Raw genomic sequence first — 124405 nt, forward strand, 5'->3', positions numbered from 1 at the left:
CTGGTGAAAAAATGCAGAGCAGGGGAAGTCATACACCAGCTGAGACAGTGAGCAGGACAGAAAAAACTTGCCCCTTGCACCTTATAGCAATTTCAAGTACTTGGAACTTTGGAAGTAAAAAAATAAATTAAGAAAAGTACTACACTTTCATTGAGATCATTTGGATGATTACATGATTCAATAGATTTCATTTATGACAATCACAGTAATACAGTATGGTGTATTGATATTTATTCTCCTAATATGTTATTGAGCTATTGTCTACGGTCAATTGATTTTGGGATGAAACCTTGTTTTTTCATTGAGCCATAAACATCCCCTCAAGGCCTCGATAATAGGAAGTCTTGTTTGCAACATTTTACTTGCATCCTAGACTACAAAATACAATCACATAATTGGCTATTAGAGGTTTGATATATATGATAGCTTGATCCCAAAGGTCGAAAATATAATTGGTTACTTCACCCACCTTCATTTTCTAAAATACGACCAAGTACGTGACTACACTATTTCATAGAAATCCAAGATCTACAGGAGTTCCTTGATAACACTAAGACTAAGCTTTTGGGTAGTTGACCTTTTAACTCTTTAAGGATGTTTAGAGGGATGCAAGTATGAGCTCACATATGAAGAGCAAGTTGTGAGGAGAAATCTGTCGGTTCATTTGGACGTGATGATTAGTGGTATATAATTAATTAATTATAATGGACTATAAAATTGGGCCAGATCTCAGAACATTAATGAGCAGTCCCACAACTCTGGGTATCTGGGTAGGAGATGCAGGCCCATGACTCATGGCAATTTTTGAACAAGTTAGTAACTCGGCCTACAGCATTGCCCACCTCACCATTCTCTCCATGTGAAGAAGTTCCCTCTTTTTTTAAGGAATTAACTTGCTTGCTTTGCTTCACTTCACTTTACTTTACTGGTACCAATATTATTATTGAAGTTCCCCTACTTCCACTAGTCTGTTGTATCTCATTCATTGAATTATTAAAGCAACCAACATACTATGGCGCTCAGACGCGTACAAGTTTAATTATATACTATATCTATCTCCTAATCAGTCTTTATATAATATAGTACAATTAATCGTTAATCATTTTACACAAAGTTGAATTGCCTCTAAAATAAAAAAACAATGTACAATCACAGTTCTCTCTTTCTTTTCTTTGAATTAGGAGCACCTATCATATAAGTATACTATACAAGAGCAAATTTCATTTATGGCCTCAACTACCTCATATCTTCATAAGAGTCTATGAATTTGAGACTATGCACTTAAGTCTACATCATAATTTATGGACACTATTAATCATTCTAATGTGTGCACATCAAACGTCAACACGAGTGAGTTGACGTGTGATGCGTACACTAACTTATATGTTTACTACGAATAGGGGGGTTCATTATATGTACTCTATGATATCTATACGTAAGAAATTGAGAATGGATCTCTACTTAATTCCTATGATCTCTATTAGTAGCAAGATCAGGTAGGATCTTTATAATCTTTCCACAATAAGACTTGTGAAAAAGCCAAAATTGTTTCACAGGCAATCCCCTTTCTAACAGGCAATTTATCGTGAAAAGCGACTTATTTGTCCCGAAAATTTGGCATGCCCAATAAAACTGTGTCGGTTACCAAAGCACCAAATAGAAAACACAGTGAAATTCTAACATTCATTTCCACGTGTCCTCATCCTACCAGTTTCTACTTTATTTTCCAGCATGAAACAACAACAGACTTAACCAACCTCTCTCTCTTCACTCTAGAGTCAAGACTCATTAGTAGTAATCAACATTCAACAAACGTAAATTTCATAGGACCACTATTAATACGAGAAACTATAGCCCGTTACCCGGTATGGACCCCCTGTTTAATACCTGAATAAAAAAATAATATTTGTGAATTAAAAAAAGGCAAAATAAAATAGGGGGTAAAATGAGAACGAGGGTGTGTAAAAAAGAAAAAGGAGGAGTGAGAAATTACTTTCCCCTCTTTGTTGTTGTTTCCTGTGAAAAAATGACCGGCGCCGGACCGGAGCAACAAATTTTGTGGTTGATAAAAGGTTACTTGGAGGGCGGAGAAGGATTTTCAAGCTCTTTAAACATCTTGTTTTGGTCACGAGAGACGATGAATTCACCACCGGTGTGCAAATTTACGACTTTCTCCATGAAAAACGGTGAGTTCTTTGTTTGGTGTTGTCTAAGTTCGAAACAATTTGGATGTGAAGGAGTTGAAGATGACGACATTAATTGTTTGTCGGTGCTCTGTTATCATTAACGTGTATACTGTTATTTTATTTTGTATACTATTAATTCTTATTTGTATACCGTTATTGTTGAATTGTTTTGTATACTTTTTGGTATATGATTATTGTAGGTTTGACTATACTGTTGTTATTGATTTTTATACTAATATGGTTGATTTATATACTGTTATTATATGATTTTATACTGTTATTGTAGCTCTGGATATTATTATACATATTCGATAGCGGTGGTGGTGAGGACGATGTAGTAACCCACCGGCATTGTTGTTGATGAAGACGAAGATGATGATGGTGATGGTGATTTCTCTCTCCTCTCACTTAAAGGTTTTCAAATTGATTTTCCGGTAAAAATTCTGGTCGAGATACAAACTAGCCTTGAGGTCTTCGAATTACAAAGGAAAAGAGGTGAGAATTTTTTTTTTTTAAAAATAAGGTTTCCGGTGGAGAAAGAGGAGAGAGAGGGGGAAAGAGGAGAGAGAAGGGAAAAGAGGAGAGAGAGTATTTTTTACAGCTGGTAACAAAATAATTACTGTCTAAATATTTACTTGAAAGTACATTTTTGCCCCTAGGTATGGACCAAAGGAGTCCATACCTGGTAGTGGTCCATCATACCTCCTATTACTACTATTCTGCTACGATTTTGATCTTATTGCTTACTAAAGAGTACTCCATACTAGTATGATTTTGAAATAAAACTTCCTATGAATACTTACTACTCATATATAGTACAAGTACTAATCCTGCTCCTATGAACTTTTTCAAAAGTGAGTATTATTCTATTACTAGTATAATTTTGAAATAGAACCTCCTTTGATCTTATTATTATGATAAACTCGTATCGCGTTCATATTTAAACATCTACGTGATATAACTTTAGTGGGACCAAACTTTAATTCCTCTGTTAGTGCAGTTTTCTTCGTTTCTCAATTTACTACTCCACTCCTTTTAAGAGAAAAGGCAACCCCCATACTTTCTTTGCCTCACTCCTAATATCTCTCTCTTTTCTTTCCTAAATTCTCTCTCTTTCTTCATCCAAACACAAACACACACAACTATGGTAAACCCAGAAACACCATATGAAACGCCACTTAAATCCAAAATCTCCGTCTTCCGCCAAAAAACGACGTCGTATTTCTCCGACGTCGTAATGTTTTTGGGTGGCTCTCTTGTTGCTTTCCTTCTTCTATGGTCCCTCTGGTGCTTCACAGCCCCTCTTTCTTCTTCCTCATCCTCTAACTTCTCTTCCCCATCTCAACCCACCGAAACCCGACCCGACCCGACTACATTCTACGACGACCCGGAATTATCCTACACTCTCCAAACCCAAGTCCAAAATTGGGACGAGAAGCGAAAACAGTGGCTTAGCCGGAACCCAGAATTCACGGGTCAGAACCGGGTTGTTATGGTAACCGGGTCAAAACCCGGCCCGTGTAAAAACCCAGTAGGGGACCTCTACCTGCTGAGATTCTTTAAGAATAAAGTGGACTACTGTCGGATTCACGGCTACGATATATTCTACAACAACGTGTTATTGGATCCAAAAATGTTCACATTTTGGGCCAAGTATCCGGTTATAAAGGCCGCAATGTTGGCCCACCCGGAAGCCGAATGGATCTGGTGGGTTGACTCAGACGCAGCCATTACTGACATGGACTTCACCCTCCCACTCGAAAAGTACAAGGCCCATAATTTAGTGATCCATGGTTGGCCCAAATTGGTGTTTGAAAAGAAGAGCTGGACTGGGCTCAATGCTGGTGTTTTTCTGATCAGAAACTGTCAATGGTCCATGGATTTGATAGAGAAATGGGCCAGTTTCGGCCCATTAAGCCCAGACTACGAGAAATGGGGGGCAATCATGAAGTCAGTGTTTACTGATAAGTTATACCCGGAATCAGATGATCAAACAGGGATAGCTTATCTAATGGTGAAAGAAGGGCAAAAATGGAAAGACAAGATATACTTAGAAGATGAGTATTACTTTGAAGGGTATTGGGTGGAAATTGTAGATAATTTGGATAACATTACGGCGTATTATAGCAAGGTTGAGGCGAAAGAGCGCAAGTTAAGGAGGAAACACGCGGAGAAAGCAGGGGAAGACTATCGTGCGCAGTGGGAGTATAGTATGGAGAAAGAAGGGGTGAAATTGATGAAGAGACCATTTATAACACATTTTACAGGGTGTGAGCCATGCAGTGGGAAACATAATGAGATGTATAGTTGGGAATCTTGTTTAAAAGGGATGAATAAAGCATTGAATTTTGCTGATAATCAGGTGCTTAGGAATTTTGGGTATTTTCGTCCTGATTTAGATAAATCTTCTTGGGTGCAGCCTCTTCCTACTTAATTATTAGCTGCATATTTATGTTACTATATAAAGTAGTATATTTTACATCCCTTATTTTTTGTTTGTTTGGTTTATAGTTTTGAGTACTAGTAATCTAGTATTAGTTGATGTACTAAGGTTTAAGAGGATATGTACATATATATGAGCATGTGAACAATTGGATTGGTGTGAAATACAACATAGGTAGTAATATGAATTTGCTCTTGCTTTAAGACTACATTAGATGTACTGTAAGTGTAATGCAGTAGTTATTCTACGAAGAATTATTTTATTTGGGCAGACATGTACAGTTATTTGTGAGTATGGGAGGATTTTTAAAAGGAAATATTATTAGCAAGGACTCCAGGAGACTTAAGTTACTGACACTGAGCTAACCGGCTGCTCTGTATTTGTTTATATTACCCATGCTATTTATATTACCAAAGCCTGTAAATAAACCTGATGTCAATAAAATCTAGGTTTATACACCGTCAAATGCTTGATTATTACTTAAATTTTAAAAAACAGGTGAAACTTGGTACTAATTTATGCAGATACACTATTACCAAATTAAGGTCCACTGGTTTACTACCTATCCCGCAGAGTGGCCGCAGGCTACAGCAACCCAGAAAAATTTTCGTGGTTGACCGATGAAATCATAAAATACTCCACTGTTATAAAATTTGAAAGATCTAACAGTGTCAAATTACATGCTTGTACTAAGTTATTTATCTTTCTTTTGAAATGTCCATCTTCCATGCTGAAACAAATTAGCCAGTTTAAGACGCATAAACAGTAGACTAGTCAAGAATCTTACTGCAAGAACAGATTTGAAATAGCCAACGTCATTATTAAGAACAAATGCAACCTACGTTCGTTTATAAAACAAGAAAGATAACAGACAGCAGACTAGAAGGCATGACAGAGTAGTGTAAAGCAGAATCTGCAAACAAGAACAAATTCAAAAATCATTTGGAATTCTACAACCTCATATAAAGAATAGATCTATAGGAACATGAGATCAAGCATGTTGGAGGCACAGCACAGTAGTAGGTTGGCAGCACCTCATGACCTCAGCAACTTTAAAATAAAGTATGCTGAAGGCACAGCACAGTAGTAGGTTGGTACTTGGTAGCACCTCAGCAACTTTAAATAAAGAGATCATTTAGATGGTAAAATATAAGCTATATATAATTATAATCAATTAACCATGTCAAATGAAGGTGTGGTATAGACCTTAAATACTTAAATCAGCCATGAAATCAGGTATTTGCTTAAAAAATATCAGACGCTAAGTGATGGCTGACTCAGAAACAAACAGACTCTGGAGTGCCGGACCCCAGGGACCTTGAAGCAGTTAACATTGCATGATGCAACATATTTAAGTGTTTTGCTAAATAATTAGCTATAAAACAATAACACCTAGGTCATCTCCCCGCCCCAACCAATAATTAGCTAAAAAAAATAGTATTCTAGACCAACAAGGCACCAATCAGGAATTAATGGATTGCAAACATCAGCTCAAATTTACAGGTTTTATAAACTTTTGTGTCACCTGGAAAAAAGCATTGGCAATTTAGCATATTGTTTAGCTACGTAATTAGATGTTAGGAAGTACCACACCTTACAAACCAAATAATTATGGGAAAAGGAGTCATTCGGAACCAAATAAGAAAAGCACTTATCAGTTATTGATTGCTTACTTAAGAGTTCTGAGCATCTGTACTAGTTTTAATTAAAATATTACTGATATTATGATATGAAAAGAAAAGCAAGGCAATTATAACATAATGGTTACATGTTCAGAAGTGGCAGAATTAACAATCAAGATAATTAATTGGAGGGAAAGAGGCATTCTGGATCTATGCAGAAAGCACTTATCAATTAATTGGTTGCTTACTTCATACTCTTCATATCATCCCTAATGGTTTTTTTTTAACTTTTATACTACCCACATAAAGCATGCAATTACATGTTGGTTTACATATTCGAAATTTTTGAATGTTTGGAAATGTAACTGCTAATGATTACAGCTTAGTGAAAAGGGGTATATAAGACCTAATATCACAACTTGTTTACTCTATTACGGAGTAGTAGTACTTTGTATTTCTTTGGAAGAATACACAAACAATGAGCATACTGTTTCATTAATAAAAAATGAAAGAGAGAGAGAGAGAGGCCATTCATAGCCTCATAGGTTTGTTTGACAGCATAATCCAAATATGGAATATTTTAGTAGTGTTTAATTTTTAAGGGTGTTGTTAGATTCAATCAGTGTTTCAATAAGAATGAATTTTCCATCCTAATCCTCTTATAGGGACGTGATTTGCACTATAACATTATACAAAGGATTACTGAATATTTTATTTCAAAGATTTGATCCCAAAAGAAAAAAAAAATACCATATTATGAAAGTCTACAAATTAAATTAAGATGCAAAGTCATTGAAGATTACTTATAAGTCACAATAAGATATAAATAGTGGCTATGGAGTTGCCTCAAGTATCTAGTCACAATATTTTGAATTTTTTTGTCTAGAGATGATTACGTTTTTTATTTTTATTTATTTTGATAGGACGTTAACAGAAATATTATTATTATTATTATTATTATTATTATTATTATTATTATTATTTAAGTTGATGAGATGTTCACGAATTAATTTCATTACAAATGGCAGACAACTTTCTATCAATGACATATTATTCGTCCTTAATAAAAGTAGTAGAAAAAATTTATAAAAAAATTCAATAGTTCATAGAAAAGTTGCTGATCTCATCATTTTAACCAAATTATCCACTAAAATGTCTCCTTTTCCTTCAGCAGTCCATGAGTCTATAAGTCTATTGTCTAACCAATTCATCCACTAAAGTCTGATCTGTGTGTATTTAAAGGTGAAAGAAAATACATTAAGTCCTTATAAATTTTTAATTTTAATTTTCTTCGATTTGAACAAATGTCTTTGAATTCTTCAAAGTTCAAACAAGTTAGTCCTTGTATTTTTGTACTGTGTTTAAACCTAAGCAAGTTAAAAGTGCAGAAAATTCATTCCAAATGCTACAAAAAGTCACAAAGTACAAAGCATACATACATAAGAGACTAAAATGTGATTTTTAAAAAAGGCAATCTCTTACTCTGTAGTAATTACTGAGTACTAATTAAACTCCCAACATCATCATCTTAAGGATTTTTTTTTTTTACGGGATCTTGGGTTTTTTTTTTTTTTTTTATATCCCTAAACAGAGTAGTTTTCAGTTCTTAAATTTCATTTTTTAAAATATTGATTAATAAAAAATTATAAACCACTATAATTTACTTGTGCATGTATAGTTTTTTTTTTATTTAGTTTTCTAAGAAACATAAAACGGAAAAAATAAAATGAACAAACCCTTAACATAAATGTATCCTCTAGATTTATTGCATAATTTTAATTCTTCTAATATTTTAAACATTTAGAATTATTATATTTTAGTTATAAAAAAAAAAAAACAGTCAAATCAAGAGAGACATGATTCACGTGAACATCTAGTAAATTACGTAATAAAAATAAATAGATGAATTCAGGAAAACACTAAAATGGACTTAGATAAGTGAGTGATATGAGCTTGGCACCTTCTAGAATAAATCGTTAGCCAAATGGTGTAAGAAGAATATAACATGTGTCAGTCTAAAATCAAGCTATCGAACAAATGATAAGACGGAGAAAGATGGGAGCACATTCATTCAACTTGTAATATTGAATTATCAGATGGATAATGTTTTAGAACCTTGATTACCAACTATGTAGCTACACGTTTAAGCATTGTACAGTTGGCTCAATTATTCCAACTTCCATTATGATCAACGACAGTACAGCTGAGATGCCAATTCTCACTTATCCTAAACTGCATTAGCTCCGTCTATACTTTTTTTTTTTTTTTTTTTTTTTTAATAAGAATAAAATTTTGGTCAATAATTTATCCAGTTCTTTAATAATTTAGCCAGTTTTTTTTTTTTTTTTTTAAAGAGATAATTCATCCATTTCTTAATGTTTGCTTCATCTACCGCATACTTTTTTTATAGACCAAATTACTCGTATGATTGTTTTTTTCGGGTTTATACCTCCACAAGGGTGGAGGTAAGAATCAATCTAAGAATCTGTGGAGAGTTGGAGACTAGGAGGAAAACTCTAACCACTTGAGCTATCAGTCACTCTCACTCGTTTGATTATTACTCCGTAATATCGTACATTAAGTTTTAGTAAAATTTTAAAAAAAATACGCAGTCATTACTATGAAACTACATGGAGGGAGTATATAATATGGAGTTTATAATTCCAATTTTAACTCTTTTACAAAATTAGTGATTAATAATCACCTAACACATTGATTTTCTAGCATCAACCACCAAAAAATCATACAGATAAGTTTAAACACTTGGAGAAAAAAAATTTGAAAAATAAACTCACCACATTATACTGCGAAATAGTATTTATTCTCTCCTCTTGTTAGATCACCTTATTTTCCTGTTTTTTACAAACAAATCAATAAAATCCAATCATATACTAGTCAAATTAAAAATAATTTACCGACTTTTTTCCAAATATCGTAAAACAAAATATATAAAAATTGCAATACAATAAGTTGCCGGATATTAGGTATAACAACACGTAGTCAGAATTATCAGCTACATAACTTTATAAGACGAATAAACAATAATGCCAAGAATATTCGATTAGTTTAGAATAGCATTTATATTTACTTATTTTTATTTTTATTTTTTATGTAGAATAAAAAAGGCATATTATTAGTTCACAAGTAGTGTAGATTTATTTAGACACAAAATTACCTCTTCTTTGATTCTAATAGCCCCTAATAGTTGACTAATATTTCGGTTAGATGCGCGAACTTGAAACCGCATTTTCAATCAAGAAAATAAAATATAGTTTGCGTTACGACTAATTCAATCTAATTACACCCTTCTAATTCAGCTCCAGCTCATTCTCACGTGGTTTCAAACTCACAAGTCATAACTTCTGCTTATTTGTCTCATACCCTAGTCAGCATTCACCACCCACCTCACATTATTTATCACATTTTTTTATAAATATCACCTTATAAAATTTTATTATATGCTTTTTATAACCCCTTATATAAGACCATTTCGGCTTATCAATAGATACGGTCATACACTTCTCACCCAAAGAAAAAAAAAACATTTTTTTTTTACTCTGAAGTCTTAACTGAAACCTAAAACAATGCCAGAAAGATACTTCTCTGGGAAATACAAGCTCACCAAGCTCCTAAGCAACGGTGCCTACGCTAAGGTCTACCAAGCCCGGGACACTCGCAGTGGCGAGACCGTGGCGATTAAATCGTTCGAATCAGCCGACAACCTTGACGTGGTTGAGATACAGGCTATGAGCCGGCTAAATCATCAACATGTCACCAAACTTGTCGAAGTCATAGCTGCAGCTGGAAGCGGCCAAGTCTTTGTCATAACAGAATTTGCGAAATGCGGCGACTTGTTTGAGATGATCGCGAAGCGAGGTCCTCTTGCGGAGGATCTCTCACGTCATTACTTCCAGCAGCTGATCTCCGCTGTCAAGCACTGCCACTCCCGAGGGGTTTTCCACCGCGATATCAAACCCGAAAACCTCCTCCTAGATGACAAGTGGAGCCTCAAGCTATCAGATTTCGGCCTGTCAGCGATCAATGATGACCCAACTCAACCTGGACCGATGCTGACAGAACCTTGTGGGACTGTCGAGTATGCGGCACCAGAGGTGATCATGGCGGGGAGAGGTGGAGGGTACGATGGAGCGAAGGCGGATGTGTGGTCATGTGGTGTTGTTTTGTATGTATTGAGTGCAGGGTTTCTACCCTTCGATGGAGAAGGTGATTTAGAGGAGATGGTGGAGAAGATGAAGAGAGGGGAGTTCAGATTGCTTAAGAAGATGTCCACTGGTTTAAAGTGGTTGTTATTAAGGTTATTGGATCCGAACCCAGAAACCCGGATTAGTATTGATGAAATTATACAAGACAAATGGTTTCGACAGGGGTATGAAGAGCTAAGTGAGGAGGAATGATCAGATAATTGGAGTGAATGTGTATAAATTTTCTTTTATTTTGGTGGATTTATTGCTGAAAGGTTGTAAATTTTGGGGACTTTGAAGTTTTTTTTTTTAATTAGGATTTTGGGTTGCTCAGCTCCTCTGTTTTAAGAGGATGAGATAATTAATTAAAGCAAATGTTAGAAGAAATTATGTATCTAATTTTGTGTTAATAAATAATTAACATTTAAGATACACTTCTCAAGTTTTGATTTCATAAATCATATGAAGTGCAGTAATGCACATGATGTGTTTATCTCTTTTGATTATTAACAAATTTAACATTAGCATAAACAGTAGTGTAAAAATGAAAATGACAAAAAGATTATAGAAACCCTACACAAAGTACTACTCTTTGTTTGCATCAAAAATAAAAAAAAGTACTACTCTTTGTTTTATCTTCATAGCCTGTCAATCTGTAACTTCATGTTTATTTTTTCAAAAGATCCAATCAAACATTACTTATCCAATTGAAATCATCAGAGAGCATCATTCAATATTACGGATCAGAATGATACTCCCTCCATTCTAATTGTTAGCCCCACTTTCTTTTTTTTAGAGTAAATAAATGTTTGTCAAATTTTTATCATGAATTTCATAAAAGAAAAAATATACAGCAGTCTAGAAATCTTCATAAATTCATCTGGTCATAAATTTTCAATTTACAACTTCAACCGACTTAAATGTTAAGGGTTCGTTTGACATTGCTGTGGTTTTCTGTTTTTTGGTTTTTTGTTTTCTAAAAGTATATGATATGTGTCCCATAATGAATCAAAAATTATATAAAGTTATTAAAATTATGATAATTTTGAAAACTGACAACATAAAAGTGAAAACACTTTTTCTTGTTTCCTTTTTTGGTTTTTGGTTTTTAAAAAAACAAGAAACTGAAAACCAAAACTGATGTCAAACAAGCCCTAAATTAATGGTAGAGTATTTATTAAATACTCTCAAAAATGCAAATGGTGCAAACAAATCAAACAATATGGAACGGAATGAATATGATAGGAGTCACACCGTGACCAACTGTATTGCCTTGAAATCAACATATCTGGTTTGTTCACATGGTTATGAAGATTCACACATGATCATAGGAGATTCCATAATCAAAAAAGATTCAGTAGGATATTCACAAGATTATTAGAGAGATACTAGGAGATATTCTAGGGGAATATATACACAATATATACGAAAATCAATAACTATATACTATAAGACACACCAGCAATGACACGTGTCATTTCCCGGTGTGTCCTTTTTTTTAAAAAAAAAGTTATTATTTAAGAATCAAATTATTTACATATATAAAGTATAATAGAAGATTTGATGCGTGTTTCAAAAAAAAAATATTGACAACTATGACTTAAATTAAGCAAAAAAAAATAAAATAAAAAATAATATTCTTATCATATTTGTGACATATGGAGTATTTGTTTTAGGAAAGACATACATTATATATGTATGTATTATGTATGTCGTACGTAGTACGCACTATGTTTATTACAATAAGATTATATATTTTCTTAATAGAAGCTAAGCTACAAGCTTCAACAATGAATTGCCCATATCAAATCAACTAATGAAACTTTTGCTATTTCTTTGAATTATTTATGACTAGAATATTAACCAATTAATACTATACTGTAATTAACTATGGATACTTCAATAAAACTTTCCAAGTCCGGCACATGTTGATTATTATTAGTGTAATATTTTTTTTTTCAAATTTTGTTGTTCCATTCAATTGATATGAATATAACATACGAAAGTAATTTTTTTATTTTTTATTTTAAATATAGTGTTAAATTTAAAAATAGTTATTGGAAATTACAATATAGTGTTAATTTCAAAAATATTAATTGAAAATTACCGTGCAGGGCACGGGAGCTAGCCTAGTAAATTACTATATTCTACCATGTCATGTACTCATGTTACTTAGATATCTTATTGAATAAGCCTAAAGAGAAGAAACCATATCTGGAAAACTAGCCAAGTTATGGTGGGAAGAAGTAACAGACAAGCTGTGTTTCGTTAATAACTTAATATATACCTTACTAGTTACTACCATGTCAAGCCAGTTCGATTAGCAAAGCCTTCAATTCTACGGAGTATTACTTTAACTCAAATGGTTCATCTTTAGCCCTCACAATTCACAAACTATATTTAGCAATGAAAACTAAAAAAATATGGAGTACTCCGTAGTACTTTGGTGAACCGTTTAGCCGGGACTCCGGGAGGGAATAATACTTTGGTGAACTTGGTCAACAAAGTGATAAGATTTCCAAAAATGCCTAAAGACTAAAAAGTAAAATGAACCTGCCCAAAAAAATTGTATATGTTCATCGTACAAATATAATAAAGACAAAAACATGTAAGATGAGTACTTGGTAGTTGGTACGGAGTTTGACAGAAAGTTCCATGTGATTTTACAACTATTCCGTATGAGTCTATGACCTTATTAATGATTTTTGGGTTTACATCCATAGATGAGCGAGAGAGACAAAATTGGGCTTGTTGGACTTTTCTGTTGGGCCAGTAAGGGTTGTCCAACCTTCTTGGGCCAAACCCAAAACAGGAGGTTGAGCTTTTTCAACAGAAAACGACAGCGGATAAAAGGATAACCAGAGAGGATGATGGCTATGTTAATTAACACTTCCAGGACCAGCAAAATTATCAAACCAAAACTTCAAGGACCAACCCCTCATAAATTTATACGACTAGTTGATTAATTTTGTTCTATCTTCGTCACTTAATTTGATTGATGATATATTATGATATTCAATCATTAATAACTACATTTTGTAAGAGTGAGGGATAGCTCAAGTGGTTAGAGCTTCCCTCCCGGTTTCAAGAGATCTTGGGATCGATTTTCACCCCCGCCTTTTGTGGCTCTCTAAACACCAAAAAATAACTACATTTTGTTAGATTTTCAAGTTATATTATACAGAAGGTCAGTCATTTGACATTAAGTGATTTGTATCCCATAATCCGTATGAATTGTAAAATTCTTACCCAAATTGTAATTTATATAACATGACACTTATATAGTATAACTCGTCTCCCATAAATATAAACCACAATTTTATTTTTTATTTTATTTTTTAATTTTTTTTTTTTAAAATCGCACTCAAATACGACCAATAAAACATGAACAGTATAACTCGTCTCCCATAGATATAAACATGTTAAATTGGCCTAAAATGAAATTGATCCAAATATCCTATACCTCTACAACTCTTCTTGAGAAGTTGAGGTGCTTCCAAATTCCAATGAACATGTCAATCCACAAAATCTTACATTCACAACACAGCAAGATTGTACTACAGGTTCAACAATGCTAATATAGCACATGTATATAACAAATAGCTATCATCACCCAACTGGAAGCTTCAATTAATTAAAACTACATCATCAATCTCACATTCTCACATTAACAGTTCTACTATATAGTCCATATCTATACAACTATAAAAGTACTCAATCCCAGTGACCCAGTCTCTTACATAATGTCTCCCTTTTAGATTATATCCTATTAAATTTGTCTCCATTAATATTAGTTCACAAGATTTATTATTTATATACCCATAAATCTTCATTATCTCCCACTTTACATGTTTAAGGATTAAACTACCTAACAACTAATATTTCAAACAACTCTTAAAAGAAAATATGATTAAGAGAAATTAAGTACGAAGTAGAGTATATGATTAAGCGATATTAAAAAAAATGAAAGCTTTTAAATTGTGCACTAAGTATTACGCAAAAGAGATCATCAACTACATCACCTCCTAGATAGCCGCCAACTAGAAGGCGGCTAGTCAAAAACTCAACTCTAATGGCCCACCGACAACACATGAAGCCGAAATAGCCACGTGTTAAACACTTATCCCATACGTATACATATACATATTATAATAAATCACGCCTTTTATGAAATGAAATATAAAAAATAAAATAATTTACGGAATTATATAATGTACAGTCCTATACTAAGGTCAAGCACTATGATATTGACCGCTCACCTTCTTAAACACGTTCCATTAATAATAGCAGCTGCCCGCCTTTATAATAGAAGTACAAGTCATATTTCTTAAAAACCTTGAATTTGTTCAGACTTCAAAATCCCATATATTTACTCTTCTGTCTTCTCTTGTTCGTCATCTTTTACCAATCATATACTACTATTAGACTAGCAATTTAGAAGGTATGAAACATCAAGAGCACAAGTCAGAAGATCGCTATGATCTCCACTCAGTTCACAAATCCTCCGCCTCGAAAATCATGAAGGTGAAACCATTATCAGCATTAGGACCCTCAGGTCCTCCACAACCAAAGGTTTATAAGGTTAAGCCTATCCATTTCCGAGAGCTCGTTCAGAAGCTCACTGGAGCACAACCTGACCTGCTACAACAGCCTACGTCTTACTCTCGGCCTCAAGCTCGTCCAAGACGTAGTAACCTACAGGTTGTTGCTCCACCTCCTTTGCCACTTCACCCTCATCAACTTCAACTTAACAGCCAAACTGATCTAACGAACTACTCAGAGAAGCAAGTGCCATGCAAAGTTGAACAAGATCAGAAACCTTTCTCAGAAAAGACGATGCAAAACGGTGTGGGTACAACTGAACTCATCCTATCCCCAAATTTTCAGGCTTGGTTTTCTTTTGCTATGTTAAGTCCTGGGTCAGCTGCTCTATCTCAGATATAGAAATGATCATTTCATTTGAAAAATATTAATGTATTTATATACTTTTAGGTTACGTTTTTGCTGCTATTTTCACTTTTCCAAGGGCCTGATGTACTTTTAGTCTCTTATTCAAGCCGGAAAGTTAACCCTATTGTTTTCTTAAATCCTTCATTGTTTACTTGACTAGTTAGCTTACATCAGAAAATCAATACAATTTACAATTTCCTGTATCAAATTCAGCTGAATACAACTCAGAATTTGAAACAAGACTAAACATTCATTGAATTCCCCTTATCTATACTTGATAAATACTAACTTTGAATTCTTAACCTGTCATCCTGAACTAGTCTTTGTTCAGCTTGGATAGCCTAAATATGAACTTGCTGCTTCTCATTTTTCTGTTTTTTTTTTTTAATGTGAAAAGAACAAAAGCCAAATGTAGACAAGATGTATGATTCAAACCTTTGATATTGACTATTAAAACTGTGAAATAATTGGTCAACTTATAGTTACTTAAGATAGCAATTTTGCCCGTTCTGTCATCATAATACGGAGTATAATATAGTGCTAATAATACTTATAAAGTCTCTGACCAAGAATAAACTGTTAGTAAACATAAAAAAAGAGTTTACTTTAATTACCAGGAAACCTAGTTAGAAATAAAATGAGAGGTCTGAATCTCCGAGTTAGGTCCCATTTAGACTTGCAACCATAACGAAAAGGTTGGGTATTGGTCAACTACCTAAATATCTCTCACAATTGGAACACGCAAGCTGCCAAGATATGAAGACATTTCCACATTTCACACCTTATCTTTGAAATATTTTTTTTAGTTTAAGGCAAACAGGGGGGGCATTTTTCAATTAATTCACTTTATCGCTTTTGCAACAAGTTTACTAGCAAAGTGAAAAAGCTGTATTAAACAACTACGCACTTTATTTTATCTACAGATTAAGAGGGCATCATCAAATTCATCTAGTGGAAATCAGTAAAATATCATGTACCATACAGCTCTGCAGATAATTTTGAAAGGAAGAAAATACCAGACCTTGTTTACAGCTTCAGTCTCCGATGTCTGCACGCTGATAAGTGATAATTAGTTAATTACTCTCCTGAGTTGCGATCTCGATATGCAAAGGAAAAGACACCCTCCAGGAGTGCAAGCCATAGCAGTTCTGCCATGCCAATGCAACACAAAAAGTCACTGTTAGAAGCAAAGCTTTAGATTTATATTCTTAGCGAAACCATCGTGACAAGATAAAGCACACACGAGTGCCACATACCTTATTATCACAATAGTTTCTTAGTTTTGAATCTGTTACACTGTGGAATATGTAATGTGTTGGTGATAGATGTTGCTAGTGACAGGCCATTAAAAGTGTTGCTTGTAGTTTTCTACAGTCAACTCCTAGAAACTTCGAAATTTCATCATGTCTTATGCTTTTCTCTTCTTCCATGAGCTTTGCATTACCACACGTGGTGAAGACAAAGGTGAAAGGCATCTGAAAGACGCAAACAACATAGCAAACAACGGATAATCAGCAACTCAATAGTCTCAGTCTCAGTCATTGCTCATTAAATTACAAATCGATGATCACGAAAAGAGCAAGCAAGTGTTGCTCAATTTGATACATTGTTGTGTCTAAGGACAATCATCTTCCTGTGGGGGAAACTTGCACTAACCACTTACTAGTGTAGCAAATTAAAGATGAATCCATTCAAACAACTTCAGAGGCCCAAGGAAAATCTACTCGTACCAACTTATCCTAGTATCAATGCAGTTATTATATAGCAACCGTTGTTGTTACAGCCATTACATACAAATTATCAAGCTAAGAACAGCAACACTTGCTAAACAAACTGCTGCTTAATCAATTAGGGAAATCGAATCAATTGCTGCTTTCTGAAAGTGTTTGTATATGCAAGAGACATCATTGATTAATGCAATGTAGCTAGAATATCAAGCAATTACTATCGATCCAATCACAATACTTAATTCGTAAATGCAGTTTCATTGAATTTCACATAATTAAGTACTACTACGGAATAGATAACAAAGCGGCAACAAATTATGAAATCGCAGCATAGATTACACTCAATGTATATGGGAAAAACCCTAAATTATAAATAAAATTACAGGAATATAACCCTATTTAAGAAATTCAATAACATACCAACCTAAATTCCCAGAAAATGGCTAGTAAACTGGTGGTTCTCACTGAGGAATTAGAACAAACAGTTGGTGGGCATAACCCGCATAGGAATTCAGATGAACAATGCGTATTGGTGGAGGAGGTTTTAGGGGATCGAGAAAATGGGATTTGCAGAAGGAGGGAAAGGAAGAAGGAGAAAGATTTGAAAATTTTAGAGTAAGCAAAAGAGATTTGATAGATGAAGACGAATTCTAAGCGGCTTTTTCTTTAACCGCCATTTTTGGAAGGTTTTAATTTACTGTATCAGGTAATACGGCGTACAAGTTTTTATCGAGAGTCCCAATTTTATCACCTAGGTTAAAATTCGTTTTATCGATAATGAGGGATGACTCGAGTAGGTTAGAGTTTCTCTCCCGATTTCAGAAAAATGTTTAATCAGTACAATATTTTTATAAACCTAATTTTCATTAAAAATTAAAGTGTTACTCATGCACTGCCATTGCTTAGAGTTTTTTTTTTATATTTTAATTAAGAGTTTGAATTTTTTAGTATTAATTATTTAGAAATATAATTTTTTTTTTACGGGTAGAAATATAATGTTAAATTGTTGAAAAGAATTGAAAGAGTGATATGAGTTTCATTTGTTTTTAGTTTAGGTGTTTTTTTTAATTCTACATTTATATGCATTTATGTGGATGAGTGGTGCATAAATTATTGCTAGTTAAGATGGCAAGACGTGTGGTATTCATTCTATGAGGTCATGACGTGGCACGAAGCCATTGATTATTGAGTGGTCACGTGGCATATAATTTTTATTTAGATCTTCTCGTTTTATCTCAAGATGAATGTAAAACAACTACACAATGGAAATATGACATCTAAAGGATATGGGAATGGAAAGATTAAAGAAAAAAAAAAGATTCAAAGGTGTACATTATTTATAAGTAATCAGGGGCTAGTTCGCTAATGTAACCTCAAAACCTCTTAAGTTAAATGAATTCTCACTTTTTCAACGCCAATTTATAAGAAAATATGCAATGATATACTCCATAATAGGTATTCAAAATGTACTCTCTTTATTCCACGATACAATGCCTATGTATGATCTACAAAACATGATTTTGATCATCGATATTTGTAATTGTGTATTGATAAAAATTTATAATTAAAAAAATTGAACTCCTTAAATTACAAATTCAGATGAAACTATCAATATGTCGCAAGACTATAGATTTTTCCATTATACATTTATTGGGAAAAAAATATAAGAATTTATAGTTTGACTAAGAAATGACTAACAAATTTATCAATTTATCGTTAGACTAATTGCTATTTGATGTGTGGTATTCGTTTCCCTAGGATTGAGTGATAAGGTGAATCCTAAATCCACATTATTGTAATATATGCCAAATTATGGTTGCATGATAGATAATATAATGGTATCTATCATAAGTTCAAAATCAATTTGAATAGTACGTAAATTGTACCATTAATTTCTGAAATGAAACGAAGTAGCAGTCAATTTTAAACAAATCCAAGAGAAATAATCAAAACAAAAGATATATTGCAAACAGATCAAATTAAGAAAGCGATATACATACATCAAACAGGCATAAAACATTTTCTACATATCACTTTCAAAATATACGTTTTATAATTACAGACATATAAGTGTATTTTTTTTGGCAAGAATGAATCATTAATTGATATGAATATCACTTAAAAAAAAAGTGATAGACAATATCCATAGAATATTCTCATCCTAGGTTTAGGATATATTTTGTATAAGATTATCTTTGATATATGTACATATCTTATAGTTACCTAATATGATTAGGTGGAAATCACTCTAATCAACGAGTTTCATATTATCTGACATGGTATCACATTAGGTTAGATCTTGGGATCATATACAAAAATTATCACCTTGCCGGTGGATTAAAAAATTAAACCTAGGATGAGAATATTTTATGGATATTCTCTATCAAAAAGCACTCCATAAAATAATTAACATAATTATGTACGTTTGTCATACAATACATTCTTCCTTGATTCGAACATACGTGCTTTGCAATACTTCAAGTTGATAGTCATAGTCTTATATGGAGTACTACGGCACTACTTATCAAAATATTGAATTTTGATCGACAAATTTTATTTCAACTCCATAGCGTATTTAGTCTTCCTACATTGTCTTCTACAATGATTTTTTTTTTTTTTTGAATAATTCTACTATGGAGTATCAATGGAATGGATTTATATTTTCATAAATAAATTCATAAACATGTGTATGAATAAATAAGACTTCTAATTTTTATCAAAACACTAATAAGCAAAATTTTTATGTTAATTAAATCAGTTGGACACATTATTTTGCAAGTTTAAAATTTACTTCGTATCGATCAATTATTTAGCTATGAAAATCATTATATCGTGCAATTTGGGGAGTACTCGTCAATGAAAATGTATTTGGAATATGCATGGTCAATTTTCAAAAGAAATAAAAACAAAGAGGAGGTGGCCAATGAGAAAGCAGACTTTGACGTCATGTCGTGTTTTTATCACAAGGGGGGTGCTCTCAAGTCTCAACTAGCAAGATTCAAGGTACCACGATTTTTTGGGGGAAGATTTTATGAACAATGAACTTCTGCCAACTTGCGTCCATCCTATACAAGTCCAAATTTTTGAGTTTTCAATTCTCATTCATGGATAAGACATCCAATTGTTTATTTCAGATGATCAATAACACAAATTAATTTACATTCAGAGTAACACTAAAAATACTTTTAGAGTAACACTAAAAATACTTTCAGAGTAACAATATGGGTTTGTTATCTTCAACTTGTTTACTCTTTAGTTCAGTTCAGCTTTAATCAGTTCATAATTTTCTTCTCTCGTAAAATATACAGTACAATTTAGCTCCAATCAATTCAGTAAATCATAACAACCCCTTAATTTAGATAAAATATTTCCTTTATTTTAAATTATTTGTAAAAATTTGACCTAAAATATAAATATAAAATGTCTAATTAATAAAATAACATGAAACAAAGTTCTCAAAAATAACTACCAGTAAAATAATTTGAAACGAAAGTAGTAAGGGCTTGTTCTCATTAAGTGAATGAGCTGAACTGAATTTATTAGAGCTGTACTGAACTGAATTGAACTAAACTAAATTGAAGTAAAATAAATATTTTATAATAGAAGGAAATTTAGGGTTGAACTGAACAGAACTTAGGGCCTTTTCATATTTACTGAGCTGAGCTGAACTGAACTCGACTGAACTGATTGGAGCTAAACTGAACTGAACTGATTGGAGCTGAACTGAACTAAACTGAACTAAGTTGAAATGAATATTTTATGAGAGAGCGAAATTAAGAGCTGAACTGAACTGAACTGATTGAACCTGAATTGAACTGAACTAATTGGAGCTGAACTGAAAATAAGTAAATATGAACATGTCCTTATTAGAACTGAACCGAACTAAAAATAATCGTATGAGAGCAAACTCTAAGTCCAATATAGAGTACGTAGAGTAGAGTAGTAGACAAAAAAAAAGACAAAGTTACGTTCCGGTTAAACAAATGAGGTAACCCGAAGTTGTTGCGATAATCTCTTCCCTTTTCAGTTAATCATCAACTGACGGTGCTAATTCTATCTCATCCCTCCCTTCCCTTTCACACACACACTCTCCTTCATCCCTTTTCTCTCTCCTCTGTAAAGCCATGTCATGGCTAACCTCCATTGCCAACTCTCTCAAGCTCGATGACTACGAAGAGGAAGATGATGCAACCACCGCTAATTCCAGAGAAAATCAACCATTTCGACCTCAAAACCCTAATAATGGCGACGATCAACAAATCAACACTCGTAATACAGACTCCGCCGATTCATCCTCACCCTCCGATCATCAAACCTCCACTCCTCGAGGCGTCAAAGACGATCTCTCCGAGTTCTCCAAAACCCTAACTCGTCAACTTTGGGGCGTCGCCTCGTTTCTCGCTCCTCCCCCTCCTTCTCAGATCTCTGATCGCGATCCGCAGATTGATGATTCCGATCCTGATTCCGACGATCTTTCTGGAATTACAGGGATTCGGAACGATTTGTCGGAGATTGGCGGGAGATTTCGGTCTGGAATTTCGAAGTTATCGACTAATAAAGCGGTTTCTGAGTTTTCGAAGATCGCTTCGAATATACTGCAGTTTGCTTCGGAGGATGATTTGTCGATCGAGGATTATGCTAAGCGAGGCGTTGTTGGTGCGACTGAAGAGGTTGTTGCATTTGCTAGGGATGTTGCTATGCATCCTGAGACTTGGATTGATTTTCCTTTGCCTGATGATGATGAAGATGAAGGTACATTGAGTTCTGCTTTCCTTTTCATTACGATATTGCTTACAAATTTCGAAATTGCCAAATGCCAACTGAGTTAATTTTTGGTTATGAAATTGATTTTTTTTCGATGATGAATTGTGGATATTACTTGTTATCAGAAAATCCTAGTGCTATAGATGATTGAACACCTTGCTGGTTAATATTGAATGTCATTTCATTCGATGATAGGCCGTGTTGCGAAGGACTGTACTATAGATGATTTATTTATTCTGTTGAGAAGAAGGTGTTATGCTACAATTTGGCTATTATTTCTGACTTTCTGAAGGAGTGTATTATTGTTCTATTGAAAGTGGTTATCTAGAAGAAGTTGTTTATAATTTGTGGAAGAGTTTGATTGTTTGAAAGTTATATACTCACATTTGTTGCTCTACTATTCAGTCTCATACTCTCATTATATGAAAAGTTGCATCTCTATTTTCACCACGAAATCACGCTATGAGGATGAAGTAACCTGAATTGTTGAGTTATATACTCAGAACAAAAGCAACATTTTATCCTTGTTTTTTTTAGTTTTTGCCGTTCAGTATTTTGCTGCCCTGTTTCGTTTTTGCCTTTGTTCTATGTTATTTGCTTTACAGAAGGTTTGGGGTTTAGATTTCTAATGTTTTTTCTTTCTAGTTTGGGGTTAATTTTAATGTTTAATCTTTCTAGTGTATCTTGCAATTCATGATGTTTCCTCCTATTTTCAGATTTTGACTTGTCAAATGCTCAGCAAGAACATGCATTGGCTGTTGAACGTCTTGCACCTGAACTGGCTGCCCTTAGAACTGAACTTTGCTTGGGCTACATGAATGAAGGCTCCTTTTGGAAAATCTATTTTGTGCTCGTGCACCCTAGACTTAGCCGACAAGATGCTGAAATCTTGACTACACCACAGGTAGGTTGTTATTTTTGTCATCAAATTCTTTAATAAGCTGCTGAGCTATTTACAATTTAACTGCAAGTCTGTGCATTATATGATTGTGAGCAATGGTGTTGATTCTTGAAATCAAATGCATTGAAATAAGGGCTTTAGGAAGCCAATTAACCAGTTTGGTTATCTGCAGTCTAATGTAGTTTTCTTGTGTTTGGTAGTTAGTGAAGCATAAGTAATAATAGAATATGTGGGAACCTTAGACAACTGACAATAGTTTTTTTTTTTTTTTTTTTTTTTTTTTTTTTTAAATAGTGGAACAAGTTATGTGAACTGAAGACAAAGAAAGGGGGTTTTTAATTCTAAACTGATATTGAAACAAGAATCTCATCTTATTGTATGGATTTTATGTCTTAATTCTTATGGATCTTGGCTATCTTGCCTATTACTATTCACAGGATCAAACCCATTTGGCCATTTGTACATCAATTAGGTGTTGAAGGAGAGCCTGAGATCATTAATTAGGGACAGCGAGTGTTGGAGGAGTTTGAGATCCAAGCCATGGTGTTTAAAAAGTCTTGGGGCCAAAATTGTTGGACTGACTTGAGAAAATGAAGTTATTCATTATAAAGTTGTTCTAGAGGTAGCAATAGTAATTTAAACTGTTTGAAAAGGTAGTAATCTTCAACAATTTTATGCTACATAGAGAAAAATAGTCACAGCTTATTTTGTTAATTAGGTAGTAATTCACAAACTTTTAGATAAATAAAGACAGGGAGACCCATTTTGGAGAGTGGTGGAAAGTCCACAGCTCTGTGTCAAATAAGGACAAATTTCTTCCCTACTTATCATGCGACTTTGGTAACGGATGTATGCTTCTTAAGCCATTTTGAAGGCCAAAATTGAACTTTTGATTTGATTATCTTAAAATATGGGCAATGGCATGCAAGCTGCAAAGTGTTTATAAAGACTTTTCCGTACCTTCGGTGAAATGTAAACAAAACAGGCATCCCATGGCCATGATTGCCTTATGTTTATACAGATCAGTATGGTAATTGTCCAGATGTATTCCCTTGATTAAAGCCATTTTTCATCCGAGCAGACCAAATCTAGCAAAATTGTGAACATCTCTAGGGCTGAATTGGAGGAAGTTATGCCAATTACAAAGAATACTTGTCTTTGCGAAGGTTACAACTTACAAGGGATATAGGATATGTGACTAATTGCCTATGGGAGCCCTTAAATATTCCTTTGTGAACCACTTACCCCTAGGAGGAATTTATTGAATCAAAAAGCTTTGTTTCATCCGCATTTGGTTGTTGTCTCTTGGTTGAAAGTTCTATCTTTCCTATTGATAATTTTTTAACACCAAGTTGATTCCATTAGTTGAACTTCCATTTGATGCACTCTCTATTACACTTTCCTTCACAGACTACTGTGTGTTACTGCCATACTGATCTTCACCCGGTTTCTGCAGATTATGAGAGCCAGAGCAATGCTAACCCAAGAACTCCGTACCCCTGGCAAATCAAGTTCATATGACTCCAAAAGTGGCAAGGAGTCTATTAATTCCACTGAGATGTCACATGAAGAGCATCTATCTGTTCCAGTTGCTGATCCGACTGAGTACATCCCAGTTGAAATATCAGCTGTTGAGCCAGCCTCATCTGTGGTAGAAGATGTTGAAATAGATAAACATCCAATTACTAGCACTGAAATTCCTGTTATAGACAAGGCAGTTGTTGGTGAAGTTAATAAAAAGACCACAGACAATGAGGAACCAACATCCAACACCAGCAAAAGTAATGTTGATGTTCCCGAGGAAGTTTCAAAGAAGCAAATGGACATCAATAAGCCTACACCAGCCATTTCCAAAAGCATAGATCAGAAAGATGAAGAGGATGTTGATGATTGGCTGAAAGAAGATAGTACTGAAGGAGGTTCATTCAAGGGAACATCCTATGAAGTTGGAAATGACGATGATGTATCATTTAGTGATCTTGAGGAAGATGATGATGTTCCCACAAGCTATAAGAAATCTGGGAATGTAAATTCTTCTGCTAAAGAATCTAGTGATTGGATTCAGCTAAGCAAACAATCATCTGATTCTTCCAAGGATATTAATGCAAAAGGTGTAAATCGTTCTGGATCAAACACCGCGAATTCTCATGAGAACAAGGAATCTAATGACTGGCTAGATGTTGAAGATATTGATGATGCTTGATGTCAGTTACAATTCCATATTTTTATGGGTACTGTACTAGTGTGTACTATCCCTCCTTTTTAGTTGTCTGGTTTACTTGGTTTCCATGACTGTCTTATGTAAATATAATGTATTTTTAATTCACGAATTAGTTCTAATGGAATAATTTTCAACAGCTGTAAGAAATTGTCAATATGAATGCCTCTTGTATATCATAGCTCTCTCAGCCCTCTGTCTCGTGACTCTCATCTACAGTTATTGTTATCGAATTTATGTATCTGTTGCTCAAGAAAAATTTGCTAATAGATACTGGATTCTCAGTCAGCTCATCATAGTAGCACAGACTATAACACAAGTACGAGGTAAGAATTTTCGGAGACAAACTAATGCCAGTCAGTTGGTCACATATAGCTGTTAAAAACATAATGATTTATAATCTATTTGCATTATGTACAGGTTAACTAAAGAGGAGAAAATCCTCATATACTACTGTTACACTTATACCTTCCTAATAAGCAGAACCTATACTTGTGTATTTACAATTTACAGGAGACTGTGGCTTGAGATAACTTTCTTCATGACCAGATGGGTCCAAAATTGCCTGAGATCCTCTCAAGTCGAGACCATAGAAAGCTACCTAGAGATAGTAAACTTGGCTTATCGTCCTTTCCATTTGTGTCATTGTAGTTTCTGTTTTTGTTGAGTGATTTATCATGCAGCACAATTGTTCCACCAATCTCTTTTTCCATTGCTTCCACCATTTCTTTGCTTATCTTGAGCCCGGAAGCATCTGTAACATAAAATGTTCCAGTCGCCTTTTCACCTCTGGTACCAATCTCAGCTCTTGTTACGGATAGCCCATTCTCCCGGAAAACCCTTGTTACATCTGACAGTAGTCCTGTTCTATCCTTGGCAGTAATATCTAACTTCAAACCCTACATAAGAGAAACACATTCAGTGTTAGTTATGTTTTTTAGACCAGTAATCATATTCATTTGAGAAAAAAAGGGAGGGAACTGATAGTCACTTAGTCATACCTGTGTGCCTCTCCTTTCCACTGCAGCAATCAAGCATTGACTTACTTTGCGCCTCTCTTTTTCAGTGTTCAGTGTACATCCATCTTTGCGTCGTACATAATATTCCTGATATGAGCATGCATGCATAGGGTTAACATTCTCTTAAATCCTGTGCAAGTATTCAAAAAGAACAGATGATGGGTACGCATTCACACCAATTTTCCGAAAAAACTCAACAAGTAGGTTTTAAACACAATTCTAATAGCAGAAGCTAAAGTTGATCCGAAAAATGGGCCTCAAATTGGACAATATACAAGAGGTGACCTAAAACTGATAGACTGATGCTTAAAAAAATGACCAAGTATACAGTAAAAGAATAGAGCAGGAGAAGAGATTCACCTGAACTGCAATGGGGGAGTTGGAAGAAATGGCAGCATGAAACACCATGTACTGCATGTCAGTTAGAGCACAGACTGTATCGAAAAGCAACTTGGGACGATCTCTACACCTTATATTTACCACAGAATACCCCTTCTCTTTACAAGTATCTATTGATACATGAGTACATTCACAACTCATCTCATGAAGCCTCTCATACTTCATGCCTTCAGCATCGAATACACTGCCCCCACAATTACAGCAAGTCGTGTAGTCCTCATCAGCCAACATGAGTTGGTGGAGCCTCCTTTCAGTGTGGGTCTGAGTCGCAGCAGGGATTGTCCATCTCACAGTCTGCTTCTCACCGTTCTTATGATGAGCCTCCACGACAGTCTGTAAATGTTCTTGTATATGAGAAAGGCGTTTCTGATCAGTGATTGGTCTGCCCATCTCCTGGTCATCCACGTAGATGATACAAGCACCCCGGTGGTTATGGGTCCATGCAACACCAGCGCTGACATGACACCCCAGCTCAGCAAGCACAGCTGACACTTCAGACAGTAGGCCAGGCTGATCTGTCATAGTAATCTCCAAGGCCGTGTGCTCCATTACCACATGTCGAGGTCTCACCTCCCTCCCAGGACATACTTGCTCCTCTTCTGAATTTCTCTTGGTACATACAGCCTTCAAAATTTCAACCACAATTTACGTTACTCAAAACTCTTCATTTTCCCTCAAGTACTCGTGACATAAACTTTAGAATGAAATAGCATTAATATGTGAAATGTGAAAGAATAGTGTTGTAGAAAAAGAAAGTACCTTCTGAATGTACTGAATGAGAGCTTCATCAGTAATCTTGTTGCCAAATTGATCCGTCACGTGGAAGACTGAAATCCATGCAATTAAATTAAACCCACATGGCTTAGCTCCAGAATCAATTTTTATTTTTATTCAGCTACTGATCTTGTCTAGTTATTTTTGGTCATAAAGTAGAAAGAGATAACGAAATTGACATGAAATATAATACTAACCGTCCATAAACCATCCACCATCAGAGCAAATGTAAGATTTGGAGATATAAAGGTCAAGATCAGTTAAGATTTGAACAACTTCTAGCAGAATCCCATGCTTGTTTGCACTATCAACCTGTGTTTCACATAAAGCAATTAACTAAACACAACCATATTCATATAATTTCCATCACAAGTAAATTCATACAATTGCTTTCAACATCCAACAAATAGTGACTATTTGATTTCTTATCCACACGTACCCTGGCCCATCACCTAACTTACACATGAAGTCACATAAATCAGTTCAATCCAAAATAAGACTGACCAAACTTTTAATGTAACCAATATTGATTGATTTAGTAAGATAATGAACCTGATTATTCCCAATTCGAATAGTACCAAACTAACCTGAAACCAAACTGAATAACTCGACATACACCCCAATACGATCTAGAAACATTTGCCATCACTATCTAATTCTTTCGTCTAGGAAAGATTCTCTACTTCAATAGTTCTAAAATGTAATCTAGTTTTTAGGAAGTTGTCATTTACAATGGTTCACTCCTATAATGGCAGGAACACTCAGCATGATCCACTTGTGAACATGTTTCTTGACAACCAAACAATCCTTAAAAAATCTTTTTACTTGCAAATTGCAATCCGTACAATCTGGAACATTTAGTCGTATACTATTAACAATTATTCAATTATGATAAGGATTCCTTGTTCTATCAGCTCATGGTATTAAAAATTATTAATTAATCATTGTGATAATAATAATGACAACCTTCTTGCCGTCGTGGACTTCACTATATGTCTATCTCCCTATAAATAATTCTTGCACTACTCCTTCAATCCGAAATTAATAATCCATGTAAAAATGTATGATGTTCAAGAAATACTAAACCATATAGTGTTAACAAAATATCTTAGTGGGACGGAAGAGTATAATGTATAAATCGAATTGGCTAACTGGTCAATCACCAAAGTAATACTCTTTAGAGTGTACCAACCTTCACGACTTTACCACATTTAACATTATCAATTTATCTAACTAGGATACTTGAAAACTTCAGCCACAAATCCACCCTACTACTATACTATATACCAAATTATCACAATTAGTGTTTGATAAAGTAACACCACAAAGCTTTTATAATGTGGTGTTTATAATTACAACTATAACTTAGACGAGGATTTCATAATTAATAGTTGAATACATTCAATAATTTAAATGGAATCTGACGTGTGGTATCTCTTTTTGGTGCTTTCCAACTCTATTAATGGATACTATATAGAATCCATAATTATAGACCCATCAATTGGAATTTTAATCAAGAACCATAATTAGATTAAACAAATGTATAAATTTCCAAAAAAAAATTAAAATTAAACAAAAATAGGCGGTGGGTCAAGAATGTCTAACCTTGATAAGGGTGCAATTTTTACTGGAATCGTTGTCAATACAAACCCTACAAAATCAAACCCACAAATTAAAAAACAGAATTTAAGTTTGAAAATTTAGAAACTTTAATCACAATTAATCTGCTAATAAATTTGGGAGCTTTAAAAAAATAAAACCTTGGAGGGTTGATACGTTCGATCAAAGATTCGAACGCAGGATTGTAGTATGGCCTGTAATAGCAAAATTGTTCCATTGATTTCTGACGCTTTTTATATTTCCTCTGTTTCTTTTCTTACTTTTTTTATAGTTTAGTTAAAGGGAATTCCCAATTTCCCAGTAAATATATTTACTTCCAATTAAACCCAAGAATTAAAAATGAAAAAGAGGAAATCTTTAATGGGTTTGAATGAAATTGCAATGAGTTTGAAATAGAAGGTTAATAATGGAAGAAAAACAGATTTGTAGGAAAAGAGGAGAGAGAAAGAAAGAGGTGATGCAAAAAACTGAGAAGAAAGAGAAAGAAAGGATGGATTTGTTGTAACAAAAGGTCTGATATTGTTGGGAGATGGGAAGAAGAAAACAGAGGTTGAGAGGAGAGAGAAAGTAAAAGGCAGGTGGAAAGAGAGATGTGGTTTATATATATACCATCACCCATTTTTTTCATAGAAATTGGATTTCCGAGAGTGAAGGGGAGTCTAGTCAACTATGAATCTAACAGTTTTTACCCTTTTTTTACTCTGTTTTTCTCCGTCAAACTAAAAAAATAAAAAGAGTAAAAATTAAAAAAAATTAATAATCATTTGAAATTATTTTTTTTGGTTAAAATAAAAGATAACCACAAATAAATTTTTGGATGTGGCTGGCTACACGTCGTGACTAGTCATCACATAACTTACGCCGCTAGTGTTGCAGGGGTTACTTGACAATGCTACACGAATAACTCGACCAGTGTTACAAAAGGTTATTTTGTTAGGGATTACTTTGTCAGTGTTTTAAAGAGGGATTACTTTGTCAGTGTTTTAAAGAGGGATTACTTTGTCAGTGTTTTAAAGATTACTCAATTAGTATTATAGGGTTGTATTGTTCTTTTTACAAGCGGTCATATGTTGTGATCAGCTAAACAAATGAAAAACCAACTAAAAGATAACACAATCATGACAAACTTGAAGAGATTTTAAAGTTACTAATTATGGCCAATCTTATAGCATAAAAATTAATAATTTCACTAAATTAAATCAAACTTCTTCAAGGTTTTTGACTTTTAAATTAACTATCACCATTTGTTGAATCTACTATTAATTTGATTTTGTATTGAAGGATGTTTTGTTCATTGTACTATTGTACATCATTATTTTTGTAAAACTATTGTTTGGTCACGTGTTGATAATCTTCAAGAAAACCATTCTCAAGGCATTGCATGCATTATGAATTGCAACTTTTTTTCCATTTGAGTTTCTTTTATACTACCAACGTTTTATATTTTTTACAATTTAATATTTTATATCTCACAAATAATCTAAAGTTACAAAAAAAATAACACGGTGTTTTTCTTGTTTGTAATTTAAATAGGGAAATCTTTTTATCAACGACCGTCATTTTATTAAATAACAACTTTTGAGAATAGCTACGGGAGAAAATCGTGTAAAAACCAAACATGTAAACAACTTAAACAAATGAGGGGTTATAACTGAATTTTCAAACCTAGGGTTATAGTGTCAGTGATCAAGAAAATGTAATTAGAAATATATGAGTTTTAGAGCCTGATCAAATCACGAGGGACCCACCTTATTTCATTAAAAACGAGTACTAAAGCAAATAAATCAAAATTGCAAAATTTAACACGGAGGAATGATTAAATAACTTAACAAAACTCTTTCTCATAATCTGATTACATATACTCTTCAAATAAAATGATTTCAAATAAAAAGAGATTTTCATACACTAGTTATGTTGAATTCAACCACGGAGTAGTCTTCCAAATCCATTAATCTTACGTCCCTTAAATTAAAAAGATACTAATTACGTAATTAGCAAAATAAATGTGATTATGCTCAATATTGCGACTCACTTACGTGCAAAGCCATTGAGTAAAGTTGAAGAAAATCATATGAACATAGATTATTTTTTTATTTTTTTTAAAAAAATGCGATGGTCTCTTAGCTATATACCACGTATACAAATTATGCCAGGTGGCAAATTGCCACATTTACAGCCTGTATATTTATGCGGCGGCTCGCCACCGCTGCTGTTTACATGAGGCTACTAAGCAAACGAATCAGTCTTCGCAATTTATTTATATTTCAAATATTTATACCATTCAAATAATGCACAAATTTTAGATATACTATTCCGTACAACTTATGTTAATTTTATTTATATTATTAAAATATTAATCCATTTGCCAATTGCCATTCACATTTAGATACATTCTGTGTTTCTGTATTGCCCCTTGCCAAAGCAAAATTTAACAACATTGTGTATTTTCTAGATAAACTTAAATTGAGTTATTCCAAATTAATGTTTTTTATTCTTTTCTCATAAATGATAATGTTTGTTATTGATATGATTGACTTATATATTATTCACATTTCACAGATGAAGTACGAGTATTGTCTATTATGCGATTTATCTTTTGATTTTGATACTACGCACACATTTGTATATTCGTATAATATAATTAATTAAGTTAGGAGGTCTTTTTTTCTTGATTTCTATCTAATTATAGGTTATAGCATTTGCTTCATTAAGCATGTATTATTCATAGGCGGTAGGCCTTAACATTAGAATGTTATTCTCAATTTATAAGCATCTAGACAAAATTACAGCATGCACAGGAATTTAGCAAATTAAATACGAAAGGAGTCATGTACGTAAATGTAGAAAAAGTTGAAAAATGAGAAGGTATTAAGTTTTTCAACATGTTATTGACTCGTATACTATATATGTGAATATGGTCACATTATATTAGGAGATCCATCCCTTCTTGTTACTTATAATTAGTTGGAATTATAATTGAACCAATTCGAGTATGATGATTATAGCTAACGAATTAATTAAACTCTTTATAAGTTAGAGTAAGTGAGATGCGTGAGGAGCTGAGGATAGCTAGGTGACAACCTATTTTCCTATTCTATTGGTCTCAAAACACATAATTTGTATTACTTTTCATCATACACAGATTTAACGTACCAGAAAGAAAAACAATACTATAACAAGAGTTTGAACTAGCCAAGGTGTCTAAGATTTTTTATTCACCTTTCTAAAGTAAATTTTAAAATATACGAAGTAAAACATTTTAGAGGAGGTTCTTATAAATGTAAGGTGACGTAAATAAAGTAACAGTGCTGATGCTAAGTTGTGAGTCGAGACTCGAGACACTATACAACCTTTTATATACTCCGTGAACAAGTACTATAACCATTTTTTAATTAGGATGCTCAGGCAGTTCACCGGAGCTTGTATCTTAGCTTCGACTACATTCAGATTCAATCCGGATCGCACACCTGACTAGTACAGTAGAACCATATAAGAGGCGAATAAAACTATTTAAACATGAAAATATGCAATTTGTAGGACTAATTGGAGTGACTTGTTTGGGTTGGATGTGTGCTAATATTTGCAGGGTTAGGCCCAAAAGAGTGCCTCAGAACTACAGAAGCCAACAACAGTATAACGTCCAAACAGCAGACCCATACATGATGCATGTCATACATCCAATTATGAAGTATCCAACAAATTGTGAAACAAGAAAAACGGCGTATAATTATTATCATTTTTTTTTCTTTTGGGAAAGTCATCATCAATTGTTTAATCATCATAATTTCCAGATTTTGCAGCACCGCATAAAATATATACAAGTAAAATTATATAAAATCACAAAAAAGAATAAAAAAACGAATATGTTTAAGAAAAAAACAGATCTTGTATCAGACATTCAGACGCAATCCACCAGCATCACTGCATCAGATATTATCCACCTACAAAAATATTACAATGTATATTGTATTTTTTCAGTATTTTTAAAGTATTATTATACAGAGTTTTTTTTTTTTAACTAAAGTTTATTTTTTTTCTAGAAATTTTTTGAAATAAAATATGTGAGTATGAAATAGAAATAAGGGGCCGTTTGGTTGAGGATAATTAGGTAAGGGAATGGGAATCAACTGGCCCCATTCCCTTTATTGATGTTTGTTTAGCACTTTTAATCATTTCCATTGCCCTCCCCATTACCCCAAATCCTTCCAACTCCATTTCCCACCCCCCTAGACTTTCCCATTCCCTTTCCCTACCCACCTTCACACCACCACATCACCACCTTCACACCTACCAACACCACCGAAAAACCAGCCTGACCACCGCCGCCCCTACCCCGACCACCGTCGCCCCTCCCCCAAGCCTCGCCGCCCTCCCCTCCCACGCAAAAACCACCCCCAGCCCCGCAAAACCCTAGCCGCCCCTTCCCCTCCCCTCGCCGCCCACTAATAAACGCGCGCCGCTCAAAACCCCCTCCCCTCGCCGCCCAAAAGACCCTCCCCTACCTCGAAAAACCTCCGAAAACCCTAAGGGAGGTTTTTCGACGAGGGTGAGATTCGTCGTTTTGGGTCCAGCGAGTGGTGGGGGAGAGTTTGCGAAGGGCGGCGAGGGGAGGGGGAGGGCCGGCGAGGGGTTTCGTGGCTGGGAATGATGAAAACCATATGAATTGTGCGGTGGTGTGGTGGTTGTGGTGGTGGTGGTGTGGTGGTGGATTGATTCCCTTGTTTTAAAAACAAACAACAAAGCAAAAAAAGGGTATCTTCATTCCATTCTTCTCCTTTCCCTTTATTCATTCCATTCTGATTCCCTCATGCGAACCAAACTGCCCCTAACAAAAATATATAAGTAGGGTGGGTAAGAGAGAAAATTACTAAATATTTGTAAAATGGGGATAGCAGAAAGATAATTAATTTGTAAAAATTGATGCTTATAGCATCCATAATGGTTAGCTAAAGATATGTAGTTTTGGCTTACCATTGTTATTCTCAAGCTACAATAATTTAAGCAATAAGTTCGACAATAACAAGCTACATCAATTAAATTCACAAAAATAAATTAATCGATGCTTTCACTAATGGGGCTTCCACTACAGCGGAAAAGGCTCTCTCAAAGGGTAAGGGTATTCAATGCATCTAATTAAATTCTCGATCCACCTTCTCTTTGTCAAAAAGAAGAAAATATTGAACAATACATACATTGGTCTTTGTGACACTACATAGCATAGCTTTGTAGTTTCATCAAAGCTACATTGATTGTAGCTCCATTATTGGTGAGCTACTAGCTTTAACTATTTATAAATTGCAAGTTATGAATCACTTATCAACCATTGGGGTTTAGAAGGAAACCTAGCCTGATACCATGAGAGAAGTATTTGGCGTGGCTTATCATTAAGAAAAGTGTGCAATTTACTACTATAAAAGAGTCTAGGTTAAGCCTAAGGTTAACAAACTAATTACATATTACATATATGATATATACATTAATATATAATATAACACTCTAACTAAATAAAGGAGTATTGCAATTGTTATATAACGGACAAATAAAATAAAATAAAAGTCTTATGATTGATTGATTATTGCATAACGGAAGAAGTTCTTCGTTATCACTCTTAACCCTAAGGCCTTAACCAAAAAAACGGATGAAGTATTATCACGGATTATTATTAATTATTTATTATTATTGAGTACTCCGTATTACGGGTATTGTTATTTCCGTGTATTTTGTGAGAGCGAGTTTGGGAAATTTGGTTTAGCTGAGAGAGGTTTCGCTTTCTTTTCCACACAACACCAAGACGACTCTGCAAATCTTCCATTAATCTTGTACCGCAATTTCTGCTCATTTTCCCTCTTTCTTTCCAGGTTTTACCCCTTTTTCTCCCTCTTTGTTTGCTTAATTGTTGTAATTTGACAGTTTCCAGATTATGATGATTTCACAATTAACAATAATCCGCTAAAAATCATCAACAATAATCCCGAAACCCTATTTTTATTTTTGATTTGTTTGAATGGATTTGCAATTGGTGAACAAGGGTATTGAATTCACACGTAAGAAGAAGAAGTGGGTTCTTCTTTTAGCAGCTTTTGGGGTAACTGGGTATGGTGCTTATAGGGTTTATAATTCTCCATCTGTTGCTAGAAAAAGGAAGAAATTTGTGAAATTATGTAGTGCCCTTGTTTCTATCATTGTTGCTGTTTCTGATTCTGCTGAGACTGTTGGGATTCTTTCTAAAGATTTAAGGGAATTTCTTCAGTCAGATTCTAATGAAATTCCCAATAGTTTGAAGCAGATCTCAAAATTAGCTCAATCAGAAGATTTCTCTGATTCTGTTGTTAGGATTACTGCTGCTTTGACAAGGGGGGTTTTCAGGGGTTGTCAGGCAGAATATTCCACTAATGATACTACTAAGGGTGATTCAAATTCGGGTTTTTATGACCGATTTATGGATAAGCTGTTATCGGATTCTGGCTCAGGGTTTGCTTCTGTGGTTACTGGTAGTTTTGCCAGAAATTTGGTGACTGCATTCTATTCAATTGAAGAGTCTGGTAGAGAATCGAATTCGAGTGTGAAGACAAATGCTGGTGGTTCCGGAAAGGAGGCTCCATTGCCTAAATGGGTTGATGCAATGTGTAGTGATCGTTGCAGGGATCTCTTTGGTGAATGCATAGAGAAGTTTGTTAGCACTGCTGTTGCGGTTTATCTTGACAAAACTATGAATATTAACACCTATGATGAGTTGTTTGCTGGATTGACGAATCCAAAGCATAATAAACAAGTGAGAGATTTGTTGGTGACGGTATGCAATGGTTCGATTGAAACCTTGGTTAAGACATCTCACCAGGTTCTAACAAGTTCAGAATCTGGTGAAAAAGTGGGGTCTGATTCTTCTTCTTCTTCTGTATCTCGGTTTGTTGTGACACGTTCCAATTCAGATGTGGTGTCAAAGACTTTATGTTCGGTGATTGGTGATGCCCATAATGTGATCAATGTTAAACAGAATGAACTTGGACGAGGAAAGTTTAATGATTCAAAGCAAAGTAGGAAGTCATCTAGTGGCAGTTGGATGTCAACAATGTCTTCAACCTTGGCTGAGCCGAGTAATAGAAAACTTGTCCTTGATGTTACTGGCAGAGTGACGTTTGAGACTGTGAGATCATTCCTGGAATTTTTGCTTGGGAGGTTGTTTTCCAGCGTGAAAAGAAGTGTCCGCGTTGTGAATAGTGCTATCATCGACACTGGTCATCAAGTTGTAAGATATGTTACGGCAAAATCTTACATTGTTGCTACTATATGCATCTCACTGTGCTTACATATACTGGGTGGCCCTTGGCAATTGATGCCTGCTTGAGTTAGTAAGCCTCTTCCTTGACAGTTGAAATTCCTCATAGCATATGCCTCTATTGTACGTTGTAAAGTTTTTCATTTGATTATTTCCAAGTTCATGAATGTTTTATTCTACCTTGGTAACAAAACATCATTGTCAGTATTTTCAAGTGTTCTACATGTTTAACTGACCTTGATGTAAATCTTGATGTATATATGAGCTATTAACTCTGGAAATTTGTGTAGTACTTTGGTAAAACTTTTACTTTTGATTTGCAATTGATATAAGATTCTCATTTGTGCATTATATCTACTAGACTGTAATATCAGTATTACTTTATTATGCTCATAATTATAGCATTCTATTGGTAAGATGTATGAGTAATTCTCTCTATATGGCGGAGTTTGAATTTTACTCCGAGGTATCAAATCCTAATGTCATTGGATTTCTAGGTTGGGTTATGAATATGCCTCCAACGGTTGAGCAGATATTTGTCCTCAAATGCCTAAATTTGACAATCCTACTTGGAGTTTGTGGTTGAATTGTGCAAGCACTCTAGCTTGATCCACCTCAACTCACTTAATTTTTTTTATGCTCACTTATTCAAGAATAAAATAGATGATTCTGAAGTCCCTGGTTTGAAATCCTGCATTTATTAGATTCTCCTAAGCTCTTTTGTGTCAAAACCAGCCTTCAGTTTTTGTGTATCGCTGTCTTAGTGCACTGCTTTACTTTTTAGAAGTTTAGCATGAGTTATTAGAGTGGAATGTTTCAAATGGAGCACCACAACAAACATGGTAAGGCATATGTACATAGCATTAGGCTTACAAGGCATGAGTCAACAGAGTATGGACGACATTGGTAATATGGTGATTGACTAAGAATTTCTTAAAGAAACACTGTCCCTGTAGGTTTAGAAATTGGGCTGATTCCCTCCACCCACAGTTCAGCTTTGGAGTCCAGAATGCTTTGTATTGCAGAATGTCTCCTTTTGAGAAATCTGAAGAAACTGAATATGCCTTCACAATTCATTCTCCTATCTCCATGATTGAGAAGCAAAATATGATCAAATTACGAACATAGCAAGAGGGGATTTGCTGATGATGGTTTGAGCATGGCAGATAGGTTACATGGTTTTCTATTGTTTGGCAAAAGCGGTGCAATGGAAGCAGGATTAAGCATTAGAATTACTTTAAAAGTGTCACGGTTGCAGAAACTGAAGCAAAACTCCTAGCAAAGTTAGTGGAAACTGGAAAGTGCCTTAGCATAGCTAAATTTTTAGCTAGAGTAGTATGGTTGATAAGTGTTCAATGTATCACCACTCGGATTAATAGATGTGAGAAATGTGATCTGATTCATTGATGTCGAACTGGTCAAATCTTTCTTTTTTGTCCAATAAATTTTACATTACTTGTAACAGGCAGTAAATATACAGGCATATAATGATATAAAACCTGTAGATGCCAGAATTGTATGTGCTTGTAGTTTCGAACATATGGATAGAGTTTCTGAAGATCATCCTGTTGTTGACATTTGAATCGAGATTGTCATTTGTCTATCTTAAATGCAGTGTTGGTAATTTGGTATAGCTGTTATTATAGAGCATATTCAGCTGATTTCCGTTCATATGTTTGAGAGTTTGCCAGGGAAACACCACCTTGGGAGGACATCATGGACGAGGCATGAATGTGTGCCTTGCAAATTGCAATCCGTTAATTTATAATTGTACTTCGTATACACTAAATTGTGTGCATTAGCTTAACGTACAGTTCTAAAGATAGTGGTGCTTGAGCTTGACCATATGCAGGGTTATGGCCTTGTGAGTTCAACAAGTGAAAGTGGACTGGACTTCAGCAGTTCAATAGTGTTTATTTGCTTTTTTTTTTTTTTTTTTTTTTTTTTTTGATCTCATTCTAAAAGTGGGCTGGTGTTTTCTCATGTTTCCTGGCCTTTAGCAACGTTATTGTTGTTATTTTGTTTAGTGTGCTAACTTAAAGCCCACCTACCGGCCCAAGTTTCAGATACTCCAACACATACAACACAATGTATTTTCAAATAGCATTATATCACCGGGTCAGCGGTTGTGCATAAAACTGGACTGGACAAGTCATATCGTATTGAGCTCGTGCCAATCTTTCATCATTAAGAATGTAAGACTCACTACATTGTATTGTGTCGGATCATGTCTTGCTGCCTTGCTAGTGACTCCTTAAAATTTTTAAGAAATAATACCCCACAAAGCCCTAAACAGTTGGGAGTACATTGTATGTTTTTTTTTTTTTTTTGGGTTGTTGACAATGTACATTGTATGTTGAGACGAATTAATAGCAAACAAGTACTTTCATTATAAAAAAAATTCAAATTTTGCTGATTTTTAAAAGAAAATTAGAAAAAGGAACTTTGAAACACTATTAATATCATGAAAAAGGCTCTTTAACCTTGCACATTATAGCCGCCGGAAAATTGGCCTCTAGCAACTTTATCTAGGAGAAACCGTTGCTTCCGTGACCAAAATCACCTCTTTTAAAGTGCAGCATACTATTTTGTGGATAAATTAAAGGTTGTTGAAAATTTTATCCATGATAGTTACTCTAGTTGATTGTTCATAGAATCCTAATTTTTTTTTTTCGTTTAATTTAACTGATAATAAAGTGCTACATACAAATCTCACGTGGGTAGAATTCAAGGCTGCATAGTACCTAATTCAATTCATTAAGATTATACTTTTATTTGACAAACTTGAGATTGAATGACCCTTTTTGACGAAGTTGTGTACGGAGTAATATTTTACAGAATATGTTTTCAAATTTACTAAGGAGTATTCAATTGCATTTCTAAATAACATTATGTCTTCCATTTCCTTAGGATTAGGCTATTAGCAATGTGGCATGCATGATCCTCATCTACCTAATTCAATGCTAATTTTCGATAATCATATACAAACTCAAATACTCTCTTCGTCCTTTAAACATTAATTATCCCTTTTATTTCACTTTAAAATATTTTATTTAATTTCCTTTGAAAAAAAAGATTTGAATTAATTGAGTGATCGAATAAGAATAAATTCTTTTCAGTTTATTCCAATTACTTATGGAGTATTATTTATACGTGTACTTGTCAAACTATATCACATCAAAGTACATCATAACTTCTTATATTTGTCTTTTATAATAAAATGTATGGTAGGGAATATGGTATAGAGAAATTATGGTGACCATATGATTAATAATAAATAAATTAGGTAAACATAAGTAAACTAAAAATAAAATTAGGGCAATTTTTTTAACACCACTTGATATATCCACCAAATAATGTTAATTATGGAGTAAAAAGAAGGGGTAAACAAAAAATTGGATGAATATTATGTAATCAATATTCTTTAATTATAAAATTGGGACAGTAGTCAACCAATCATTGGGCCTTAGATACTTTGCTTTCTGACCGACCATATCAATGGTGGGATCCTAATCTTCATTTTACCACTTTATTGCATGCTGCATCACTTTTTTCTTATGTCGTCTTTATAAGTTCATCATATATTAATTTTAATTTAATGATCATTAAATTTCACGTATATATTCAATTCCATCCCTCTTATATATAGCTCCTCACATATGTGAAGGACTATAATGTCCTTTCCCTCTCTTCAAAAGAGATGTTGGATTAATCCGATTATAGATAAACGATCTATTTTTTCGGTTTGTTTGTAATTAGTAAGTCGTATGTGATAGAAGGTCATTTTTTACTCGAAAAGATATGTAACAAGTGGGTATAGTATTTGAATAAAGCTAAGAATATGAAGTAAAGAAGCATTAGCACGCGAGACCAAAAGTTTTTGCTAATTATAAATCAAACACCAACTTTAATTCATCTTTACAAGAGAACAATTCCATATTTTAACAGGAAACTTGAAAAAAAATTTCCTATCAATGGAGTTACAAAGAAAAAACCTCACCCCGCCCAATCAAATAATAATAATAATAATAATATAAGACCATCCGAAAAACTACACTAATCTCTTATGATCTACATAGATTGAGAGAATATATAGATCGATCATACATCTAATTCATAATATATATATATATAGCTGCCTTGTATAATTAATCTCCCTTGTCCAATTTTATTTATTAGTACAAGTATTCATCATATATCTATATATATTATTTATTGATTTATATATCGATATAGATGATCTGCATAGCCTTAATGATCGAGGATTTTTTTTTATGTACTTAGTTATAGTGAAAAAATATAATACGTTGATTAATTATATGATTTTATATTTGCATGGGCGTGTGCATTAAGTTGCTGGTCGTTGAGAACGAACATTGTTGTTGTTGAAGTTGCTGAAGTTTCCAAATATTGCTGAGATGCATTAATTTCCTTTGGAGTATGAATGATTCGGCTTTGAGCCGTTCATTTTCTCTCCTTACATGTTGAATTTGATGGGTCATTAACCGCAGATGGTTCGACCGCTCCCGAGTTTGGATTTTAAGTTCATTCGCATTGTTCCTTAGATTTTCTAGGTGTTTTTGTTTCCGCATCCGGGACCGTCTAGCTGATTCCCGGTTTGATAGCATCCGCTTACGCTTTCGCTCATCGATGTTGTTCTTGGCTGGATCATCAGGACACGTACGTCGATTTGGGTTTTGGATTGGATCATCATAACTTGAACCTGAACTTGAACTTGAGTTGGTAGGGTTTGAGTTTTGGTTTGGTTGATCCTGATTAGGGCTCAATTCTTCATAACTAGGGGATCTTTTTGGACGTTCTGAACCTAAATCAGTACCAACATGGTAAGGACCTAGGTCAAGTTCGTCAAAAGGAGGTGATTGTTGGGTTGGGCTTTCAAAATTGGCATGGTATTGACTTAAGTTAAGTTGGTCAAAACAAGTTGTGTTTGTGCTTTGACTTTCTGAACCTAAGTCTGAACCAATATGGCAACTACCTAGATTTGTATTGTCAAAGCTAGGCAATACTTTGTTTGGAAATTCCGAACCTAAGTCTGATCCAGCATGGTAACAGCTTAGGTTTGGTTGTTCCGAACCTAAGTCTGATCCGGCATGGTAACAACTTAGGTTAGGACGTTCCGAACCTAGACCAAAACCGGCATGGTAACAACTTAGGTTGGACTTATTACTAGACTTGGGTTTATTTGAATCATTAGGTTTATAAAGAGTGGAAGTAAAAAAAGATTCAAGATTCTCCCACGGGGTGAAACCGCCGTTGAAGGGGTTACTACTACTATTGCTAAAGACGGATTCGGAGGGGAGAACGGTGGACATCATGGCTGAGAAATAGCTTATAGGTAGGGGGTAGAACGAAAGAAGAGGAAAAGGGGAGAAAGGAATTGTAAGGGAGGATTATTTATGGACAAGCCAAGCACCCCCAAAAAGCTAAAGTTTTGATCGTGGGTTCCACAATGTGAGGAGAAATGAAGGGCAATTTGGTCATAAGTTCATTACTTTTGAATCAAGTGGCACTTAAAGTGGGGCCGGTCATAAATCACAATTACCATCTGCTTTTTTATAAAGTGATTTAGGTTAATTAGCTTACTCACGAAGGAACGAGTAAAGTGGGCCATTAATTTTTAACCGTGTCGGAAAATGATAGGTTACTCGTGTGAGAAGCCAAATAGCTTGGAAAATTGCTTACCAATAAATTTCATTTGTATTAACTCGGCGGCTTGTTACGGCTAGCATTAGCCATTTTATGACTAACTATAGAAGGTTATGGCTCGGCTCGGCTCCAATATGGCTCCGTAGCTTTTAGATAATTAAATTTTATTATCAATCATTTGGATTCTTAGCTTTTGCACTATTTTGTTTTTTTTTTTAAATGATGCCTTCATTTTAGGCTTTTTTTTTAAATAAAAATTTACTTGCTTTGTTTTTCTTTGCATGCTACAAAATTTTATACTAATGTCACTATTGTCTATTGCTATTGATTGATTGCTAAAATTTTGGAAATAATGAATACAACGTAAATGCTTACGTATTGCTATACCTTAAGCTAATTATTAAATGAAAGGTAGACTTATAAATTATAATTGATTGAAGACAAAGTTTACTCGGCTATCTCGTCGTATATATGCTCATATTGTCATGCATACGAGATGTCACTACTTATTTTTTTCTATACTTCATGATATAGATTTTGAATTCCAGCGGATAGTTAGCTAAGTAATCAATTAATATCTAAATATAAAACTATATGTGTATGTGTGTTAAAGCTTTTCTTAAGAGTAAGATATTGATGATTGATCAACACATCGAATGTTTTCATTTTTTTGATAATACGGAGTATTGTTTAATAGGATTCATGAAATGTTTATCAATAAATATACTACCTCCGTTTTTATTATGTGCAACAAAAGGGTATTATTTGTGAGATATAAAATATTCCTTTGTTGCACATAATAAAAAACGGAGGTAGTAATAAATTTTCTTACAAAAATTCATGCTTATTAATTCAATACTAAATTTTGAAAGAATTTCTCGAGCTAGGGATGTTGGTAAATATCTTGATTCCAAAGTATATTGAAGGCAAAAGGGATATAAAAGATTAAAAGTAGAAGAATCAATAAGCTAAGATATGTAATTCTTTGAGGAAGTTACACTTCAAACACTTTATTTGCCCCTATATATATTCCAATAATAGTTTTATGTCGTTTCACTTACTTTGCCAGACATACTGCATTTTAGTACTTGTATATTGTAAGCTTTGTCAAAATTTTACGTCCTAACGCATGGTATCAAAGACCGCAACTTTAATTTATTGATAATTACTCATTAATCATCTTTTTTATAATCTAGTGGTCGTAATTTGGTACTTAAGGAATGAAGGTCGCATGTTTAATACAAGTATATACTTATTAATTGGTATCACGGATATATTTTTCTTTGCAAGAAAATATAATTATGCTTGTAAAAATATGTAATGGCTTTAATATTTTAGGAGTATTATACGTAAGTAGATATGATGTGGATGATGTAGGGTGAAATTAAAGTGCTTTAAGAGATAAATTTGTGAAACATGTGTTAGAAAATTAACATAGAAGACGTCGATGGTGTGGTGGAACTACTTTAATAAACAGAATATGCGGATCAACTGAGGAAAAAGATCAAAAGAACAAAACTCTTTATATTTTGGTATACTACTTCATGAACAATAGCCAGTAATTTTAATGAATCATGATCGATCACAATCGTGAAAAATCGACTCACATCATACAACCTTCTAGAGGGTTGTATGTGTGCATGTTAGCTTCAATCTTAACACTGTGATGAATATATAAAGTGATGAAGGAATCGACAAAAGAAACATATATATATATATCAATAATGAAGCAATCAATTTAGAGACATGTATAATATATAGTAAAGAAGAGATAGGGAAATAAATACAGGTTGAGATGAATGAATTGAACCAAAAAAGAAAAGCAAAGGTAGTGTTTCGGGTGAAAACAATGGGACCTTGTCGAAGGTCCGATGAAGTGGTGAAGACTGGATTCGGTCCAAGTGATGTTGGGCCGAAGGTTTCCTGCACAACAAACGCACGTAAACTAGCCTCGGGGGTGTTGCCGAGGGAGGCCCCTCCGATGCTAAAGTCAGTACAGTGTGTAGAGAGAGAATGCTATACAAGAGAATTAATTGTTTGAGGCTTTTTTTTGAATCATTTAATGACTAGGCCCAATTGGACTAAATTGGACCCAAACAACTTGCCCCCCAGACCCGATTTGGAAGGATGACGGGTCGGGTTGGATTAATCAGAAAAGGAGGGAAGTAAATGATTTAATTAATCCAAGGAATTCGGATTTAAACCGTAATTAATGAAATAACAACGGTTGGGCGAATAATTGTGGAAGTTGGACGGATAATGGGCGGTTTAATCACGAGGTCGTGTGTTTAACGGTTACTTAGTGGGGTGTTTAAGAGAAATTGAAGCGCGGACTCCCAGAATTCCCATTTCTGGAGATATAATTAGAGGCGCGTCATCTCTCCTCACTTATTCACCAACACAAACCCAGAATTCTCGAGAAAGCCCAAGAACCCGCGTCAAAACTTCGCAAATTCCCCGAGCATTAAGCTTAGAAACTGAGACTCGTCACTACCAATTCGTAAATCGGCAACTTTCGCTTCAGATTAAGGTAATTTCCTTTGATTTTAGTTTATTTTTCTTCGAATTTGAACTCTTTCCCCTTTTTTCGACTTTTTTCTTCGAAACTCATCCATGGTGAGAGGAGTTAGAGGTAGGGCCCGTGCTCCAAGAAGAGCAAGGCCAATTCCCGATCCTAGGAACAGGACTGGGATCTGGAATGGGCAGAGAATAGAGCCTGACCCTGCTGAAGGGATTAGGGCGACTCCCATTTCTTCGGCTCCTCCTCAGGGAACAGAGGGGCCGAGCGTTTCTGGGTGGGACGATGAAGTTCGCGCTATCCTTTGGGACATCCTTCCTGGGTTTTCGGAGTGGGAGGATGCTGAAGTAGCTTCGGCCATGATAAAGAACCGCCCCTACTCGTGGTGGGTAGAGAATGCTGAACAATATCGGTTTTCCGAGCAGATTGAGTTGCATTACGGCATCCTTGAAGCTGATGGGTATTGGTGCCGAATGCCCGTGGCATCCGATAGAATCCATCGTCCACCCCCGGGGTATGTGGGGGTGTACACAAGACAACTTCAGTATGGGCTGAGGTTCCCTTTGGACGTATTCGTCCGAGACTTGCTGATCCATTATAATATTTCCCTATGTCAGCTAACTCCCATTAGCATCCGAAGGGTGATGACATACCTATGGGTCTGCAAGTTCTTCAGGTATGTGCCGAACCTGCACTGCTTCAAAAAGCTCCATCGGCTAGTGCCAAATATTCAAAGTGGGCACGAAAATCACGGTTCTGGGTGGTACCGGATTGAGTCTCGGTCCCAGTACCTAACCATGTGGCCGAACGACTCTTCAGACAAGGACTGGAGAGGTCAATGGATTTGGGTTAGGGCGCCCACGGACCCGGGCCACCCTTGCGTCTTCAGCGCTCCCAGGTATCTTGCTGAGCCTGATCCCAACATGGGAAGTTTAGGTCCCCCCGAAGATAACGGCCCAGATCCGAACCTTAATCAACAGAACATCTTCGGCAAGTTGCCGAACCGGGGAGGCAGCGGTCGAATGCAGCATATCCCGGAGACTTGGCTCCCCGATACGCATTATGTCTTCCAAGATAACATGTTAGCAGCTGTCGGCCTCAGCCGAAAGTTTAGGGATGGTAAGCTTCTTTGGCTGGGGCTGAGGCCTTTTAATTATCTCTTTTCCTCCGTTTTCACTTCGCACTTTTCTGCTGTGCCAACCTAGCTGAACTGACCTTTTTCCTCTTCTTTTTCAGAGCGGGACGAGACCAACGTCGGCATTAACTACGCTCGTCTTGGCGTCAACCGAGAACGAGTTGTAACTGATCGGGCCCCCTCTATCACTGAATCGAGGCATAGGGAAGTTCATCTAGACTCTTCCCATTTCCAAATTGAGGCTGTTGCTCTGTATCAGAGGCAGAAGCCTTGGTGGAAGAAGAGGGATCCCTGGTTTCAGCTGTTAGACGAAGAAGCTGAAGCTGCCCGTACGGCCGAAGAGGTTGCACGGGTTATTGAAGCTTGTGAAGGAGGAGAAGGGTCCTCCAGGGCTGCTGAAGAAGAAGCTGCAGCTAGGGCAGCTGAAGAAGACGAGGCTTTGCTGAAGACCTCGGTGAGCTTTTTAGACTTAGTTTTGTTTTGTTTTTTTTTTTTTTTTTTTTTTACTCACATTCTTCCTCCCCCCTGTCTTTTACAGTCCGAAGAGAGTAATAGACATAGAGAAGGGAAAGCCCCTGCTCGTCCCGAAGACCAGGTACAAGAAGAGTCTAAAGACTGAGACATGGATGAGCAGCCGCTTCAGAAAAGGCGACAAAGAATGGCCATCATCGGCCCGCATGACTTTCAGAGGAGGCCGATGACCATCGGCATCGAGATAAGGGAACCTGAGGAAGGCGGTGGATCGCCGAGGGTTCCCCGACCGCCACCTCAATCACCTCCGAAGACCCCTCCGCCACCTCCCTAGATGGAGGTGGATCAGAAAACTCCCGATCTTAAGGGAGGGGTCCAAGAGGAAGTTCAAGAGAGTGTTGCTGAGCACAGAGATGAGGATGCTGTGATGCCCAGTGCTGAGGGTTTCACGGCTGACATTGCAAGAGAGGTTGAGGCTTTCGTCCTCACACCTGAAGAAGAAGCAGAGGTCATAATAATTGACTCTGCTGAGAAAAAGGAGGATGCCGAGCCATCCAAGATTCAAGAAGCTCCATCGTCATCCTTCCCTTCCTTCCAGACGCTGCAGTCTGGAGAAATGGGTTTCTCGGCCCCCCGAATGCCAATCCCAGATCACTTCTGGGACCTCATATGGGGTCAGAACCGAGAAGGTGCTGCAGCCTACTTCGGCGATTTTGCTGGCATGTTCGAAGTAGATAGGGCAAGGATCTGGTCGCTAAAGGCCACTGCTGGGATGGGCGAATCCAGCAGATCAGTTCCAGACCCAGCCAGGTTTAACCAACTGCTGATGATGCAGGTGATTCTCCTTCCTTGCCTTTATCTCCTTTTCAATTCAGCTCTTCAATTCAGTTTTTTTTTTTTTTTGGCTGACTTGTGCTCCTGCTTCCAGTTCGTGCACAATCAGACTCTCACTGTAGAGCTGATAGATACCTTACAAGATATGGTAGACGATGCTGAGTATGACAAGAAGGTAGCTGAGGAGGATCTAAAGCTTGCTAAGCTGAAGCAAGCAGCGGCTGAAGAGAAGCAGCAGAAGGGTAAAGAATATGAAAAGAAAGCTGCTGAAGCCCTTCAAACCTTCTGCGATGCTATGGAAAAGGAAGTTTTTCCCCCACTGATGGAAGGGGAAAAATTCCTTCAAGAACCCCTGGGAGTGGACATCTCCAAGTTCAAGGCTGCCATTGGGAGCCGAATCCAGGAAGGAGCTGCTGCACAAGTTGAAGTGCAGCAAAAGCTAGAAGCTCTTGAAGCCAGTAGAATTGCCGCTGAAGAGATGCTCCAAGCTCGGAATGTCCAACTCTCAGAGGCTGCTAATGTTGCTGAAGCTCAGAGAGCTAAGCTCCAAGAAATTGAGGATCAACTGATGGCCAAAGAAGACGAACTGACCCAGGCTCAGACAGAGGCTTCCCAAGTTCAGCAGGAGCTGAATGAGCAGAAAGGTTCCTCCTCCAAGCTCGCCGATGAGCTGAAGAAATCCAAGGAAGACTTGGAGGAGACAAAGAAGAAGTTGGCTGATGCTGAGGCTCTACTCAAAGTCCGTATCTATACCCAAGAAGAGTATGAAATGGGTTTCAGAAACGGGTTCAGAGTGTGCCGAAGAGTCTGCCTACATGCTGAGCCGAAGTTGGACTGGTCCAAATATGCTGAATGGGTCCAGGATCCCGAAGACCCTCATATGAAATATGCAACTTCAATTGAAGCTGAAATCCTTAAGGCTGAGGAAGCCGAAGAAGAAGCTGAGAGAAAGGAGTTGGAGGCTGAACAGAGGGAAAGGGAGGCTCGGCAGAGTGCAAAGCCTGCTTCTTCTCCTGCTGGGGCTGAGGCCACCATGGGGCCCCACAATGCTGATCAGTCTGATCCTCGGGCTGAAGCATAGGAACTCGGGCAGTCGTCTTCAGAATCTTGCGGTTCATCATGCGCTCAACTTTAGACTTGCCGCTTTCTGAATTTTTGCCTTGTTTTTTTTGCTTCAGCTTGCCTTGTCGTACAAACAGTTTATTTTTTGTTTCTGTACGTATTTCGGCAGCTGTTATTTTCCGCTTGTGGGCGGCTGCCGATATATTCTTTAGTTTATTTGAACTTGTAGCTCACTTTCTGAGCATGAATTATTAATCTGATGTTCCTTTCTTCAACTGCTTTGTCTTACTTTGAATGCTTTACTGTTTCTAAGCTTGAGAAATATGCTAAGTACAAAGCTTCCGGCTTGAAGAATTCTGCTGAACATAAACTTGCACTGGTAGTGCCTCTTGCCCCCCCAGAAATTGAAGTTTGACTTCAGCTGAAATATCCAAGTTCCTTAGAAAAGACGAGTCTGTCAGCAATCTGAAACCCAGTTACCCGAAGGCGAAGGTTTCAGACGAGGCTGAATAAACAATTTCTCTATCTCTTAAAAATGGGTATCCGAAACACGGGGCCAACTGAAGGCAATGCTTCGGATAATGGCTTTCTGGGATACAAGGCTCAGTTAAGGCAATATCCCAGACTTTTCCATGGACTCATGCCTTTGGAGAACAAGTCTTACTGAAGTTTGACTTCAGCTAAAAGACCAGAGTTCTTTAAAAAGACGAGTCTTTCAGCAATCTGAAACCCAGTTACCCGAAGGCGAAGGTTTCAGACGAGGCTGAATAAAAAATTTCCAACAGTTGCTGTTATCCTTGATTTTCTGGCTATCTTTAAAAAATGGATATCCGAAACACAGGGCCTACTGAAGGCAATGTTTCGGATAATGGCTTTCTGGGATACAAGGCTCAGTTAAGGCAATATCCCAAACTTGTCCATGGACTCATGCCTTTGGAGAACAAGTCTTACTGAAGTTTGACTTCAGCTGAAAGACCAGTGTTCTTTAAAAAGACGAGTTTGTCAGAAATCTGAAACCCAGTTACCCGAAGGCGAAGGTTTCAGACGAGGTTGAATAAAAACCCTTAAAGAGTAGATAGAACAAAGAAAACTTTGAAAGAATAAAAAGTTGCAAATATTTATATAAATGGTGGCTCCAAGGCCTTTCATTAATTCAAAATGTACTTACAAAGATTATTCTGCCCCGAAGGATTTACACATGATCTTTTTTCAGTACATCAGCGTTCCAGTGATTTTTCAACTCAGTTCCATCCAACTGTCGAAGTCGGTATGTCCCTGGCTGAAGCTTATCACAGATTTCGTAGGGCCCTTCCCATGCAGCTGAGAGTTTCCCATGGATTCGGCCTTTCTGAACTGCAGCAGCATTTCGAAGGACAAGGTCTCCAATTTTGAGAGGCCTTGCATGGACCCTTCGGTTATAAAATTTGCTGATTCTCTGCTTATAAGCAGCCATTCTGTCTCGGGCCGAGTCTCTTACTTCGTCGAGGAAATCGAGAGATTCCTTCATCAGTCGCTCATTCTCAGCCGAGAAGTGGTGCACTCGTAAACTCTCAGAGCCGATTTCCACTGGAAGAACGGCTTCGGCACCATACACCAGTTCAAAAGGTGAATAGCCCGTTGCCTTTTTTCAGTTGTCCGAAGGGACCAAAGGGTTCCAGGGAGCTCCTCCAGCCACTTGGACTTTTGATCTTCCACCCTCTTTTTGAGGGCATTTAGGATCTGTTTATTTGCAGCTTCAGCTTGTCCGTTACTTTGCGGGTGGCATACCGCTGAATATGCCAGTTTGATGCCGAACTGATCTGTATACCGCTTCAGCGGTAAGTTATCGAATTGCCTCCCATGATCGAAGACAAATACTCTCGGCATGCCGAAACGAGAGATGATATTCTGCCAGATAAATTTTCTGACAGTTTGCTCTGTAATGTTCGAGGCTGCTTCGGCCTCGATCCACTTACTGAAGTAGTCAACACCAACTATCAGCCATTTTTTTTGGTACACACCATCTGGAAATGGTCCTAGTATATCCAGTCCCCATTGGGCAAACGGGAGTGGATTAAGGATCGACTGAAGATCCCTTGCTGGCTGGTGGATAACTGGTGCGTATTTTTGACATTTTTCGCATTTCCGGACCAGCTCCTTAGCATCTGCGATCATGGTGGGCCAGTAATATCCGGCCCTCAATGCCTTGTGGGCTAAGGTCCTTCCCCCGATGTGGTTCCCGCAGATGCCGAGGTGAATCTCCCGTAGGATATAATCTGCATCTGTTGGTCCCACGCATTTCAGCAATGGGGCTGAGAAGGACTTTTTCAGAAGCTCCCCCCTGAAGACAATGAACCTTGAGCTGGTTCTCTTCATCTTGGAGGCCAAAATTCTATCTTCGGGAATCTCTCCCCGAAGCTTGAAAGCTAGGATGGGGTCCATCCAGCTAGGCTCTGGGTTAGCGCAGCACACTTCAGGTGCTTCGTTGACACTTCTTTCTCGACGCACTTCCACATATACAGATCTGTTCATCTCAGTGGGAGTTGAACTGGCAAGTTTGGAGAGTGCATCGGCTTGAGTATTCTGACCCCTTGGGATCAGCTGAACCTCAAAAGTTCTCAGCTTTGCAATGACTGATTTGATCTTGGCAAGATAGGCTATCATGGAGGGCTCTTTGGCCTCGTAGCTGCCACTGATCTGATATGCAACTAGCTGAGAGTCTGTTTTCAGGCAGACATGCTCGGCTTCCAGGGAGATGCACAATTCTAAGCCAGCGATTGCTGCCTCATATTCAGCTTCGTTGTTCGAAGCCTTAAAAGAAAATTTTAGTGCATACTCAAAGGATTTGCCTTCGGGAGAGGTTATCACTACCCCTGCCCCCGAACCATTTTCGGTGGAGGATCCATCCGTAAACACGGTCCAGACTTTCTTTTCATTGTCTAGCGCCTCCTGGTACGAGCATTCGGCCAAGAAATCCGCTAGAGCTTGAGCCTTGATGGCAGCCCTCGGATGGTAGCTGATGCTGAATTCGGTGAGCTCAAAAGCCCACTTGGCCAGCCTACCAGATTTTTCAACTTTGCCGAGAACTTTTTCAAGCGGCTGATCAGTTAAGACCACTATCTGATGGCAATCAAAATAGGGCCTCAGCTTCCGAGCAGCTACCACTACCGCAAAAGCGACTTTCTCGAGTAGAGGGTAGCGAGTCTCGGCATCCGTCAGAGTGTGACTGACGAAATAGATCGGTTGCTGAATTTTGCTTTCTTCCTTCAGCAGCACTGCACTGATGGTGGCTGGGCTAACGGCCACATACAGATACAAAGTTTCTCCTTCTGCTGGGCTAGCCAGCGTTGGGAGTTGAGCCAGATGCTCCCGAAGCTGCTTAAAGGCTTCTTTTTGCTCCTTCTCCCAAACGAGCTCTTTTGTTTTCGGGAGTTTCAGGGCTTTGAAGAAAGGTAACCCCTTATCCGAAGCTATGGAAATGAACCTCGAGAGAGCTGCCATTCTTCCGGTGAGCCGCTGAACATCCCGCTTTGTTTTTGGCTCAGGAAGGTCGAGCGCTGCTTTGACTTTGGAGGGATTGGCATCAATCCCCCTCTTGCTGACTATGAACCCAAGGAATTTCCCTGACTTCACGCCGAAGACACACTTCTTCGGATTCAGCTTCATTTGATGCTTTCTTAAGGTGGCGAAGGTTTCAGCCAGGTCTTTAACATGGTCCTCAGATTTTTTGCTTTTGACGATCGAATCGTCGACATAGACTTCCATGTTTCGGCCCTTTTGATCGGCAAAAACTTGATCCACCAGCCTTTGATAGGTTGCCCCCGCATTTTTCAATCCGAAGGGCATCATTTTATAATTGTACACCCCGACGTTCGTGACGAATGCCGTCTTTGCTCGATCGTCGGGGTGCATGAAGATCTGATGATACCCCGAGAATGTGTCCATGAAACTAAGCAAGGCATGGCCACTTGTCGAATCGACTAGCTGATCGATCCTCGGCAAGGGATAGAAATCCTTCGGACAAGCCTTATTTAGGTCCGTGAAGTCAACGCACATCCTCTAGGTACCATTGGCCTTCTGAACCATCACCACATTTGCCAGCCATTCTGGATATTGACAAGGCTCGATGAAGCCTGCCTCCAGCAACTTTTTGACCTCGGCTGCGATGTCTCGGTTCTTATTAGCGGAGTAATTCCGCTTCTTTTGCTTAATTGGTCGACACGTTTAGGGGTGTACACCGGTCCAAAACCGGACCGGACCTGGACCGGACCTGTTTGGACCGGGGACCTAAATTGGGTAATTATGAGGACCAGGGACCGGACCTGAATTAACAGGTCCGGTTCCGGGCCAGACCTGAAAAATCAGGTCCGGTCCGGGTTTGGACCTGAATGGACCTGTTTTGTGTCTTTTTCGTTTTTTCTTTTTATTTTTTAATACAAAACCTGTTGGACCTGCATATGGACCTGCATATGGACCTGTTTTGTGATTTTTAGACCTGTTGCATAATTTAATAATTACATACAAACCAAAATTATCAATTACAAAACTACATAAAGTCTATAAAGTCCCGATTCTCAAACACCAAAAATACAAATGAGTCCACCGAAAATACAAATAAGTCCACGAAAACTCAGTTTCAATTTTTCAGAGTTTGGTTTTCTTCTTTTTTTTTTTTTTAATTACGATTTTCCCGGGTTTCAGGTCCGGACCTGAAAACCCCGGGTTTGGACCGGGTCCGGACCGGGACCGGGAACCTGGATTTTTAAGAACCGAGACCGGACCTGAATCAACAGGTCCGGGTCAGGTCCGGTCCGGTTCAGGTCGGTTCAGGTCCGGTTTCAGGTCCGGGCCAATTTTTGTACACCCCTAGACACGTTGGGTCAACATTAAGCTTATGGGAGATGAGGTCTGGACTTATCCCGGGCATATCAGCTGCCGAGAAAGCAAACACATCTCTGTTGTCCCAAAGGAGCTGAATAAGTTCACAACGGGTGTTCGGATCAAGGTCCATCCCGATTGTTACATATTTCTCAGCGTCTCCTTCGGCCAACTCAACTGTTTCAGTCTGTTGGTCCATGTCCATTGCTGATGGATTGGACTCTTCACTATCTGGCCTGCTGCCTATGTCAGCAGGTGTCCCAGTCTTTTTGTTCTTCGGCTGGCTTTCTGAGTCTTTCGGCTCAGCTGAAGAGCTAGCCTTTTCCCTTTCTAGCCCTTTTTCTCTGGGCACAGATCCTTAGGCCGAAGCACTTAGGCCTTTCGGATTTTTTGTGCTTGGCTCTCTTTCTTTTTCTTTCTCCACCTCATCCTTGTCGTCATCTGGGCGACTAGTGGATGGCTTGAGGTAGTTGCACCTTCGGGCGTCCTTTTGGCTGCCCTGTATCCTTTTGGGGAAGCCGGCGTCTGAGACGTAAATCATCAGCTGATGATAAGTTGAGACGACCCCTTGGATCTCATGAATTATGGGTCTCCCCAAAATCACGTTGTACACTAAAGGAGCGTCAATGACCAAAAATTCAGTCATGACATTCCTGGCTGCCTCATCGCAGCCGATGGTGACCAGAAGTGTCACCTTCCCATCTGGATAAGTTGAAGCCCCGTTGAATCCGGATACCGGGTAGGGTACCGGCGTAAGGTGCTTGGGCTTCAGCTTGATTCGATTGTAGGCCTTTCGGAACAGAATGTTTGCTCCGCTGCCACCGTCAACAAGGACCTTGCTGACGTCGTGGTTGGCCACCGTGGCGATGATCACCAACGGATCCTCGTGAGGGAACGTTACCCCCCGGCAGTCGGCGGCTGTGAACGTCATGTTCGGCACCGGCGACTGGGGAGCATATTCCTCCCGAGATAACATTGATCGGAGAGAATTTTCCCTCCGCCTTTTTACTGTTCTTCCGGGGGAAGTCGAGGTCTTGCCGAGGGTCCTTTGCTGACTTCTCGGCCTCCTTTTTCTCGCGGTGATCCGCGATGTATTTTTTCAAGTATCCCTTCCAGACCATGTCCTCTATCTGTTCCTTCAGTTGGATACACTCCTCAGTGTTATGTCCCGGAGATTCGTGGAACTCGCACCACTGATTTTTATTTTTTCGCTGATACCACTCTGGGAGTGGTCTCGGCTAGGGGTGTACACCGATCCAAAACCGGACCGGACCTGGACCGGACCTGTTTGGACCGGGGACCTGAATTGGGTAATTATGAGGACCGGGGACCGGACCTGAATTAACAGGTCCGGTTCCGGGCTAGACCTGAAAAATCAGGTCCGGTCCAGGTTTGGACCTGAATGGACCTGTTTTGTGATTTTTTTCGTTTTTTTTTATTTTTTTTAATAAAAAACTTGTTGGACCTGCATATGGACCTGCGTATGGACCTGTTTTGTGATTTTTAGACCTGTTGCATAATTAAATAATTACATACAAACCAAAATTATTAATCACAAAAGTACAAAACTACATAAAGTCTATAAAAGTATAAAGTCTCAATTCTCAAACACCAAAAATACCAAAAAAAAAACATAAATTCGATATGAAGTACTTTTGGCTATCTGAAACACAGGAAACACTCTCTTATTATCCTTCATGTTGCGCCTATAACACTCTGCCATCTTGGAAGCCCTTTTCTTTTCTCCAGGTTTAAGATCCCGCCTATTCGATATGAAGTACTTTTGGCTTTGAGGAAATTTTCCTGCATCATGGCCATCAAATTATAATACAGTAATACATATATGAATTCAAATTATAGACAAACTCTAATGAGGAATGACTAGTTTGTATTACCTTCACTTGAGCTTCCTCTTCTCTCCCTCTTTTCTTCCGTTATTACATGACTTACATCCTCAGTCTCTTCTTCGTCTTCCTTCCACAAAGAATAATCCTCTGATGATGAGTCACAAATCTCAATTTCTTCTTTAGCCACACTACCATGGTTGATGTGGAGATTACTTGTACAAGAGAATCTTCTTGAGATTGAATTGGAATTAATGGAAAAGTGACAACCCTCTTTCTCCCAACCACTCTTGTCAAACACTGACACCTCAAACGAGGAGTCTCCAACAAAACGGAACACTAAGAAGTCATTTGTTTCCACTCCATTGTCACGAACAAACTGTTTCCATCCATCTGTAAACACCAATGGCCTTTCATCATATGTACTCGAGAGTCTGATTTTCCATTTGTGTTTACTTGGCGCTATAAGTGTACACCACGGGGAGAGTTTCTCCTTGAAACACTCCATGAACTTCTGAGGAATATTCTGCAAGAAATGTTCACCAAAAAATTCAATCAAGTGAGCTAATATATATTAATAATATAAGTGCAGTTGCTTTCATAACATATTTTCCTACCATTTGGTGCTCAAAATCGCCATACATGACCTTGAAGAATTGGTGTTTTGTTGCAGGAAGTTCAGACCAATAATTATAATTCTCCGCAATTTTACAGCCTTCGCATTTCTTCCCCATAACTGCAGTGATAAATTTAGGTGACACCGAACATAGAAATAACATAGAAAATCAGACATTATTCATGTTCCCATATTATATGTCAGAATTTACTCAAACTCCTGAAGAATTGGTGCTAAATTGTAAGGAATTCAGACCAATATTTATAGATCTGCTATTTCTCAACCAGTGCATTTTTCTGCAATGATAAGTTTATGCAACAACGCTTATATAATGACTAATAACATAGAATTTATGCATCCGAATGCATAAAATCAACTATTCAATTTGAAGCCATGCCAAAGGTCAATGCAAAGTACTAGATAAACACTAGACTACTAGATGTTTACAATCTAATCACTACTTTCTCTGCTCTTCTGATTTTATTAAACCCTAAAACCCTAAACTTTAAACTAAAAAAAACCAAAAAAAAAACATAAATTCGAAGATAAACCATACTTGTTATCAATTCTAAACATTAAACCCTAAAACCCTAAACTTTAAACTAAAAAAAACCAAAAAAAAAACATAAATTCGAAAGAAATTCGAAAATAAACCAAAAAAGAAAAACATAAATTCGAAAACATTGAAGTAAAAAAAAGAAATTCAACATGCAAACATCAAATAATCATTATAAGCAATTGAAACATGAATAAACATATAAATTCTAACACTTAATTCATTATTTCTAATACAAAATACCCAAACATAATTAGATAATTTAGATTAACATTAAAAAAAAAAATAACTTACCGGAGAAATGGAAAATCGCGCAGTAGCTGTCTCATGCGGTGGTCGGTGGGCGCCTGGGCTTCGCCTGAGAGAGTGAGGAAGGCAGGAGGTGTCGTCGGTGGGCGTTGCCGCGTTGGGCTGAGACTGGAGACAGTGAGCTTGAGGGAGAGGGGGAGACAACCTGTTTGTTAGGGTTAGAATGAAATGAAAGAGAACTGAAGCGTCACTCAAGCAGCAGCGTTATTTTGATTTTTGAATTTTTTTTTTTTTTTTTTTTTTTTTTAAAATACAATTTTTCCGGGTTTCAGGTCCGGACCTGAAAACCCCGGGTTTAGACCGGGTCCAGACCGGAACCGGGAACCTTTATTTTTAAGGACCGGGACCGGACCTGAATCAACAGGTCCGGGTCAGGTCCGGTCTGGATCAGGTCGGTTCAGGTCCGGTTTCAGGTCCGGTCCAGTTTTTGTACACCCCTAGTCTCGGCTTTCGATAAATTTGCTCCTCCTTCGTCACGCTGTAAATTTTGGCGCGTGGAAGAGAGAGCGGAGTGTAGGACTCGTATCTGCCTGTGTATGAGGCAGATTTTTCCTTCTTTGGCTCGCTGGCCGAAGATTGTTCCGAGGCCTTGGCCTTTCCATTTGTCCTCTGGCTTTGGCCTTCAGACAAGGGTGTTTGTTTTTGCTTCCCTCCCCCAGATTGAGGTCGGGTTTTTGTTTTGTTCCACTCTTCGGCTCGGATGAATTTATCCGAGGCGTTCAGAGCTTCCTCCAAGGTGTGCGGGGTATGCATGACCATGAAGTCTAGGAACTTCCCGGGCTGAAGGCCAAAAACGGCTAGCCCCTGGTCCAGCTGAGAGACTCTGGATGACTCGTTGCTGAAACGGGTCAGATAGTCTCGGAGGCTTTCGGTCTCCCCCTGTTGCAGACCCATGAGTTCTGCAGTAGTCTTCTCTCGGCGGTTTGCCGTGGAAAACTTGCTCCTAAATTTGGAGGACAAATCATCCCACCCTGTTATAGAGCCTTGCTTCACTCCCTTAGAGATCCATGCTTGCGCGACCCCCTTGAGAGTGGTTGGAAAATATTTGCACCAAGTCGCTTCGGATCTGGGGCAAAGATGCATATGAGCCTCATACGAGGCGACGTGGTCCTTCGGATCCGAAGTCCCATCATATGTGATGTGCGACGGTATTTTAACCGTGGGCACGTGCTCTTCCAGTATCCATTGCTCGAATGGGGAACTGGTGGGTAGCATAACGACCTTGCCCTTGTTCCTGGCCGAAGGGACCGCGCTCCGCCCTCTTAGAGAGGTAGGAGTGGTTTTCGTCCCTGGCTGGGAAGTCTGGGCCTCGGCTGCAGGGAATGAGAAGCGACTGTGCACGCTCGGTTCCTTACCGCCGAGTCGGTCGAGGACGCTTCGGCGAACAGTCTCAGGTTGTTCTCGGTGAGCAGATTCTGGCCGAGAGGCTGAGCTGCTGCTCTTATGCTTTCGGTCGGGAGGTTGAGGATCCTCTGAAAAATTGAGGGTTCTTTTTCCTCTCTCTTTCAGTTTTCCAGGTATCCTCTTCCCACTTTTCCAGTTCCCGGAAGGAAGGAGGTTTCCCACCATCATGGTCTAGCTTCCTCCGCTGATGCCGGGTATGCGGAGGAGTTCGATCGCGAGGTGGAGGAATATTTTGTGCCCTCATTGCCTCCATGAGCACTGCCAGCGCTCTCGCCACCTCCTCCGAGCTGGGCCCCGTCAAAGGGGTCCTCTGCTGAGTGTGGGAATGAGAGCGGACGGTCGATGGTTGGCTTTGGGGCACTGAACGGGTCCTATGATCGGACTGACCTCTGCTAGACCGAGAGGGACTCGGCCTATGATGAGAGTTGTGAATTACGGGAGAAAGGGAATCCTCCCTGTATGATCCTCCCCCCGAGCTGGCACCCTTGGGAGAGTTCCGGTCCGGTGAGGGTGATGGTGTAGGGGTTTTAGGCTTTTCGCCTGCTCCTTGACAGAGGCTTTTGCTCTTGCGGTTCTTAGCCATTGCTACTAAGATAATTGCAAGATGATTTTGGTTAGATATTTGGCTTAAAGATTTTTGAAAGTCTTCCCCACAGACGGCGCCAAATTGTTTCAGGTGAAAACAATGGGACCTTGTCGAAGGTCCGATGAAGTGGTGAAGACTGGATTCGGTCCAAGTGATGTTGGGCCGAAGGTTTCCTGCACAACAAACGCACGTAAACTAGCCTCGGGGGTGTTGCCGAGGGAGGCCCCTCCGATGCTAAAGTCAGTACAGTGTGTAGAGAGAGAATGCTATGCAAGAGAATTAATTGCTTGAGGCTTTTTTTTGAATCATTTAATGACTAGGCCTAATTGGACTAAATTGGACCCAAACAGGTAGTAAGGTTGAAAAAGATGTTAAGAACGAGTTACAAACAAACACATAAACGATCAAAATGTAGGGAAGCTAGATAAATTGGTCATCATGAGGCCGACATGCATATAAAAGAGCCAACTACCAAATATTATTTGAACTTTGTTTTTTTAAGTCTAAAGATAAAGATAATTAAATAACACATGCTATATAAAGTAAAAATAACAAATGCATGATAATGTATATATTCATGCATCTCCCCTTGTTTCTCTACATTTAGTAACTTAATTCATTATTTGATTGTCATTGTATTCTTTTTCTTCATCATCTTTGTAAATTATTGTAGGTATGGAGCTACATGTTTGATCTATCTCTATTCTAAAGCTTATTTTTAGTCAAATTGCTGACATGGTTGACTATAACTAGCTCAATAATTCATTTAAGGTTTGAAATTTAGTGTGAAAGGCTCCCTTACCCTTAGATTGCCCACAAATTGATTGGATAATATATAACATTTTTTATTAAATTAATTACTCATGTTTTTATTTAAAACAAATTTTAACAAGGCTATTAAGATTTCAACATTGAAATTGATTGAATGTGTACGTGTTTCAAAATAATTTTGATCGGATAATATGAATTATCATGAAAACACCTTACGTATGTGCAAAGTGAAGCAAGTTTAGTAAAGAGATAAATTACTATGGGAAAGGATAAAGCACCACTAGGCTTCCATACTTCTACTCTAAGTTCTATCATAAATGGAGGGTGTTGATGAGTTGATTTCAATGGATTACCAAATTAGCAAATAGGTCAACTTACTAGCAATTCTTCTAATAACTTCTAATAACATGTTCACAATTACAATAACTACTAGCTCGCTCTTTCTTAAAATGGTATTGCATAAAGAAATTACTCATGTCGTAAACTTTTAATTTGAACACAATACAAACTCTTAATTACGAAGAAATTACCCAATAGAGCAATGATCCTAGTGGCTAATAACATATGCAACGTGGAGCATAACTATAAAATGTTAATGATTTGTAGAGGATTACGTAGAACTAATTAGTGGTGGAAGACTCTCCCTTGTTGCTTTATAATTTCTGTCCTTAAAGGGCGCAATGGTCACACTTGATAGAGAATACTCCTAGATAGTTAGTTGTAGTAGAGTATAACTTTAAGAAACTGGTACAAACAATAATCTTAATAAGGCAAATATAAAGCAAAACACTCCATGTGAAAGATGCCCTTGTTTCGTGATTGAGATTCAAAGTAGTCCTTTAAAGCTGTTACTAATACAGGTGTGTTCTTTCTGTTTAACCGTTACTTTTTCCTTACTAGAGACCCCTAACAGTTTTTTTTTTTTAAATAAAATTTGTAGATTTTTTTTTTTTTTTTTCCTTTTCTATTAAAATTTTCTAGACTCTATTTAAATTTTAAATATGAGTGTGGACCAACTCGAAATCTCGAATGCTCGATCTTTATATATTGGCATTTGACAACCATTACCGTGTTATCTGTGTTATGTTTTATTTTTAACCTTATCAATCTTTATAGATGTCAACTAAAAAAAAAAACTACTCCATATAATAGGGTCTGTTTTGATTTACTGAACTAAATCGAATATTTTATGAGAGAAGAAAATTAGGAATTGAACTGATTGGAGCTGAATTGAACTAAGCTGAAAATAAGCTAGAGAGAATAGACCCTTAGTGGGTTAAACTTGTAACAAATGGTATTTAAAATTGGCAAAAGCTAAAGAACGCTCCGGGGGCGTTGGATAAGCTAGCTAAAAGTAGAAAGATTAAATTAAAATGAACATTAATTACAACGATCGACGCGTGATTTTGTCATGCTTTCCCAAATTAATATCATTTTAGGCAATATTTTAAATGTTTATCCAATGCTCTGAGGGCGTTCGTTAGCAAGATCCTTTAAAATTTAAGATTGAAAATCAATTTCAAGATTTTTTGTATGTAGTAATTACTTTGTGCTTCAATTAGTTTATTTTACTAGCTTGTAGTTTGTTTTATTCAGCTACATTTTGTAGGTAAATTAGCCCTAGAATATATCATGTTACATAATAACATAAAGTTGCTTATTAATTTCAATTTCAGTAACTTTACCCTTCTTCAACTAACTTATAATATTTGGCAGGGACACCAAAGTTTCTGAAACCAACTAACTTTCCATCTTTAAACCTACTTTTAATCTTTATCTATTTTTTTTTTCAACCATCTTTTTCTAATCACTTATATTGTATTGTCTAAAATTACTTAATTCCATTATAATACAACTATGGACTAACATATATACAAATGTGTGTAGGATTAAACTTGTGGAGCTTTTTTTGCCTGAAATAAGTCAAAATGAATGAACAAAATGGGCCCTAAACTAGTCTTTTAACTTTCAACGATTTTTGTAAACTGTTTTACTAAACAAGTCATCAATTCAACATCAATATGATTATTTTTAACATGTTCATTTTGAGGTTTTTTTTTAAATTTTTTTTGAAATAACTCAGATCCGGCACATAATATTTTTAGCTGAGCAGAATTATTTTCTAAAAATTCCCAAAAAAAAAAAAAAAGAAGAAGCCTTTAGATCCATTTTATTAAGTGCTAGGATAGTACATGTTACTTTTTTTAATAGTACACCATTTTGCGTGAATTGGAACTTCCTATGCTCTCTACAACCAAACAATTTTTATTCTTCCAATTCATTTCTCCTTGTGTTTCTTTATAACACATATATAGAAGATGTAAAGTGTTTTTTTTTTTTTTTTTAATACCTATAAATTTCAAGAGTTAAATGTTAGGATTTAGGAGTTGAAGAATTAACATTTTCATTTACTTAGAAAACCTTAATTTAGGAAAAGTGCAAGATGGGCTTTATCTTTATTAACTAGTATTTAGTGTCTTGTTTGGACTAAAACTGCCACAAGATATCTGGGCTTAGCATAATGGGCCCAAATCTTAATTTCGGTTTAAAAATGATTTTGGGCTTTATATTCTAAAAGAAGCAGTGAGTTCTCTAACTAAGACTCTAGGTATCTAGCTCGGTAGTAGCTCCATACTTTTCATCGAGGTGATTCAATATTTCCAATAGTGGTAGGCATTTAACACTAACCACTACAATTGCACATCATTGAACCATCAACTATTAGTTATTTTTACCATAATATATAGACAAACTATAATAATACTTCTTATTAAAAATAAGTTGTTCAATCAAAGATACAAAACTATGTACTTAAAAAGGTAAAAGTAACCAAATAATATAATTCAAAATTCATAGTTTAATTTTACCTTGAGTGAAATTTACTTATGACTGCTAAATAGTAACCGTGTTAAAATAATAAAATACATAGATTAATACGGAGTAGTAATTTACAAAGCGTAGTGAGTAGTGACTACTTGACAACAAGGTACATACTCAAATCTTCAATATAACAGCTTGGACATTGGTGTCTTATTTAGCAAGAGATTATCAACATAAACCTATGATTGAGATTAGAACAAACAATTATGGTGCCTTTAAAAAAATAATAAAAAAAAAAAACAATTCTGGTGGTTAAACTTTTCCTAGGAAAAGGGGAAATTATACATATGACAATAATGTACATGTGGTTCCCCTGGCCTGAAAAGAAAATAAGATTTCCATAATCTGTTGTCAATTGCTAGATTTGGATGGTACATAAATAATATTTCAGCCATTTAAGAAGGTTTGGACAGTCATCAATTGCAACCACAACCCCTTAAAAATCAAAAGCTTATATACCCCGCATTTTACAACTAGTCATCATGTAATTGCTAAACTCATCTCTTCAATTAATTGTTGTCCCTTCAATAATTAATGAGCTTTCTGCTTTCATATTGAGCATAGACTAAGAATAGAATTTGTCATACTATAATATTTTTTTTTTTTGACAAGAGCTTAAACAACAAGAAAAACTAACTGTATGACAAAATTAAAGGAGGATAGACTACTGTTCGCCGTGGTAGCAAGAACGTGCGCCCTGTCCACCACAGTCCGATCTACCTTCAGAATGGTACACCCATCAAAACTGTTGCTAATTTCCCGAATTCGAGCGACAGTCCATCGAACGGGAACATCTGAATCTTGCTCATCCCGAAGACACCTAACAACTCCAGTAGAATCCGTGTAAATAGTAACTTCCGAAATCGACCTAGCGAGCGCCCATTGTAACCCCGCCACACAAGCATTCATTTCTGCATGTAGAGCTGACTGAGCAAGGCCACACGAGGCCCCCTCTAGACACCCCTGTTCCCCGTACTGACGTACCTCCGGACACCAACCCATACCTGATCTTCTAGTGCAACTGTTCCACGAGCCGTCAACCAGGATGACTGTTGTCCCCGGCAGGTTACCCCCTCCCGACTCCCGCAACACAGCGCAAAAAAACCCGGGCGGGTACTCGTTCACCCCTTCAGGTGGGTGCAAGGAGCGAAGGTTCTCATTTTTCTTAGCAGTAAAAAGACCCTGTTGGCGAAGACCTTCCGAAATAATAGCCCGCGTCGATAAACTGACAGTGTCATGCGTGGTGAAGACCCTTTGATTACGCGCTATCCATAACCCCCAGAGAGTGGCAATAAAAAAGGTTGTCTTGTGTCCCTCCAGACCATCCTGGCTTAGAAAAAGCCGGATATAGTACAGAATCCAATCGCCAAAGGATTGTTCTGCGTTAGCTTGTGAGAGGATATGTAAAATTCCCCCCCTCCATGCGTCCTGCGCATTCCTGCAAAATCTGAACAAGTGTTGTAAATCTTCAACTTGTGTCCTACAGAGGTCACAATATATGCCTACCGCCAGACCGCGTCTTTCCAAATTAGACTTTGTAGCAATTCCATTCTGTAGTAGTTTCCATATAAATAATTTCCACTTAGGCATGATGTTGAGCGACCAAAATATTTTATAGAGACCTGAAACGGGGTCAGAGAAACATGCAGAATTCGATCGTTTAAGGAATGCATACCCTGTTTTGACTGTGTAATTACCCGATTTATGGAATTGCCAGTACAAGTAATCCTCCGAGCCATTACCATCACTCGGTAGCTCCATACTAGCAATTAAGGAAGCATCTGTGTGGACAAACGCCGAACTTATGCGGGCGAGGTTCCATTCACTTCCCGACGGGCAAATGAAGTAACTCGCTTTTCAATCCTTAGCCTGGCGTAAAGTGATCGAAAATTTAAATTCTGGTACTCTTCCATTCAACCACCTATCCTTCCCTGCCACTATTGATCTACCATTTTCCACCTTCCAACTACAACCCTCGAGCAGCGTATTCCCCGCTCTTATCAAACCCCTTAAACCCCAAGAGAAATTTCTATTCCGATACTGAACCTGAATACCTTTAGCTAGCAGACTCTGATACCGGGCAGTGCAAACTTGCGCGAGTAAGAGCTGAGGGTTGTGAAATAAACGCCAAGCTTGCTTCATTAGCAAGGCCGAATTAAAGGATCCGAGACTCCGGATCCCCAGACCTCCCATACCCTTAGGCATGCATACTTTGTCTTTACTCACCCAGTGTATTCCGTTGTTATCTCTATTAGACCACAAGAAACTTGCAACAAGAGAATCCACCTTATTTGTGACCGAGATCGGCATCTCGAAACAACTAAGGACATGGGAGGCCATGGCAATGAGAATAGAGTTGATCAAGATTAATTTCTGAGGCTGAGAAAGATGAACTGCATTCCAACTTGAGATACATTTTTTGATTTTATCGACAACGAATTGAAATGCTGCCCTTTTTCCCCCCACCAAGTCAATCGGAGTTCCGAGGTGGTTCTCGAAGCGATCCACCTGCGGCATGCCCAAGATACTCTTAAAGGACTGCTGAACGAAAAGCGGAGTATTGGGGCTTACTTTGAAGTGTGACTTGGCAAGGTTAAGTTGCTGTCCTGAAATGTCGGAAAATCTGTTAATAATATTTGAAATGGCCTGGGTACTGGAAACATTTGCTCTGTAGAATAATAGAGTATCGTCTGCAAAGAACAGGTGAGAAATTGTGGGACCCCTTCGACCTAGTTTTATGCCGTCGAAAGTTCTCATGTCGCAACCTTGTTGCAGCATTCTCGAAAGGACGCCCATACAAAAGAGAAAAAGGTAGGGTGATAAAGGATCCCCCTGTCGTAGGCCACAACAAGGTCTAAACTGCTCACTTGTCTCCCCATCTAGTAAAACCTTAAACGATACAGTCGAAATGCACTGTCTTATCATGTGCAACCAAGCAGGAGGGAAACCATAATATTGCAGTACCCGGTTCAAGAAGACCCAATTTACCCTGTCATAGGCCTTGCTCATGTCCATCTTAACTGCCGCTAAGTAGTCCTGCCCTGTAGTCTTTTTGTTGATCTTGTCTAAAACCTCATGGCTTAGAAGGATATTATCAAACATGAGTCTACCTGTAATGAAAACATGTTGTGACTTAGAAATCAGGTCTGGTAATGCTCTCTTCATACGGTTTACCATACATTTAGATATGCACTTATAGACTGTGTTACAGAGGCTAATGGGTCGAAGATGAGCTGTTGTTTCAGGAACATCAATCTTTGGGAGCATAACCAAGAGGGAGTGGTTCCATTCCTTTAAAAGGTAACCAGTGGTGAAGAAGCTCTGGACTGCCGAAACTACCTCACCTCCCACCTTCTCCCAATGTTTTTTGAAAAAAGGCGGCCTGGACTGCCGAAACTACCTCACCTCCCACTATAATATTTTCATAGTACTATAAAAACCTAAAAGAGTCGGGTTTCTCACAAAGGTATATTATTATATATAAGCCTATGAGTATATATTACTGAGTATATAATATTGTGGACAAGATATAAGGTATGCACAGAATATAACGTTGTATATATGTGTATCGAACTCACCCTAGAGGTTATAACTTATAAGTACAAGCCCTGTCATGAGTGTCATCTACATGTGTTTCACGTCAAATTAATATATGAGTATAAATATTGTATTTATATGTTTGAATATCACATGTATTATGGAAATTTTCATATGATATATGGCCTACCATATTAAAATCCCATTGGAAAAGAACTACTATCAGTCGAATAGATGCAATTATTTAAATATGGAGGGAGTTGCGACTCTTGTGAGTTATTGAGGGATTCCCATTTTGTTGTATTTGTTTGTTAAATGCCTTGGAGTGTCTGCCTCTTCACGGGTTCACAAATCTCCTGGCCCATATATTTAAGACTTTGAGTGTTCCATTTCCATTTTGGTTAAAAGCGACTTTGATGATTAATAAGCATTCTTTGGATGAGGCATTTAGAGTAACAAGATTAACATTAGAGAACGGGTTACTGCGTTCTTTTTTGTTATCCGAATGAAGAATAAAAGGAATTCTTTTAAAATTTCTGTCCTTTTTAGTAGAAAATATTGTTATGATTTGTGTTAACTGTTGAACGGAAATTTGTTTTATATGGATTTGTTTTTCAACCTTTTGTTTTGTTGTGTGAAAAGACATGGAGCAATAATTGTTCTTTTACCATAAAAATTAATACAGTAGTACATTTTATTCTTTTCAGAACTAAGTGATTGACGCACATTAATATTTTTATTGTCTAGTTGTCTACTAATGTTATTGTAAATAAATTGATACAGATTATTATACAATTAAATATGCAATATGATTAATTAAATAACATTTTCCTTAAAAAAAATTACATTATTTGTTACTCCGTATTAAAATAAGCAATTTAGCAATGTCACCAAAAATGACCTGACTTGATTCGATTCAATTCTGAACTCGAAACCAACTCGAACAAGTCTTCAATGACCTGATTTAGATGCATGGACTCGATCCAAACGACTTATTGCCAGATTTGCCACCTCTAACTACTATACTACTAATTGACAACTACTTGCTATTTTAACAATTTTCAAAAAAAATAATTAGTATATCAAAATTTTGCTCTTTTAATTAATTCCAAATTGAGATTAAAAAAAATAAAATGAATGGTCATGTACACACCAAAAGAGAATATATGGTTTTTTTATTATTATTTTATTGTTTTTTAGGGAAAGAGAATGTATGGTTGATAGACTTGATACATCATGTAAGTGAACACTCCAAAATTTTTTTTAAAAAAATCAAATAATAATAATACGAAGTAATAAAAACAATCCAATATTAACGGAGTAAAAAAACTATAAACAAAATAACCTCCGGCCCCTATTAAAAAAAAAAACCCTCCAGCCCTTAGCCCCTTATGTTCCCTTCAATTCAATCCTTCATCATCCTGAATTGTTCTCCATTTATCTTATAAATATGTTAAATCAATAAAATAGAAGTTATATTATCCATTTATCCTACAATTTTCCTAATAAAAAGACTCGTACAATGTTAGAATATCTATAAGCAAAAATCAGTAATAAAGTTGAAATTATACATACAATAAATCAGGACGTAACAAAAGCCAAACTGAGTAGGGTCAGAAATTCCAAATCATGGAGAAGTATTGCCTCATAGTCTCATACAGTTTATATTATTAGGAGTGAAAACATTGATATAAAAGATTGAATATTACTGTGTGAATGCTGACATTCATCTTATTTAGTTTGGAGTCTCTATTCTCTAATGTTGTCTAGTCTAGACTTTAGACTCCTTTATAACTTTATATTATATTCATTCAAACTTTATTAAAATGCAACTTGATTGATGTTGTTGTGTGTTTAATTTGTAGTATGATTATGATCTCCTTTTTTCACGTACAGTCAAATTGAATTTGATTTGAATTGGATAATTTCATTATATACAATGTTTGATGACATTTAATTTATTTGATTGAAGTACATTATGTACAATCACCGCGTTGCTAACAAAAACTTAAGTATTGGATATCTTTGTAATTAACATGTTAACAATTACAGATAATGTTGTGTGTTAAAGTTCAAGAAAGATGGAGTAACAACTAATATTGGTAAAATTATATGAGAATTCTAAGTCAAAAGTTTATTTTATTTTACATTAATTAGCTTCTAGATTTAACAAATATTCGTTATATGACTTGTACCTCCACAACCACATGTAATTAGAGATTATTTTTAAAGAGACTTAGGGCCTGTTCTCTTCCGTTGAAATTCAGTTCAATTCAGTTCAGTTCAGCTCTTAATTTACGTCTAATGATATTGCTAATGATATAAAACCAAATTTTATTCTTTTAAGCTCTTATTACAACGACGACGACAACAACAACAACAACAACAACAACAACAACAATAATAATCAATAAATAATAATAATAATAATTGAAATAATAATACTAATAATAATAATCAATAAATAATAATAATAATAATAATAATCATCAATAAATAATAATAATAATAATAATAATAATAATAATCAAAATTAATAATAATAATAATAATAATAATATGTACATTTGTATATACACATATGTATAGTAATAAATAATCAATAAATAATCAAAGATCACTGATCCGTAGTTAGAAATCACTAATTAATAAGTTCAGTTCAGTTCAGTTCAGCTCAGCTCAGCTCAGTTCAGTCAATCGGAACATGCCCTTAGTTAAAATCGAGTTGACATCTTTACTTTGATTATATTAGTAATTAAGCTTCTATCCTCAACTTAATCTATGGGTTTCTAATTTCTTATGACTAGGGACTTTTGGTTAATCAACAATTTTTATAAAATAAAAAAGATTCAAAATTTCTACACTTTATAAAAGAATTCAACCATTCAAATGGAAAACAGTAAAATTAGTTATATTAAGTGAACTTTAGGTTGTAAAGGGTTAAGAAAGAGGTAGATTCCATTTACATAAGCAAATCTATTTTAATTCTTAGCACGCGCTTTAGAATAAATTATTGACATCATATCAAAATATCGCCGAAAGAATGAAATAGCTAAGGACAGTTTTCTGTTAAGAACAAATTCAGCATGAGCATGCATTCAAAATTAAAGTTATGGTCAAACCGAATTTTAAAGGACTTCAACCCAATGCAACGAGCTTTCACTCCGCCGTTGATTCTTGTAATTTATTCTCCAACGGTTTATTTGTTGTTGAAATATATCCTACCAAATAACACATGTAAGTTTTTTATATTGGTTGAAAAATAGAGGATTAATCGCTTTATAAGGCTAAGGGATTACTTCTCCTACTGTCATATGGTTTTGGAATAAAATCTCTTTTAGTCTTGTAAAGTGGACTCTCACTCTTGATTTGTGGGTGCGGCCTAGACCAGTATTTAACATTTGTGTCGTTACTCGTATTAGATTAATTATACGGAATTGCGGACAAGCTTGTAAATTTAGTAAACTTAAGTTCAATATTGCTACATAACTGGAGATAGTTCATTACAATATAAACTCAGTATTAGTTAGTAAGTTTTTTTGTATATATATATATTTATTTTACCAATTCAAAAACTATTACAATACGAGTACTTCGTATAATTTAATTTCATTCTAATTAAATTAATTGACGCATGATTATTTGTTGAAAGTTTTTCCCATAGTTAAATTTGTTTGATATAAAAATGAAATGTGCTTGTATTTTTTAATAGTTGATGCATGGAATATAATATACATATATTGATTTATTAGTCAAATAGAAATATGCATGTAATTAATTTCAGCCATGAAAATGGTACTCATAACATTTTATAAGATGTATGTAGTATTTACCCAACTACAATAGTTGGGTAGCCATTATATTTCAAAGCCATGATATCAATTGAGGAGTGAGGGGATGGAGGGATGGTTGGTCCCTCCATCTCCCCCCCATGTGATGGGGATTCGACTCCTCACATCCCCACTCCTGAGATAGGATGGGACCCCTCCCAGTAGTTTACTGGTCAAAAAAAAAGATGTATGTAGTATTTAGAATTAATAAGTATGTACTTCATAACAATTGTATATAAAGAAAAATTGGGAAAGAATTCCACAAAATGGTATGTGTCAATTTAGATTCGTCTTAGCCTTTTTACTTTTCATACCAACATTCATCAATCCGTGATTAGATCTATATACTTTTTTTTTTTTTTTTTTTTTTTAATTTTTTTTTTTTATGAAACAATCTATATACTTATTTATATATACTCTTCTAGTCTCTGTTGTATTAAAGTGTAAATCTTTTACATCCACAACGTATCAAATTATGTCATGTTTACGAACATCTAGATGAAGAAAAATCTACTTTTTTTTTTCTCATTTATTAATTGATCTATAAGATTGAGCAAATTAAATAGAGGCTACATGTCAATTGCTTGAGAGAGAACATCTAGAGAAAATAGAAAAAACGGGCACATCCTTTGAATTGAACCTTCCAAGACCCACACACGTACTCAGTGGCGGATCCAGAATTTCCGAGATAGTGTGTCACCATCAATTATTGATCATTTGTGAAAGTACAATTTTTTTTTTCCATGTCTTGTTCATTATTAATTTCAATCCAAAAATTATATATATATATATATATATATTTCACCAAATTGATTTCAATCCAAAAATAGGACACAAAAATTCATACCACAACCAAATACAGTACTTAAGAATTCAATTTTACAAGTCGAAAATACTACAAATAACATGTTATAAACAAATGGTACAATAAAATTATTATATTGAATTAACTTTATGATTTTTTAGTTAATTGATAAGCTTTATGGGGAAATATTAAAATTGGTTGTACAAATATAAGATATAAAAAGGGAAAAAAAATTATTAAAAAATTATACAAAAAAAAGTGAGATAACTTAAGAGACCAGTTATTAAATATAACTGGTCTCTTTAATGAAAAAAGAAAGTAGCGCAAAAAAATTGCGAAATGCAATAGCAGCATTAAAGAGACTTCTTATATAAATAACAGGTCTCTTTAATATTTAAAAAAACCACAGCAAGTCTTTTGTAGCAATAGCAGCATTAAAGAGATCTCCTATCTTAATAAGAGGTCTCGTTGATATTGTTTGTTGTTACCAATAGCAGCATCAAAGAGACCACCTATCTATAATAAGGGGTCTCTTTGATATTTTATTTTAAAAAAAAATACTGTGTCACCGACCTTCTATGACTAAAGGTGGATCCGCCCCTGCACGTACTCACTATTTACAATTGTCTCCATGCAAACGTAAGTGAAAGTAGTCAATCCACCTTATTAAGGATAAGGCATTCGAATTGATAACTATCATTGAAATTTCTATACAATTTTAATTAATTTTTTAAATTATGACTATCATTGATTTGAATGAATGATCGGTAAGTTCACTAGAAATTGTCTCCACTTTTTAAATAGTTATTCTAATTAAGTGATAAATGTTATAATCTATCACATCTTTTTTATGTGGTCGAGGAGAATTTTGGGGTATTGTTTACATTTTGGTCTATATGCTCTTGTAAAATTAAAACAAAAGAAAATAGAAAAACTTTTTCCATTAGTTCAAAGTCTTAAGATAGTGACAGTGTAACAACACATCATTAGTGTTATTGTACATTTGTACTAGGAGATCAATATATTCTCTATAATTTTCATTCTCACCCGAGCAAGGCCATTGACTATGGAATTTTTACCAAACAAATTAAAGACATGGTGCGTGTATGATGAATAGTATTTTGTTTACATTGAATTTTAATTTGAAACTTGTTTCAATAATACTGTAATAAATACTGCAACAATTTGAAAAATATGTGAGTTAGAGTCTGTTTTCTTCGGCTTAATTTTAGTTCAGTTCAGTTCCTAATTTCCTTCTCTCATAAATAATTTACTCCAATTCAGTTCAGTTCAGCTTAGTTTAGTAAATCAAAACAGACCCTATATAATTAAATGATCAAAAAAAGAAATATGTAATATAGTATATAATTACAAGAAAAATGTTCCTTCTATCCCACAAAAGATTTATTTATTGAACTTTTTTTTATACGAAGTATATATTCGCCATATTAATATAAAAGCTAGGTAATACGCACATAATGTCCAACCATTATACAAATACAAACGATCAATATTAACAAGAATGAGTTATTGGTATTATACCAAAATTATCAAAAGTTAAACGTGACATATTGTTCAAAAATACTCATGGTATTTCTTCAACATTATAAGTGTTTGCATATAAATAAATTACGGAGTAAATAGTATGATCCAAATTAGCGATAAGCCGATAATTAATAAGGTAAGGTAACTAGGCAATCTTACATAAGATGTCACTAGCCTTTTCTTTTCTCTTGGCCCTAAGCCCTAACACATTTTTAATCTATTACATTGATTTTTACCGAAAAAATACAACTTGATGTTAACATTTTTTAAATTATTATTAATTATTATCAAAACTTTTTCAAAAAATGATATTCAAACCGCACATAAAAAAATAAAATAGCAAAAAAAAAAAAAAGTATTTCATTCATTTTTCACATGTCCAAAAGAGAAAAAAAAAATCATCATCTATAGTTATTGGCTTATTGCATCAACATTGATTCACAAAATCATCGATCCTATATTAAGAAAGATAACTAGATTGGTTTAATAATATCCAATGTGACGAAAATCAACAATTTACCTTAATTTAATATCCGCCAGTGGTTTAGGTTGGTAAATTAAGTTTAATTTAACTCTTATCTTAGTTAATTATATTTTCCATTATTTGGTCTGTCTTTCCAAAGTTCACACCGTACCAACCATCAAGTCTTTCCTATATATACTCTCCATCTCTCCTCTTTTTTAGAATTATCTCTCAAACAACTCATCTCTATTTTTCTCTCTCTCTCTACTCTTATTATTGCCTTGTTATTAAGGAATTACAAAGACCCAAATAAACCAAAGTTGTAGCAAATTAAATTATAATGGCGAAATTCAGCGCACTCTTTTTGATAGCTCTTATTGTTTGCTCTACTACTCTAACTTTTGCTGTTCGTCCTATGCAAAATTCTCCTCATGGGGTAAGTAGTATATATTCTTACATTTTGTTATTGTGCATGAATTATATTAACGGGTGTGGCCACAATGCGTAATCCTCCCTCTGTCTAGATTTAGTTGTACGTAATCACGTTGTTGATATGGGGTAAGTACTCGTAATTGAGTTACTCAATAAACAAATAAATGTCACCTCGTTAGTATGGTAAGCACTCGTAATTGAGTTACTTATTAAACAAATGAAAAGTGATACACTAATTCCAGACAGAGGAAGTAATAATGCGTCTAAATTCGTAAGTTTAATTTGTGAATGTAAAATTAGGCTATAATGTAATTATTCCTTAAAAATAAAATTAGGCTAATTATCATAGCTAATTTTTGCGTTGAATTATGTTAAACAGGATTCAGAAAAAGAAAATTTGAAGGTGAATGATATTGAAAATTGTGAAGGAGCTAGTGATGAGGACTGTTTGCTGAGGAGAACACTCGTGGCTCATACTGATTACATCTACACTCAAAGCCAAAATCCTTGAATAATATACTTTTTAATTATATAATACTCCCACCCGTACCTCGTACGAGTATATGATTTCAGATTTCACAGGATTTATCTTTTGGAGAATTTAATGTTAATTACGTAGAGTATGATTACCATTTACTACTTGGCCGCTTTATCAATCTAGATTATATGAGTATATTATAGTTACTTTATTTAATATTTCTTTCCATCTTTTTTGTTCTTTCTCTTTTTTGGCTTACAAAAAGATTTCAAATGAGAAAAACAAGACATATCGAAAGAAATAATATGTAATAGCACATATAATTAAGAAATTTCTTTTTTTTTTCTTTTTTTTTTTTTTGAAATAGTTTGTGTACGAATTTGACCAGCTTTGTATTTGCTAGAAATTTCTCTTCTCACCCTTTGTTATTACAATTAAAGGATATATAAGTTAATCTCTATGATTTGTGAATGGTATAAAACACACCTCAAATAGCTAACCAACACGATTTTAATTCAATATATTACACGAACTAATATGACAATATTCATATAATAAGGAGTATGTCATAAATTGTTATAAACTACCATCGCTCGTGAGTCGTGACAACAAGGAAGTTTTGGTACATGAGGCCAACAAGGGATGCCGATCATTCAATAAGTGGAATAAGACAATAATAACCTAGAGCACATTATATCTCACTTGTTATTTGTTAAAAAATATTCAATATCACTCGTTCTCATAAATAATTTATTTTTATTTTTTTTCATAATATATTACTCTATTATTCCTATTACACATAGATAATATACATGGTTTACAAACAATTGATTAACCACCTTAATGAAATAATGTGAGAGGATTACTATGTTTTTCTAAAGTAGGAAGTGACATTTTGTATATTACTTGTAACAATAGTATTAAATAATCTTTGACTTCTTATATATTTCATTAATTCTAATATCATCAAGAATCAAGTTAGACTTTACTTCCATTCAAATAAAAATAAGGATAGACGATGACCTATACGGGCATACGGCTATACTACTATTCGTTCGTGCATTAATCATATGATGATAATATAATTTCTACCCCTCTTTTTGTTTTTAAAGAACCATCCAATAGTAGCCCCGATTTCAAAAAATCATGTGTTTTGGACAATTTGTACATTAAATGCCCTAAACATAATTATCGTGATATGAAAATTTTGACTTATTAGTTATCTTTTGGCTTATTTAAAGTCGCAATTAAAGATACCCAATAAAAAAAAGTATAAATACACGTAAAATCAACCCATTAATAAGGAAGAATAACAAAAACATACGAGCACTTACGTATTAATAAATTTAGATACTTAACATTAATGGCGTTTACACTACATCAACCCCCCCCCCCACCCCCTCCTATCAAATGAATGGTCCAAGTGAACTATAGTTATAAAAAAAAAAAATGGTGTTTGATTTGAATGCTTCATTAGAAGGTTGCTAGCATGGGGCATATACTTGACAAAAACTTAGGAGAGTGCATGGGATGGGGCCATTCTAGAAGCTTGAGATTAAATTGCGCAGTAGCTTTGCTACTAAATTGGTTAGGTAGTTTTCAAATTGCATGTTACATGCATATATGATATATCTTCCACCTAGCTACCATGCAAGCTTGCTATTTCTTTCTTTATCTGTTCTTAAATTTTGTCTTTGATGATCTGTATAAAATCTTTTGAATATTAATAAATATGTCTCTGTCACATAACTCAAATTCAAACCCACGGGTAGTTGCCGGTTGAGCATAAGTGTCCCTGCCGGAATTTTGATGTGGAGAGATCAAAACCTTACAATTATAATAATACAATGTATGATGACAATGCCTTTTACAACTCTAGAGCGGTCACATCGATTGGTTGTGCACTTGTGCGGGCTGGAATCGAACCACGTCATTTTAAATTTGAGTCATGTTAATCATTGCACCCATTTGAATCAAATTCTGGTTCAAGTCACTTCGGGATTAGCCAAGTCCTTTTTTTTTATAGCTCTCGACTGCTTTAGCTCCCCAAGATGAGTTTTAGGGTAGCTAGCAAAAATTTAAAATTTGGGTGAGTGATACAAAGACTTTTAGTATATATTATACACAAAGTATACTATATGAGTGCAACATGTTACATAAATGAAGTTCACCACCTTAATTTTAATCAGCTGGTACAATATACACTCACTAATGCACAGGGTGTATGTGTATGAAATCACACATTAAAATAGATTCGGTTTTATAACTGAATCCCACTTTTTTGTGAATATGAAGGACATGCAAGATTATTTCGTCCTATTTTTCTTCCATTAAAATAAGTGCATTTATAACTAAATCCCACATCACCCACAAAAATTAGGCCAATGAACTGTATTATCTAGAATTAGTCAATAAGCTGTAAAGATTCAAACTATTTGACCCCAACAAAAAATTGTAGCTTGGAAGAAAATGCTGAATATGTAATATATAAAATACTATATGTCTTCAATACATCTATCTAAATGAATAAATGGTCATGCATGGCAGACTGATCTAAGCTATGGTAGCCAAGTGAGAGTATTAATTTGAGTTAGCTTACAAGTCTTTAACTCTTTATGAGAGTACACATAAAAGTGCGCTAACAAAAAATAAATGTGATATGATGTTCTGGATTTCTTTTGAGTTTTTTTTTTACTAAATCTTTCTGCATGGGCCTGACCAACACAACAAGGCCTTTTTTCTTGACTTTGCTATCTCATTGAAGAACCACCATTTTTACATTAATTTTCTTTTTGCCCTTTTTTTTGGGGGGTAATTTATTGCATTCTCACAAGTCTGAGGGTTTTTGTTTGTTTGTTTTGGGCAACACTTGTGAGTTGTTAATACAACAAAAAGGGAAAAAAAATATTCTAATGTTACCCAAATAAAGTAAATGAGGGTATTGATGATGAGGTGATATATATATAAATGAAATTAATGTCTTTTGTCCAAGTCATTTTGGTGGGTAGATGACAAATCAAGATGTATGTGATGGATAAACAACTTCTTATCATGTATACAATGCAATTATTCTTCCAGACTATCATGAATTAATAGAATATAAACTCAATCTTGGATCTTAATCATTAGTTTAAATTTTTTTAGTTGAATCAGTCCTTTAACATAAATCTTATAAAAAGAAAAATGATAACTTTATTTAAGATAAGTTTATATTAGTCAAAACATATAAATTACGGACTATATAAAGTACTCAATATTGTCGTACTGTACTAATCTAATCCAACGTCCAACTATAGTTCCAAATCCAATTCTACAAACAATTTTTTTTTTTTTTTTTTTTTTTTTTTTTTTGAGGAAACAAACAAATTATTTTTGATTGCTACCTCTAACTACTAACAAACTTAATTTAGAATCGTGTATCTTTCTCTTAAAATAAATAAATACCGAGTAAATAAATAAAACTTATTAGTACTCCATTATTTAGAGAACAACAATAACATAACATTATTATGACCATAAACGCAAACATCTACTACGGGTTATGTTTTGTGGACAAGGGTTGAGCCCAAGTAGAAATTGGGCCTTAAAGAATAAGTAAAACAGCCCAAAGTCAAAGCCCAGTGTTAATTTCAGGAGAGAGAAAGAACCCTAAGAAGGAATTTGAGAAATAGGTGATCTTTTAGAAAGCAACGAAGAGATCAACAATATGTTTTACCGACGTCGATTTCCGTCGATTCCCTTGGTTGCTGGTGCTGTCATGTTAGTCCTTTCATTTTTCTTCTTTATTTGCTTTTTCTTCTTTTAATTTCGTTTGTTTTGATTAAATTTGTCTTTGATTGAATTTTGTAATTTTGATTGAGCTTTATGAATTTTGAATCAATGTGTTTGTTAAAATGGATCGAAATTCGGATTGCCTTTGAAAATTATGCTGCTTATTACTTAAAATTGGTTAGAGAAATGGAAATTTCTTATTTCAATGGTTAAAATGAAGAAATTTAATATTTTTCTGTTAGCGTTTTTCTTCAGAAATGTCAAGGAGATGATTAATTTTGTAAACTTTGCCCATTTAAGGGATTTTATTTTGTTCGATAGCTGTCGAGTTTCGGTTGAATTTCCTTGTGTGTTTGGATGATAATTTGAGATAATGATCAATTTTAAGGGGAGTGGCGAAGTAGTGATGCAATTTGGGAAAGGAAAAGGAATGACGATTTATAATCATCTTCCTGGTTTTAAATCAGATCAATCCAAAATTAGAAAGATTTCGATAGCTCACTCGGCTATTTGACACACAATATGGTAGTAGCAATGTAGCATATGTTCCAATTGCGAGTTTGTCATAGTTGTTGCTGTTATTGTTGTTGTTGCTGTCGCTGTTGTTATAGTTCACTTGCAAATTCGAGTATATCAGTAGCTGTTGCTGTTATAGTTCCAATTGCGAGTTTGTCATAGTTGTTGCTGTTGTTATAGTTCACTAGCAAATACGACTGAGTGGAGCAATGTCGCCCTTAAATTGAATCCAAGAGTATGCTCCCGTACCTCATCCCTGCACATTGATGCCTAACAGCTGAAGGCCACTGCTTTATCTTCTATTCAGTAGCAAAGCTTTTGTTTTTGACAATCCTAGCATATCAATTATAATGCCATTTATTTCTTGATCTTCCTTTCTCAATCAATGAACTCATGACTTGGTGCAAGGTCTGTTGTAGCTCTTTACCAAAAGGAAAGTTCCACCTCTCCTGGTTGAGATTTTAAATCTTTGATTTATTGTTTCACTCAATAGCCGGTGTCAACATAGACATGCTTAATTTTGGGCATAATAGATCCCTATTTTTCGGCCAGCAACTCACAACCAATGTCTGTAAATTGTGAGTGCTTCAATATACTTTTGCACAAGGATGCTAATTGTTTTATGTATTTTCTATGTCACCGATGTCATAGAATCTTTGCTTACGCCTGTTCAAGATTTGCCAAAAGCATTTGGTCTACTATAAGTTCTATTAAAATTCTTCGGGGTATGAAGAGGATGAAAAACACTTTTCGTATCCTCTCCAGTCCCCACCCCCTTTCCTCCAATTCTTCATGATTTTCCCTTTGTGATGCTTAAAGTTGAATTGTGATGTTTAGATTCAAAGCAGAGTAGCTGAACACCATACATCTAAATGATTTGATGTCTAAACTCTCAAGCATTGGTCTTTTTAGGTTTATCTAAGCAATGACTCGAGCTAGTCGAGTACACTCATTATTGAAGCGATTAGCCATCTTTTAGTAAATATTGAGTAGTGCTCTCTTCTGGTTTACCTCTCTTATAGTAGCCAAAATGCTTGTCAACATTCTGAGTATTATTATGAGCTTACAATAAAAACATTCTTTGACTTGGATTAAATTTTTTGCAGAATTGGTATTATATCTGGCAATTCATTATTTGGCCCCCCATTGGAGGAGTATTGGAAGAAAAAGCTCGAGGAGGAAGCTGCGACACCAGTAAGCAAGGAGAGTGACACAAAGCCACAATAGCAACTGGTACCTTAATTTTCTCGTTTGATCATCATTATAGCAATACTCATTGCAACAATGTTATGCTGATTTTTGTAAGGAGAAGGTTCAATAACTGAAGCTTCCCTAGATTTACAAATCTTACTGCATTGTTCACTGTTTCAATCCGAAGCACGAGTTTGAAGTTGCTTTTGCTCAGTTAGCATCAGGCATTCTTGATGTTGGAATAAATTTAAAGTTTTCGCTTAAATGGAACTGAGACTGTGGAAAGACAGATAACACCAAATTCATTCATTCAGCAATTCTTGCTTATAGTTGAAATAAAGATACTTATCTGTTTCATGTCAATTGCATTACTCTGATTGCACAACATCATCTGTATCCAACTGTGGTTGAAGATAACTGATTTCAAGTTGGTGACTTGTTAAAATTATGAACACCTTATTGGAATAAACTCAACCCTTCCATCACAGTCCATTTTTGGTCTAGCCAATTCGTTTTTTAATTAACTTTGATCATATAATTATTTCTTAAGCACAATATAAGTTTATTATGGAAAAATATTTAAGTATTTTTTATGTCAAATAATCTATCTAAACAAGTCTGAATTGAGAAAATTAGTACTATCATTTGTCATAATGCCTGTCCATTTTTGGAATAAACTCAACCCTTCCATCACAGTCCATTTTTGGTCTAGCCAATTCGTTTTTTAATTAACTTTGATCATATAATTATTTCTTAAGCACAATATAAGTTTATTATGGAAAAATATTTAAGTATTTTTATGTCAAATAATCTATCTAAACAAGTCTGAATTGAGAAAATTAGCACAATATAAGTTTATTATGGAAAATTAGTACTTAAACATTTGTCATAATGCCTTGTGTAAACCCGTACCATATGTGAATTCAACTTTGTGGGCCAATGATATAACTGTATAGCCCAAATACAATGGGCCTGTAAGATGTCCTGTCAGCCCAAGACTGCCAATCATTTTGGGCCTACATCAGTGATTGCGTTATCTCTAGTATCTTCGATCTTTGACTCATTTTCATCCTTTTTTGAAAATTATTTTCAAAGAGTACTTTGTTTGATAAAATTATCATGGTTTTTATTAATTTTTTTTTTTTTTTTTAATTAAAGATTTTAAGATTTATCTCTTTTTAGCTATGTGCGAATGTCTTATTTTTTCAATGTTTTCGGATTATATACTTTTACTAATCTTAATGCAATTTTAAAAACTTTTTATTTATTTTTTTCAAAGAAAAAATGAACTTTAATCAAAGGATTAACATGTTGGTTGGAGGGTGGCAATGATGCAAAAGCACCATTAATCGTCTGATAGATTGCTATATGATGCACCAATTGTGCGACTGCGTGTCAGCTGAGCTGCCTTTCTATTTTGAATATGATCCATTGAAATTCATCATTTCCGATTTCGGATTATCAATCAAATGAGCCGATGAGTGATGAACTAGCCGGAAACACGAGGTGTATTCTAAGGTGCCATATTAATGTTCTATTTTTTCTTCTTTTGTTTTTTTTTTTTTTTTTGACAAGTATATTAATGCTCTTGGTAGTTGCTTGTTAGTGGAAGTTAGATACTTCATTAAACGAGATCACTATAATTGTAAGTAGTGTCCGTAAACATGAAACACGCTTAGTACGAAATATTGACTATTGAGTTATTACAGTTATGTATTAATTGAAGTAGTATACTATTATGCTTGTAAAAGACATGTATTCCTGTAAAACAGTTCTTGGGTTGTTACTAGTTATTACACTTAATTTGATACGGAGTACATTTTAAAGAATGATCTTGCTAATGAATGTCTCTAGGGCGTTAGATAAACAATTAAAATATTACCTAAAGTGATATTAATATGGGAAATACATGACAAAATCACACATCAACGGTGTAATTAATGTTCATTGTAACTAAAATTTTCTACTTTTAACCATCTTATTCAACGTCCCCAAACATGTACATTAGCTTTTGTGTTTCAAGAAATTTAAGTTAAAAAAAAAAAACCACTAATGAAGTAATCTAAAAAAATAAAGAAACGAAGGGTTTCAACAAGTTCCAAGAGGACTCGTGACTTATTTGTCAATGTACATTCTAAATTTCTGATGGAAGACATGATTTCATGAGGTAAGCAAATAGCTTTATTTCAACGTTGAAACGGAAGCAATCAAGCACCTTCAGTTACTAACAAAGAGGTTGAAGACTTCTAGTACACACTTACAATGTGCACTATGTATTTACATGGTACATCCTACCTCTATGGTGTATGTCGTTGAAGGTTTAAATCTTCCGTTTTTCATTAAGGGGTACTTTACGGGTGAGAAAGCGAGAATTCTCTTACGCCTTCCTCAGTCTCAAAGTGTTCAGCTTACTAATTGACCATAGGGCTGTCAAAAGCTGACACGACACGATAACCCGACACGAACCCGACACGAAATAAGCGGGTTTGGGTCAAGAATTCTCGACCCGTTTAAATAATTGGGTCGACACGAACACGACACGTAATTAAACGGATTAGGTTTGGGTTGAAATTTTCAACCCGAAACCGACACGCATAACCCGATTATGTAAATGGGTTGAAAGACAACCCGTTAACACGAACCCGACACGCTCAATCTGATCATTAAGTAGAAAAAGAAACCTGAATTTTTTATTCTAAACTTTTTTTTTTTGAAACATTATTCTAAACTTGTACTGTACTGGTTGTAGAAAACATTGGCGCTATACTTAAATTTTGGGGATTGTTTGGCGGTTTAATTTGGCGGACAAATAATTTTTTTTTAACTTTTTTACATTTCACTTTTCCACTTTAGAGGATTCTAGATAGTACTCAGTTACTCTTTATTTAAGACTTAATCATATATGTAATCCATGAACTTAAGTACCGATGCATGTTTTAGAAGTTGTCATTTTGAAGGTTGGGACTTGGGACAACTCTTATGTATTGGTTGGGTTGCTAAAACCATCATCTTTATGTTCTTGTAGTATCTTTTTCCAAAATCAGTAGCTTTAATCTCTTGTAGTATCGTTAATGATGTATGTGGGTTAAAAGATTATCCGGGTAACCCGTTTAATAAATGGGTTAGGTTTGGTTCAAGAATTTTCAACTCATTTAATAAATGGGTTAGGTTTGGATCAAGGGTTTTTTAACCCATTTAATATTGACACGAACACGACACGTTTGACAGCCCTAATTGACCATGTCAATCATCAATTCTAGATCTCAATTTGTGTATCAAACTTTAAGCATATTTGATTACATAATTAGATTTATTTGATCATTATTTTGTTACTTAATCATTCCAAGCCAAAGATCGATGAACAATTAATTTTATTGAGTTTGAAGTATTTTTTTTGTAAGAAACTTACATTCAACTCTATTAGAGCTCGGGGCAAGCCAAATTTCACATTCAAACATTAAACAAGCACTAAAAAAATTGGTGATAACATGCATATTGTTGCATATGTAAGCCTTATTCATGATCATCATATGGGCTTGACTTAAAACTCCTACTTTTTTCCTCGTTAATTAATTGTGTATTTATGAGCCACAAGAAAATAATGGTGATTAATTTATTTGCAATGCAACCGACTGTACTAAAATCATTCCCCAACTACCATCACTTTCAAAAAAGGTAGGTTGTGTTTCATGTTTTAGATGTAAAGATGGAAAGACGTGGAAAGGGTGGTACACAAAATAATTAACTTCATTGTAGAGGTATGGGATGTTAGGGTGTGATTTTTACTTAATTAATTTTGTTCTATTAGAAATAAAGAATCTATCTATAACTATATACTAAAGGCGAAACCAAAGATGACACGTGTCATCTGTTGGTTAAAAATTTTCCCGCCAAAAGTTTTTTTTTTTCCTTTTTTTTTTGTCAAAAAATCTTCTTAGAGAATATTTAATACACATAATATAATATATTCATTCCTTTTTTACAAAAATAATTTTTTTCTTCAAAAAAAAAAAAAGTTAAAATATTTTTTCCTTCCTAAACGATCATTATTCTTCCTTATATATTATACTAAAATATTATTTCATTACTGATATGTTAAGTATCTTTAATTATGTTATATATGTCTTTATCTAATAAATACATACTACATAGAAAAAAGTAAAAGATGTACTACATGTTTTTTTTTAACATTTTGATGCAACCAATATTTTATTTTATTAAGCATACAATACATTTTTTTTAATTTAAATATTAAACTAATAAATCTATGAGATTTATACATTTATTTCTTTAGATAATAAAATAAAAAAATACCCCGTATGTAGGTAATTTTAAACATATTATCATAATGTGACATTACGATGCAATCAATGTTTTATTTTATTAAGCATACAATACAATTTTTTAAGTTAAAGATTAAATTAATAAATCTGTCAGATATATACATTTATTTCCTTTGATAATAAAAAATAAAATCCATATCTAGGTAATTTTAAACATATTATCATAACTTTTCTTCTTCTTTTTTTCTTGACAGAAAAAAAAAAGAATATAAGTATTTAAAATAGGAATTTGAAGGTTCAATGGGCACTCAAGAGGGGGGGGGGTGAATTGAGTGTTAAGTAATCGTTAGCGATTTTTGCTTCTTTTCGGATTATGTGTAAGGAACCAGTTGTGCTGGTTCCCTTATGCAGCGGAATAAAACAAAGCAATAAAGAACACCACAGATTTAACGAGGTTCAGCCAACTCTGGCCTACGTCCTCCTATCCTAAGTCCTTTATTAATCTACTCCGAAAAATAAAGACAAAGAACACTCTACTGTTTCCCTACTCCGGGAACCAGTCTACCCCACACTCTACTCCGAGTGTGCTCTCGACTTACACTCGTAAGCCCAATGTGTTTGAACTCACAAACACTCACCCAGCCTTTAACCCCTTTGTTAAAGACTCAATACAAGAATCAAGAACTCTCCTTTGATCTCACTTCTACGAAGCTAATTAAGAGAAAATGTTTTTGTACTAGAATGCTCTTGTATATGACTTGATGAATGGGATTAGTGCTTAAGTATATGCTCTCAAATAATTGCTCTTTTTAATTTCTGGAGAGGCACACGAAATATGTGAAATAAGATGAGTTTATATAAGCTTAGATTCCTAAAACCTAGTTTCCTTAAATCACACAATCTTAGAGAATAAGATATATTGTAATTTTAGGAAAGTATTTATCTTATTTGATTTAATCACAAAGATAGAATCAATTAAGATAAATACTCCTAGTTTTTAGGTAACCAAGAATATTTCATCTTATTTCCAGCTGCACAAAATATTTTCAAAATAATCTTTTCGAAAAAATCTTTTTGTAAAATCTTTTTCCAAAACGGCAGCTCGAATATTTCGTACAGTGAACCTGGTTCCCCGACCTGGTTCCCTGAATTGAAACATGTTATGAAACCTGTTCCAACTTTGTACCAGATTTCATATCATACTTCAATATACTTTTAAGCACTTATATAACCCAAACATGCAAGCATACTACGGAGCATATTACATGAAAACCTAGATAACATATTAAAGCATAAATCGTCTTTTCTTCATGTAATCTTCAAGACTTGAATCTTCCTTGAATACTTCTATTATGAGCAAACAATCTTTCTTCGAAATATCTTCGAAAGGCTTCTATGCTCCAAGTCTTGGAATCAACTCAACTACTGCACATGTAACATGGTTAATGCACAATAAAGAGTATGTGACTGCTTTTCCGCATAGCAGTCAAGGAAACGGTTCATACTGGTTCCCCACCAGTACATAGCACATTTATCATCTAACTGTTTCCTGTATATAGATAAGTTAGTTCAATAGATAACTCATATAATCAATAACTTATCTAGGAAAACAGTGTTCTATTTTAGTTGGTTCCCCCAACTGTATTGAACACTTTCAAAGACCTGTTTCCCTTAGCTGTTTGTCATCATTCAAAACTATCAATCAAAACCTAAGGGACTCAACAAATTCCCCCTTTTTGATGATGACAAACTCTTGAAGTTCTTGAACCTGTGGACATGCTCAAAAAGAAAACCGTCAAAAACTTCAAGGACTCAAAACTCTTTGGAACAAGTCAGTTAGGCTAACTGGTCCCCTAAACAGAAAATAGAAAATACGAAATAAAAAGACTCAAACTGACTCAATCTAAACTAGCTAAACCTCAAACTGACTCAATCTAAACTAGCTAAACCTTAGGCTTCAACTTAAACTACTTCCCCCTTTTGGCATCATTAAAAAGTATCCACAAGTAAAAGCAATGTGCACAAGTTAATGTGCTTATCCATACAATGGCATCAACCACCATTCAAGCATTATGCTGCAAAAAGAGATTAGTCAAACAGTTCATACCATAGCAGAGTTAGTAGTTCATACAAGCCAACAAAGTTCAACCAAAGAAGCCCAAATCCATCCAAAAAGAAAGTTCATGGAATGGAGAGAAGTAGACAGACCAACAAAATCAGTTATTTTAGAATAAACATGAGGGTGAGGAAACAAGAACAGAAACAGCATCACTCCTCATCATCATTCTCGTTCCCTTCCTCCTCCTCGAACTTTGCAACATCTTCTGTATTATCATCTGATTCCTCTTCATCCTTGTCACCATGCTCTGCTTAAACCAAAATCATTATATTACTAAGCATATTCTTGTGATTCCCCAATCTGTTTCAAAACCACTTCCTGACCTGCTGGTTCCTCTATTTTTTTTTTTTTATAAATCATGAGAGATCCGCACTTATTCATAAAGTTCTCCTTGTTGCATAACGAGTACAAGACTAGCATCACATCAATCAAGCAAAGACCTCCACCCTTTTGTGGTGTGAAAGGTTCTTGCTGGTACCCTTTTTCTCTTGGTTTCCGGAAGAGAATTAATGGACTGTTCCTCCTACACCTTCTCAGTGAACTTCTTTAATGAAGATTGAGTTACTCTACTTCGTACCATGGTCTTAACAATGAGTGTCTCCTCATTGTAACCAACAATCTCTATTTCATCCTCTTCACTCTGACTTTTCCGAATTTCCTCCAACTTCGGGCTTAAGGACATTTGAGCTTCCTTCTGATGTTCCCCCTGAGACTGAGCTGGTTCCTTGAGTGAACAGTAACCGAATGAACAATGATGAATTTAAAGCATACGAGAGAGAGAAAGAGAATTTCGAGTGATGATGATTGATGATCTGCACAAAGGGTTAGTGTATATTTTTAACAATGAAGCACAAAGAGAGAAGAAGGAAAGAAAAGAGTTAGTTGAGCCAATAAAAAGCAACTGTAAAGGATATTTTTAAATTGAAATCAAAAATTTGGTAATTATCTTTTACCATAATTATCTCAACCAACTATAAATAAGGCATATGATATGTTTGCCTTTTATATGGGATTAAATAACTGAAATAAGATAAATTCCTTCCAAAAGGAAATATCTTATAGTAATCTTCCGAAAATAAAAGATATTATCGGATGACATATCAGAGCTGGTCTGCTGTTTCCCTTTGCTGGTACCTGTATAGAACCATGTCACGCTGTTTCTGGCAATTCAGCCTGATTTCACCTGTTTCTTACAACAATGATTCTCAATCCTTTTGAGATTTTGAACCATCTACACAACACTTGAAAGATATCAACATAAGTATGTACACACACTATACAAGAGAATACCATTCTAACCAATCATTGAAGGAAGTAATTGAAGCCAATACCTAAAATCTAACTAGACCTAAAAGGACTCTTAACCTACAAAAAGACTCTCTACACAAAGGCTTTGTGAAGATATCAGCAATTTGATCTTCACTTTTACAAAACAACATCTCCACCAATCCTTTTTCCACATTGTCTCTTAAAAAATGGTGTCTTATTTCAATGTGTTTTGTCTTGGAGTGTTGCACAGGATTCTTTGAAATATTGATTGCACTAGTGTTATCACAAAAAATAGGAACACTTTTATAAATAACACCAAAATCTTTCAGCTGGTTCCTTATCCACAGTAGCTGGGAACAGCATGAAGCTGCAGCTATATATTCAGACTCTGCTGTGGATAGGGCCACTGAATTTTGCTTTTTAGAACCCCATGAAATTAGACAAGAGCCAAGAAAGTGTGCCATACCTGATGTGCTCTTTCTATCAACTAAGAAACCAGCATAATCTGCATCTGTGTATCCAATAAGATCAATGGTACTGCCTTTGGGGTACCACAATCCCAGATTTGTTGTTCCTACAAGATACCTAAGTATCCTTCTAACAGCCTTCAAGTGAGATTCCTTTGGATTGCTTTGAAACCTAGCACACAAACCAACAGAAAACACAATGTCAGGTCTACTAGCTGTTAGGTAAAGTAGAGAACCTATCATTCCTCTATAAAGAGAAGCTTCAACATCTTTTCCCTTAAGATCAGCATCTAATTTTGTAGATGGGGGAACAGGTGTATCATAAGCTTTGCTGTTCTCCATGCCGAATTTTTTCAGCAACTCTTTTAAGTACTTTTGTTGATGGATCATTATTCCATCATCCATTTTCTTAATCTGCAGCCCTAGGAAGAATCCTAGTTCTCCCATCATGCTCATTTCAAATTCACTCTGCATAAGATTAGCAAATTCATCACATAAAACCTGATTAGTAGCACCAAATAAAATATCATCAACATAAATTTGTACTTCAATCAAGTGTTTCCCCCTGGTTCTTATGAACAAGGTCTTGTCTACTGTTCCCCTCTTGTAATCATTTGCCATCAAGAAATTGGACAATCTTTCATACCAAGCCCTCGGAGCTTGTTTCAACCCATATAATGCTTTGTCCAACTTGTACACATGTTGGGGGAACAGTGCATCTTCAAAACCAGGTGGCTGCTCCACATATACTTCTTCCTTTAAATATCCATTGAGGAAGGCAGTCTTTACATCCATCTGAAACAGCTTAAAATTCATGTGAGCAGCATAAGCAATTAAAATCCTAATAGCCTCTAGCCTAGCTACTGGTGCAAACGTCTCATCATAGTCAATTCCTTCTTGTTGATTGTACCCTTGCACCACTAGCCTTGCTTTGTTTCTGACTATAGTACCAAGGTCATCTAACTTGTTTCTAAAGACCCATCTAGTGCCAATGACTGATCTTTCCTTGGGACGGGGAACCAGGTGCCAAACCTGGTTCCTCTGAAACTGATTTAACTCATCTTGCATAGCTAGTACCCAATCAGGATCAGTCAATGCCATTTTATAGTCAGTAGGCTCTACATTAGACAGGAAAGAATAGAAAGCACAAAAGTTTTGAAAAACATTTGTTCTCGTTTGAATCCCCTTATTTATATCACTAATTATTTGATCAGTGGGATGAGAAGATTGATATCTATAACTTTTAAAATTAAGACTGTTTTGTGCTTTCTCATTAAGTTGGGAACCAGCATGTTCATGGATCTCTCCTTCTTCTGAGGAGCCAGGAGGATTCACATTCATGCTGTTTCCTCTATCATTACTTACCTCAGGTTCAGGGGTGGTACCTTCTTCTGTTCCCCCTGAACTCATTACCTGTCTATTATTTGAGGAACCATCAGGACTTGGTTCCCCTTCAGAGTCCTCATTATCTTCATTTTCTTCTCTAGGCACTTCATCATTATCATCTGGTGGAGTATTTGGTAGGCCTAGATCTGCTTGCACTTCATCCGTGGGACCAGTATACTGGTTCCCCGTGAAATCCATCAATCCAATCACTTCATCAGGTTGTACCTGCGCAATCTCAGAAGACATGTTAAATTCATCAAAAATGACATGGACACTCTCCTCAACACAAAGAGTCCTTTTATTGAAGACTCTATATGCTTTGCTGTGAGAAGAGTATCCAAGAAAGATTCCCTCATCACTTCTAGGATCAAACTTATCAAGTTGATTCTTCCCATTATTATGCACATAACATTTACATCCAAAGACACGAAAGTATGTGATGTTGGGCTTTCGACCTTTAAGAAGTTCATAGGGAGTCTTATTTAACTTTGGTCTAATGAGACCTCTATTCAATATATAGCAAGCAGTGTCAACAACTTCTCCCCAAAAACTCTTTGGGAGACCACTCTCAATGAGCACCGTCCTCGCCATCTCCTCAAGAGTTCTATTCTTCCTTTCTACAACACCATTTTGTTGAGGTGTTATAGGGGCTGAGAAGTTGTGATTAACTCCATGTTCCCTACAATAATCAATAAAGTTAGCATTATCAAATTCAGTACCATGGTCTGATCTTACCGAGACCAGCTTGTGGGTGAGCTGGTTCTCCACTTGTTTCACCAATGTTACCCATTCTTCAAACGTTTCATCCTTTGTGTGTAACATCATTACCCAAGTGTACCTAGAATAATCATCAACCATAACACAGACATATCTATGACCTCTTCGACTTTGTACTCTCATGGGACCACACAAGTCAATGTCTACAAGTTCGAAGGGTCTGCTGGTACTCAAAACAGTTTTAGGCTTAAAAGAGATTTTGACCTGTTTCCCCCTTACACATTCAGAACAAACTTTATCAGCTTCATACTTAATGTTAGGAAGACCTACCACTAAGTCATGTGCTTTAAGTTTGTTTAGAAGTGTTAGGCTAGCATGTCCAAACCTCTTATGCCAAATCCATTGATTATTGTCAGAAACAGCTCTCAAACAGATGGACTTGTCTTGAGGGATTTTATCTAAGAAGGTGATGTAGACATCATGCTTCCTGGTTCCCTCACATACAAGTTCTCCTGTTTGTGAGTTAACTATGTGACATAGGTTGGCTTGAAACTCAACTCTATTACCTTTGTCACATAATTGAGAAATACTCAAGAGATTATGTTGCAAGCCTTCAACATAATAAACATCATTTATTGCGTTAGAAAGTGTCTTACCAACCTTACCTAAACCAGTGATGGTTCCCTTGCTGTTATCCCCAAAGGTGACACTTCCTCCATCAAAGGCCACTAGTGAAAGGAATTGATCTTTATCCCCGGACATGTGTCTTGAGCAACCACTGTCCAAATACCAATAGGTGTCTCCCTTCACTCTAGCCTGCAAGAGTAAATCAAACATTAGTTTTAGGAACCCAAACACACTTGGGTCCCTTTTCAACAACATTAACATCTTGTTGATCCTTTCTTCTCCACACATACATTACACTCTTGCTGTTCTTATTAGCACTAATTTTCTTAGCTGGACATTCATGTATCTTATGTCCATTTTTACCACAATGAAAACACACATGCATCACTTTAGTCATGACATACTTGCCTCGTTGATATTCTTTGATCCAGGTGGTTTCTCTGGGAGACCAGTTAGTCCTGGTTCTCTGTCTAGTATAACCGAGACTAACTTTTCCTCTGTTTCCTCTTGATGAAGTCAGGTAATTTAAGGATTTTTGAGCATTCAATAATTTGTCCACATGTCTATGACTATCATTAAGTTCTTTTTCTCTGGTTTCAAGTGTCTTAGTCAACAATTCGTTTTTCTCTTTAAGAAAATCAAAGTTACTTTTTAAAGCTTCGAATTGTAGATTAAGCTTTGAAACCATACGGTCAATAGACATGTCAACAACCACTGGTTGCTTGTCCTTTTTCAGTTGATTGATTTCCGCATGCAAATCACAAATATTACTTTCATACTTATCAATCATATTACTGACATCTACACTGGTACCTGTAGGGGAAACAGTGAACTGAGCAGCTTTAAGTGAAGCAACTTCCTTGTGAGAATTTTCCAGGTTGTAAGCCAATGTTTCAAAGGCCTTCAACAAGGAAGTTCTAGTACATGAATTTGCTTTACTTATAGCTACTGAAAAATCAAGAGTATCACTAGTGGTTGATAAGTCTCTAGGGAACCAGGAGGTCAGATCCTCTTCACCATCAATTGGTTCAAACGATCTTTCCTTTTCTAGTTCCACTTTACACTTGTCCAATTCAACCTCTAGTTCTGCTACTTGATTTTTTAGTTCATAACAGACTCCTTCTAGATGATCACAGCTAGCAATAGCAATATTACATTCACCACTTTTTTCTTTTAATTCTCTTTTGCAAATTATGTATGTTTCACTTAATTTATAGCATTCATCTAGTAAGGAATCAATACAAGCAAGCATATTTTCTCTATAATATTCATGCATATCTTCTCTAATTTGCTCTAAGCTTACCTTGCGTTCATGTAGTACATCCTTCTTTGCCATAAAGCATTTGTTGAATGTACTGGTTCCCCCTCTGGTTCCTGGACCAGTGTTGTTTTCCTTGATGTTTGTAAAGGCAGTTAGGCAAACATCTGAGTTGGGTGATCCTTCTTCTTCATCTGACCCTGAGTCAGAGTCTCCCCACATGGAAGCTATCATGGCATTCTTGTATGCTTGTTTATCTCCGGATTTAGACTGTTTGTCATTCCACTTAGGACAATCTCGAATAAGATGTCCTTTTTCTCCACACTTGAAACATCCTGTAGAAGAAGAATTAGAGTTAGATTTTTTATAGTTTTTAAAATGCTTACCTTTGAAATTCTTTCTTTGATCTCGAAGAGATCTCTCAAATCTTTTTGCAATCATGCTAATTTCATCTTCATCATCTTCTACTGTTCCCTTAAGCGCCATGCCTCTTGCTGGTTCCTTCTCAGACTTAGAGTCAATCAGCATCTCATGAGTCATAAGGGAACCAATCAGCTGTTCCAGAGACAAGGTAGACAGATCCTTTGCTTCGTATACTGCTGTTACCTTGGCTGTCCATGCATCTGTTAAACTACGCAATAATTTTCTCACAAGATCCTCGTCAGATAAATTTTTACCAAGAGATCTAAGATCATTTACAATAGTCATAAACCTACGAAAGCAATCATTGATTTTTTCATTTTTATTCATGGCAAACAATTCATATTTAGACATGATTAAATCAATTTTAGACCGTTTTACCTCACTGGTTCCCTCAAACGCAAGTTCAAGGGTGTCCCATATCTCCTTAGCACTACTGCAGCCAGATATACGATTTGTTTCGGTCTCACCTATTGCTTGTTGTAGTATTGACATTGCCTTAGCATTCTTCTCCAGCAACTTGTAATCAGCAGTGACCAATTCGCTATCTTTCTTGGGAACCTGGTTCCCCTCAACATCTGTCTTGAGAATGATATTAGGACCATTTTTAACTACGAGCCAGCATTCATAATCAATACCCATGATAACATTCTGGATCCTGTTCTTCCACCAAGCATAATTATTTCCATTAAACTTGGGTGACTTGTTGTCATAACCGATTGCACTTAATTCTTGAGTACTCATTCTTAACTCCTCTAGATGTTACTCTTTCGAGGAGCTTAGGCTCTGATACCAATTGAAGGTTCAATGGGCACTCAAGAGGGGGGGGGGTGAATTGAGTGTTAAGTAATCGTTAGCGATTTTTGCTTCTTTTCGGATTATGTGTAAGGAACCAGTTGTGCTGGTTCCCTTATGCAGCGGAATAAAACAAAGCAATAAAGAACACCACAGATTTAACGAGGTTCAGCCAACTCTGGCCTACGTCCTCCTATCCTAAGTCCTTTATTAATCTACTCCGAAAAATAAAGACAAAGAACACTCTACTGTTTCCCTACTCCGGGAACCAGTCTACCCCACACTCTACTCCGAGTGTGCTCTCGACTTACACTCGTAAGCCCAATGTGTTTGAACTCACAAACACTCACCCAGCCTTTAACCCCTTTGTTAAAGACTCAATACAAGAATCAAGAACTCTCCTTTGATCTCACTTCTACGAAGCTAATTAAGAGAAAATGTTTTTGTACTAGAATGCTCTTGTATATGACTTGATGAATGGGATTAGTGCTTAAGTATATGCTCTCAAATAATTGCTCTTTTTAATTTCTGGAGAGGCACACGAAATATGTGAAATAAGATGAGTTTATATAAGCTTAGATTCCTAAAACCTAGTTTCCTTAAATCACACAATCTTAGAGAATAAGATATATTGTAATTTTAGGAAAGTATTTATCTTATTTGATTTAATCACAAAGATAGAATCAATTAAGATAAATACTCCTAGTTTTTAGGTAACCAAGAATATTTCATCTTATTTCCAGCTGCACAAAATATTTTCAAAATAATCTTTTCGAAAAAATCTTTTTGTAAAATCTTTTTCCAAAACGGCAGCTCGAATATTTCGTACAGTGAACCTGGTTCCCCGACCTGGTTCCCTGAATTGAAACATGTTATGAAACCTGTTCCAACTTTGTACCAGATTTCATATCATACTTCAATATACTTTTAAGCACTTATATAACCCAAACATGCAAGCATACTACGGAGCATATTACATGAAAACCTAGATAACATATTAAAGCATAAATCGTCTTTTCTTCATGTAATCTTCAAGACTTGAATCTTCCTTGAATACTTCTATTATGAGCAAACAATCTTTCTTCGAAATATCTTCGAAAGGCTTCTATGCTCCAAGTCTTGGAATCAACTCAACTACTGCACATGTAACATGGTTAATGCACAATAAAGAGTATGTGACTGCTTTTCCGCATAGCAGTCAAGGAAACGGTTCATACTGGTTCCCCACCAGTACATAGCACATTTATCATCTAACTGTTTCCTGTATATAGATAAGTTAGTTCAATAGATAACTCATATAATCAATAACTTATCTAGGAAAACAGTGTTCTATTTTAGTTGGTTCCCCCAACTGTATTGAACACTTTCAAAGACCTGTTTCCCTTAGCTGTTTGTCATCATTCAAAACTATCAATCAAAACCTAAGGGACTCAACAGAATTATATGAGTTAAAAGTCATACCTTTTATATTATATTTTTGTATCAATACACCATGGGTTTTATATTACACCACATGCCCAAATTATTACTACCGTAAATCTTATTGTGAAATTATCTATGCGAAAATATGACTTTTTTTAATTATATTTTCAAATTTTAAAAGTGGTTAAATTTTAAAAGTCATATAGATATGGTAGATGGAATCATGAAAGGCGAGCTACATTCATATTTATAAAATTATTATTTGTTTGTCAAAAAGTAAAACAATATCACTTTGTTGTGAATTTTAAAACACCCATATAGTCAAAGAAGTATTTTTACAAAACTCATTTTATTAGTCAACTCTTTATACTTCGTTTGATTTTTTTGTGTTTTATTTTAGTAAATATTAGAAATAATAAGAATATAAATATATCGCAGTTAAATTTTTCATGTGGTTTATATTACTTTTTGACAATTTTACTTTTGAAATTAAATACGAATTATTATGTTACACACAGTAACTATAAATATAATTATAGTATCACACCAATAATAAATTGAAAATTACCGTGCGTGACACGGGAACTAACCTAATTTAGATTAAAATATTTTTATGGGTTGGTTTGTATACTACTATACGTTTGTATCTTCATATCTAAAATTTTTTTTTATGCAATATTAAACTATAATACATGAAAACAACTATTCAACTATCAATTTTGTGAATGATAAATTCATGAAAACAACATAAATTAAAATGTTTCCAACATGATCCCACTAAAGCTGTCAAGTCGAGTAAACGGGTCGGGTTTGGGTCGGGTAAGAGTGGGTCAAGTCAACTCGGGTCTGGTCAATTCGGATTAATTCCATAACCTATGCGGGTTGGACTTGGGTTGGGTCATACTTGAGTCGGGTCATGTCGGGTCATACTTCTTATTGGGTTTGGGTTGGGTTTAGTTCAGGAAAATAACAGGTCGGGTTACATTCGGGTCTGGTGAACAATAGGTCGGATATAATTTGGATTTTCACGGGTTAGGGTGATTCTCGGGTGCGAGTCGGGTTCGGTTCAAGTCAATAATTTACGGGTTAGAATCAGGTCGGGTCATTCTCGGGTTTGATTCGAGTTCGGTTCAAGTCAAACATTTGCGGGTTATAATCAGGTTGGGTCATTCTCGGGTTTGAGTCGAGTTCGGTTCAAGTCAAACATTTGCGGGTTATAATCAGGTTGGGTCATTCTCGGGTTCAAGTCGGGTTCGGTTCAATTCAATAATTTGCGGATTATAATCAGGTTGGGTCATTTTCAAGTCGGGTTATGTTCAAGTCAATAATTTGCAGGTTACAATCGGGTCGGGTTATTTCCAAGTCAGGTCATATTCGGGTTCAACTAATTATAAATAGATAATTATCATTTTTATCAAGCTAATTATTTCCTTTAACTATAATATACTATGGAACTATAGTATATAATTTAGGAAAATAATTATCTCCTTTGACCATACAACAAATATATACTATATTTAACTCTTAAATTTGATGATAATGCTCATTTCTTTTGCTGGCCTGGACCGACTTGGTTTCCCTAGACAAAAAGCTTTGATCAACAATAATAAGGTGGTCTAAATTTCATTTAAGGTGATTTGAAATCGGGTCAGGAACAATTTGGGTTGAATTTAGGTCGGGTAAATAACAAGTCGTGTTAATTTCGAGTCGAGTTAGTACAGATTGGGTTGAATTTTTGGGTCGGATAAGAAATAGGTCTGGTAAAATTTGGGGGGGTCAATAACAAGACGTTTTTAATTTGGGTCAGGTCAATAACAAGCCGGGTTGATTTAGGGTCGGGTTTGTAAGAGGTTGGTTAAATTCGGGTCAGTTTAGGAACGGGTCTGGTTGAATTCAGGTCTGGTTAGTAACAAGTCGGGTTAAATTCGTGTTTTGACGGGTTAAAACGGGTTTGGGTCAATTTCGGTTCAAGTCGGGTTCGGTGCAAATTAATTAAATTGTCTGTTGTAAATCGGTAATTCGATGGAAGTTGTAAACCAGTAAATTGGTCGTTTAAAGGCAAATTGGATGGTTCCACCCACCCAATTGGACTCCCGGAGAGTATTAGGGATCATGATAAATATTTCGGCAATATTTATTCCGGGCGAAATAAAGTCAAAAATTTCCAAAATTGAAGTCCAATTGGGTGGGTGGAACCATCCAATTTGCCTTAAATTGGTCAATTTACCAATTCGCAACTTGCACCGATTTTGTGAATTCAAGCCTTTCACGGACATTTATGACTTCATTTAATGGTCATATATGGTTCCAAACGGCATTATATGACCCTAAGATGTATCCCTAGGGTCTCAACACTTTTCGCCATCGGGCTCCGTAACTTCAAAAATTCCTCAAAAAGCATGGATAATAGCCTTCAATTTTGGAAATTTTTTGACTTTTTCTTTCGGAAATAAAAATTGCCGAGATTTTTACCATGGTATCTAATACCCTCGGGGAGTCCAATTGGGTGGGTGGAATCATCCAATTTGCCTTGAAACGGTCAATTTACCAATTCGCAACTTGCATCGCTTTTGTGAACCCAAGCCTACCACGGACATTAATAAGATCATTTAATGGTTATGTATGGTTCCAAACAGCATTATATGACCCTAAAATGTACCCCTCAGGGTCTCAACACTTTTCGCCACCGGGCCCGTAACGTTAAAAATTCCACAAAAAACGTGGATAATAGTCTTTAATTTTGGAATTTTTTGACTTTTTTCGCCCTGAATAAAAAATTGCTGAGATGTTTTCCATGGTCCCTAATACCCCCGAGAGTCCAATTAGGTAGGTGGAACCATCCAATTTCCCTTAAAACGATCAATTTACCAATCCGCAACTTGCACCGATTTTGTGAACTCAAGCCTACCGCAGACATTTATGACATCATTTAATGGTCATATATGGTTTCAAACAGCATTATATGACCCTAAGATGTAACCCCTTATCTAGGGTCTCAATAATTTTCGCCACCGGGCCCCGTAACCTCAAAAATTCCTCAAAAAGCATGGGTAGTAGCCTTCAATTTTGGAATTTTTTGACCTTTTTTTCCCCGAAAATAAAAATTGCCGAGTTGTTTACCATGGTCCCTAATAACCTCCGTGAGTCCAATTAGGTGGGTGGAACCATCCAATTTGCCTTAAAACGGTCAATTTACCAATTCGCAACTTGCATCGATTTTGTGAACTCAAGCCTACCACGGACATTTATGACATCATTTAATGGTCATATATGGTTCCAAACGGAATTATATGATCCTAAGATGTATCCCCTAGGGTTTCAACACTTTTCGCCACCGGCCCCAATAACCTCAAAAATTCCTCAAAAAGCGTGGATAATAGCCTTCAATTTTGGATTTTTTTTTTTACCTTTTTTCGCCCGGAAATAAAAATTGCCGAGATGTTTACTATGGTCCCTAATATCCTCCGGGAGTCCATTTGAGTGGGTGGAACCACCCAATTTACCTTAAAACGATCAATTTACCAATTCGCAACTCTCACCGATTTTGTGAACTCAAGTCTACAGGACATTTTAAACATCATATATATAATGGTCATATATGGTTCCAAACGGCATTATATGACTCTAAGATGTATCCCCTAGGGTCTTAACACTTTTCGCCACCGGGCCTCTTAACCTTGACAATTTGACCCCCGGAGAGGGTATTACGGACCATGGTAAACATTTCGGCAATTTTTATTTTCGGGAGAAAAAAGTCAAAAAAATTCCAAAATTGAAGGCTAATTTCCATGCTTTTTGAGAAATTTTAGAACTATCGGGGCCAGGTGTCGAAAAGGCTTGAGATTTTAGGGGATACATCTTGGGGTCATATAATGTCGTTTAGAACCATATATGAACATTATATGTTGTAAGAAATGTTCATGGTCGGTTTGAATTAATGAAATCGAAGAAAGTTGTAAATTTGTGATTTGGCCATTTAAAGGCAAATTGGATGGTTCCACCCACCCAATTGGACTCCCGGAGGGTATTAGGGACCATGGTAAACAATTCGGCAATTTTTATTTCTGGGTGAAAAAAGTCAAAAAAAATTCCAAAATTGAAGGCTAATATCAACGCTTTTTGAAACATTTTGGAGGTTTCGGGTCCCGATATCGAAAATTCTTGAAATTCTATGGGATACATCTCGGGGTCATATAATATCGTTTGGAACCAAATGTGATCATTATTTTTGTCATAAATGTTATTGGTAGGCTTGAGTTAATGAAATCGGTACAAGTTGTAAACTGGTAAATTGGTCGTTTAAAGGCAAATTGGATGGTTCTACCCACGCAATTGGACTTCCGGAAGGTAATAGGGACCATGGCTGACATTTCGGCAATTTTTATTTGCGGACGAAAATAAGTTAAAAATTCCAAAATTGAAGGCTAATATCCACGCTTTTTAAGAAATTTTGAAGGTTTCAGGGCCCGGTGTCGAAAAGTCTTGAAATTCTATGGGATACATCTCGGGGTCATTTAATGCCGTTCGAAACCATAAATGATCATTATGCTGTCATAAATGTTCGTGGTAGGCTTGAGTTAATGAAATCAGTACGAGTTCTAAACTGGTATATTGATCGTTTAAAGGCAAAATGGATGGTTCCACCCAACCAATTGGACTCGCGAAGGGTATTAAGAACCACGGTAAACATTTCGGCAATTTTTATTTCCGAGAAAAAATAAAGTCAAAAAATTCTAAAATTGAATGCTTATATCCACGTTTTTTGAGAAATTTTGGATGTTTCTAGGCCCGGTGTAGAAGACTTTAGATTTTAGAGGATATATCTCGGGATCATATAATGTCGTTTGAAACCATAAATGACCATTATATGTAGTCATAAATGTTCGTGGTAGTCTTGAGTGAATGAAATCGTTGCAAGTTGTAAACCAGTAAATTGGCCTTTTAAAGTCAAATTGGTTGGTTACACCTACCTAATTGGACTCTAGGAAGGTATTAGGGACCATAGTAAACATTTAGGCAATTTTTATTTTCGGGCGAAAAAAAGACAAAAAATTCCAAAATCAAAATATCCACGCTTTTTGACAAATTTTGGAGGGTTCTGGGCTTGATGTCTAAAAGCCTTGAAATATTAGGAGATACATCTCGGAGTAATATAATGCCGTTTGGAACCATAAATGATCATTGTATGTTGTCATAAATGTTCGTGGTAAGCTTGAGTTAATGAAATCGGTGCAAGTTGTAAACCGGTAAATATGTCTTTAAAGGAAAATTGGACGATTCCAACAACCCAATTGGACTCCCGGAGGGTATTACGGACCTTGGTAAACATTTCGGCAATTTTTATTTTCGGGCAAAAAAAAGTCAAAAAATTCCAAAATTGAAGGATAATATCCATGCTTTTTGAGAAATTTTAGAACTTTCGGGCCAGGTTTCGAAAAGGTTTGAGATTTTAGGAGATACATCTCGGGGTCCTATATTGTCATTTAGAACCATATATGATCATTATATATTGTAAGAAATGTTCGTGATCAGCTTGAATTAATGAAATCGGAGCAAGTTATAAATTTGTAATTTGGCCGTTTAAAGGCAAATTGGATGGTTCCACCCACCCAATTGGACTCTCGGAGGGTATTAGGGACCATGGTAAACATTTCAGCAATTTTTATTTTCGGGCGAAAAAAAGTCAAAAAATTCCAAAATTGAAGGCTAATATCCACGCTTTTTTGAGAAATTTTGGAGGTTTCGGGGCCTGGTGTCGAAAAGTCTTGAAATTCTATGGGATACATCTTGGGGTCATATAATGCCGTTTGGAACCATATATGATCATTATATGTGGTCATAAATGTTCGTGGTAGGCTTGAATTAATGAAATCAGTGCAAGTTGTAAATCGGTAAAATGGCTCTTTAAAGGCAAATTTGATGGTTGGGCTCTAGAGGGTATTACTGTATTAGGGACCATGGTAAACATTTTGGCAATTTTAATTTTCGGGCGAAAAAAAAAAGTCAAAACATTTCAAAATTGAAGTCTAATATCCACGTTTTTTGGAGAAATTTTGAAATCTTTGGGGCTCGGTGTCTAAAAATCTCGAAATTATAGCTAGGTAATACATCTCGAGGTCATATAATATCGTTTGGAACCATATGTGATCATTATTTTTGTCATAAATGTTTGCGGTAGGCTTGAGTTAATGAAAGCGGCAGGTAATAGGGACCATGGTTAACATTTTGGCAGTTTTTATTTGCGGGCGAAAATAAGCCAAAAAACCAAAATTAAAGGCTTATATCACACTTTTTGAGAAATTTCGAAGGTTACAGGGCCCGTATCGAAAAGAAATAAGATTTTAAGGGATACATCTCGGGGTCATATAATGCCGTTTAAACCCATAAATGACCATTATATGTTGTCATAAATGTTCGTGGTAGGTTTGAATTAATGAAATCATTGCAAGTTGTAAACCGGTAAATTGGCTGTTTAAAGGCAAATTGGATGGTTCTACCCAACCAATTAGACTGTCGAAGGGATTTAAGGACCATGGTAAACATTTCAACAATTTTTATTTTCGGGAGAAAAAAAGGTAAAAAATTCCAAAATTGAAGTCTAAGATCCACGTTTTTTTGAGAAATTTTTGAGGTTTCAGGGCCCGATGTCAAAAAGACTTTAGATTTTAGTGGATACATCTCGGGGTCATATAATGCCGTTTGAAACCATAAATGACCATTATTTGTTGTCATAAATGTTGATGGTAGGCTTGAGTTAATGAAATCGGTGCAAGTTGTAAACCGGTAAATTGGCCGTTTAAAGGCGGGTTGGATGGTTACACCCACCTAATTGGACTCCCGGACGATATTAGGAACCACGGTAAATAATTAGGTAATTTTTTTTTCCAGCGGAAAAAAATGTCAAAAAATTCCAAAATTAAAGGCTAAATATCTACGCTTTTTGAGAAATTTTGGAGGTTTTCAGGGCCCGATGTCTAAAAGCCTTGAAATTTTAGGAGATTTATCTCGGGGTCATATAATGCCTTAGGAACCATATATAATCATTATATGTTGTCATAAATGTTCGTGGTAGGCTTGAGTTAATGAAATCGTTGCAAATTGTAAACAGGTAAATTGGTTGTTTAAAGGCAAATTGGATGTTTCTGATGTGTCTATTTTATATAGTATTTTACCCCCGTCCCTTGGTCATAATTAGTAGTGTTTTTGGCTCTTTAGAGCCACTTTTATTACTAATTGGTGTTATCTAGTGTTTTCGTAGATTTGGTTGACTTTTGCAGGGATTTATGCTTTTGGAGTATTTTCCCGTGATATTTTAGAGCAACTACGGAAGCTAGAAGGACACGACCACTTTTGGAGCCCAGGATCGGTGAGAGCCGGTGATTAAGGGCTCGGTAATTGGGATCCCGAGGCGTTTGGACCAAGTATTCGAGACCCGAGAGGAAACCCAGATTGGGCCGAGAAATCTAGCCCAATCGAAGTCCAAGCCTCAAGAGGAGCAAAGACCCGATCGGGCAACCTCTAGCCCGATCGGGCGCGGAAAACCATAGGGTTGCATGCTAAGGCGCGCCCGATCGTGCGAGCATCTAGCACGATCGGGCGAGCATCTAGCACGATCGGGCGATGCTGCTTGAGAAGAACGCGAAGAAAAAGGCGCACCCGATCGGGCGCGCGTTTCTGGAAGACCTAATTTAGTTTAGTTTTAATTCTTGTTTTAAGAAACGTTTAAATACGTTTTTGTACGGAATTATTAGATGACCTTCTTTCTTAGACTTTCTCTCTCTACTTAGGATCTTTTCTCTCTCTTAACTCTTCTCTCTCTCTTAACTCTTCTCTCAACTTTTGTTCTTGATTTTTTCCATTAATACAGATTAGTTTGGTAACGATTTCTCTTCTCTTAATCTTGTTTCCTTTCATCATGACTTATTTTATTACTTTGATTTGTTTAGTTTTTAATATGTGTGAGTAGTTTTATTTCTAGGGTTTATGGGGATCCATAAATAATATGAAGGGGTAATTTATTGTTGTTAATTATCAATGCTAGATTAATTTCCTATTGATTGATTTAATGCTCTGTGACTAGATTTGCGCAGATCTTTTGTGCATGAGTTTAACAATATTGATTCGAGATTCGACAGATGAGAATTGATGTTTAGGTCTAGTTTCAATAGGCAGGTTAATTTATAAATGGTTAAGTCGAGATTCGAGAGATGAGATTTAATACCGGTAGATTAATTCTGTGATTGTAATACGTAGCGAAAGCCCTTTACAATCTGGTTAATTGATGCATTGATGATTGACTATTATTGATTATTGGTATTGCATGATAATTTCTTATTGAATTGTTTTAATGTTTTACAATTGCGGCTTGTAAAAGTATAGCAATATTAAATTGATGAATCGAGCAGATGTTAATTTGATATTAAAGGCTATTTTCAATAAGAACTTAGATCTAGTAAATTGCGAGAGCCTGTTAGATCTATGTTGATTAATAAATTGCAAGAGCCTGTTAATCGTGTTATTTATGCAATGTCAATGATTGATTACTATGTTTTACCCTAGAGTATTATTTATTGGTGAACCTATGCCCTAAATCCTTTTATATATTGTTTCCTCCCTATTCCTATTCTTTGTAGTTTGGTTTCATACTCAAATATAAATATTGGTTACTTAGATAATTTAGATTATAATAATTAATTAGGAGTAAAAAGACTTGTTTCCCTGTGGAGATCGATCCTACTTCCCTATCTACTTTAATTAGAGGATTTAGGTATTTACTTTTGATTAGGAGATACGACTTTACCTTGTCAGTTTCCACCCACCCAATCGGACTCTTGGAGGGGATTAGAGACCAAGGTAAACATTTAGGCAATTTTTATTTCCGAACGAAAAACAGTCAAAAAATTCCAAAATTTAAGTCTAATATCCACGCTTTTTGAGAAATTTTGGAGGTTTCGTGGCCCGTCGTCGAAAAGTCTCGAAATTCTAGTGTATATATCAAGGGGTCATATAATTCCGTTTTGAACCATATATGATCATTATTTGTTGTCATAAATGTTCGTGGTAGGCTTGAGTTAATGTCAGTGCAAGTTGTAAACCGGTAAATTGGTCGTTTAACGGCAAATTGGATGGTTCCACTTCCTCAATTGGATTCCCGGAGGGTATTAGGGACCACGGTAAACATTTCGGCAATTTTTATATCCGGGCGAAAAAAGTAAAAAAAAAAAAATCCAAAATTGAAGGCTAATCACGCTTTTAGAGAAATTTCAATTGTTTCGGGGCCCGTTGTCGAAAAGTATTGAGATTTTAGGGGATACATCTTGGGGTCATATAATGCTTTTTTGTACCATATATGATCATTATATGTTGTCATAAATATTCGTGGTAAGCTTGAGTTAATGAAATCGATGCAAGTTGTAAACCGGTAAATTGGCTGTTTAAAGGCAAATTCGATGGTTCCACCTAGCCAATTGGACTCCCGAAGGATATTAAGGACCAAAACATTTCAGCAATTTTTATTTCCGGGTGAAAAAAAGTTAAAAAATTCCAAAATTGAAGGTTAATATCCTTGCTTTTTGAGAAATTTTAGAGGTTTCGGGTAGAGCTTTCAATTCGAGTAAACGAGTCGGGTTTAGGTCAGTAATAGTATGTTGGGTCAACTCGGGTCGTGTCAATTCGGATTAATTCCATAACTTATGCGGGTCGGGTTTGGTTTGGGTCATGCTTGAGTCGGGTCATACTTCTTATCGGGTTTGGGTCGGGTTTAGATCGGATTAATTACAGGTCGGGTTACAGTGAACAATAGTTCGGGTTTAATACGGGTTAAAACGAGTTAGGGTCATTCTCGGGTTTGAGTCGAGTTCGGTTCAAGTCAAACATTTGCGGGTTATAATCAGGTTGGGTCATTCTCGGGTTTGAGTCGAGTTCGGTTCAAGTCAAACATTTGCGGGTTATAATCAGGTCGGGTCATTTTCAAGTCGGGTCATTCTCGGGTTCAAGTCGGGTTCGTTCAAGTCGATAATTTGCGGGTTATATTCAGGTTGGGTCATTTTCAAGTCGCGTCTTTCTCGGATTCAAGTCGGGTTATGTTCAAGTCAATAATTTGCAGGTTACAATCAGCTCGGGTTATTTCCAAGTCAGGTCATATTCGGGTTCAACTAACTGTAAATAGGTAATTATCATTTTTATCAAGATAATTATTTTCTTTGACTATAATATATATGACAGTATACTAGGAAACTATCGTCTATAATTTAGGAAGATAATTATCTCATTTGACCATACAACAAATATATACTCCGTACTATATTTATTAATTCTTAAATTTGAGGATGATGCTCCTTTCTTTTGTTGGCCTGGACCGACTTGGTCTCCATAGACAAAATGCTTTGATCAACGATAATAAAGTGGTCTAAATTGCATTTAAGGTGATTTGAAATCGGGTCTAGAACAATTTGGGTTGAATTAAGGTCGGGTCAATAACAAGTCGTGTTGATTTCGAGTCGGGTTAGTAACAGATCGGGTTGAATTTTTTGGTCGGGTTAGTAATAGGTCTGGTAAAATTCGGGTCGGGTCAATAACAAGTCAGGTTGAATTTGGGTCAGGTTAATAACAAGTTGGGTTGAATTCGGGTCGGGTTAGGAACAGGTCGGGTTGAATTCAGGTTAGGTTAGTAACAACTCGGGTTAAATTCGGATTTTAACGGGTTAAAACGGGTTTGGGTCAATTTTGGTTCAAGTCGAGTTCAGTTTAGGTCAATAATTTACGGGTTACATTCGGGTCGGGTCATCTCCGGGTCAGTTCATGTTCGGGTTCAGGTCTCACATACTCGGGTCAACTTAGGTCTAGGGTTTGTTTCAGGTCGGGTTTGGGTCACCATTTTTTCGAGTTCAGATGGTTCGATTAATAATCGGGTTTAAGTCTGTAATTCAAATCGGGTCAACTTTTGATATTAACTTTATACGCATATTTGAAAGTCTTAAGAACCTTCAGGAACGGAGTAATTATAATATGTTGAATTGAATTATTATTTTAACAATGAAGTAATTATTTTCGAGTTTAATGAGTATTACTCCGTATTTTTTACAAGAGTACTTCCACAATCCTATGCTACAACAGATGTCCAAAATTTGAAGGTTTGGCATTTATGGAAGATATTACAGATTGATAAAATTACAAATCGTGTATCTAGGGTGAGATTTGGTAGTTAGTTAGATAGCGACATTTGATAACTATTGAAATTAATATTGCAATAAAAGATCAAAAACAAATTAGTCCTACTTAAAACAAACATAAGTCCCTTTCAAAAAATGGAATAAATGTTGATGAATATTGATGAAGTATGATAAAGATAGTAATAAATATTAACCCCACAAGCTCACCAAACCTATATTATTACTCCACTTAAATACTTTTCTTAAACAAATTTATTTACCTCAACTTTCCTTTTTATCCACATTATTAAAGATTGGGTAATTTTAGAAAAAACATGCTAATAAATGCCATAAAATAAGACATAAAATAAAACAAAAACAATACTCGTATTAATAATTGAATTATAAAAAGAGAAATAAATGAGTAAGTAAGTGTTAGAAGAAAGGACAGGTGAATATGGTCTGAAGCTCCCGGATAAGAGACAGGAGTCACCAATGAAACCTTTCATCCGACAACACCCTTTAAATCTTCACCCAACCAAAATTAACTCACCACATTTTTTTCATCTTTGCATTTTGTACTAAATACTAAAGATACCATGCTTAAAGATGGGCCCATTTTTTTTTCCTTTTTCTTTTTCTCTTTTATTTTTCTTTTGAGCTGTTTTTTTTTTCAGCTTCTCATTTTAAACTTATCCAATTATTTGTCTCAATATATCTCTTTCTTCTTTCTTATATGTGACGAGCATGGATTTTGTCACCTCTGATTCCAATGACAATATCACTTGTATGTACAACTATGGGTATGTATACATTTGTATACTCCTTAGAGTCGCTTATTAATGAAGTTACCTTATCCCGATAACATGGCTCAATCCTAACACAACCTAAATAATTGAAGTTCAATGAGCACCTTTACATTAGGGTTTCATATAAGAAGATAATTTATCCAATTTTTCTTTTTGTTAATTTACTTTTTACATCTAAAAAAATCGTGGATCGTGGATTTGGCGATTGTAGGGGCCAGGGCGAGGGAGAACAGTAGTTTGATCTTTTAAAATTTAGAGGGGGAAGGGATGCTAGGGCTTTTAGCTAGATGACAAAAAACACTTAAAGCTAGTTGAGAAGTTGGTGCCTGAAGTATAGTACCAAGTACCCGAGTACATGCTAATAAACCAAAAATAAAGCAAGATTATTCCACATTAAGTAAGAGCATTTCAAGATGCATTAGCATGCTTTAATGCCAAATCCAACTCTCCCTCAACTAAAAATCTTGAAAGTTCGGATAGTTTCTCCAAACGGAGAAGGCGACGCAAAGTGATGATTGATAGATACAATAGGTAACAAACTAACAACAGAGACAATACAATTGTGATCAGGCGATGAACGGAGGATAGTCACAAATCATAAACCGTCAAAAAAAAAAAAACAAGGTTGAGCTATCAACAACACCTGTAAGTCTTGAACCTCCCACAAACTGTTCAGGAAACTCAATCTTAACGAAAAACAGATAAGCATATTTTTAGATCTCAAAACAGGCCTCGAAGAAGACTTCTTTTGGGAACCAATTTTTCATAATTTGAAGAAATTAATGTCACATAATCTCTCCTTTTCAATCTCCCCTTACCTTAGCAAGCTCTTATTCCAAAAGCTTACATAGAAGGGACGAATGTAGAGCTAGCATGAGCAGCTGAGCCTAGGATATCGTCACAGAGACTGGCTCCTTCAAGGGTTTTCTTATTCTCAGCCCTCGGACTGCCAGCAGAGCTGCTGTTAGAAAGGGAAACAAAGGTAGACTTCTGCAAGACGCCAGTAGGGGATGACCCGAGCTGAGGGCTCCCATCACATCTTTGATCACCCTTGAGATTAAGGGCTGATGTGATAATACTTGTATTGTTCAGAACCTCCCCCAAGGGACCTCCCATTGAACTATTTCCCCATGAAATCGGTATCCAAGCATTTTGCTTCATGCCCGTCTCACCCACAATGGTTCCCACCCCCACACCCATTTGAGATGGGTCAAGCTCACGAGACAGCCTCAATGGTGAAATGGTTGCCTTCTCTTGATTAGGTGAGGATGAGGATGAGAAGTCAGATGTTGACATGGGAATCGACATCGATAGTTGAGTCCAATCTGATTTCAGCGAGTCTTCAGGCCAGGGGATAGATGAACGGTTAGAATTGTCCTTGGGCCAGACATCCATGAAATGTCGGAGTGGGTATTGGTCTTGGGTTTGCTGTGCATTAAACTCAAGAATCGAAGAGCTGTAGCTTTTACAGCCCAAGTAGGCACTTTTCTGTGTTGGGTTCAGGAGGGAATCAGTAGAGACAAGTCCAAATTCTGATTGTGAGGAATCATCTAACTGGATATGTTGCTTTGCAATGGAAAATGGGCTGTCATTGGTTTTCAAATTCATGGTTGGAGGCATCGCAGAGAGACCCTGCTCAACATGAAAGCTGTTCGTGCACAAACAGTTAGTATATATCAAAATTCTCTGCTATAAACTATGCTAAAAAGCTAGCAGATAATGAACAATAGCATCATCCACTACAAAGATAAATCAAATCCGTCTCTTAAATTTATCCTAGAGGGGAATCTTGAGGGGGATATATTTACTAAGACTGTAGTCACTTTCCAGGAAAGTGACATTGGGATAACGGGGTCTACCTTATAAGTGAAAGTAAAAGGAGGCGATTAAAGCTATATGAGTATATGCACTATCGAATCCAGATCATCATGATAATCATAAAAGTAGAGATGTCTCACCGGTTAACAATCGAGTCAGCAGCAGCATTGTTGGCACCAGTTGGCTGCAAGCCTTTGATATGGTGCTGATGTGCAATAGTAACAGTACTGTTGGAGGCACCACCAGTGGATGTAACCAGCGATGACATGGAAGAAGACATCGCTGGAACCACCTTCGTGTTAGTGGGTCCAGAGGCAGCTTGGCCAGTGTGGCCTTCCACAGGCTTTCTTGAACGATGGCGACCTCTGTTGATATGTCTTTCACAATATTTCTGGTCAGGAACTGCGTCCCTTGAGCACCGCCATTTCTTCCCATCTGTTCGGCGACACCTCCCAGGCTCTGGGTCTGTGCTGCCAGAAAATCCTAGATGGAAAGTCCCCCATCCATCTATAATTTTCCATAACAAAAAGAAAAAAATCAAAGTTAGAAACAAAAGTCATGCAGAAACTCATACATAATTTGAGCTCAATCATCACTGTGATACACCGTATAACTTTAAAATTCATAACATAATTCAATAAAATTCAACAACAATATCACTTATCAAGAAAAACCAATTGAAAATTCGACATCAATATCAAAAGCCTAACCCCTCGAAATGTTAAAGCACGAATATACAGGCAAAATCAGTTCAATTCAAAGTAGGAAAGAGGAAAAGCTTACATGAATGGGGAGGATAAGACCCAAAAGAGAAGCCAGGAAAGCCAGAAGAACACAAGGCTTTCCTAATAGGAATGAGCAAATTAGCAGGAACAGGAACATTTGCAGTTATATACTTGTATATCATTGCCTGATGTTCTAACTCTATCCATTGTGCTGGTGTAAATGGTCCTCTTATCCCTGAAAATGATCCATGCATGCTCCCATTCAAGTTTCCATTATTAAACCCTGGTTTTTAATAACATAAACATCATACAGTATAAATTAACTGCTGAAATAAGACCATTTTATAAACAAAAATAATAATAATTCAAACAGAAGATGAAAATAATTGAATAAAACAGGACAAATTTAAATGGGGACCATAATCTAGAGAAATGCATTACCAGTTTCACCAAAATCTATCATTGCCAGAGCAGAAAGGCAAATATTTATCAGAAGAAATAGGAATTTAAAAGGGTAAAATAATAAAATTAAAAAGTAACTAGAGCTGAAATTAATTGGCAGAAACATTAATTTTTTTTTATGCAGCAGCCAATTTCATCAAAATTTGTAAAATTTGCTACAATGGAGGAGACAGAACATCAAGGTCATAGATTGGAAAGACAAGATCAACTAATCCTACTATTTTACCCTATTACAATTTTTTTTACCTTTTTTGTTTTCTCACAAAATAAATTTGTACCCAAATTTAACTAAAATAAATCCATAAAGAAAAAGAAAAAAAAAATCATTGAACTGTTACTTGACAAGACCAACAAAAAGATTGAAAAGACATTTTACAACTTACAACCTGTATTCCTTTACCAATGAAAGCTAGTTAAAATAAAAATTGATAAATTACTGTATCATGATAATGACATTTTACTAAATTAAAGTACCCCATCTCCTAAAATCAAGATCAAAACAACCCTAAAATGGAAATTAATACATTAATCACAAAATTAATTAATCAGATAAACAAACAAAAACATATTAATTAATAAATTAACTAATTAGGAGCATACCAGCAGGAGTTCTGGAGTAAGAAGGAAGTTGTTGTTGTTGTTGCTGCTGAAAATAAGAAAAAAGAAGATTCTGGGCATTTTTATTGTCTGAAATGAAATTAACATCTTTAGCATTGAGAAAGCTAAGTTGTTGAGGTTTAGTTGAAGAAGAAAAGCTCAACATTTGTTGTTTAGGAACAGCATTATCAGATCTCAACCCCAAATCATCAGCCCTTTTAACAATTTTAGCAACCCTATCTTCATCAACAAACGGGTCGGATCTTTCTTGCTTGATTAACCCAGATCCATTAATACTACACTTGGGTTTTCCTTCAAGTATTTGATTTTGGTGGTCTGAACAAGATGAAGATACTGCACTTTGACCCACTACCAAACCATCGAAATCCATTTCCTGAGTCCCAGTAAAAAGCTTGAGTTCATGAGAAAAGAAAAAAAAAATTAAATTGTTCTTGGAAAAAAAATTAAGTTGGAGGAAGAAGAAGAAAGGGGAGAAGGAAGAAGACGAGGAGGAGAGAGAAAGGGAGGCGCATCTTAAGGGGTTGAGGAAGAAGGGTGCTTCTGAAAGAGGAGAGAGAAAGTGAAGGATTTATTTAAAGAGAAATTGAGATTAATTTTAATTTGTTTTTTAATTTTGAGGAAGAAGAGAGAGAATCGAGAGAGTTGTGTTGAAACTCACGAAATTGGACAATGTAGTACCCAAATACAATACGGAGGACTCCAAATTACAAAGTCTTGGACCATGGACTTAAATTACACCTCAATTATACATTTTCTAATTTTGAGGTTTTTTTATACTTTATTTGTATAAATCAAGATTTTTTGAGGGTTTTATTTAATAAGTAGAGATTTTTTTCTAGATACCTTATCTTATTTAGAGGTACTACTTATAAGAATAGATGGAGATTTTTTGTATACAATTATGGCTTGTTCTGATTTACCAAACTAAGCTGAGCTGAACTGAAGTGATTGGAGTTGAACTGAATTACTGAAATGAACTGAGCTAAACTGATTTTTTTTTATGAGAGAAGAAAATTAGGAAGTGAACTGATTGGAGCTGAATTGACTTGAACTGAACTGAACTGAAATTAAGCTAAAAAGAACAGAGCCTTAGTGAATGAATTGGACGATGTTTCATATGATTGTATGGAATACAACTATTTCTCTAGTTGATGAAAAGTATATTATTGTTATCGTCATTTTTCTATAAGGTGTTTATTTGGCGGAGAAACATGATTGAGGATGAAAATATAAAACATGAGGCATCAACACTTAAATTAAGTAAAGAATAAAAGAGTTACAATTTTATAGACACACAATGTATGTAAGGGCCTGCTCTCTTCAGTTTATTTTTAGTTCAGTTCAGCTCCAATAAGTTCAATTCAGTCCGGTTCTTAATTTCCCTCTTTCATAAAATATTCATTTCAGTTCAGCTCAGCTCTAATAAGTTCAGTTCAGCTCTAGTAAGTTCAATTCAGCTCAGTTAATTAGGACAGACTTTAAGGGTCTGTTCTCATTGACTGAACTTAGCTGAACTGAAGTGAACTGAAATGAATATTTTATAAGAGAAGGAAATTAGGAGCTGAACTGAACTGAACTGGGCTGAGCTGAACTGAGCTGAATTTCAACGTAAGAGACATAGGCCCTAAGTGTCTTCACCGTCTTTTCGATCCCTAATATTTTCATCCCAATACAAGCCACCATTGATCTTTTAACTAATGTTACCTCTTTTTTATTTTCACTTGTACTACATGTTCTAGCTAGTTTTTCCTCTCTTCTTGCACTAGCTCGGGGTTTATTTTATGAATTAATTTAACTAGTTCGTTGATGATAATTTTTTTTTTTTTGACAAGAGATTTTTTTTTTTTTTTTTTTTTTTTTTTTTTTTTTTTTTTGTGGTATAGTAGTATATTAAATTCTCGTACAATCAACTAAATTTGGCGGACGAATAACATGCAAAAGTGACACTGACACATCCCATTTACAACAAGTGTAACTAAGTTCTAAGACGTACTTAAAAAATCTAGAGTCGAGTAACCTTGTATTGAATCTTGTTTTAACAAATCATATTTTTAAGTTCCTCCATTTTATGCAAATCTTGTATCGAATTGTTGAGTGACTTCCAGAATCTTGAAGCCCTTCTTAAAAACAAGGCAAAACATTACTTCTTGTATCTCGGAAAAGAGGGTGTTTATAGAATAAGTAAAACTTTGACCTTTAATTTCCATAACATCACCAATTTTTAGAAAAAACCGAAGTTGAACACTATTTCCGTATATAATAACCAAGGTATGAGATTAATGATGAAAAAATTGGTGAAACTTGGAATAATTCATGACAATTCCAAGTTTACGAAGATATCCCAAACCCTTGCTTGAAAGTTTAACATGTTCAGTCGGCTTTAGGATCGGATGTGCATCAAGCTCATTTCTATATTAAACAAAACAATATGTAACAAGTATGATGTCTAATTAGATAGTACCTTTGCTTAGTTTACCTAACCACCATTTTGAAGCAATTCTCAAACACATGGATCTTTTGAATTTTTTGCGATTTAAACATAAAAGAAACATAGTCATATGAAATCTTAATATATATATTTATTAATTGTCGGTTTATTTACTTTAAAAATATGAGTATTAGTTTCAATTTGTTACAACTTTTACTAGACTTATAGATAATCAAATGTCCGGAAGTTATTTGGAAAAGTTGTGCATTTGCAAATATAAAAGTCAAATTAAATAAGTTTTCATTTTTAAGAAAATATGCAGAGTAATAAAATTAGAGAAAATAAGTAAAATTAAGCATAATTATTCAAGCAAATATTTCCTAAAATGAGTTCAAATCAACTTTCTCACACTTTACAACAAATGATAATGCATAAAATTTCAAACCATTGTAATTAATCCTACTTTCATGATTCATGCATTAAACACATATGTATTCACAAGTCGCGTACATATATAATGCATTGATTATAACTCTAAAAGCATTGCAATGGAGCACGGTACCCTTTGCGATAGTAATGATACATACAAGTATGTACGAGTACCACAAAAGTCGACAATATTTCGTATGATTTGTGACAAAAGAGTGAGTTATTAATGGATTGAGCCCCAATTCCAAGCCAAACTAAAACCTAGTTTAAGTTGAAGGGTCTAAGTACCACAAATATTCCACTCAACCCCAAATTAGCAAATGAGTACTGTATCTGTATGTACGTCTGTTTGTACATCATGTGAAATCAAGTCAAAAGAACGAACTCACCCAAATTAAAGAATCAAATTAAATCTCACGAGAAACCAAAAATCCAAAAGGGCATTTATGTCACTTGAAAAGTACTACAGTAGTAAATAAACAAAAATTAAAAATCTTTTTTACATGGATTCTTTACCGTTTGGCTTTAAATAGTCCAAATTGTCCTCCCAATTGCCAGGCTGATGGGGTTGATTTGGTCCTCAACCCTGACTTGACAACTTTTAGCCAAACATCAAACTTCCAACCCCTCTTAGTTTGTTCTCTTGTTAATTGGAGGGTATAAAAGAAAGAGCTGTTTTATTCGCCTTATTTTCATTTAATTTTTCTTGTTAATTGGTGGGTATAAACTACTACGTATAAAGGGTGGACTTGTTGTTCGCCTTATTTTCATTTATTATCTAATGAGTTCGGATAAAATAAGTTTAGTAAAAATAAGTTTAGTAAAAATAAGGGTATGTTCTCTTACGTTGAAAGTCAGTTCAGTTCAGCTCAGTTCAGTTCAGTTCAGCTGAGTTCAGTATATGAGAACAGACCCTAAGATTAGGTAAAACAGGTTTAGATAAGTGTATTTAAATTTAAATTAGAACAAAATAAGTTATAATAAGGTTTAACAAGTTTGATAAATTCAAGTAAATTAACAATTTACAATAAATAAAGATAAGACAAGTTAAAGTCAAGTAAATAGAACATACTCGGAGTTCAACAAAGAAATTAGATAAAATTAAGGCATATTTTGATTTTACTGTGCTGAGCTGAATTGAAAACTGATTGAACCTGAACTGAAATAAATTAAAATTAAGCTAAAGAGAACGGACCCTTAAAGCTACATGCAGAGGGATGAAGCTATAAAGGAAAAAGGAAAGAAGCTTGTGTATGAAATGTGTAACTTACAAATAATGCTAGATGCACAATTGCAAACCCCTACCCACGTGACTTTCATTGTATATTATTAGTACTTCATCACCCTTCAAATCAAAGTATCAACTCTTTTATACTTTTCTTAGATTGATTTTTCATCACTTCTTAAGGAAAGTTATAAAGTTGTATTATCCTTAATATATTTTGACTTATCTAGCTATTACTATGAGTCAAGTATATAAAATAAATTTATACTAAAAAAAAGTTTAGATCATTTCATGCAAAATAAGTTACAAACTTATAATCAATTTAGCTATGAAAAATTTGCACCCATTTCAGACAAAAAAATTTTATGTAACTTTTTGTAACTTAATTTTATTATTATTATTTAATTAAAATAATTTGATACTTTAGATATCAACTTAAAAGTGCCTCGGAAAGCATTTATATTGTTGGATTGGCAATTTACATAGTTGACATTAAAAAGGGAGGATAAAAAAATCAGTTCAAAAAAAGTATTAAAAAATAAAAATAAAAATGCTTTTTTTTTTTTTTTTTTTATAGAAAAAAAATGCTTTTTAGATAGTTGGTTTGGCTAGTTGACAATTCAATCGGGCCATAGTAATGAGAGGTGGTTAAAGCCTAAATTCGTAGCGGCAATTGGCAAACATGCACCATTGCACCTAAATCTAAAGGTGACAAACAACAATATGGGCCTAGCCTATTCTAGTTTGTAGGCCGTTGCATAACTGTTCACCAAAACAGTTTAAACCGCACTAATTTGTGGCTTATTCTTTTTCTTGATTAAAGTTTTACTACTTGATATATACAGTTAAAATTGACATATACTCATATATATTAGCCAAAAAATGAGAGTCTAATTCAAGTAGTTAGAGCGTTCCTCCTGATTTTATGAGATCTTGAGATCGATTCTCATCACCTCTATCAACTATGTTCCATTAGATTTTCTTTACTTTAACACTGTATTCTTAAGAATTCATTTTAGATTCACTAAAAAAGATCTTCAAACATTTTTTACATTTTTTTAGGATGATATAAAATATAAATAAAAATCAACCAATAAAAAATGAACACTTGGCAGGTTTGAGTCTTGAAAATCAAAACTCAACTTGAGATTCTATGTAGTGACTCTATGTAGTCTTACACTAGTTTATTGCACAAAACCCATAACAAACTTAAGTCAAAACTGGTGTTAAGACTTGCAATAAACATGTTAGTTCACTTTCATTAAAAGAGTTATTTAATGTAATTTGGAGTATTATGAACATACAATGATACAAAGATTATCCCCTCCTAAAAACTAATACTAGTAATAAGTAGTGCTCAGAACCAGATTTTGGCATGTTCTCTTCTGTCTTTTTGTGATTAACTTTCAGTTTCCTTTCCTGAGTCCTGACTCCTGTTACAGATACAAGATACAACAACCAGCTTACTCTGGTTTTTCAATTGAAACATCCACTTTCATGAAGAATCAAACATATCTTTCAATATGATAGCTTGAGTTGATTTAGATTTTACAAAGAGGATAAGGAATTCATAGCATGATAATTAACCGCGCTTTCAAAATTTTGTTAATCAGCAATGAACATAATCTCTGATTATGCCTCAGCAATGCAGCTATGTATGGGGGAGATTGGATATACAAATTACGCGCTAACAAGAAAAGTACAGCCGTACAGGCAAGATAGTGTATTAAGGTAAAACTTTGAACAAGATTTGCATAAAATTACATCAGTAACTCAATTAACTTTTGTTAATTCAGATTAGACAGATAAATGAGTACTAAGTTATTAGTCATATTTGTAATATAACTTTAAATAACATTACTCACATATGCAACTACAAAAAGCATCTTTTAGACTAGTTCCAAAGGTTTAGGACATTGATAGTAAATAATCCAGTGCTTCGTAGCATATACAAGTATGTTCTATAAACTACATATTATATAGAATGAAAAAAAGTTAGTTAAGTGGTCAAAAAAATACGAAACATAAGTAACCGTTAGCCTAATACAGTCGGCTTATGTGCAACCAAACATTTTGAACATAAAAATATAGATAATTTTATAATATGACCAAAGTACAATGTAGGATGTTTGTGAGGCAAACATATCAAGGAAAGAATATAAATAACTACTATACCACATGAAAAGCATCATGTTGGCAATATAAGTGGAAATCAAATTTGAGTATCTTATCAATCAAGAAGAGTCAGCTAGTTTTACTGGCCCATTTGAGGTGGGTTCTTCTTCTCCTTCTTGCAAGGAAGCAGGGGTTTTCCACACAAACATTGATTGTGTGCATAAGCTACAACAGGAAATATGTTGAATGGTCTGCCTTGTGGTATTTCTCCACATAATCTGTTTGCCCTGAAATTAGCATGTCTCAGGTTAACAATTCCAAGCAAGCTGTTTGGAATGTTTCCGGTGAGGCGGTTGATGGACAGTTCTAGCCATTGTAGCTTCACAAGTAGTCCTAAACTCGAGGGGATGGTACCGGAGATTTGATTACGGCGTATATCAAATCTTTGTAACTCAACTAAGTTTGAGATTGAGTTTGGTATATGTCCTGTAATCCTGTTACTCCCAATGTTTAAAACTTTCAGTGACAGCCCTTCTTTAATTTCAGGAATAGTGCCTGAAATTATGTTCCTTGAGACATCAATAACCTCTAGGAAGCTGGTTGTGTGGTTATTGATGAAAGCCGAAAGCGGTCCAAAGAGCTGGTTCGAGCTGAGATCAATAGATGATATTCCCCTAGGTAAGACAATGCTAGAAACATCAAACTTGAGCTGGTTTTTGGAAATTTTCAGAAACTGCAAGTTTGACATTTTTGCTAAAAAAGTTGAGATACCACCAATGAAATGATTATTGGAGAAATCAATAGAGGTTAAAGGGGTAGGTGTAATGAAAGTAGGAAGAGTCCCTTTAAGATCACAACCAGCTAAATGAACAGCAGTAAGTTTTCTGGTCCTAATCCAATTAGGAACTGTCCCTAAGCTAAGTTTGTTGTGGGACAAATCAATTGACAGCAAAGAAGGCAAGCCTAAACCTTTGACAAAAGAAGTTGGCAAAGGATTTTGGAGTGCATTGCTTGATAAATTCAAGTACCATAAGTTCTTTAAACTAGCAAGAGACTCAGGAATTTGACCTGTAAGATGATTATTACTGAGGGAAAGACTAGTAAGTGACTTCAGACCACCAATTTTGTCAGGAATTTTTCCTGTAAGCTGGTTTCCACTAAGAGAAACATCTGAAAGTGCAGTAAGACTGCAGAATGATACCGGGATTGGACCGGAAAGCCGGTTATTAGAAAGCTCAATGAATGTCAGATTACGAAACTGCCCGATGAATTCAGGAATTACACCAGACAGTAAGTTTCTGCTAAGATCAAGAAACTGCAGACCCTGAAGGTTTTTAAAAGTAGGTGGGATAGGACCAGAAAGCAAGTTTTTTCCTAAATTTAGTTGTAGGAGACCCTTGAGATTACCTAAACTAGTTGGCAATTGACCTCTAAGACGGTTACCGTCTAACATGAGTGTTTTAAGGGATGACAGGCGGCCGAAGCCGGAAGGAATGGGCCCCACAAACGAGTTTCCCTCTAGGACAAGCTGTGATAAGTGTCTTAAGTTGGAGATTGTATCAGGAATGTTTCCTGTAATGTGTTTCATTCCACTGATCACTAACACTTCTAGAAACTGTAAGTTACCTAAATCAGGTGACAATGTTCCTGCCATGAAAATATCATCACTGATACTGTCACTGTCAGAAGGCTTCTGCAGTTGTAATGCAGTAACTCTTCCTGTTGAAGGATTACATTCAACTCCTTCCCAGCTTTCTCCGCAGCAATCGGAGCCGGTCCACGACTCAAGTATTCCTGTAGTATCCTTGATTATTTTTGATTTGAAGCTAAGAAGTGCAGCTCTATCAGCTGCATTACAATTTGAGATTACAGTTTCATGATTTTGGGATTTGGACAATTGACCAAATAATGAAAGAATCAGCAAAAGCTTCAGAACCCATCTTAAATTTTGCATTTTTAGAAGTGGGTTGTAATTTGAATTTGATGATTTGCAAAGATCAAAATTTAAATGAAGAATGTGTGAATTTTTTGGCAGGGAATGAAGACAGAGAAAAAACAGAGGAAAAGGCTGTAAAGTGAACAACACGGGTTGTTAAAAAATTTTGTTTCTTTGAATCTTCACTTAGACTAGAAGAAATAATGATGAAAAGAAAAAAAATCAGAATTAAATTTGAGGGTGATATAATTATAAACTCATTTGGTCGGATATTTATAAGTGGTTAAGAAAAAGGTAATAATCTCATCATTTGTATAGAATTAAAATGAAAAGGTTGCAACTTTTTTGAAATGAAAAAAAAGGGGGTTTTAGTTTAATTTTGTTCACATGATTTATGAACATATTTTTGTCGAGTTACCGTTAAGTTACAAAAATTTTAAAAAAATAATTCACGGGGATGGTAAATTCAACTCGAACGTTGGAGCGCACTATAATTCAAATGAAAAGTCTTCGAAATTGTAATAATATTGGGGAGATTAATATATTATGTAGTTGAATGAATGAATAGCAAACCAACAACTCAGAAAATGTCAATATTAGGCAGTGACTTGACACTGTAAAGTTGTTTGAATTACCAATTCAGAAATATAATATAAAAATTACATCCAAAAAGTCTAAAATCTTAATTTAATTATTGCATAGTAAAATACTAACCTCACTTAAGAAGTAAAAATTGAGGAATATAATAGGTTGCTGCTGCACTGGGATTGCCTCTGATTCGTGATGAACGTTGAAGATTGCTGCTTCAAACATTCCATTGTTGTATTAAAAAAATTAGACAATTTAAGTAATGATTAATGAATTTGATTTGGTAATCTAATGATGGTACCGACATGCCCTTTTCTTTTTAGAGTCATAGGACAAGGTGACAAAGAATCAGAGATGAAGGTGCATGCAATCTTCCGCTCTAAATTTGGTGTGCATTGTTAAGCAAACTTGATGGGTGATTTAGAAATCTCTTTAGCGCGAGATTCGACCCCTTATCTTGTGTTGTATGGCTTGTCTTGCCACTCATGTGAGTTGTGTCCAATTGGCTCGTGTTTGCTCGAATCAACTTGTTCTATTCTTTTATCGACAAAATCAAAAGTTTACCTTACCACTTAATAAATTTGAATGCACTTTAGTAGAAAAAAAATTATGCATAAATAATAATAATAATAATAATAATAATAATCAAGTAATCAACAAATGTTTGAAATTTAGGAAACCAAAACCTTTAAACGAGCAACTCGTGATCAACTTGGCTCAACTCGAAACCTTAACAAGCTTGAGTCAGAGCAAACCTCTGCTCGTGATCAACTCTCAATTAGCAACACTTGAGTTTATGTCATATGATGATAATAATTAATTGTAGAGATTGCAAACAAGTTGGTGCACTATGATGCACAATAGTCATGGTGCACTTATGTTTATTGAAGTTGTATAATATGTATCATTAGGGAACTTTCTTCCCAATGCTAGGAGATCCTAGGATTGATATAACGTCTTTTTTTGTGTTAAATTATTTAAAGGAAAAATATAAACTAATAATCCCACCTTTAGTCAGTCTTCCACAAACAATCCCACCTTTTGAAATTTCGGAAACAATCCCACCTTTGATAGGGATCTTCCACTACCAATCCCTGACCGGTTGGATTGTTTTGCTAACCGGTTTTATTAGGTTACAAGACACGTGTTGACTATTGATTGGTTTATTCTATTTTTTAATAATTAAAAAAAAAAAAAAACTCAGCCACACCTAACGACCCCCTTTCCCTTCCTCATCCTGCCCCTGCCTTCCCCAACAATCAGCCAATCGGAAGCTTGACAAAGGGGTTTTTTTAGGGTGGTTAGGGCGTTTTCGAGGGGAGTTTTCAGGGCTAGGTGGGGATTTTGGGATTGGGATGGAGTTTGTCGTGGTTGGGGGTTGATTTTTCAGGGATGAGTCTGGTTTTTCGGGGCTTGAGACGAAGTTTGCAGGCTCCAAAGCCCATAATCGACCCCAATTATTCCTTCTTAATTTAATTTTGGGGCTGATTTTACCCATTTTAGGGCTGATTTGTGGGTGTGAATTGATGTTGTAGTTGTTGGATATGGAGGATCGGCGGCCTGCAAGTGGGCGCTACATTGGTGGCGCGTTGCGCAACGTTGCGTTTGAGGATCGATGATGTGTGGGATTTTTATTTGGTGGGTGGGTTTGTTGAATCGCGGCGGAAGAAGTCGTGGATGGTGGGTGTGGGGTTTTCGGCCTTTAGCCTTTAGGTGCTGCTAGAGGTTGCGTGGGTGTAAGGGGGCTTGTTGGTGGAGGAGTGGAAAGGTGTTTATGGTTGGTGGTGTTGTGTGAGGGTTGCGATTGGTGATGGCTGGGTGAGTGGTGGCCGATGACGAGTGAGGAGTTGAGGAGGTGGTGGACTGGTGATAACTTTGGTGGCAGTTCATAGAAGGGACTCAAGGAAGGTGGGAGAAGATGAATTTTTAAAAAAATAAATAAAAGTTTGACCGGTTATAGGTCATAGGGATCGTTTATGGAAGATCCATGTTAAAGGTGGGATTATTTCTGGAATTTTAAAATGTGGGATTGTTTATGGAAGACCGACTAAAGGTGGGATTATTAGTTTACATTTTTCCTTATTTAAAACCATGTTGTCAAAAGTAAGGTAAAATTAATAAAATACGCTAAAATGATTTTTTAATACAATAAAATCAAAAACAAAAGTACCATAAAGCAGTACGGCGCAAGTTGTTATTTTTGGCACAATACGATTAGGAAGATTTTGTTGGCTTGTGTGACTGTATTCTAATTCGTTTATCCATTAAAAAAAAAATAATAAATAGGTGTATTTGGTTGGAAACTTGCAGAGGCGACCTTCCACCGGGGTCATTCAGGGCCAGCCCCCCCGTAAGTTATCGTAAATAATTAGTAAATAAAGTTAAATAACCTATATTTACTTATAAAATATTGGGATATAGAATTAGTTTTGAGCAAGTGGTAAAATATTTAAAACCCAACCCCTTTAATATTTTCGGCCAGGATCCGCCACTGAAAACTTGAAATACCGTCTTAAATCTGAAGTACCTGAATTTTCACGGTGTACTCGTACTTGTTCTTGATCAATTAATTAATAAATCAATTACGTAGTAATTAAGAACAGTCACAAACTAGTGAAATTAAGAACAAAAAAAAAATGGAGGTATCATCAGCAACAACAGGAAGTCGATATGTTAATCTTGAACCTATTTCTGCATTTCATCAAATTCATGAATTCCGCTTATCACGTTTACCCACTTCACCTTCCTCTGTTTCTTTCTCGTCTCGAGTTGTAACCAGTTCGATTTCACTCAGTTCTAGAAAACTCTGGAATAATACTTCTTTTGATGCACCAGTTCCAGATAATATCGTCGATGTTTTGGGTGATGTCACCATTTTTAGGGCTACTGCTGAACCTGTCATCTTCAATGATCTTTGGGATCAAAATCAGGTTCCTTTTTATTAATCTGTTATTAATACTCTGTATTAGGTATGAATTGCACCTAATGTCCATTGATTATGGTAGTTTTAGTAAAATCTTGTGCGAGACTGTTATACTAGTATCAGTTGTATGATACTTGATGTTTGGGTCCAATTTAGTCCAATTGGGCCTAGTCATTAAATGATCCAATTAAAAGCCCAAGGTCAAGGTTCACCTCTCCAATTGTGCTAAAGTCAAGATCAGTCCACAAGGCAAGTCAATTGGGCTAAGGCCCAACTTCTCCATATATGCAAAGGTATAAAAGCCATCAATATTACATTTGTACATTCGTTCAAACAAAGCCTCAAGCAATTAATTCTCTTGCATAGCATTCTCTTTCTACACACTGTACTGACTTTAGCATCGGAGGGGCCTCCCTCGGCAACACCCCCGAGGCTAGTTTACGTGTGTTTGCTGTGCAGGAAACCTTCGGCCCAACATCACTTGGACCGAATCCAGTCTTCTCCACTTCATCGGACCTTCGACAAGGTCCCATTGTTTTCATCCGAAACAATTTGGCGCCGTCTGTGGGGACGACTTTCAAAAATCTTTAAGCCAAATTTCTAACCAAAATCATCTTGCAATTATCTTAGTAGCAATGGCTAAGAACCGCAAAAGCAAAAGCCTTCGTCAAGGAGCAGGCGAAAAGCCTAAAATCCCTACACCATCACCCTCACCGGACCGGAACTCTCCCAAGGGTGCCAGCTCGGGGGGAGGATCATACAGGGAGGATTCCCTTTCTCCCGTAATTCACAACTCTCATCATAGGCCGAGTCCCTCTCTGTCTAGCAGGGGTCAGTCCGATCATAGGACCCATTCAGTGCCCCAAAGCCAACCATCGACCGTCCGCTATCATTCCCACACTCAGCGGAGGACCCCTTTGACGGGGCCCAACTCGGAGGAGGTGGCGAGAGCGTTGGCAGTGCTCATGGAGGCAATGAGGGCACAAAATATGCCGCCACCTCGCGATCGAACTCCTCCGCATACCCGGCATCAACGGAGGAAGCTAGACCATGATGGTGGGAAACCTCCTTCCTTCCGGGAACTGGAAGAGTGGGAAGAGGATACCTGGAAAACTGAAAGAGAGAGGAAAAATAACCCTCAATTTTTTGGAGGATCCTCGACCTCCCGACCGGAAACGCATAAGAGCAGCAGCTCAGCTTCTCGGCCAGAATCTGCTCGCCGAGAACAACCTGAGACTGTTCGCCGAAGCGTCCTCGACCGACTCGGCGGCAAGGAACCGAGCGTGCACAGTCGCCTCTCGTTCCCTGCAGCCGAGGCCCAGACTTCCCAGCCAGGGACGAAAACCACTCCTACCTCTCTAAGAGGGTGGAGCGCGGTCCCTTCGACCAGGAACAAGGGCAAGGCCGTTATGCTACCCACCAGTTCCCCATTCGAGCAATGGATACTGGAAGAGCACGTGCCCACGGTTAAAATACCGTCGCACATCACATATGATAGGACTTCGGATCCGAAGGACCACGTTGCCTCGTATGAGGCTCATATGCATCTTTGCCCCAGATCCGAAGCGACTTGGTGCAAATGTTTTCCAACCACTCTCAAGGGGGTCGCGCAAGCATGGATCTCCAAGGGAGTGAAGCAAGGCTCTATAACAGGGTGGGATGATCTGTCCTCCAAATTTAGGAGCAAGTTTTCCACGGCAAACCGCCGAGAGAAGACTACTGCAGAACTCATGGGTCTGCAACAGGGGGAGACCGAAAGCCTCCGAGACTATCTGACCCGTTTCAGCAACGAGTCATCCAGCGTCTCTCAGCTGGACCAGGGGCTAGCCGTTTTTGCAATGCAGAATGGCCTGCAGCCCGGGAAGTTCCTAGACTTCATGGTCATGCATACCCCACAGACCTTGGGGGAAGCTCTGAACGCCTCGGATAAATTCATCCGAGCCGAAGAGTGGAACAAAACAAAAACCCAACCTCAATCTGGGGGAGGGAAGCAAAAACAAACACCCTTGTCTGAAGGCCAAGGCCAGAGGACAAAGGGAAAGGCCAAGGCCTCGGAACAATCTTCGGCCAGCGAGCCAAAGAAGGAAAAATCTGCCTCATACACAGGCAGATACGAGTCCTACACTCCGCTCTCTCTTCCACGCGCCAAAATTTACAGCGTGACGAAGGAGGAGCAGAGTTACCGAAAGCCGAGACCACTCCCATAGTGGTATCAGCGAAAAAATAAAAATCAGTGGTGCGAGTTCCACGAATCTCCGGGACATAACACTGAGGAGTGTATCCAACTGAAGGATCGGGTAGAGGACATGGTCCGGAAGGGATACTTGAAAAAATACATTGCGGATCACCGCGAGAAAAAGGAGGCCGAGAAGTCAGCAAAGGACCCTCGGCAAGACCTCGACTTCCCCTGGAAGAACAGTAAAAAGGCGGAGGGAAAATTCTCTCCGATCAATGTTATCTCGGGAGGAATATGCTCTCGGAGGGAACACAAGCGACACCTTAGGGCTCTGACCCACCAGGTGAACAACGCTGACATTCAGCCTCCCCAGTCGCCGGTGCCGAACATGACGTTCACAGCCGCCGACTGCCGGGGGGTAACGTTCCCTCACGAGGATCCATTGGTGATCATCGCCACGGTGGCCAACCACGACGTCTGTAAGGTCCTTATTGACGGTGGCAGCGGAGCAAACATTGTTCCGAAAGGCCTACAATCGAATCAAGCTGAAGCCCAAGCACCTTACGCCTGTACCCTACCCGGTATCCGGATTCAACGGGGCTTCAACTTATCCAGATGGGAAGGTGACACTTCCTGTCACCATCGGCTGCGATGAGGCAGCAAGGAATGTCATGACTGAATTTTTGGTCATTGACGCTCCTTTAGTGTACAACGTGATTTTGGGGAGACCCATAATTCATGAGATCCAAGGGGTCGTCTCAACTTATCATTAGCTGATGATTTACGTCTCAGACGCCGGCTTCCCCGAAAGGATACAGGGCAGCCAAAAGGACGCTCGAAGGTGCAACTACCTCAAGCCATCCACTAGTCGCCCAGATGACGACAAGGATGAGGAGGAGAAAGAAAAAGAAAGAGAGCCAAGCACAAAAAAGCCAAAAGGCCTAAGTGCTTCGGCCCAAGGATCTGTGCCCAGAGAAAAAGGGCCAGAAAGGGAAAAGGCTAGCTCTTCAGCTGAGCCGAAAGACTTAGAGAGCCAGCCGAAGAACAAAAAGACTGGGACACTTGCTGACATAGGCAACAGGCCAGATTGTGAAGAGTCCAGTCCATCAGCATTGGACATGGACCAACAGACTGAAACAGTCGAGTTGGCCGAAGGAGACGCTGAGAAATGTGTAACAATCGGGATGGACCTTGATCCGAACACCCGTTGTGAACTTATTCAGCTCCTTCGGGACAACAGAGATGTGTTTGCTTTCTCGGCAGCTGATATGCCCGGGATAAGTCCAAACCTCATCTCCCATAAGCTTAATGTTGACCCAACGTGTCGACCAATTAAGCAAAAGAAGCGGAATTACTCCGCTAATAAGAACCGAGACATCGCAGCCGAGGTCAAAAAGTTGCTGGAGGCAGGCTTCATCGAGCCTTGTCAATATCCAGAATGACTGGCAAATGTGGTGATGGTTCAGAAGGCCAATGGTACCTGGAGGATGTGCGTTGACTTCACGGACCTAAATAAGGCTTGTCCGAAGGATTTCTATCCCTTGCCGAGGATCGATCAGCTAGTCGTTTCGACAAGTGGCCATGCCTTGCTTAGTTTCATGGACGCATTCTCGGGGTATCATCAGATCTTCATGCACCCCGACGATCGAGCAAAGACGACATTCGTCACGAACGCCGGGGTGTACAATTATAAAATGATACCCTTCGGATTGAAAAATGCGGGGGCAACCTATCAAAGGCTGGTGGATCAAGTTTTCGCCGATAAAAAAAGCCGAAACATGGAAGTCTATGTCGACGATTCGATCGTCAAAAGCAAAAAATCTGAGGACCATGTTAAAGACCTGGATGAAACCTTCGCCACCTTAAGAAAGCATCAAATGAAGCTGAATCCGAAGAAGTGTGTCTTCGGCGTGAAGTCAGGGAAATTCCTTGGGTTCATAGTCAGCAAGAGGGGGATTGATGCCAATCCCTCCAAAGTCAAAGCAGCGCTCGACCTTCCTGAGCCGAAAACAAAGCGGGATGTTCAGCGGCTCACCAGAAGAATGGCAGCCCTCTCGAGGT

The 124405-nt window shown here is 36.1% G+C and overlaps 10 protein-coding genes and 1 long non-coding RNA gene across 12 annotated transcripts; 5 read left to right on the top strand and 6 right to left on the bottom strand.

The window, feature by feature from the left end:
• The first annotated feature begins 2455 nt into the window (after positions 1-2455).
• Positions 2456-4945, top strand: LOC110682452 (putative glycosyltransferase 7). Its single transcript, XM_021858793.1, has one exon. The coding sequence runs from the start codon at positions 3331-3333 to the stop codon at positions 4618-4620; it is 1290 nt and encodes a 429-aa protein (XP_021714485.1). The 5' UTR covers positions 2456-3330; the 3' UTR covers positions 4621-4945.
• Positions 4946-7182: 2237 nt separating this feature from the next.
• LOC110682454 lies at positions 7183-18600 on the bottom strand. Of its 2 annotated transcripts, XR_002503417.1 has the most exons (3): positions 17555-18600; positions 16425-16878; positions 7183-9103 (listed from the first exon to the last, which is right to left on the bottom strand). It is a non-coding gene; the product is annotated as an uncharacterized LOC110682454 (long non-coding RNA). The 2 variants fall into 2 exon arrangements; XR_002503416.1 differs by lacking the exon at positions 7183-9103 and having other exon boundaries at positions 16424-16878.
• Positions 9655-10883, top strand: LOC110682453 (CBL-interacting serine/threonine-protein kinase 14-like). Its single transcript, XM_021858794.1, has one exon. The coding sequence runs from the start codon at positions 9836-9838 to the stop codon at positions 10664-10666; it is 831 nt and encodes a 276-aa protein (XP_021714486.1). The 5' UTR covers positions 9655-9835; the 3' UTR covers positions 10667-10883.
• Positions 18601-21066: 2466 nt separating the features above from the next.
• Positions 21067-25192, top strand: LOC110682455. The gene is made up of 3 exons (XM_021858795.1): positions 21067-21882; positions 22611-22798; positions 24252-25192. The coding sequence occupies exons 1-3, from the start codon at positions 21255-21257 to the stop codon at positions 24996-24998; spliced, it is 1563 nt and encodes a 520-aa protein (XP_021714487.1). The 5' UTR covers positions 21067-21254; the 3' UTR covers positions 24999-25192.
• A 134-nt stretch (positions 25193-25326) lies between these two features.
• LOC110682457 (ACT domain-containing protein ACR1-like) lies at positions 25327-29680 on the bottom strand. Its single transcript, XM_021858796.1, has 7 exons — positions 28966-29680; positions 28811-28856; positions 27403-27517; positions 27191-27258; positions 26393-27055; positions 26015-26119; positions 25327-25912 (listed from the first exon to the last, which is right to left on the bottom strand). Exons 1-7 carry the CDS (start codon positions 29040-29042, stop codon positions 25553-25555), a joined length of 1434 nt encoding a protein of 477 aa, XP_021714488.1. The 5' UTR covers positions 29043-29680; the 3' UTR covers positions 25327-25552.
• A 4746-nt stretch (positions 29681-34426) lies between these two features.
• On the top strand, positions 34427-36452 carry LOC110682458 (protein PHLOEM PROTEIN 2-LIKE A10-like). Its single transcript, XM_021858797.1, has one exon. The coding sequence runs from the start codon at positions 34830-34832 to the stop codon at positions 36168-36170; it is 1341 nt and encodes a 446-aa protein (XP_021714489.1). The 5' UTR covers positions 34427-34829; the 3' UTR covers positions 36171-36452.
• A 3506-nt stretch (positions 36453-39958) lies between these two features.
• Positions 39959-41607, bottom strand: LOC110682459 (basic leucine zipper 34-like). Its single transcript, XM_021858798.1, has one exon. The coding sequence runs from the start codon at positions 41435-41437 to the stop codon at positions 40427-40429; it is 1011 nt and encodes a 336-aa protein (XP_021714490.1). The 5' UTR covers positions 41438-41607; the 3' UTR covers positions 39959-40426.
• A 12633-nt stretch (positions 41608-54240) lies between these two features.
• LOC110682460 (putative B3 domain-containing protein Os03g0621600) lies at positions 54241-56707 on the bottom strand. Its single transcript, XM_021858799.1, has 4 exons — positions 55956-56707; positions 55107-55225; positions 54541-55015; positions 54241-54448 (listed from the first exon to the last, which is right to left on the bottom strand). The coding sequence occupies exons 2-4, from the start codon at positions 55221-55223 to the stop codon at positions 54243-54245; spliced, it is 798 nt and encodes a 265-aa protein (XP_021714491.1). The 5' UTR covers positions 55224-55225; positions 55956-56707; the 3' UTR covers positions 54241-54242.
• A 15291-nt stretch (positions 56708-71998) lies between these two features.
• Positions 71999-72927, top strand: LOC110682461 (phytosulfokines 3-like). Its single transcript, XM_021858800.1, has 2 exons — positions 71999-72227; positions 72603-72927. Exons 1-2 carry the CDS (start codon positions 72132-72134, stop codon positions 72732-72734), a joined length of 228 nt encoding a protein of 75 aa, XP_021714492.1. The 5' UTR covers positions 71999-72131; the 3' UTR covers positions 72735-72927.
• Positions 72928-105263: 32336 nt separating this feature from the next.
• LOC110682462 (growth-regulating factor 2-like) lies at positions 105264-109418 on the bottom strand. The gene is made up of 4 exons (XM_021858801.1): positions 108507-109418; positions 107503-107727; positions 106860-107226; positions 105264-106549 (listed from the first exon to the last, which is right to left on the bottom strand). Exons 1-4 carry the CDS (start codon positions 108892-108894, stop codon positions 105745-105747), a joined length of 1785 nt encoding a protein of 594 aa, XP_021714493.1. The 5' UTR covers positions 108895-109418; the 3' UTR covers positions 105264-105744.
• Positions 109419-114605: 5187 nt separating this feature from the next.
• Positions 114606-116942, bottom strand: LOC110682463 (MDIS1-interacting receptor like kinase 2-like). The gene has a single exon (XM_021858802.1). It carries the CDS (start codon positions 116673-116675, stop codon positions 114861-114863), a length of 1815 nt encoding a protein of 604 aa, XP_021714494.1. The 5' UTR covers positions 116676-116942; the 3' UTR covers positions 114606-114860.
• Positions 116943-124405: the final 7463 nt, after the last annotated feature.

This window comes from Chenopodium quinoa, unplaced genomic scaffold (assembly GCF_001683475.1).
Source record: "Chenopodium quinoa cultivar QQ74 unplaced genomic scaffold, ASM168347v1, whole genome shotgun sequence".
NCBI classification, from domain to species: domain Eukaryota; kingdom Viridiplantae; phylum Streptophyta; class Magnoliopsida; order Caryophyllales; family Amaranthaceae; genus Chenopodium; species Chenopodium quinoa.

What these genes read in the sequence shown, in the direction of transcription:
- LOC110682452 (XM_021858793.1), top strand. Translation starts at nt 3,331, where the DNA reads ATGGTAAACCCAGAAACACCATATGAAACGCCACTTAAATCCAAAATC.
- LOC110682453 (XM_021858794.1), top strand. Translation starts at nt 9,836, where the DNA reads ATGCCAGAAAGATACTTCTCTGGGAAATACAAGCTCACCAAGCTCCTA.
- LOC110682455 (XM_021858795.1), top strand. Translation starts at nt 21,255, where the DNA reads ATGTCATGGCTAACCTCCATTGCCAACTCTCTCAAGCTCGATGACTAC. An exon ending in TGATGATGATGAAGATGAAG is followed by an intron (nt 21,883 to 22,610) that starts GTACATTGAGTT and finishes TCCTATTTTCAG; the next exon opens with ATTTTGACTTGTCAAATGCT. An exon ending in AAATCTTGACTACACCACAG is followed by an intron (nt 22,799 to 24,251) that starts GTAGGTTGTTAT and finishes CGGTTTCTGCAG; the next exon opens with ATTATGAGAGCCAGAGCAAT.
- LOC110682457 (XM_021858796.1), bottom strand. Translation starts at nt 29,042, where the DNA reads ATGGAACAATTTTGCTATTACAGGCCATACTACAATCCTGCGTTCGAA. An exon ending in GAACGTATCAACCCTCCAAG is followed by an intron (nt 28,857 to 28,965) that starts GTTTTATTTTTT and finishes TTGATTTTGTAG; the next exon opens with GGTTTGTATTGACAACGATT. An exon ending in TGGAAAGGAGAGGCACACAG is followed by an intron (nt 25,913 to 26,014) that starts GTATGACTAAGT and finishes TCTCTTATGTAG; the next exon opens with GGTTTGAAGTTAGATATTAC.
- LOC110682458 (XM_021858797.1), top strand. Translation starts at nt 34,830, where the DNA reads ATGGATTTGCAATTGGTGAACAAGGGTATTGAATTCACACGTAAGAAG.
- LOC110682459 (XM_021858798.1), bottom strand. Translation starts at nt 41,437, where the DNA reads ATGATGTCCACCGTTCTCCCCTCCGAATCCGTCTTTAGCAATAGTAGT.
- LOC110682460 (XM_021858799.1), bottom strand. Translation starts at nt 55,223, where the DNA reads ATGGGGAAGAAATGCGAAGGCTGTAAAATTGCGGAGAATTATAATTAT. An exon ending in GCGATTTTGAGCACCAAATG is followed by an intron (nt 55,016 to 55,106) that starts GTAGGAAAATAT and finishes CATTTCTTGCAG; the next exon opens with AATATTCCTCAGAAGTTCAT. An exon ending in AAGAGGAAGCTCAAGTGAAG is followed by an intron (nt 54,449 to 54,540) that starts GTAATACAAACT and finishes GCCATGATGCAG; the next exon opens with GAAAATTTCCTCAAAGCCAA.
- LOC110682461 (XM_021858800.1), top strand. Translation starts at nt 72,132, where the DNA reads ATGGCGAAATTCAGCGCACTCTTTTTGATAGCTCTTATTGTTTGCTCT. An exon ending in TGCAAAATTCTCCTCATGGG is followed by an intron (nt 72,228 to 72,602) that starts GTAAGTAGTATA and finishes TATGTTAAACAG; the next exon opens with GATTCAGAAAAAGAAAATTT.
- LOC110682462 (XM_021858801.1), bottom strand. Translation starts at nt 108,894, where the DNA reads ATGGATTTCGATGGTTTGGTAGTGGGTCAAAGTGCAGTATCTTCATCT. An exon ending in GTCTTATCCTCCCCATTCAT is followed by an intron (nt 107,227 to 107,502) that starts GTAAGCTTTTCC and finishes GGAAAATTATAG; the next exon opens with ATGGATGGGGGACTTTCCAT. An exon ending in GCTGACTCGATTGTTAACCG is followed by an intron (nt 106,550 to 106,859) that starts GTGAGACATCTC and finishes GTGCACGAACAG; the next exon opens with CTTTCATGTTGAGCAGGGTC.
- LOC110682463 (XM_021858802.1), bottom strand. Translation starts at nt 116,675, where the DNA reads ATGCAAAATTTAAGATGGGTTCTGAAGCTTTTGCTGATTCTTTCATTA.